Here is a 144179-nt window from a genome sequence, read left to right as displayed (position 1 = left end):
CTTGCAAGAACGGTTCTAATTTTTCATGCATGATTTTGGTTTTATAGAGCTGAAATGAACTGACCAAAAAAAAATACATTGTTGTATTAACACCTACCGGTAGTCATAATGGGCCGAAATAGTAAAATACAGAGAAATGGGACTAATAGAGTTACCTTGTAACAGCAGTGTTCTTTATAACAATTATCATATCCATCAATAAGATTTATGCTATTTAATAAAATTCCTTTTGCTATTATCTCAATATATACAATTGATTATTTTTATTGCTTTGTAAATCATTTTAATTCCATTCATGTTCTGTATCTCTTTTTCAGATGGAGGAGGAGCACCAACCCACACCCATGGCAGAACATCAAACCAGACCAAAACATAAAGGTAACAGAATCATACAATCTTCTCTTTTCTACTTTCAGACATAGCAAATAAGTCATAGAAAATCTTGAAAGTCTTCTTTTTTTTAAGACGAATTGAAGATTTTTTAAGTTAGAGGTAAAGTTCATTTAAGGTTTAAAGGGCTGAATCAAATATTAACACAGACCACTGCTGAGGTAACTTGGCACGGATTTAAAACTAGGCCTGAGTCCATTACAGGTTTTGCTAAACTTGGGTTCAAGTTGAAAATTTGGTGGGGACTGGGTCTTCAAACCAGGAATTCCCCCACACCAATAATTTATTGTAAATTGTTGAAATAGATACAATCGAAGCTTAAAAGCACCCAGGCTTGTATCTCACTATTGTGCAATTTTGTACATCTGACATGACAACAAAGATGTAGCCACATGTCATTTATTATCTTTAATTAGTCATCATTAACATTTCTGTACAGAAAATTCCAAGTGCTTGATATTGTGTTTTTATTCATCATCAAATGGTTTGTAAAGAATCTCTGAGTATACAAAATGTAATTAATGTACTTAGCATGTTGCAGAAATACATTTATGGATAAATGTGACCTTTTTAATTACCTTCTTTCTTTTCTTCTTTTTTTCTTTCTCTTTTTCTTTCCAGTTCTATTCAGCAGGCAAGATTGACTTCAAGAACCTAAAAAAGAATAGCCCTGACTTATAAGTACCCTGAACTGCTCTCTTCTTTATGTCATTATTTGACACAGAAATTTCTATACATATGAGATACCTAAAATTGTGAATGTACAGTGTGAATTTATTTGTAATGATTACGTAAGACCTCACCTGTTTATATTGAAATAGGACAATGCAGATATGGTCATGTTATATTCTTTGAGTTGCAACAGATTTAAAGTCCTGCCTTTTTGTAGCAGTTACATCAAGCTGTACATTCAGTTTTGGGATGTTTAAGAATAGAACACATTTGTTCAGTAATCTGTTGTTTTTTGGGCTATTTTACAGGATATATTTCTTCTACCAGACTATATTTCATTGTATGAATCATCAGTTGCATATGAAATGAAGTCCCCAAGTTATCACCCTACTGTAATAAGCACTGACATATGCTTTGATAATCAGACATTGTATTCTAAAATCTAAATTGGATACTTTGCATTGATCACTTTGAGTCATCCAATCTCAGAAACCAGAATTAGAAACTACTGCTGATAAATGATTTCACATGTCCTAGAATCAAATTTGGTCAAACAGTCTATCCAGGGAAACTACAGTGTATACCATATAAGTATTGACCCTTGAGCACAAACGTCTGAAAGAGTGGGTACATTACGCACAAAATGTCTGAGCTGAACTTTACAGAGCACAAAATGTTATCCTACTCTCCATGGTAAAAGTATTATCTTTTTCTCAATTTCTTGACGAGGTTTTGAAACATTACAGAGCACAAACCGAAAACCTATGATCTACCTGTACTGTGTATACGTAGAAATTGTTCATCCATTTACTAAACAAGTTGCTCGAACTATAGGGAAAGTCTCATATGGACATATCTTGCATATTAAACTTTGTCCAGAAAGCAATATGCCTTATGTTTGTAAAGCGATGGACAAATTGTTTCAATAAACATTTGTTGTAAACAAGAAGAAAACAGGATTGTCTATTATTATTGGTTGTCAATAACAAAGACCGGACCCTGTTTTGATCCAGGGGGGTGTTTCACAAAGATTCTAAGTTGAACTTATCTCTAAGTTGGACTTAAAAATTATGGAAAGCCGTTAGCATCTTTGAAAATATTTTGTAAAAGTTATTTTAAAAAGGCATGAAATGTTGATTCAAATCATTCATATTTTCTATCATCAAGGAGATTTCCTGTTCTTGATGTGGAATTATAAAAAAGTCTAAAATACTTGAATTTCTGCTTTTGAATATATTTCATTTTAAGGCTCCAATGGCTGTCCATAATTTTTAAGTCCAACTTAGTGTTAAGTTCTACTTAGGATCTTTGTGAAACACCCCCCAGGTCTTCAATTGTTAGATATTTTTCCACGAGACAGGAAATTGTATAAATTATAGGCAACAGAACCTGTGATCGATCATGAGATAACATGTATATATGAATGTGTATGTTGAGAGACTTGCCTGCTACCTGTATATGGAATGAGAGGTCTATTAAGTACAGTTAACTCTGCATAAGTTGAATCTGTTGCTACTTCAAAAAATGAAATAGTTTTAAAAATGTGAATTTCAACTTGGGATGTGTAAATGACATTGCATTATTTGCATAGCTTGGTAAAAAGAGTGAGAAAAAAAGATTTATATACTTGGGTGAAATTCGATGTATGCAGAGTTAACTGTTCTGTTAAGTATGTGTTAGTTCTAGTATAGTTCACATATCAAATTTTCATCTTTTCTTATATTTGCTTACCCTCATTAATGAATTCTGTCATTTCATATTTATTCCAAGAAAGTGCAAGCATACAGTACTTGAACAGTGTCATGTCTCCCAGTCATATATAACTCAACAAAAGAGGGCGCACTGTGAAAACGCGGTAGAGATCCTAGTCAAATATATAGGATCTCTAAAAAACACCATACAAATAATTATGTACTCGTATTCTAATACAGGATCTCTTAAAACACACGGGCATGAGAGAGAGAGAGAGAGAGAGAGAGAGAGAGAGGGGGGGGGGGGGCATGGATAGCTTGTCTTTTTCTCTCTGGTCATTTTTTTCTTCCTTCCTTTCCTCATCCCTTTCTTTCGTATTGCATGTACTTATTTTAAGACGGTCACAATGTAACAAAAGAGTACTACACAAGTTTGATGTTCATTAATTCTCCACACAATGTACAAAATTATAGACAGACCATCAACATTCTCTAGTCAGCTCAATGATAGTGTGACTAAACAACAGACTTCTTAAAATTGTGTTGAAACTTGTGAAGAGGAACTAGGGAGGACAAGAAAATGGGCTAGAGACTGGAGGACATAATTAATGTTTCTTGGTTGAGAGAGACTTTTGAAAGAGGGAGAGAGAGGGGGGGGGGCGGATGTTGGAGGAATGGAGAGAGAGCCTGGAAAGAAGGAGGGACGTAGAGGAGATTTAATGTACATGGATATGCTTTATAAATATTGAGGGAGGGCATAAGAATTATAAGCTATATTATCGAGGTTCTAGTGGGGGGGGGGGGCAAAACGCCCCCCCCTCCAAAAAAAGAAGAAAGAAAAGCAGTAAAGGAGTAAAGATGGTTTGTATATTGAAAAAAGCAAAAGCACATAACAATAATAAAAACCTGAATTAAATCACATATAAAAGTCCATTCAAAGAAAAGGAAATTTAACAGGAATTAAATTTCCTATACATTTCGCCTGCCACCTATATTTATCAATGGAGGTTTTTATAATAGCGATAAGCGCATATCGTGGAAATATTGTGAGAGGATGGAAAAGCGTGTGTGTTTTTTGTTAAAGGGGTGAGAGGACATGAGCCCCTGAACGCTGGCGTTCTGTAGGGGAGGGGGGGGGGCAGGGGCGGATCCAGCCGGCGGCAGGGGAGGGGGCGCAATTCGTGAGAAAATATTTAGCGGCGAAATAGCCGGCCGATAATTCGCATAGTGGGGGTGGGAGGGGGTGGGGGGTAGTGAGCACTAATTTATTTATTTTTTGCTCCCGAAAATTTGAAAATCGTGCCGGCCGAAAATTTGCTCAGGCCCCCCCCCCCCCCCCCCCCCCCTGGATCCACCACTGGTGTCCAACAATTTTTGACAAAATAACTAAAACTTCTATTGTGCAAAATGGATGACTCCGGAGAGTCTTTGCATTTTAGAGTACCTAGATAATATGCTTTCCATAATACTCTCATTACCTTAGCCTGCCTATACACTCTTTCAATTCAATGGACTTGAATTTCTCTGTACATTAACCTGTACAACTATAATTACTTTTACCTCATTTATCTTTTATCTTTTTTTTTTGAAGAGCACCTAAATAGATTGTAAAACAAAGGTGTTTTAAGTATTATTATAATCATGAAGTTGTTATCGTTATGCACATAATCAAGAAACTAAGGTTACCTGTTTACGATTCAATTCCATATGGTGTTTAATTATTATGATAATCACAAAGGTATGATTGTCATGCACAATGTTATAATCAAGAACCTAATTAGGTTACCTGTTTACGATTCATTTCCATATGGTGTTTTAATTATTATGATAATCAGAAAGGTTTGATTATTTGTGACACTGGTAGGACACTGATTAGCATGAGGTCCAGCGGGCGGAGCCCCCAGAAGCTCAAGGGTTTTAGGCACTAAATTACGGTCAGATGAGTATCAGGGGGCCCGCCTTAGGGCTGTTGGGGGCAGAGCCCCCAGAAGCTCAGGGGTTTTAGGCGTTTATTTACGGTCAGATGAGCATTTTTTGATACCTTATTTTGTTGTGACACTGGCAGTTAACCATTTTTTCTTTCTTGCTCTTTTTCTTTCCATTTCTCTTTAATATACTTTGTCAAAAAGTGAGTGGGGGGGGGGGGAGGGAGCTGGAAGCTCCCGATCCCCGCCGTTCCGCGGATCCAGGATGCAGGCGCGGATCCAGGGTTTCTTAGGGAGGGGGCCTAACTTTTTTTTTTTTGCTCCCGAAAATGTGAAAATCGTGCCGGCCGAAAAGTTGCTCAGTGTGTGTGTGTGTGTGTGTGTGTGTGTGTGTGTGTGTGTGGGGGGGGGTAGTGAGCACTATTTTTATTTGGTCCTCGAAAATTTGCCCCCCCCCCCCCCCCCCCCCCCCCCCCCCCCCCACTGGATCCGCCACTGCATGTAGGCACCTCAAGAAGCATATTTCTTGCCTGGCTGTAAATTTAGGAATTTGTCATTTTACAACAAACGCATACAAAATATGTATAGTTTACTAAAAAATGAGGAAAAATCTCGGAAAATTATGTCATTTCAGCATTATGTGTAACCACCGTGACGGTTATGGAATCAGAAATAAACCCCCTCTCCGATCAAGACGCCAGTGCCCCGCCCCTCCCCCCCTGATTTACACTTTGTTGGCGGAAAAAAAAATCGCAACTGATCTCCCTTACCTTTCTTCTTTTTCTTTTTTTTTCTTTCCCTTTCTCTCCGCATTTTTTTTTTTTTTGCCCCGGAAATTGGAAAAATTACGCCGTCAGATATTTTGTTCAGTGGCTTGGGGGGGGGGGGGGGGGGAAGGAACACTTTTTTTTCCTTCTTTTTTTTCCCCAAGGGGGGGGGGGGTATTTCCTTTTCGATACCAGTAATTTACAAATGTTGCTGAAATGAAAATGATTTTCCGGTATTTTTTCTCAATTTAGTAAGTCATATACCTTTTTATGCGTTTGTTGGAAAATTAGAAATTCCCAAATTTACAGTCGGGCGAAAAATATGCTTTTTTAGAAGCCTTCATGTTAGGGCCTGCAGAACGGCTAGGTTCGGGGCTCGAGCCCCCTCACTTTTCGAAAAAAGTATGTTACAGAGAAAAAGAAAGAAAGAGAGAGAAAAAATAAGTGACCTGCCAATATCACAAATGAGGTATCAAAATATGCTCATCTGACCGTAATTAAATGCCTAAAACCCCAGAACTTACGGGGCTCCGCCCCGGACCCCACCAAGGGCCCTAAGGCGGTCCCTTGGATGCTCATCTGACCGTAATTAAATACCTTAACAAAAACGAGCTTCCGGGGGCTCTGCCCCCTTGACCCCACCAAGGGCCCTGAGGCGGGCCTCTGCATGGATGCTCATCTGACCGTAATACCTAAAGCCCTTGAGCTTCCGGGGGCTCTGCCCCCTGGATGCTCATCTGACCAAAGTTACATATCTTAAACCTCTGAGATTCAGGGGGCTCTGCCCCCTGGACCACATGCCTTAAAGAGGGCCCCTGGATGCTCATCTAACCTTAATTAAATACCTAAAACCCCTGAGCTTCCGGGGGCTCTGCCCCCTGGACTCCCCGCCAATTAGTGGCCTGCCAGTGTCACAAATAAGGTATCTAAATATGCTTATCTGACCTTAATTTAATGCCTAAACACCCTGATCTTCCGGGGGGGGGGGGCTCAGCCCCGTGACCCACTGCCGGGGCTCAGGCCTGGACCCCACGCCAATTTACGCTTTACCTGATCGTTAATACTCCATTTTTAAAAACGTTCCGCGGGGCCTGTATGTAACGTGTAAGAGAGGTGGTGATGCTGATTTTTCTTCTGCCCCCCCCCCCTTTTGCTCATAACGCCACTGCCCCTGGAAGGTGAGTTCCCTGGAATGTTTGCCCCCCCCCCCACCCCCCATCCCGAACTGCTGCCGGCGCGCCAGTAAAAGGGTATATGCCTTTTGTGTGTACAAAGAGGGAGACGAAGTGGGGGACGGCTAAATAAATAACCAAATCCTTCCAATGGCGCACTTTTCACTAAAATTTGCCAAATTCAAACTGTTATCAAAACTGCTCCTACATTAAAACTAAAAACTAAATGCATTAACAAAATGTAGGCCTAAAGAAAAAATGAGTGACGATTTTCTTTAACAATGTTTATTATCAAAATGATTTTACATCATGATTGCAAGATCGAATAAAGACAATTTTTTTTTAATTTTTAACGTTTTCCTCCCAGCCAAAAAATAGGTTCTCTAGCAACACCTCTGATAGGGCGATACGGGTCTGCTCCTCCCTTTTCAGCCTTTTTTGGGGGCCGGGGTAGAAAAAAATCCGCATCATAAAGTAAAATTTACACAAAAAGTGAGGAAAAAACCGGAAAATCATGCTTTTTCAGCACCAATTGTAATTCAATGGTATCGAATTAGAATTAAACCACGTTTGAATTTTATGTAGGGGGGGGGGGGAGGCAACTGCCCCTCGTTCCCGCCCATACCCTATCAATACGCCAATGCCCTTTCTTTCATAGAACTGTTCATAGCTCAGGCTGCATGCTAGCAGCTGGTATACAACATGACTTGTCTGGAAAGTGGTCAACGCGCTTAGGCCCTGGCTATCACAACAAGCCTGAAAACAAAATGGAGAGAGGGCAAGATATTATGAGAAGGGAAAGCTAAGGGGCGGGGTGGATCATGAATCTCTGACTTTGGGAGGAAAAAAGGAAGAGGATATCCGGGGAGAAGTCTCCCCTAATTAAGCATTGAAGGGAATGTTGAAATAAAGAAGCCCGGAGACGGTGGACTCGGGAAGTGATAGAGTGGGTGGGGAGGTGATAGATGGATGCATGGGGGAGAGATGGATTGAATTTTGCTCTCTTCAAGTAATGCATGCATGCGTAGACGGCGAAAAAGTCTGTTTATTTCGTTCGGGAATATTTGTTCTTTTTGTCCTCTTACCGAGGTGTTTTATTTCACATATTTCACATTTCATATACATCAATTTACATTTTAACATAATAAAAAAAGACAAAAGTAATTAAATAAATAGTTTAATAACCTTAACATATCAATAAAAAACGTTGTTTATTTGCTATGTAATATCGTAGTTTTAATTTGAAATTAATGAACAGACTTTCGCTCGGGAATATGTTCCACTGAGACTGCGTCTGGCTGCACCGAAGGAAATAAATTGTCAAAAGATTGACCAAAAGATTGTCAAAAGGTGTTTTTTTAAACTCATCCAATCATGATAGATTTTATCTGGCTGTTGACACTTGTAAGTCGTACATGTAGGAGTATAGGGACGCCAAAACAAAAACAAAACAAAAAACCTCATTTCTGCATCCTCCTGGTAGAGCAACATCATCGCTGGGGGAAGATGGGGGCGGGTATACACTGTTATAAAATGGCTCTAGTATTTTAAGCATCGTGATTGGTCAATACGCGTCACATGACATTGAAAAAATTTTGATGCAAGCACGATTTTGCAGAAATGAGTGCAGAAAAAGCGCAGTAAAAAGTTATATTGCACGGTGCGTACGCGTGACCATGGAGATCCAGTGCGCGCGCGTACGTGTAGTACGCGCTCCCTCGAGTTGCATTGCAATTATTGTAGGCTACGCGTAGCTAATATTGTACGCTCCACCATGATCCCCAGCGCAACGTACGCGTAGCTAGCTAGAGCGGCCAGCGGGGTATTATTAAAAAGCAAATTTTTATTTTACTTTTGCCTTGGATTTAGGCCTGTTTTGACTTTTGGATTTTATAATGAAGCCAGGAATTTCAGCTGTCTGATGTAGACTCGTCTCTAGACCCACTGTATGGATTTTATTTTTAATCAAGGCAATGAATCCCATTGACTTTTTGGTAAGCCTGCAAGGTCTTAGTCTAATTAGAAGTAGAACCAACATAACTCTAGATCTAGATCGAACTCTCGTAGACTCTAACTTATTAGATCTAAAGTTTCGTTTTTGCTATTTGTGTCGCTATTTTATAAAACAAATAACGCACTTGACCCTGTTGTGCAAAACGTAAATGCAGTAAACGCTCGGTTTCTTCAGATGGTTCGCACTGTCAACTCGCCGCAAGCGGCTCGTTGCACAGAGCGGCACCAATCTAAAGAAACCTCGCGCGTACTGCATTCACCGCTATTGCACTCTGGGACGTGCGTTATTTGTATAATATAGAGGTAAAATCCAACGTGCTGTCACATGTACAAAGTATCGTAAACAAACCGCCCCATTATCTTTACTGCGATAAGCGAGGTGGTACATGTTCGCACGGTACGTACGGTACGCCGGTGAAATATTATTCTGACCGTGCGCAAAAACCTAGGTCTAAACATATGTTCTTATTGAGTCAGATCCAGAATATGCTCCATTTCTGCAGAGACGATTGTGATAAGATGAGTAAGATAAATTGAAACAATTTTTCTACCATCACGAGCAATAAAACCAATTCAAATTGAAACCTTAAAAAATGGAAGGATCTACGCCTGTGGCACTCGTTGACTTTGCAGCCGACGATCAGATGCCGCAACTTCTACAGGATTACTATGCACACGACACGAAAAACGATTCTTTCTCTAATTCTCGCCTAGTATTGCAAGACGAAGAAAATATGCAATTTGACGGCCAAAAGCGACGTGTTGCAAGATTATCAGCAGGCACTGATAATCAACATTATGATCCGATTGATGTAGCAACAGTTATTACGGTTGTTGGACCGGGTAGCATTCAGAATGGAGTCGAAAGAGTTGCGGAAAGCAGTGATGACGACCCGATCGAAATTGGTACGGGAAATGGTTCTGGTGTCCCCACTGGTCTGGGCAGAGATGAGGACAGCTATCTGTACGAACACTGCCACGCACCTATGCCTGACACATCTAACAAAAGGGCACAAAGGCAGTTGATGATTGCTTGTTTTGTCAGTGTCCTGTTCATGATAGCAGAAGTGGTTGGTAAGGATTTTGGATATATGAAACGGTTTAATAATCTAACTGTTACTTCTTCCTTTCTTTTTTCTTGTATAAGGATGTCCCTGCGGGTGAGGTTTCTTTTGCTTCTGCGCTGCTTAAGGCGGCTGCGTCTGTCTCTTCGGAACATGCCTCCCTTGGTTCAGTCTGTGCTGGTCTAGCATAAATAGGTAGGTACATTGATTTATTGTTATAAATTAGTAAAATCAGTATTGATTTTCTTATTTGTTAAATAAATCTATGTACCTACCTATTGCCCTCCCTCCATCCCCTCTCCTTGCAACATGTTCCGTATTTCTTTCGGGGTTGCTCGGTTTTCAGAGGAAGTATTCTATAGAGTTGGGCAGGACAATGGGAAGACGGGGGGTTACACACCTAGTGACTTTTGGGGTTTAAAATTCTCGTGATGGCTGGTTGCTTCACAAAAGTACAGCTGCCACCACAGCTCTATTTTTGTTACCGATAGGCGTTTTGTTTTAAACAGAAACTTATGCATCAAATTCGTCATTTATAATTATAGTAATTTTTTTTTTTTCAAAAAGTGATTGATTTTTTATTTTTCATTTTTCAAAAAAGGAGGCAAGGGCATTACTATTGACTGTTTTTCAAATTTTTGCTATTTTTTCCAAGATGGGCACCATGCTAAAAATCTGTATATCTGTAAAGCGCTAAGAGACATCATAGATGTATTAAGCGCTATATAAAAGCAGAATTATTATTATTATTAAAAAACATACATAGCTGGTCAAGGTATATTTATTCACAGATATTGTGCTATTTGATAATTTGAGTATACTGATGCAATGTATGACAAAACAAAGGATTTGTTCCATTTTGGCCCACTCGCAAAGCAAGTTTCAGAACTCAGAAACAGTGAAAAATGTGCATGTTCTATGATGTACAGTGTGTATGTGTTCAGCTTGAATTAGCTATACCGGTAGATGCTATTTATACAAACTGTACAACAGCCTTTGGGGGGGGGGTGCTTTTTTCTGAATGGTAAATAGTATAGTATTAATGACTGCTACGCCGAGGGCAATAGCCCCATTGTAACCTTCCCGAGAGCGTATAAAAACAACTATTTCTTGAATATTAAAGCAGTCATTAATACTTTTATATACCAAGAAAAAAGAGTCAACTTATGACACCACCTTGGCCTTTCTCTAGTTTATCTGCACGGTTGTTTTTTATGAGTGTATCTTTGAGAGTAGACTAGATCTAGATTCTAGTCTAACTCTAAGCAAGATATTTTTACAATTTTGGCCGGCCCTGTGGGGAATATGGAGAAAAACCTGCGCTTTTATATGACACCTCACTTATTGAGTATCACCTTAAGGATCACGAGCAATATTAGTTTGGCAATTAAAACATCGACCAATTTTAGCATGAGTGCGATGCACAATGGCCTTTGCATAGGGATGTGTGCAATCTCTACGGGAAGGATTTTAGCACTACTAGAGTCTAGACTCCTGATCTACTTACTAGAATCTAGGCCTACTAGATCTATTTTGAAAAAAAATTATGGAGAATTTAACGTACCCTTTTTGGTGCTCTTACTGTTGGCAAGTCTTGCATTTGATCATCATCAAGAAGTTGAAATCTTGGGAGAGTTTCTTCAGCCATTTTTGCCTTCGGTTTGGATATTGAAATTACTGACCAATGCTTCGCACACGTACATGTATGGTATCCTCGATCGCTCAAACCAGTTTTTAACATGTGAACCTATGGGTATTTCACCAAGACTGAACTATTTTCCCGGTAACCATGGTAACTGGAATTTTGCCGGGATTTTAGAACTATTATTTTAGAACTATTACATGGGTTTGGAATTTTACCGGGAATTTTACAGGAATAGTTAAAGTTTATGAATGCAATTTCGACCAATCCGATGACTGGATTTCTTAAGTGAGGTATAATACAAAATAAAGGAGGCAGATGGGGACGAAAAACTCATTATTATTGTTATTTGGCTTTACATGAAGACCGGCTAGAAATTTAGTTACAAAGGGTTCAAAAAGTGTCCAAACCTGTAGCAATGACCTTCCATATTACAGTGTACATGTAAGTCTGTGGAAATGTTATCTTTAAGGACTTTCTTTTTAATTCTACCAAATTGACCATTTACATGTTCAGTGTATCAAACTTTAAATGATATAAAAGAAGCTACATGTACTGTTACTTGTATGGAGGTGAAGGATATAGTGTAATGAATGAAATATACATATAGATATTTGCTAACTACAGGGTAGTACATCGACTTAAGAAAGTTTGTGATTTGGAGTTTTAAAGAAAATGTAAGCCAATAAAATGTACAGACTGTACACATGAATTAATTTCACAAATACTACTGTCATACAGAAATAGTGACATACATTGTACATGTACATGAAGTTACATGTGTACAAATTGCAACAAATGCGACAAGCATATTTAACATGAATTGTATTGTAGTCTAAAGTGTATTCTGTACAGCTGTATACATTGTACACTGTACATGTACTGTAGTGCACATGTCATGTGAATTGTACTACCGGTAATCAAACATGTAGATTAGTTATCTGACTTCCTACTGTACATACCGGTACTACATGTAGTTAAGTGTGTACTTCAATGCTGATCCACTTATCAGTGGTATGAATGAAAACACAAAAAACTCTGTAAAATTAATTCATGTGTACAGTCCGTACATTTTATTGAAATACCTACATTTCATGTCATATGTTGTGTCTCTACCCCCAGTACAATTATGTGCTTGTGTAGCTCCTATCATCTACATGTACAGGGTACATGTTTATTAAAAACTTTTCGTTCAATAATCAGACATTTCCGCTTTCCCCTTGGTGCAAATGCTGTTCTGGTCTTGGTTTTGGTTCTGAACTGATCATAAATCTATGCAGAGATGAAATGCTAATAAAATGAAAGAATTGAAAAGAATACAGGATATGAAAGACCAATTGCTCACTAATTCATGGTGATTTATCCAAGTCATCTTGGATAATGAAAGAATGAAATACTGAAGGAAAACTAATTTACCCCTTGTATCATTACGCTCAGATCTCATATTAAAAAAGTCATTTACACATTACAGATCATTAACAGTGTGTATTGATTTATTTTATTATTGTATTGACTTTATAAAGGGGAAGTCCATCCTGATATTAAGTTGGTTTTGATAAAAGCAGAAAAATAAGAGATACAAATTTAGTGAAAGTTTGAGCAATATCCGATTAAAAGTAGGACATAAATATGAACTTTTAAAGTTCTCATTGATCAGTGGACCAAAAAGTAGCAACATTGACGTATCTTGCGAGCTCCTCTCCAACTTCCTCTGTATAGAAAATTTCATAAACTTTCATTTTCTTTGCTATTGGTGAAGGAATAGATTTATGTCATAACGGCATTGTATAAAAACATAGTTTGCAGTAATTATATTTAGGGTAAATATTTGATTTTAAATTTTTTTAATGAAAAAATACATTTTTAGTACAGGATAAATGCAAGGGGACCTTGCAAGATACACTAAGTCAATTCTTGTCAATTTGTGTTTGATCGATTGCACAGTTACAAAAATTCATAACTTTCTCATTTTTATTCCGTTTTTGCTCAAATTTTCACTGATCTTTTTCTTTTCTTTTACTGGCCCTATTAAAACCACCTCAATATCAGGGTTAACTTCCCCTTTAAGGTCATCCATTGTAGGGCTATGATATGACAATCAAAACGTCCACTTCTAATATTTGCATACAAAGGCAGTTTCACAACCAAGAAAGTCCAAGATCATGGTAATACTGTACATGTAATTTAGAAACTGTAGTCCTCCAGAATTTGTATGGATTCCTGTTGAAAGTAGGGCTCCCTATTATAATGGAGTGGCAGCCTTTATTCAGGTACCTTGAGTGAAGTTGAGTCAGATCAATGCATGAAACCATGGAGCTCCAAATGTGGTGAAAATGTGCTTTCAATTCTAAATCAAGTCTGGTTACCCTAGAAACTGCATTTAATAACAAATCCATCCTTAGTGCTGTTTAGGGTATTTCATTTCATTTCGTTTATTTCCATTTCCAACAAAATAAATAAAGTACATGGGATTGCATTGTACAGTAAAACAATGAAAATTAACAATATATTTGTAATTGGTCCACAGTGTACAACAGGCATATAAAACAGGTTGGTCATGGAGGGGACTGCTAAAAAGCTGGGCTTGTAGATTGCAGCCCCCTATAACTTATAGTTGCAAGGGGGCTGCAATCTACAAGCCCAGCTTTTCAGCAGTCCCCTCCATGACCAAGTTGTATAAGTGGGGACCCCTCCCCGCTCTATCTCGGCCAGAGAATCTTGCACTATTGATTTGGTCAGTTTTCATTCAAATGTATAGGTCTCTTATTCATTGTATCTTAAATCAGCGGAACTATATTTAGCATTGTTTTTTAAACAAAGGTTGACCTTTGTATTGGCGAATATCCTTTAAGGACAATGACAGAGGATCATTGAATAGACAGGATTAGAGATACCAATCAGTATTGTTGATTTCTTTATAATGAAATCATTTATCTTTGAACCAAAACACTGTACAGTGTTTGTCTCCGACTGTATGACAGTGTTGTTAATACATTCAAACAATTTTCATTTGGGTACTTTGTAACAATTCTAGTAATTCTAAAGTATCATTATGGGCAGCAACTTGAGCAAGATAAAGAGTTATGAAAATCATAGAAGTAATAATGTCTTTCCATTGACACCTACAATCAAAAGGATTTTCTCAAAAAATCATGTACATGTAAATAATGCATGTCAAAAATACTAAAAATGAATTCACTCTTTCAAATAATTTTCAGAGTGCTTAAGATATCACAGGTATACTGTATCAGTGTACGTTTTCATGCATATTTTGACAAATTCATAATACATGCAGTTTCCTGGAAATGCTAGAGCGCCGTATGGCAGCCGTGCTAAAGCCACGTAATAATCGGGGGTGCCAGGAGGGTCAAACCTGACTGATAAGAGCGCTATACAAGAACCCACTATTATTATTATTATTATTATCAAGTTGAGAACAACAAAATATTGTCCATACAAATGTGGAGCTCTGTTGTACATGTACATGTATGTATATATCTGCACATTTTGCAGTGTACATACATACTGTGGGTGTTTTACATGTATATCCAGGCACGCAGATGGGGGGGGGGGGCATATGCAATGTCATGCAAAGTAAACCCAATAAACTTTTAATCATCTGTACCCGCCTACCCGGTAATGTCTTCCTTTGACGTGTACTAAAATTTTATACACTGTATATTTTGTACTTTTGCATATATTTTGTACAAGTGTAGCTACTATAGCCTGCTGTTTCTAGGCTTTTGCAAGTTTCATGCATTAGGTTTGATACATGTAATTTTTTGTTTTGTTTAATATGTAAGTGTTTATCAGTCTACTTTGTTTGTTTATCGCTTAGAGACTTCTATTAACTTGCTGTGGAAGGGTAATTTTGTTACTTTTTTTAAAACTCTTGAAATATTGATATACATGATAATTCTTCCAGTATGATTTTCAAGCTTTTTCAGATTTAATGCATCAGATGCAACCATTTTTTATTTCCTTTTGACATTTTAGTGAGTAGTGAGTACCATGAATTTCTTAATGCTCCTTCACTGTTCATGTAAGGTATTTAAATGTACACAAATCTAAATCATCTAATATCAAAACAATTGCTCATATGGGCCCAGTCTTATAAAGAGTTGAAATTAATCACAAAATGTACAAATGAATGTACTGCTCCTCAGCACATAATTATTCAAAGTTCAGGTTTTGTCCCTCACTCTTTATTTGTGAATAAATAGTCTTCACTTATTACATTTTTTAACTGTACACACGCCTCAGTTTCGTCCGCAAAAAGGGGAGGTGGCCTTCGTACAAACAAATACCTTATCCAAATAGAAATCTTTTTCCATAAATTTACCACTATTCCTCACTTTGTGTACAAAAATAACATTTTTAGTGTATTGCCCCAATTCTATAACCCTAAGGGGAGGGGGGGGGGGGAAGGATTTCATTTGCACATTGCATGAAAGCAGGTGACTGCTGGAAATGTGCGAGGGTCTAATCTTTTGCACCCTCGCAATCTTTTGCACCCCTGCTTGCTCGATTCTCAAAGTCATAAAATCACGATCAAGTCAATTTGAGTCAAGTTGAGTGCCTATTTACGCCATAAATTATTTAATCAATCAAAATGGCATGAATAGATCGCTCCTTCAGACCGATTATGTACCCTATGATCAATATGCGAAAGAGATTATCTACTTCTTACTTGTCAAACATAAACACCAATATCTATGACTGAGTAGATAAGTCATTGCGTAAACTTATTGCTCAATACCCTTGGTCATAGTCCATTGGTTTTGCACACAGTCTGCCAAATTTTGTGTTCAATTTAGGCATGATGAAGTCGCCAGTGCAAACCGCGCGAGAAACCCTGAGTGCAGTATGAATAGAGGGCCTCTGCTATAACGGCTGAATGTAAAGTTACTGTAACATGAACATGTAGTTAGGGGATAAAATTTAAAACTGGATGTACATTTACAGTTCAGTTTTCCATTGGCCTGCTGTCTATATTAGTATTGTTCCGTTTTAATGTACAAAGTACAAGTACATGTATGTAAATGGGGGAACAACAGTTGCCCTTGGCTAATATCTATGTACTGAAGACATGGTACACATACATATGTGTGCCCCCTCCCCCTTCCCCCCCCCCCCCCCCCATCCCCCAACCCCCCATCCCCCAACCCCCCATCCCCCAACCCCCCATCCCCCCAACCCACACCTCACCCACACACATTACATTACTGAGATAGGCCCATGCACCGTACATTGTGTTGTTTATCAGGACTTGTTGGTTATCTGTACAGTTGATATCAAACAATATTTTATCAATGTTTTAATAATTATATTGGACAGTTTTTATAAATAACAAATATTTATGATGATTAGTGTCATTTGATGAATAGTTTTGGTAAATCAAAATCCAAATGCAAATGAGACGTATTGTATTTTAGATGAGCACCTGGATTACACAAGCCCCATCCACTGCTCGCTATTCTTAATAATCATAATAAAGTATAAAGACACTTTATGGTCGCCGGTGATTGACAGTATCTTCTTGCAGGAAGCATGGGCAGTACATGAACTCGTATAGGAAGGAGGCTCTCTCAGACAGGAAGCCTATTGTTTTGTGATCTCCAATAGTCCAGACCTCTAGATATTGTCCAAAAGGAGTCAGAAAAACATTGGTCTTTACAACAGCTTAATTGTTCTCGTTCTTAATTCTCCTTAAATGATGATATTATATCCTATCGCTGTAATTATAACCTGCGTATGTACTTGAAAATACAGACAACAATTAATCCATTATTAGGTATAAAAACAGGACCAATCTAAATATCTATTGTCTATCTGTCAGAAAGTTTCACTGACCCTTTTTCTGAACTTTCACAAGGCGATGATCCTTTGTTTTGACAAGTGCAGTATGTGCAAGATGACTTTGGGATATTTTGAGAGTACAGTGTATATACATCCAGAATGAACGTGACAGATGTCAGAAGTATGGAACATGTACATGTGCAATGTTTGGGACATTGGACCCTGTACATGAAGGGATGTCAGAACAAAGTTATTATATACATGTACATGTACATCATACATCATGTAGTGCTCCAAGAGAGAAGACATTTAGGAGAAAAACAAAATTCAATGATATTTATGTACACAACAAACGGAAGAGTTATCCACCACTGCACTATGTCACAATCCACTGACCAAATTGCAATTTTGAGATTCGCATAGAATTAGTGATTTCATATTCAGACATTCATAACCATCTTATGATTGGTCTGATTTAGTGCTGTAGTCAAACGTTTAACCGTCCGGTATCCGACCGCCCATGGCGGATTCCGTTTTCAATTGGACGGTTTCGTTTTCCTGTTTTTTTTTTTTAAAGTTTCGATTTATGCCCCTCCACCTGGCACTATGCCTGGCAATGTCTCCCCGCTTAGTAATCGGTGTGATGACAGGGAATAATTTTCCTGGTATCGCATCGCAATTTGCTATGCATTTTTGCATGACTGCTATACAAAATATCTTTTGTGTAGCAGTTTTCTTCCATAGAAATGTACAGAATTTCATTTGAAATATTTATCCATCGGCTGAAATTGCTAATCAAAAAATTTGAGGAAAATTATTCCCTGGATGACTTACCACTTGGAAACTAGAACGACACTCCAATTTGTCTGTCATCTTGGATTGAAAGTAATCTTTGTAATAGATCTCAATATATATTCATCCAAGTTTAACACATGGTGTACCACAAGGTTCTATCCTAGGTCCTCTACTGTTTTTAATTTACATTAATGATCTTACACATTATTCTAAAAACGACATTGTTACTATTATTTGTGAAGCACAAATCGGCGCCTTCAATTAAATCACCTCGCAGTCCTTCCCGCTTTTTCACACGGCCAAAAAAAAAAAAAAAAAAAGATTTTTTTTTTCCTTTTTTTTTTCAATATTTTTTTTTATAAATCGTTTAACCGAAAACCGTCCGGTTTTGACTGGCGGTTAAACGGAATTGAAGATATCCGTGATGTTACAGCACTAGTCTGATTTTTTTTCAAACTTTCGCCATTCTATACAGTACATGTATATCTTTTTTTCTGCTTTCATGTACAGTGTACATGTACAATAAATTTATTCCAAGGTTTGGAGTGCCCTTAAAAGACAGTCCTAGTTTGCATGTGTGAGTGGACCTCCCCCCCCCCACCACCCCTGTTCCAGTGCCCCAATGGCTAGACCCCTTGTTTGCCTGTGCGTCAGTACAGTACATGTATATAATGTGCACCCTCTTTATCTATCTCTCTACACAAAGGGGGTTCTCTTGCCAACAGTTTGGCTATCATGACTGATGCCGCCCATCTTCTAAGTGACTTTGCAAGTTTCCTAATTAGCATCTTTGCTCTTTGGGTTTCTAGGAGGCCAGCTACAACCAGGATGTCATTTGGCTACCACAGAGCAGGTATGTTTGCTTTAAAGCCCCACTGCACTACTTTTTGCAGGGAGATTAAACCTCCCTGCATGGTCACTGACAGGTGGTTATCTCATCAAATCAGCTCTCAATAACATAAGAAAAAGTGGACCATGGGGGACCAATGGTCACTGATTAGGCATATTGTTTGCTATATAGAGGGCGCAAGTAGCTATAAGAAGTGCAGTGGGGCTTTAATTGCAATTTCAGTTTTAAATACACTGATCATTTGCAAATTCTCTCATCCCCATAGGGCTTAAAGGGAGTGGGTAGTCAGTTTCCATGTGCAGAAGGTCGTAATTTGCTGACACCAGACTTGGTGGATATACCATTAATGGGAGTACAAATCTGCACACAGCAAACCCGGTGGCCAGTCAAGAATTACCCCCTAGTCTCTCGGAGCATGCTCGAGATTTCTCGGGCGAAGGAAAAGCAAAGCATTACATAAGGTATAATGGTCATAAAACTCAAGGCTAACCCTGATGATTGACAACACCTGTTATTGGGTAAACACCCGAACAGGTGTCGCATTCCCCATGAGAGCTGACTTCTATGTGACTTTAAGGGGTCTCTCTGTTCCTGCAGGCTATTGGTTTAAATGATAAAGGAAATTGTAATTTATAGACACTTACAGCGTGTCCACACACAAAACAATTTATCGCGAAACTCTATAACGAAACGTCGTATAAAGAATCATAGTCTAAATTTCAAAGTGTCCACACACAAGAAACGTCATATAAATAATCATCGTATAAATTCAAGGATGTCCATAAACAGAAGAAAGTAATCCTGAAACTCTACAGTCTGGTCTCTTTTCGCTCGAGGTCACGTTAAGCCCCGCCCAGTTAGTTACACTAGTTACACTCCCCCAGGGGGTCCCCCTGTCCACACACAACATTTCCGTGATTAGGCGTGATTCTTTATTGAGTTTCAGTTCGAAACGATGCCCAAACCTGCGTTTCGTTAGACTAGTTTCGTTATACGACGTATAGTTATAGTGAGCGTGCACACCTACAATTTTCATCGTAAAACTATCGCGAAACGGTATCACTATCGCGAAACGGTATAGCTAATCATGACTAGTCATGGAAAATGTTGTGTGTGGACAGGGGGTTACTGTTCTTTTACATTGTAGGGAATATCTTAGATCTCTAGATTATTTTGATAAAATTTAGTAATTCAAAATACACTTGATAATTACATCTTCACTTTATTTTCATTCAAATTTAGATATGTTCGGGCATTAAAGCACCTACAATATGTAATTAAACATAAAATGATCCAAAATGAATTTAATGACAGTTCTTGAGAAAATTTTGAAACTGCTATCACACTTCATCTATTAAGTAACCTTTAGGTGGCCGAAGTGTACATGTATAGAAAAGCAAACCATGTATTATATATTCTCCTCTTAATTTTCCTTGTTCTGTCTGTATCACTCTAGAGGTCCTTGGAGCTGTCATAAGTGTGCTAATCATCTGGATTGTGACTGCTATTCTGTGTTATCTGGCTGTCATGAGGATCATCAATGATGATTATACAATAGAACCTAATATAATGCTTATTACCGCTGGAGTAGGAGTGGGCATCAATATTATGTGAGTGCAGTAGAGGAATAATGATATTGATAATAATATTGATGAATAATATTGATTAATAATAATAAAGATAATGATACCTTGGGATGCTCAAAGTACCTACATGTACAAACACTGAACTTTGAACCTTGATAACATAGTCCCTTTAGGAAGCAGCTTTTTCAAGTGAAACTGGGATGGGATGTCATGTGTTGTGACAGCAGGTCATAGTGCAGACAACAACAAAACTGTGTAATATTTATAGTTATAATGAAAACAGTGATAGTTTACAGCATTCTGGAACCTACAGGAAGTTCCAAACCTGTATATAATGACTGATCAATGGAGACTTACAATGCGGTCTTCATGGGCAGGTGGTCTTTCTATACAGTTGATTGCGAAAGCATATACACCTGCATCATTGTGCTAATAGTAGCTGGATTTGCTTTAGTCACAGTAATGCTAAAATGCTATCAGCATTATGGTATTAGACATATGATATATTGTATCTTTAGTGGGACTTGATTTACCCCAAAATCTTGAAAGGATATTGTAAATCTCATGATTATTGTTGATTTATCAATGTATGAGAAGGAGACATAAAGTTAGTTGAAATGGATTTACATGTCTCGAATGTACCCATACTGTTCAGAAAGACAAATCATCTAAACTAAAAATACTTCCAAAAATATTAGACTTTGTGAGAAAATGATCATAAGAACCAATCGCATAACAGGGGAAATAGCAAGATAGCAAGTGGTACTTGTAGAAATATGCATATGTTGTAAAAAAAAAGAGAGCAAAGTTAAGACTTCATATCCACATGTGCCAGCATATTTTCATTTGTTCTACAGAATGATTGATTGGTTTGGGTAATACATAAAATTTAAGTAGATGTGTGGAAGACTATTTTTGTGGGTAGACCAGGGAGGTGAAAGAAAGGAGGTGAAACTCTTGTAATTTATTCTAACGCATTCGTGAGTTCTAAAGCGTAACAATGGGATGTGTAACATTCAACTTGGCTTTGAAGTTCCATGCTCCGAACCGTACTTCCACTGCGGGGACTTTCGGTTCCAGGTACCAGTTTTTACATTTATTACAAAATATTAAATTACTGGCAAAATTTCAGTGTAAATCAAAAACTTTATACGGGGATAGTATTGGGAATAGTGCATCAAACAAATTTCCAAATTTAGAACTCCGTCCTTCCTATAATTTGTGTGCCAGAGTTGGTAAAAGAAAAATTACATCCTGACAAAAACTCAATAGTTTAGGATAATGCGCTAATTTGTGCATGTTTTAATGTCCCGTTATTTGATCCATGATTTACAATCTTCAATAACATTAAGTTTGCTAATGCGTGTTTTGTGTGTTTTTTGTATTTTTGAAGTTAAAAAAGGGATGCAATGACATAAGTTTGTGTTCGCTTGTTCTACTCTTTACACATTCAACAACGGATGAGAAATCATTGAAAAGGACAGCGAACAGTTGCTGTGATACCATTTTCTGATGTAGGAATTCTAAGTCCTGAAATTCATGCGCTCTTTTATCTCACCACCTGGTCAACGGTTGCAAATTAGCGCATAACTTTTCGGCGGCTTGGAGCAGGGGTAAAGGTGAGCGGCTTGATTCCAGTCCTTCTCTATCACGTCCCTGGGTAGATGATACAATTGTATCAAGTCTAGCCATAAAGTGGTTGTTTGTTGTTTTCAACACCATGTAACTTATGCAGTCTACAAGGAATTGACATGACACAAAGTTTCTAGATGATAAATTATAGTCATTCTAACTGATATGGACATGTATTGTTTTGGGTTGTAAATGATATTTGATTTTCATGGAATGGTTGTGAGAGAAAAACAAGAGGACAACAAATATGAACTAAACATTCACTTGAATTCTTGAAACATAGAGGTGCTTCAACCCTTTCATTTACACGTCACTTGTATGAAGAGCTTGTAAATACAGTTATCAAACAAAGCATAGCCTGCTCCCTTTGGCCGAGCTTTATTACTTTGAACTGCATAATACCTGTTTGTTTAAAAGAATGGATGTGTGATGTATAAGTCTTGTAGATTGCTTGGCTATTCCAAAGTTCATTGGTTTGAGTCTTTCATACTTAGACATGATTGAATATAAGTAGTCAATTAGTCATGATACGATCGCTAAATAAATAATGCACATGTGTCAGACTCAAGGGTAGTCCACTGCCTGAACTATTTGTGTGTCGCGGGCCCAATCAGCAGAGAAAATAACACACCCATGCTAAAATGGAGACAGCTCTTCCGTTTCATTCTTCCCTCGCAAATAGTCTAGTAGTCCGCTGCGCTGCCTAAACAGTTTCTGTGTCACGCCCCCAATCAGCTGAGAAAATAACACACCCTCAATGCTAAAACTGAGACAGTCTTTGCCATTCATTCTCACCCTCGACGGGTCTATTTTGGGGGGTTTGCGATCTGTTTCAGATGCATGTAAGAGAGGAGGACATAGATGATTGAAGAATAACAAATTTATGCTTGAGGTGCATTCAACTTGCTACTATAACATGTACCATAGCATTAGCTAAGTTTCTCTAAGGTGCTGAAAAGCATTCAAGAAATTTATTCCTACCCTGTCCTCAATCACTTCTATTCAATCAGAGAGGTAAATTAGAGTCTTGCCAAAGGGCAGTAGTGCTTTGTCCCTTTGTTCCGACTTCTTTGAAGACTTCCCCTAGATCATGACAATTCCGTTCTTGATTGATACATGTCTGAAATACCTAGCTGACTATCTAATGACAGAAATGTTGCATTTCTCCTGCAGGTCATTGAAAGCCAACTTCAATTATTTTTCTTTTTTCCCACCCTTCTTTCGCTTTAGATTAATCATCATTCTACAGGCAGGAGGTGGCCATCTACACAGCCATGGGGGAGGAGGAGGCCATCAGCACCTCGTGGAAGACGAAGAAGAAGGAGAAGAGGGGAAAGATAAAAAACATCCGAAAAAGAATATTAATGTCAGAGCAGCGTTTATCCATGTTATCGGTGACCTCATTCAAAGTATTGGTGTCTTAATAGCAGCTGGTGTCATCAAAGCCAATGTAAGTGATATCCACATATCAGAGCCAGAAGGGTGTTAATTCTATGTTCATGAATACAAGTACAAACTCCCTTCTGGCATCAAACAGACCATATTTCCGTTTTGTGGGGAGGTACGATCGTAAGGAGACACTGTCACATTGAAATGTCTGACTCAGTGATATATCAAATATGTGACGAAATTACCAAGTAACCAAATGCAAAGTCTGTTATTGTTTATAGGGGGCCATATATTAATAAAAGTTAAACCTGATGCTGGGCTTAAGCTCTTGTTCAAAATCAGGTTTAACCAAGGAAGTTTAGTCTGAGGTCCAAATTTTTCTTTGTGAAACGTGCTCTTAGGCCCAGGGTTTAATTGAATTAGTAGAATACGGACCATGGACTTTAATTTGACTCGTTGACAAAAAAACTATTGAGCTTGCTTTCCATTTCCTTATTTGTTAATTTTTTTGCTCATATAATCCCCCCCCCCTTTTTTTTTGTATTTAGCTCATGTTATTTTATTTGAAGTCTTGAACATTCAGTGTAAAGTGTCATGTGATTCACGAGAATTTATTTTACATAGAGAATACCAGAACTGAAGAATACCTTTAAAGGGGAAGTCCACCCTGAAATTAAGTTAGTTTTAATAGGAGTAGAAAAATGAGAGAAACAAGTCAGTGAAAGTTTGAGCAAATTCCGATTAAAAATAATGAAGTTAGGATTTTTTAAGTTGTGATCAATCAAACACAAATTGGCAACTCTATGACGTATCATGCGAGCTCAACTTCCATTTGCTCAGTACTAAAAAAATCTAATATTTTCATTTTCCCTCAAGAAAAATTTCAACCATACATGCACCCTAAATATAATAATTGCAAATATGTTTCTATACTCCCCCTGCAAGGAACAAATATATATTCCGTCATCAATAACGAAGAAAATATTATTTTATGGAATATTATGCACAAAGCAAATGAAGGAGAGCTTGTATAATAAGTCACAGAGTTGCCAATTTGTATTTGATTGATCACAACTTCAATAATTCATAACTTTCTTATTTTCATTCAGAATTTGCACAAACATTCACTCACCTGATTTTCTTATTATTCTGCCTCTATCGAAACAAACTTATTTTGGGGGTGGACTTTCCCTTTAAGATTTTTTTGATGTGGTTATGGGTGTGTAATGAATAAGTGTAACAAGATAGTGGCTTTAATAGTAAACTAACATCTGTGCCAATGTGTATTGAAATGAAAGCCTTTATATAAATATGTGATTAGATGGTGGTTTGATAAACAGTCTATTAATGTATAGCTTGGTTTGCGAAGTTCATTGTTCTCCTTTGAAGTTACCAGTGCTTGATGTTATGCTTGGCTGCCCCTTATAGCTTCATGTGTTTGGTACTTTGGTTATATACCCTTGTGGAAATATCCAAACATGATTTGAGAAGAGTATAGTTACATAATTTACATTTCATTTATATCTCCCATTCATTATGAGTGTTTTATTTGAAGCTTTAAAAGAAAATTTAAATCACAGCATCGCGTGAAGGGACTAAAATGGACTGTAAAACTTTATATTTTATCTAATCATCCAATTCATATATGCGTCATAGAGTGATCAATTTCTCTGTTGAATTTCTTGGCTCATTCTACTTATAAATATCTCTAGGCTGGGGCTTCTCTAGGATTTATTTTTAGAGGGGGGGGGGGGGGGGGGGGCTGACCACCCCCATCCTGGCTAGATAACAAAATTATATGTTTCTGCATGTGCATAAAACAGTGAGTAACAAATTTCTATAATTTTCCACATTTTAGTGATTTTATTACTTTCTTTTTCTCATCTACAGAGCGATTGGAAGATTGCTGATCCTATCTGTACATTCTTGTTTTCTGTGTTAGTCCTCATCACAACTATAACTGTCTTAAGAGATGCTCTCAATGTCTTAATGGAAGGTAAGTCCAATGATGGCTTATAAGTCTTCTTACTTTGGGATACACCATGCTATCTTAGCTAGTATTTCCCTCTATCCTCGCCATAGAAATACTGTCCCATGGCCATCATTCCTTTCCTAGCATCAATGGAAACAAAATAGGAAATTGTTGGCTTTTTTTTCAGACAATTGTTAATCAGAAGAAAGATTAAATCAATGTCTATAGTTGGAACATAGGATATGTATACATTAATGAAAGTTCATTGAACTTAATTCTCTGACTTTGTTCTAGTGCAATCCATTGACATTGCTGTTTACCATTAAAACCACAACTTCAAGTACATACTGTATACCTACATGTACTTGAAGTTAAGTATGATATCAAGTCATGCCTCAAGTGGGTAACCGATTACATGTATATAAATCTGTCATCCCATATATGTATCGGTAAACTTTAGCTTCCTTGAATAGTAAACTGAAGTTTGCATCAAAAGCGGTCTTTAACTCAATATTAAGGTGTGTCAGCACTACAAATACAGTGTGAGTCCAAAAAAAAATTTATACCTAGAAAATTGCTATTGATTGAAAGTCAATTTTTGCACTCTCGCAAACAATGCCTCCTGTTCACCCAAGCGTGAACACATACCACACAAAAATGATACCAAATGATTTGGGATAAAATGCTCTTTCATATTTTGTATATTAATTTACTGTTCATAGATGATTTTTTTAATAATTAGCAATTTTCTAGGTGTAAACTTTTTTTTGACTCACATGGTAGTGTACATGTAAGTCTCTACTATTCTGGAAAACTCTTCTACGTACATGTACATGTATGTATTATGTATCTTGAACAAGCCCAAGCATTAAATACTAAAGGTCCCTTACTACACCCTGAAGGAATTAGATCTGCAGCCATAAGATTGATCTTTCTGTTTTTTATGTTGCAGGTGTACCAAGACATATCAACTATCCATCACTTAAAAGTGATCTACATGCCTTACCGGGAGTCAAACTGGCGCATAGTCTTCATGTATGGAGTTTAACAACATCTACAGTAGCCATGGGAGTACACTTAGCAATAGGTAAAGTATAGTCATTGCCGAGTGCATGTGTAGAAAAGAGTTGCCAGCTATGCTGGAATTAGGGAAAAAACTCGAAAATGAGTTCACTTTTTTTCCAGTTGGGGAAAAAAGTCAGGGAATGTGAGGAAAAAAATTCAAATCGGGGAAAATTCAGAGAATTTCATCGGTCCAAAATGAGAGCGGTCAATCTCATATATTTTGTATCTGATATATTTTGTGTCCAAATCCAATGAGCATATCCACTGGATGATTGACAAGGGTGGCCTTTTTTAGTGTGTGAAAGGCCTTCTTTAATGATCCTGGAATTTTGAAACGTTATCGGGGGAAAAATCAGGAAATTTTGTTTTCATGAAACGCTGGAAACTGGTAGAATTCAACATCCATTCCCTGCCACCAGACTTTGAAGAGTCACACTTCAATTTCTGATTCTTTGTTTCTTTGTTATTACTGGCCTTGAATATCTGCATTTGGAACAAGCTTGATGACATGAGACATACATAACTTTTCCTGTTACAGGAAGCATGTAATAGCTAGTTTTCATCCACAAATATATAAGAACATTGGGCATGATTTGCCACCCACGACACAGAAGGGGTTAACAGCTGGTTTTCACACCGAGACATGACGCACCCTCTTCTGATTCGGTCAGGTGATTTCAAATTGCCATTACCGTCTTTCATATCGCCCAAAACCAAAGTGGCCTTCTTCTTAGTCTATTTTGTCTGTGTGCTTCAAAATCATTTATAGACACTCGTCTCATTAGTCGTCATTCATATAAATACTGTATAGTCACAGCTGTGAACTAGAGTTTGCCTGCCGTTCTGTTTATTTGTTGATATTAGGTAACTTTGTTCAAGATATTGAATAAGGTTTGCTTGATAGTGAGCAGCAGTCTAAAGTATATCTCATAAAATTAAGGCAAAACAATACACCAGTGTGGATGATGTCAACATTGGTACAGTCACAAAAAACTTCAAATTGTATGCGGATGCAATTAATGTTGCATAATGATTCTTATTAGAAATGACCAAATCTTTCTTGTATATTGTCAAAATCAAATGTTTATATAGTACATACAATTTATAAATACAGTCAAACCTGCTTTCTTGACTGCCTGTCTACAAAGGCCACATGTTTTTTTTTTCTCTTGTAATTGGTTTCTCATATGTACTAAAGGAACCTGTACTTAAAGACCACCTGCCTGTAAAGACCGCTTTTATTGTCTCCCTTGGGTGGTCTTTATTATAGACAGGTTACACGTTACATTAAAAGAGGTCCTCCCTGCAGGCTCAACCTCATGATTTTCTTTCAGTTTTATTATATTGAAATTGCACACAAATCCAAAACAAGCATTCAAATGTGTATCACACCTTACGAATGCAGGGTTCGTACGGGTCATGGAAAACCTGGAAAGTCATGGAATTTTACTTTATTGCTTTTAAGGCCTTGAAAGTCATGGAAAATTATTTTTTCCATCGGAAAGTCATGGAAAGTCATGGAATATCAAAATTATGGACAACTATAGTATTTTCTCACTATACAAGTGAATAAATGGAGATATTTCAACCATTTTCTTCTCGTATTTTCTTTCATTCGTAACATACCGACTGATTGTACTTGTGAATGTGTTCACTATGATCGATGGATAAGCGCTGTGTACGTGGGTGTGTACGTGTACGATACGAACTACGTGTGTATGGTCAGTGTATGGCGGTACGGTCCACATCGTGCGCACATGGCTAGCTTGCGAGCGAGCTCGCTAGCGCTAGCTCAGTTCAGCAAGCTAGCGCACGTGTACGTGTGCAGTGTGTGTGTGCATATGATGATGGTGCCAACGCGACATGTGACACTCCAAGAACGAATGTAATGCCTCGATTGCACTTTGGCTTTGCATTAAATTGCGACCACTTAGACTACTACAATTTTTACACTTCTCCAATAAATGAGGAAAAAGTAAATTAGTAATATTTGTTTTTTAATTTTCATTATTTAAATAAAAAAGGAACAATACTGACGTGTCAACAAGGCAAATTGGCAGCGCTAGCTCGTTGACGATCTATATATCGACGCGACGGCATGTGTTTTGAAACTTTTGTGCATGTGTTGATTCTTCATGAAACGGAGTTGTTTATTTTCACAGACCTTGGAACTCGTCACGTGGATATTTTCACCATTACAAATTTTGTGGAAGTGATATTCAAAATGCCTGGAAATTGTCATTTTAAGGATGCTTGGTTAGAACACCCGGATTACCGTGGCTGGATTTTGAAAGAAAGTTCCGATCTGGGGACTGCTAGATGTGCTGTTTGTATGTGTAAATTCAGTGTCCGTAATATGGGCGAAGCAGCCGTCAAGAGCCACAAGAAGAGTGAAAAACACACAGCAAACCTCCAACAGCAACAACGTCGTAAGTGAGCATTTTTAATGTGAATTTTACCGATCCTTTATTGAGCATGAATCCAAATAATGACTGATAATAATTATATAAAAATGAAAGATTTGAGATTATTTAGCGATGCGATGTCACCTCGCAGGCATTGGTTACTGCTTACTGCGACCAGCCCGTTCGGGAGCGTCCCCGGCCCCGGGCCGGGCCGGCTAGGTTACTGCATGCAACAGCCCGAACGCTAACCCAGGGGGCTCCGCACTCACACGCCAGTGTTGTACCGGGCACTGTATGTGGACTGCAGAAAAAAAAAATAATAATAATTTACCTTAAAATTGACCCCAAAAATCATAAAACTAAATTTTGTACTTACAATTGGGTCCAACAGTTTGCTTGCCTTGAGAAGTATTTCCTCCTTTCTATTTCTTTAAAATATGTTTTTAAGGAATGAGTCAAAAATTAGTCCACTTGTCTTAGTGACTTACATCAATTGGCCAAAAGTTGCCGTGAATTTTTTTTTTTTTTCCTTCCCCATACTGTCAAACGGTTGTCAAAATAGGAAAACGTTTATGCTTTTAATGGTCGTTTGAACGGCAGTTAAACGTTTTGACTCGGCCCTAAATCTTACCAAATGATGATATTTATATTTTATTTATTTTAATAGACATTTTTTTCTTTTCTCCTAGATTCTACTCTCTCACTCAAGAGCTTCTTCAAGGCAAAAGGTGCAGAAAGTTCATCAGTATCTATCACGTCTACAGATGCAACAACCAGTACTTGTGCGCCATCAACCTCTAAAGTGACAACTCCCATTCCTGTTGCTGCAAGAGAGGAAACTTTAAAAGCTGAAATACTCTGGTGTCTGAAAGTGGTGGAGGATCATTTATCATTTCATTCTTGCCAGCACAACAGTGAGCTCTTTCAAAGAATGTTTCCGGACTCAGCTATTGCTAAGGGTTTCACGTTGTCAGAAACAAAATGTCGGTATATGACGGTGTTTGGTTTGGGCCCATATGTGCAAGACCTCCTTTATGACAACATAAAACAATCAAACCACTATGTGATACTGTTTGATGAAAGCCTCAACAAGAAGCTCCAGAAAAAGCAGATGGACTTCCTCATAAGAACATGGCAACACAATGAAGTTTGCACTCGCTACTTGACGTCTGTGTTCATCGGACATGGTTCAGCTGTTCACCTCAAGGAAGAACTGAATAAAGTTCTGCACACAGTTGGCTTGGAAAAATTACTGCAAATATCAATGGATGGTCCCAACGTTAATTGGAAGATGTATGATGACTTTACGCGAGAGTACACTGCTGACCTGACCAAATCCATACTGAATATAGGCTCATGCGGGCTCCATATAGTTAATGGTGCTTTTCTGACAGGTGCCAAGGCTGCTGACTGGGAGGTGGAAAGCTTTCTATCATCCTTGTATTACCTGTTTTCTGATTCCCCTGCCAGAAGAGAGGATTATCAGAAGATAACTGGAGATCATACCATGCCACTTAAGTTTTGCAAGACCCGATGGCTGGAAAACCTTCCTGTTGCAGAGAGAGCAATCAGCATCTGGGAGAGTGTATGTGCGTATGTTAAAGCAGTAGAAGAGAAGAAAATCCCTCACCCAAAGAACAAGTCCTTTGAAACTGTTTCAAAATGTACTCATATAACTGATTTCTTAGCAAGACTGTACTTCTTCATATCTGTTGCAAAGCTGGTCAATCCTTTCCTAACAGACTATCAGACTGATGCACCAATGCTGCCCTTTTTAGCTGAAGACCTTACTAGAATGCTTGCATCCCTTATGCAGCGATTTTTAAAGCTGGACAGGAGTACCATTACTTCTCCTTACAAGATAATGCAGGTAGATGTTAGCAGTGAGGCCATTCAGCTGCCCTTGGCCAAGTTGGACATTGGATTCTACACTGAGAAGAAGCTGAAAGATCTGAAGGCGAAAAATATCATCAGTGAGCTGAAAGTTCTGGAATTTCGCACTCAAGCAAAGAAGTTTCTTGCTGCAATGACCCGGAAGCTCATTGAGCGATGTCCGCTTAAGTATGCACTTGTGAGAAATATAGGATGCTTGAGTCCAAAGAACATGGCAAAAGACAAAGAAAACTCCACTGCAAAGCTGAAGAGGGTGCTTAACACCCTTAGTGATGCCCACAGACTTAAGGATTCATGTGACGATATCCTAAGAGAATACTCAGAAGCATGTGATGAGGCATCAAGAAGTGCAGAGATGAGAGACTTTGATCCAAAGAAAGAGAGATTGGACTCTGTAATGTGCAAATTTCTGTCCGAGTCTCGCTATTCGACCCTCTTAAAGTTGGTCCGCATGTTGCTTGTCTTGTCCCATGGACAAGCCTCCATTGAGAGAGGTTTCTCAATCAACAACGAAGTTGAAGAGGACAATCTCCTGGGACACTCACTGATATCATTGAGGGCCATTTATGACCATATCAAGTATGTTGGAGGAATCAAGAATGTGACTATTGACAAATCAATCATGTTGGCTGCGTCTGCAGGCAGGCAGAAATACCACATCTATCTCGATGAACAGAGGCGTAAAAAGGAAAAGGAAAAGAAAGAAGGAAAGAGAAAAGGACTGATGGATGGTTTGGAAGAACTAAAGGCCAAACAAATGAGACTGCAAGCAGATGTGAAAAGTCTTCACACCTCAGCAGACAAGTATGCTGAGGAAGCAGAGTCACAAGGAAGATTGACTTGTATTTCCAAATCAAACAGCCTCCGACGTACAGCAAAGGAGAAGGCATCCCAGTTACAAGTAATTCAGAAACAGATTGATGAACAGCTGAATGCCATTAAGAATTATTAAAGAACTTGGACAGTTTGTTACCAATGCCACCAAATATTCAGACAGGTGCAATGTGTAGAGGGATTTCTTTCAAACAGCTACATGAAGATGTCTCAAGAAAAAACTCATTCAGAAATTATTGACCAGCTTAATGCTAGCGAAACAAGAATTCATCAGCTGATGTGAGTAGGCCTACTGTGTTTTGTTGGTGAAATCAAAATTGGTGATGGTATGTGTGTGAGTTTGTGTGTTGGTGTTGTTTTGTTTTCTTTTTTTTGGGGGGGGGGGGGGGGTAGTTACCTTGTACATGCAAAGGAGAGCTATTGAAGGAATCATGGTGGTCCATGAAACCAGGAACAGGCAATTTGTATTCTTTAGAAGTGAAAATTGCCATTAAAAAATGGACAATTGTTGATATGAATACATGTATGTGTAATTGTAAGAATATTATATAGCAGTGCATATCGAATATGATGAAAAAATAACATGTAATTGTAACAGATGAAATAACTAGATAACAAAAGCTGCCTTTCTATTAGTAGACTTGAAACATGCACTTTGCTTCGCTTTGATTTGAGATCAAATTTTCAGTCTACCGTGTAAAAAAAATGTGTAAAAGTCATGGAAAGGTCATGGAATTCTGGCTAGAAAAGTCATGGAAAGTCATGGAATTAAATTTATGAGAAAGAGTATGAACCCTGGAATGATGACTCATCGTGCTGTTCTTGATGGGCTTTAGGTCAGACTGGATTAATATATGCAGACAAGGGATTAAGATGGATATTTTAAGCTCGTACATTGACGTGCTTGTATCCCCCCAGGTTTCATGGCAGGCTTTAATCCAGTCACTACTTACTAGGCCTGTTTTCATCATCTCAAGATTGACAAATAGCCCGCTATTTCTGATTTGGGAAATAATCCTGAAGTTACAAATCACGTCTTAAGCAGCTCGAGATTTGACCTTGAAACTTGAAACTCGAGCTCGAGAAATTAGCTCGAGATATTTTGCTCAGCGTTTGTGCATAGTGCAAGTCTTCGGGCTGGTGAAGATGCACCGGACAAATAGCAGGATATTTTGCAAACTAGCCTAAGATATCTTGGGATGATATTTTATCTCGACCAAATATCCCGCTAATTGCCACTTTGGGTTGTTGAAGAGGCAAACTAATTGGATAATTTGTGAACGGGATAGTTAAAATAGCAATATTTGGCAATCTTGAGCTGATGAAGACAGGCCTAATGATGTTGCATGGTATTTTTGTAGTGGAAGTTGTTCATTTACCTAATGCAGGGCTTCCTGTTTTATCCTAACCTACTGCTCTGTGTACACATGGCCTAACCAGCCTAGCTCATTAACGTTTATGGGAACCATAGTGATTGATGTTAAGGGGTTTGAGGATATTTATAACATTTTGGGGTGTTTTTTTTCCATGATGATTCTTAATCATAATTATTTTTTAAATTTCAAACATACCAATATTTATGTTTAAAAAGGGCATCCATACTAATTGATCTAGTTCTTTAATAGGTGAGGTAACTTTTAGGTTGTACAGCAGTTTGAGAAGGAATAGGAATCTACTTCATTCTATGTGTGTGGAAAGACAAAGGGAAGAAACATCAGTTAGTAATATTGCATTACCCTGTTTAATTCACAGTATGACCAAAATGAAATGTATCAACTTTCTACAGGTACTGAATTATTTTCATAAAATATCCAAGTTATCTATTATAAACTGAGGCTATTGTCTAGCTATGTAGTTACAACATGTATTTATGAGAGAAACGATGTAAACTATAAATTCTTTTTCTTTTTCTTCACTCTTTCTCGATCTGGCTGTTTCTTCTTCTCAAAGTTTCATACACCCACCTCTCCTTTTCCCCCATGACTTATGTTATTATTATTAATACTAATATTGATGCTGTTGTTATAGTTGTAATTGTTATTGATGTTGTTGTTGTTGTTATTATTAGTAGTAGAAGTAATATTACTATCATTCTCTCTCTTGTATATTCTCCTGCAGCTGAAGAAGCAGACAGTGAAGCAGTGTTGCAGCAAGCATCCAAAATGGTACAGAAGAAATACGGGATCCATTTCTGCACCATCCAGGTAGAAAAGTACCAGCATGATGCCATGACCAACTGCACAAGATGCTCTCAATTATGCTAGCGCCCTCTCTGACATTCCATCTCGAAGTCAATAGGAATCAATCTGGAAAGGCTAATCATTCCCCAAGCTTCGTAATGAAAAAGAAATGACGCCTTCCACATGGGCATTAAAACAGGAATTGATTGACGGGTATGAAATATTCACGTTGGCCGATATTCTTGAAGGCGTACCCAGTTAAAGCTGGCTTAACTTTAATATTCTACTGATTTATGGAAGGCTAGGTGTCATGCTCTATATTTCTTGTAAATTACTATGAATAAGCAAACAGAATCCGGTTGTGAAATGAAAATGAGAAGTGGCATGACATTTAGGTTTCATTTCCTAGTAGTTTTACCGCAGAATTGTAGTCATTATAACAGGTTGGAGAGGTTGACACATGGTGCTCCAAAAATCAGTAGACTAACTCTGCCCACCTACATGAAGTCAGGGTTTGAACTTGGACTCAAGTTACAACATGTATGTGTGTAAAAAAAGTTTGTTTAAAAATATTAACGAAAAGCTGCCCATCATAAACCATCAGAATGCTCTGTTCAGACATGAGGCTGTAAGCCACTAAAATTAGTAAATAAATAGATGAAATAAAAAGAACGCTGTGACAAGATCAATATTAGAAGAGTGTAGTTAACATCATTTATCATTGCTACCACACTGCCTTACCGATTCTTCCTGTGCCTCTTACACTTAACAAAGTCTGAACATGTGCAAGTCATGTTTACACTGTAATTTCGTTTTGTGAATGGTGTACATTTTTACATTAGATGAGACATGAAATCATGCTCCATTCATACTTTCTACTTGAATAGATTAGTCAGGAAGTCAATACTTTGTCCGTTCGTAGCCGAAGGGCCATTAATTCTGTCATGTGACTCTGAGGTAATACCTGTATGGCTTCAAACAGGCAATATTACGTAACATCTGTGATGTCATTAGTTGTTTGCCACCGTTCTCTTCTGAGTGGGTGTATTTTGCCTTCCATAAACACTCTTAGAATTTCCTAGGCAAAGTACATGTATACAGTCATATGATAATACTGCTGGTGGAGGCACCATTTCATTCAGACTTGACTTATGAAGAATGGATCACTCCAACCTTATGGATGTAGCTGGTCAATATTCTTTTTGTGGGGCTACCCCCATCAGCAGTATAGCCCAGCTCATCATCAAGGATGGGGTACTGTTTGCCCCCCCCCCCCCCCCAGGTGACACAATGGACTGTTGGTGAGCAAATTAGAACTTGACCCAGACAATTTGTTGGTATGTTCTGATTGGTGTAGGTGCAAATAAAAGAAAAAGAGTCCTGTATTACGTCACAGGCATTTAAAACAACTATACTAGAGAATAAAATGATAGATGCAGGTCATTGAATGATATCAGTTGATTTCAATCGCAACTATGTAGATAAGAGATAGGAGACCGCAAACTTGTGATTGATTTGGATCAATCAAACTCCTTTAAGACGCGGCCCAGATATCAACTATTTAGTCATAAAAATCATGTCTTTAATCATTGCACTTGGTAATAAAATCTTAAGAAGCATTACCTTGAAATCTAGAATTACTATTAGATTTGAGTGATGACTATCCAGATATACATCTTGGATATATAGGAAATTCCTGTATAAAATAGAAAATACTGCAGCTGCATATAATCCTCAGTTTGTTTTGTTTTATGGTTTATCAAATATTTTACTACTTTATATTCTTCTTTTCATTTTGTTTCTCTTCATAAATATTATGTTGACTAATTTCAATTCCTTGTTTATATTGTAGTGGTTTGGGAAACAACCTTGACCTTCAATATGTTTTATGTAGGTGCATACTGCATATGGCTTGAAAACCCAGAATGCTTTATAATAGAGATAAATTCTGCTGTTCTTAGGATGAGTGAGAATATGGTATTTTGTCCTAAAGGAAAAACATTGAAGGATGAAAGGTGTAAAATTTGAACATTTTAAAGAGACTGATTCTGTTCTGTTCCTGTAGGAAAACATTTTGTCCCTCCAATAGGTTGTACACTGGAATAAAAGTGAAGGGTTCCCAAGTCACAACACTCCAGTGGTGCACATGCTGAATTCATGTTGTTGATACTTAGACACCTGTTTTGCTGATATGCTGCAATGTGACTAAATCTCACCGAAATCTATCTGCAAATTAATTAATTTGATCAAATGTTTAACTTACTTTTATTATTGTTTCAGAATAGGGTGTGACAGAAATTTTATTTGATAGAATTTTATCTTTTTCACAATGGGACCTAGTTATCTTGTATTGTATTGTCATATTTTATGTAATCATGATTGATACATTATGTTTTACTTGTTCTTATTGTTGTTGTTAATACACTCAAACTAAAACTGAAACTTATAGATAAAAGCTCAAGGTTAGAGAATTACAAAGAAAAGAAAGAAGTCTTCCCAACTGTCTTCTCAGTAATGAAATATCCACCTTTTTTGTAAAAATAAATTCCAAAGTAATCTTCCACACAAGATTTATTGTTATGCATCCAACTAATGAATGAATCTTCCTTAGGTATCCAACATGTATGCTCCAACAGCAATTGACCTGGGCTTTATTTCACCAAAGATGTAGGATGAGAGTTAGGGTTGCATTTCGTTTTTATATTAGGTTTTTTTTTGTTGTTAGTGTTTGGTCCGGAGTTGAAGTTCAGAATGTGGTTAGTATAGGGTATTGACCATGGAGCAATTGTTTCTGATAATAAGATGTCAAGTGAAAAGCTGCTCTACCATGAGAGGACCCAGAAGTAATCAAGTAAATTGTGGTAATGGAAAGTAATTATTTCAATGCAAGCAAGCAGGTGCTAGCAGGCGCGTACGCAGGGGGGGTGTTTGGGGGGTTAAACCCCCCCCCCCCTTTGGTATTTTTTTGTGTATAAACCCCCCTAAAAAAAACCTAAAACCCCCCCCTTTGGGATTTTTTTAAATTTTTTTTTTTTTAATAATAATAAAAAATAAAAAAAATAAAAATAAAAATTATTCCCATGCCTGACCTAAAAAAGGCGACCTTACCCCCCCCCCCCCCCAACGGAGCAAAATGTCAAATTTTCAAATTTCGAGACCAAAAAAAAAAAAAAAGTGTCCTCTTACCCCCCCCCCCTCCCCGCTTATTCAGCGGCTGGCTGAGTCGATGCGAAATTTTCGGCCCGATTTAAAAATGTTAAAACCCCCCCTTGAAAAAATCCTGCGTACGCGCCTGGGTGCTAGTCATGAGGGAGCATCTGCTTTCGGAAGGCATGTTGTTACCTTTGTTTACCAGCAATTGCTTGACTTTTGCTAGTTTCATGTACGTGTATATGGTCAATATATTGTGGAATTGGTGTTGTTTGTTGGGAATGAAAACAACATTCACTGAAACATGAAGCTTTAGATTAGATACATGTATGTTTGTGTTTGTCATGTAATCATACATGGAATGCAGTTGAACATTTAAGATACCGTACTGCTGTTTTACTACTGTATAAAACATGAGGATAGTATAAGCAACAAAACCTGCTTAATCGATCACCTGTATAAAAAAAAAAAAATCTCTATATTGACCACAGTATTTATTTCCCTTGAAATTGTTTCTCATTGAAACCTATACTAAAGAAACCTGTTCATAAGGACATTCTGTCTATATACACCACTTTTCTTACCTCCCTTGAGCAGTTTGTATTTATAGGTATCACTGTATTTATATAAAAATTAATCATGCATGATAGAAAGTAATCATATGTAAATTTGCAAGTTATATTTTGACAGAATAGTCAACTTTTTCCATTCTTACAACATATATGAATTATAAATCGCTCTCTACCTCAAATTTGACACTAATTTTCCATTCCCATTTTATACAAAGTTGATGGAGAGATCTTTGGTGGACTTGTGTTTACAACGAGTCCTCAGATATGCATAAGTAGATGGGAAAAGGCTAATTTATGTTTTGACTCGTAAAAGTGAATTTATGGACATGTCTTCCAATTATATAAGAGGTAATATTGCACAGTGTTGGTCAAGGCCATGTAGTAGCTGAATAGTCCTGTTTATAATAATCAACTCATTGTAATCTGGTTTCTTGGTAGATCAATATTAGCTTTCTACTCTCAAATAGGCATGCTATAATTGCCCAGATTGGACAGAATAGTCAGGCATCTATTCGTTATATCTCAATATATGGTATTTTATAATTTAGAAACTCCTCATTTAAAATATTTAGTGAACTGGAAGTTCAGATATTTCATCTGTGATTTATCAGACTTCCCAACTATACAGAATATTTGTTAGTGTTAGATAAATCCTTGTTCATCAGCATTGAACAAATGATTGTGTTTCTTGAACATGCAGGCATGTAGATAGTTCTGAGGAATTTGTCTTTTAAATAACTTTACACCAACACAGTGCATTGTCTTTCCTACATGAAATGTCGAGGTATTGAATTTGAGATGAATTTAATCGTATTAATGATTGAAAAGACTGATAGAATACTGCACAAACTAAGGCAAATTTGAAGACTTTTAAATGTAGTACTATGATGTCTGTCCCTTTAGTATTGTATCAGTCAAAAGTGAAAAGCTGAAATATCCATGTAAGCAGAGGCTTGTATTGGTGTGCAAATAATGTCTGGTATTTTGGTAGCACACATTCAAGAGATTACTATATCTGGATCGGAATTGTATGTATCTACATTAATTAAAGGTCAAATAACATCATTTTCTTCTTCCTCTGCTTTTCATTTAGCGAATTCAGATAGAGTCTTTGTGGCTTCTTTTGCTCAGAGTAGGGTTTATGAAAATAATTATGATGAATTGGCAATAAATACTCTACACAGGTCTCAAGCATACAATGTATTAAAATTACAATTAAAAATGATTTGACAGGTTATATATAGTAATTAGAGATTATCACTGGTTTTGATTTCATCTATATTTGGTTCTATTACTAATCTTGGGTCATGATTATGTTCATAAATTATTCAATATCCACTCTTACAAATAATCATGTTGATACAATAAGGACTATGCAGATTTTGCCTTCTACGTTAGACAACGAATTCCCGCTCTGTAATTTGGTGATATTGTTTTAAAATAGTAGCAGGAGCCATTATAGTCTGTAAAATTAGTTATGAAGTTTATTTGCTTAAAGGGAGTGAGTAAGCGGAGAACTAAATATAATTATATCACATTCATGGGTTATGATTTGAAAAACTAGAAATTCTTATTCAAGAATTTATTATGTATGTGCGTGAAGTAAACGAAAAAAACTCAAGCTTTCATTTATTTTGAGAATATACAATCATTTGTACATAGTAAGTGCAAACGAATGTTGTATATACAGCTTCTTGCATTAGCCTTCTTTGTGTATTTATGTATCAGACAACGTTTAACAAAATACTCTCACATGTAATGATTCTAACAGTGGCCTGTTGTAAAGCCTAATGGTTTGTCATACAGAGGTACTGTAATCACCTGTATCTGTAATTCTATTTAAAAACAGAGTATAGACATATAATTTTCATTTATTATTCAGCTATTATCTCCAACTCTCTTTAGTTCATCGATGCAGATTCATTGAAACCTATTTTGAGTATATATTAAGGTATAGTTTTAGAATCGTTTTTAGTTTTAGGTTAGTTTTTGGTAATAGTTTTAGTTCACTTTAGAATCTTACTTTTCTTGAATAATGTTATCTCTCAATTGAAGTATGTCGTTGTTAGAAAGCTACTGCAATCATTACTTATCATTACCGGAGTGTTGGCTCAGTCAGTAGAGCGTCCGCCTCACAACCGGAAGGTCGTGGGTTCGAACCCCGGCCGCGTCATACCAAAAGACGTTAAAAGATGAGAGTTGTTGCTACCTTGTTTGGCGTTCAACAATAAGGGTTAGAGCAACGTCGATCTGGCGCTGCTCAGTGGCTGCCGGGCTCACGATCAATTGGGCAAAAAGAATTTCCGTTTCGGTTTAATAAAATTTGGAGTGGACTATTAGGCTATTATTATTATTATTATTATTATTATTATTATACGTAACATGTTTTTTTTTTGACATACAATTACATGTATTACTGTCTCAAATGAACTTTTAGTCTACCTTTTCTCCTTATATTGCTTTATATTTCACGTCTTTTAGGAATTGAATTTTGTCAAGATGTTGACAGCTTATAATACTTTTTGCTGTAAACGTAAAATCTGGAGGCATATCAAAATATTTGAAAATCATTGATAACTTAGATGTAATGACAGGTGGAAGTGATATATTTACTTTTACTGGGAATATTTATCATAGGCAAATTTATGTCAATTTTGTGCAACGCATTAAATTTTCTATTAAATTAAATAAATTTAATATTTATAGATTTATATTATCTCTTTATGTAATAATTCTTCATAACTATGTCTGTAAACAGTGGCGGATCCAGGTGGGGTCTGAATCAGACGCCCCTCCCCCCTTGGCGGCCTTCAAAGAGAAAGTGAAAGAGAGCGGAAGCAGAAAATAAGGAAAAAAAAGCAAAAAGAGGCTGAAAAAGAAGAGGGAACAAGACGAGAGAGAGAGAGAGAGAGAGAGAGAGAGAGAGAGGGAGAGAGAGTAACGGGTCGGCGACGTATTTTTTCTTTCTTTTTATCCCTTTCAGGGACCTTTATTTCACATATCTACAACGTTCACAATAACATAAATACATATCAAATTAAAACATTATCTTAGTATATCAGTCAACGCTTTTAACTGTTTTTCATTAACCTTTGCTTTTGTTTTAAATTTAAATGTGACTTCAATTCATATTTCAAATCGGTTAAAAGAGTTCTACCAATTATTATGCGTCCGCCACCGAAGGTGGTGCCGGAGGCATCATGTTTTCGGGTTGTCCGTCCGTACGTCCGTCCGTCCGTACGTCCGTCCCGTTTGACCGTTATCACAATATCTCAAGAACCATTTAAGATTTAAACTTAAGACTCGGGAATAGTATTTATCACCATAGGAAGACGATCTGATTAGATTTTGGAGTACGTAGGTCAAAGGTCACAGGTCACAGAGGTCAACTTATGAAATTCCTTGTATTGAGTTTGTTAGCGCGATATCTCAAGAACCATTTGAGATTTAAACTTCAAACTTAAGGATAGTATGTATCGCCATAGGAAGACGATCTGATTAGATATTGGAGCACGTATGTCAAAGGTCAAGGGTCACAGAGGTCAACTTATGAAATTCCATACATTGAGATTGTTATCATGATATCTCAAGAACCACTGGAGATTTAAACTTCAAACTTAGTGATAGTGTGTATCACTATAGGAAAACAATCTGATTACATTTTGGAGCACGTAGGTCAAAGGTCAAGGGTCATAGAGGTCAACTTATGAAATTCCATACATTGAGATTGTTATCATGATATCTCAAGAACCACTGGAGATGTAAAAACTTCAAACTTAAGGATAGTATGTATCACCATAGGAAGACGATCTGATTAGATTTTGGAGCACGTAGGTCAAAGGTCAAGGGTCACAGAGGTCAACTTATGAAATTCCATACATTGAGATTGTTATCATAATATCTCAAGAACCACTGGAGATTTAAACTTCAAACTTAATGATAGTGTGTATCACCATAGGAAGACAATCTGATTAGATTTTGGAGCACGTAGGTCAAAGGTCAAGGGTCACAGAGGTCAACTTATGAAATTCCATACATTGAGATCGTTATCGCGATATCTCAAGAACCACTGGAGAATTTTCACTTCAAACTTAATGATAGTATGTATCACCATATCATAATATCTCAAGAACCACTGGAGATTTAAACTTCAAACTTAATGATAGTGTGTATCACCATAGGAAGACAATCTGATTAGATTTTGGAGCACGTAGGTCAAAGGTCAAGGGTCACAGAGGTCAACTTATGAAATTCCATACATTGAGATTGTTATCATGATATCTCAAGAACCACTGGAGATTTAAACTCCAAACTTGTTTAATTTTGCTGTTTGTTTTTTAAATGTTTAACGTAGTTCTTATAGATAACATATATAGCAAAATTAATCAAAATATTTACCAAGTAATTTTCTAACTTGCCTATACAATATCCAGTTACTAAAGTCTTTTCATTTATGTTGATATCTGATCCAAACAAATGATATGTCAAACGTGTAACAATGTTCCTGAACACAATTATCTTTTTACACTCTAGGATCATATGCCGTGATGTTTCAATGGTATTACAATCTTCAAATACATAATCATTTTTATTTTTCCATTTGTAAAGGTTATATTTTGACGGTAAAAACATTTGCAAAAGTTTAAAATTAAATTGTTTGATTCTGTTATCTCGTATAGCATTGAACTTAAACATTAATACCAGATTCCAATTAACATCGGAGGGTATAACTAATCGTTGCTGCCAAGCATTGTATACAAAAGACTCTTCTTGTTTTTTCTGCACAAGGAATAAGTAGAACTGTTTAGCCTTCATATTTAAAATGTCAATATCATCACTAGTTGATATTTGTATAAAATTAGTCGCAAAGAACCGAATTTTGCCTTAAAATCAGCCATACCTAAACTCCCTTCAGTAATTTTATTAAACATTCCCTTCTTTTTATTTTCTCTTTCTTAGACCCCAATATAAATGAAAACATCATCTTATTTATTTTTGGAAAAGCAGTCTCCCCTTCTTTTCACCCTTTTCTTTTCTTCTTCCTCTTTTTGTTCATTTTTAGCTCTCCTCGTTCCCTTTCCCTTCCCTCTCTCTTTTTTTGGCGGGGTCGGGAGAGGCAAGGGCCTCCCCACCCCCCCCCCCCGATCCACAACTTGTTGGCGAGAAAATTGCAACTGATATCCCCCCTCTTTTCTTTTCTTCTTCCTTTTTTTCCCCATTTTTTCTTTCCCTAACCTTCCTTCTCTCTTATTTTTTTTATGGGGGGGGGGGGGGAGAGGGGGGAGGCAACAGCCTGGGAGGCAAGGCCCTTTCGTTCCCCCGATTTCCTTCTTTTCCCCAATTTTATTTTCTTCTTCCTCTTCTTTGTTTCCCTTTCTCTCCTCTTTCCCTTTCCCTTCTTTTCCTTTTCTCTCTCGCTCTTTTTTTTTTGCCAGGGGGGGGGGGGGGGAGGGGGCAAGGCCTGCTCGGCCCCCTGGATCCGCGCCTGCATAAATACACATGTATAACATCGGGGGAGGGGTGGTGAATCGGCCACGGCCCTCAACCTTATTTGTAGTTGGCCTAAAAAGGGAAAAGGGTAAAAGAGAGAGCGACGAAAGAGAAGAAGATAAAGGGAGAGAGGAAAAGGAGAGAGAGATAGAAAAGAAGAAAAAAAGAACATAACATATTGCCGATGAGTGTACGATTTGTGATCACTAAGACTTCGGACGAAAGTAAAACATAACTAAAAAAAGAACCCACAGTTCTACGAAGTTGTCTTTAGAGAAAAAGAGAGATGATTTCCAACGAAATAACATAATAGGGGATGTATGAATTACAGTTCATATTACTTGTGACGGCCATCTTGAAGGTTCTAAATTGGTAAACATTCAAGAGCGTTCGAAGGCTCTGGACTCCGGACAGGAGCCCTGGACCACATCCGTAATGATAAATGTGGTTCCCAAAACAACCGTTTGTGTTATAACAAATTGCTTTGGAGAGAGAGAGAGAAAAAAAATTGATTCCAAACGAAATAAACCAATAGGCGCAGTACTTAATTAGAGTTTCTATCGCTCAAGACGGCTATATTGAAGGTTCTGAATTGCTAAAACTCAAGAGCGTCCGGGGTTCCAAACGGTGGACTCCCGGAAGGGTTCTGCCCTTGCAACCGACGGAGGCGGGCGCCTAGTCCTTATACAGATAAAAGTGGTTCCCAAGACAATCCTTTGTTTTATAAAATTGTCCTTAGCATAGGGAGAGTATTGATTGCCAGATTGATTGCCAACGAAATAAACCACTCATGGCAGTACACATTTTAAGGCATATATTACAATTTCTATCGCTCTATAATAATAATAATAATAATAATAATAATAATAGATTTTTGTATAGCGCTCATGTCTGTCAAACTTCACACTCCTGGCGTTCCCGATTATTACCCTGGCTTTATCACGGCTGCCATTACGGCGCTCTAGCATTTCAAGGAATTGATTCATGCCAGGTACCCGTTTACATCACCTGGGTTGAGTGTGGCAAATGTATCATACATGGCTATGTTGAAGGTTCTGAATTGCTAAAACTCGAGAGCTTCCGGGGTCCACCCCCGGCACACCCCGCAGGGGCTCTAAGTCGGGTCCCTGTACACTATCAAAGCCAACCTTTTATTCTGTAATTTTTTTTGTGTGTATGACAGAGTGGGAATTGATTTCCAACGAAATAACACAATGGGGGCGGTAGTGCAAATTTCAAGGGTTAGATTATATGATAATTAATCAAGACGGCTATGTTCTGATTTGCTTAACCTCGCGTCCGCCCCTGCAACCCGACAGGGGCCGAGGCCCCCTGGACCTTAAAGGTAAAGATAGAAGTGGTTCCCAAGAAAACCCTCTTTTTAATGAAATTGTCCTTAGAAAACGCGTGTATATGTGAGAGAGAATTGATTATCAACGAAATAAACCATAAGAGGCAGTGCAAAATTTCAACGGATGGATTATAATTTCCATCGCTCAATACAGCTATCTTATAAGGTTCTGAATTTTTAAACTTTGAGAGCATCTAGCCCCCCCCCCCTGTACTCCTGACAAGGGCTCTGCACCTGCAACACAAAAGGGGCTGATCCTGAGGCATTGAGCACGTAAGTACCCCCCCCCCCCCCCCCCCCCCCCCCCTCCTCGAAAAAACCGCTTTTGGATATCCTATAAGGACAAATCATGAACAAAAGGAAATGATTGTGCCACTCGGCAGAATCAGTCACCAATTCAACCTTCTTAGTTCTTTCCTTTTTGCTTGTCAGAGATTTTTGTATGAAAAGACATCCCAAATCTGATGACCTTTCATTTTATTTTGCCTGCCCCTGGCCGGCGAATCCTGGATCCACCCCGATAAGTACAGTGTACATTGTGAAGCTCGTTTCACACAACGCCTCGCCTTAAAAACATGTCACCTTCACTATCCTTCGCCATCACGTTTTATACTATAATTAGCGTAGCTGATTATATTATCCTTTTGCTCACGGTAACTAATGCAAGGGATGAAGAACGAGGAGTAATATATTAGATTAGTGGTATTAATGGACAAATATATTAGAGTCCGAATTACACTCCTATTCAAGAAGAAGGTGTGTAAAGTGTTTTTTTCGGGGTCATGTTATATATATAATTTATATACATACAGTTAACAGCTAAAATATGAATACGGCGCCATATCAATGCCCTTGTAAATGTCATCTTTTTGTGTTTTTTGTAACTCAAGAATGAAAGATGAACTGGTTGAATAAGGGCCTTTTTTAAGACGTTGAGGTGTGAGCTTTGATATGTCACATTATCAAGAAACGTAACTTGGGACAAATCAATTTTTCACATAATAAAAAACATTAACAAAGTTTGTTTGGGTATGAATAGTTTAGTTGTTAACTGTATATATATATATATATATATAAATATATACGTACCTGTATAATTATATTGAGATGTAATGATGTATTAGAATTTTGAAGCAGTTTGCAACATAGGAACAAGAGCAACTTTTATTTAATGTGGTTTGGACTATACTTCAGAGTTAAAAAAATAGAGTGATATTACATTGGGTTACCAATAACTGAAATATCAAATTTATATACTAGCATTTATATTTTATACTTGCCACACAGAGTATTTTTCCAAGCACCGTCGAAATTTGTATCGCGTGTAAGCCTAATACGCTCTCAAGAAACTTAATTTTGACTCTTTTTTTATATCTTAATTCTTTATTTCGTGTAAAGAATATTGTCACATACTAAGAATCTTGCTCTACGATTGGTCAAAAGTAAATCACGTGATGAAAGATAGTTCGCCCATCATTGATGGGAGAAGAAAGGTTCGTTGCAGTGTGTAGATAGTAGTACTATCTACACAGTGCAACGCACTTTCACTGAAGATAGAAGTACTATCTACACAGCGCTTTTAGTGTTAGTACGCGAACTTTGGTCACGCGCGAAATATATGGTCACACCACCATACTGCATGCACTGTACGTATCGTACACCGTTTGCTAGCTGTTAATTGATGACTTGTTGCTCTAAAATGACGGAAGAAGTGAGATGTTTCCGATGTGGAATATAAAGCAAATAATCACCTTTTGGTTTCAGGCGATGGCAAACTATCATTTCCTCGGCGATCTGAATGTATACGCTATCTTTTCTCAGCTTCGCTTCGGAAAGATTGCTACATCCAGATCGCCTAGGAAGCGATAGTTTGTCCCATCACCTTCACCAACGGTAGTTATTTGATTAATAAATCCATTTAAATTATTGCATGTAGTATGAAAACGATACCTCGCAATCTCGCAACACATGAATAGTTCCTCAGTGTGTAATGTGAGACTAAGTTTAACCATTTGGCGCAGAACGTAATTAATTGTCCTTGATGTGATTCAGAAATTTCAATTCTCTATGCCTCATATCTTTCACTTAATTTTTTGTTTAAACTATTGATGTACATTTAATCTAATACAAAAATACATCCTGAGAAAGTGGAGACCAAGCATGTGGTTGCTAGGTACCTAAGAAGGTGACGAAGAAGAAGAAGGAGTAGGAGGGTATAAGACGAAGAATAGAAGAAGGGGAAGGAGAAAAATATGAAGAAGAGGAAAAAGAAGAAGAAGAAGAAGAAGAGGAGAAGACCCACTCCCTGACTAAAACCAGGTCTCATTTTGTGTATCATTGACCCGATAGGGTGAAATTATTTCTGGTAAGCACTGTTATACTGTTATAGCATAGAAATTGGAACAGATGACTATACGTTTAATATCATAATTAAACTGCATCATCTAACATCTTCCTATCACAATATTCATCCCCACAACCATAGTTTTCACTACCGAAATCTTCTATTTTAGATCTTCCAATGTCAAAGTTGATAAGAAGAATGTAGCTCCTATAGCATCTAATTTATTTTTACATTTCTTTATTTTAGCTAATTTTAAAGTGCCGACTTCAGAGCGCTATCAATTTGTTGTTAGATAAGTAATGAACATGTAATATTATCATAATATTTTACATACTTTTGGTCAGGAATTTTGTCTAAATCTAGAGATAGAATTACGAATACATTGAAATAGTCAACTATGTTTTTTCAAGCATTTTAACTTATAATATTTTTTAATCTAATTGTTTGCCTCAAAATTAAGCTCACCAAGTGAGGTATCATTTTGCAGAGGATTCATGATACCGCGTCCACGTTCATAATGTTGTTCTTTTATACAAATAATATTCATACTTTGTCACTACAAATAGCGACATATTAAAGACACGAAATGGCCGCCTTGTTGTCACGATTAGAAATAGGAAACATTTGGTATTGGTAATCTTCCAACAAATTTTGAAAGAAATAATATATTTTCCAACATAGTGATAATGAACTATTGATAAGAACCCGGCGAAATGGTCACATCATTAAATAAATAGAAGAAATAAGATTTTATTTGAGAAAAAGATGGGGGAAGTAGTACTACCGCCGTACATATTGATTGTATCGAGTTAGTGCTGACCATACGGCAAACAAGAAAAATACAATACATTGATGCGTATCCAAGAAAAATCTTTAAAGAGAAGGTTCAATGATTTAAAAAAAAAACTAGCTTTATTGTCATTATTGCAAAGCGAAACTTTTATTGGACAAGTGTATACAAATTGGTTCATATTGTGACGGCAATAACATCGCTATTTTTCTGGCGAATCAGTCGCATATCCCATATGATATGGAGGTGGTTTTATTTGTATTTTTATAAATCACCCGATATGTAGTTGACATAAAACTTGTTCGATAGCCATCTGTTAGCTTACCTGTTTCTAGTGATACGTTATTTGCCATGTTTGTGATTTTCTGTGAACCGGCACTTTACAGGAAAATATTTTTTCTCTACTGAATGCTGGATTATTAATAAATGATTCTAGCTTGTAACCAACGTCGCTTGGAGCTGGCATACACACAAAACAATAATGAATCAATATCAAACCAATGCGAATCATTAATTCATTGAGGGCCATATGACGTAGGTGCTCTGATGAAAACGACTTCAGCCCGGAATGCCGTCATGCATCTACAGGTAGGAATTGCAATAGTTCTTGTATAATAATAATAATTATATTAAGGTGAAGCTACAAGCCGAACATAGGGGGAAATCTATTTCCACTGAGAGGGCATAATTCCACTTCAACTTTAGTTGACCGGAAATGGCCGCCTTGATCAACAGCTCTTGTAAAAGAATCACCCGATTTGTATAGTGATACTGTTTGAGGCTGACGGCTTTAACGCACGACAAGCTGCAATGATGACAATGAAAAAAAGAACTCCAGAATTTTTTTTAAATCCAAGAGCTGTTATTGTGTTAGGAGAACACTTCGAATCTAAACAGAGAATTATTCGATAACAAATTATGAATAGGCCTTTGGAGAGGCCTTTATTTATATGTGGTAGCATAATGATCGAAGGAATTGTAAAGGAGACAAGCACCCTCCTCCCTCACCCCCTTTAAAGGTAAAGACCAGTATTGGAAACGCCCCAATTTCAAAAAATGAAATGGAAGCTCTCATTACCAATCATGTGAAAGAATATGTTTTGACTAATACATGATGATACAAAATTTGCCGGGAAACCGCCTACTAATTCATATATTTGGTAAATTTGTTTCTCTCATGGTCTGTGAGAGATATAGGGTAGTCCCATATACATCTTTCTGTGTATAGTGCTTGTAACTTTACGAAAAATGGGCCAAATTTCTTATCATTTTGATGATTCCAGAACTTTGCAGATGCTAGATGCTAGATGATCAACCTTTTCTGAGCAATTCCACAACGTTTCTTTCACAATGCAATCGCATGACCATAACTGGTCTTTACCTTTAATTGAAGTAACTCTATCGTCCATGCCTCTTGGGCCTCCTTCCTCACAGAAATGGCAAGCAATGCCACCGTCCTGTATATCACTCCAAGAAAACAATAAATTATTTGTTATAATGTTAGCCCGCACTTGTAAAGCTTGTACGCGTATTGTGTTAATGAGTCGACTGATATAAAGAAGGCAATTCCTTTCGAAAAGGTTTTTTTCAAATATCATAACATTTTTGAATTAATCAGCTTTGTACAAAAGAAGAAACCCTATGAAATTTAAGTTGAATATTTAAATATTTGGTAGTATATTTATGGATAATTGAAAACATTGCTGGCGATGCCAATTCATGAGGCGCCATGGGGTAACATTATGGTTCAATTTCAAACAAACTCGATGTTTTCGATCAATTCAGAGACCGATTTACAATAAAATAAAAAGAAATAATTGGATATTATCGAATTCGTAACAGAATCATTGAATTTAATTACTCCAAATCAGAAGTGTTTTATTTGGCACCAAATAGACTAATGAGACATTTAATATTTTGGAACCTGCCTCAAATGCAGTTTGATATGTAATTGTCGATTATTCCACAAAAAGTCAATTTCCAGTTCTTTTAAAAATATTTTTAGTTGGTTCTTATATATTGTGTGTGTCAATATTGACCTACCATTACGATACTTAAAGATTGTGTCAAGACCAGTGGTTTGCATTACGGTGATAGCCACGGCTGCAGCGATGGTCATGATGAGGATCCACAACACTTGTATGGCGCCATTTACATACTGAGAAGAAAAAACTTCTATTTCAATCGACAACAAGGAGGATATAAATTCAAGGCTGTGGTCCTACATTATAATATCGATTTTATGGAGTAACGCGCAAATAACTGTATTGTTGGATTAACAGCAATAATATTTCATCGTTCTGGTAGTGTATTCCTTTCGAGAAAACAATTCTTCAAAAATGATAATTTTTTTGAATAAATCAGCATTGTACAATAAAATTTAACGGTCAAATATTTGGTAGTATATTTATGGATAATTGAAAACATTGCTGACGATGTCAATTCATGAGGCGCCATGGTGTAACATTATGATCCTATTTCAAACAAACTCGATGTTTTCGATCATTTCGATCAGAGACCGATTTACAATCAACTAAAAAGAAATAATTGAATATTATCAAATTCGCTACAGAATCATTGAGTTTGCTCCAAATAAGAAATGTTTTATTTGGCACCAAATAGACTAATGAGACATTTAATATTTTGGAACCCGCCTCAAAATGCAGTATGATATGTAATTGTCGATTATTCAGCCGTAGACGAAAGACTTCATGCTACGGCAGGGAGCCAGTGAAAACGAATTCGTTTGATAAAATTATGGGAATGCAAGCACTACTTTAAACAAACAGAACTTTGTCACACCATGCTCATTTTTTCTGACTGAGGCGTCATATGAAAGGGCAGAAACTCAACTTTCTAGAAATGTGATTTTCTCTTTGAAATTCAGATACCACCCGCCAAATGACTTTGTTTTATCCTCTCTTCAAATTCATTTTAATCACTCATGCGTGAAATATGCATCATATGAGTTGCATCATATGAAAGAGGAGGATCTAAGCTTTCCAAAGTTATGATAAAACATCGATAATTCTCGGTTTCGTCTTTTTCTGGGACGCACTGTATACATATTATTTGTGTTTATATAGACATACTATTACGATAGAATTCATACAATTCTGTATTTCTGGCCTAGAAAAGAGATCATTACTTAAGATTGTGTCAAGACCAGTGGTTTGCATTACGGTGGTAGCCACGGCTGCAGTGACCTATGATCATGATGATGATCCAAAGCACTTGTATGGCGCCTTTTACATACTGACAAGAAAATAACAACTTCTATTTCAATCGACAAGAAAGAGGATCTAATATCAAGGCTGTGGTCCTACGTTATAATATCGATTTTATAAAGTAACCGCGCAAATGAATGTATTGTTGGATTAACAGCAATAAATATTTCATCGTTCTGTATTCCAGTGACACATTAAGATTCGATATAGGTATGTTATTGTCAAAAAGTATGACGATCTTTCATGAATGTCAGAAATGATTTGAATGTAATGGAAGTAGACACTATGTATTCAAACGCTGTCCAAAACATTTCTTTCCGTCTCTCTCTCTCTCTCTCTCTCTCTCTCTCTTTCTCTCTCTCTCTCTCTCTCTCTCTTCTCTCTCTCTCTCTCTCTCTCTCTCTATCTCTTCCTCTCTCTATCTCTGTCTGTCTTTTACCCACACGCACACGAACATGCCCTACGCGTGTGCACACACACACACACCCACACACGCACGCACACGCACACTTACGCTCGAACAACTAAATCTGGTGTGAGAACGAATTGCCTTCTATCGATGCGAATCGAAAAGCGCCACGAACACAGATTTAAACTAACGACTCCCTGCTCAGATGATCTACTGAAGAGATGCTCCTTTGCTTAAAAAAAGCAAATAGTTTCTTTCACAACCGAAATTCCAGATCTCGATGAAACTTTTAATTCCGTCTAATCTTTTACAACGATTAATAATGATGCTTGTGACGATGATGGCTTTTATGAATGCATGTTTATTCCTTTTTCTCATGCCATGCTCGGCACAACAATCCTATCCAAAGTTGCAGTTACTTGCGATGTACGGCCACTTTCGTCATTTTCTTGAGTCCAGTCTTGCCCCTGCGGTGGATCTGGCTGTCACTCACATCCATGAGAAGGTCAGCCAGGGCGTGTACCTCAACTTCTCCATCGCAGTGGATCATCGAAGTATTGTCTGTAGGCCTTATCCACAGACCACCCCTGCCTTGGGCGCCGAGGTGTACTGGAATCCTGACATAGAAGTGGCTGGGTTTATTGGTCCTCCTTGCAGCGATCAGGTATTGGGCCTGGCAGATTTAGCCGCCGTCTGGAACCTACCAGTGATCTCAGGTCTCTCATCATCATCCTTACTCAATGACAAGTCTAGGTACAGCACTGTGACCCGGACGGGGTTTTTATCCGGGGATTCTGCCAAGGCGACGACCAGGTTGATGATGGCTTTCGGTTGGACACATTGTTCAATTCTAGCCATGAATCATCCACGATGGACGGTCTTCTCCGACGCCATAGCAAGCAGCTTTCGGGAGCTGAACTACACATTTGAAAGTGGATTGATCAATCCTTTAAATATACGCAAAGATGTTGAGGACATGGCAACCATCAGTCGAAGTAAGTAGCTTATAAGCCGATGCTTTACATTAATTCGTGTTTAATACTATCCCATATCTGATGAGATATGATGAGAATCGTTTCACATTAAACTTCGTCTCTGAATTCGAATATTTTCCCAATTTATTCATTCTTAAAATACATTATTATTGGATTATAAAAATTACGTACCAGAACCCCAGACGCACTTGCACATACACTTTCACTGCACCCATTTGATCAAATTCGCGTGTACAATTATTTAATTTAAGAGTTATGCCGCCAATTATTCCGAGGCCGCCATCGATTTCAAGCTTACCACTCATGACGACGGTCTCCTGCGTTTTTTGTAATTTATCTTTTTCATTGAAAAATATTTGTGTTTTTATGCATCTTTTTTAATGTACTTAAGCGCTATTATTGTGTATAATGAGGAAATATGAATATGAATATGTACTATCAGTTTGAGAACGCAGAAATAAAAACAAAAACGAAAAATATCTCAAGTGGCATATCGTTTAACAAGCAGTTTCCAATTATAACGATGATAATGATGACGAAAACAATAATGATAATTACGATGTTCAGAATCAAGCTTGCCCGCACACGATGTATGAAATATTGGACGTTCTCCACTTCCTGGAGAGCTTTCCATCCAGGCGCCATTCTACAGACACTCACAATACTAAGCAAACTACAATTAATTTCGCATCCTACCGGGTTACCCTTTTAACGCCTGGGTGGTAGGGGGGGGGGGGGGAGATAAATGTATGTAAGCCTCCGAAATATGCATCTCCTTTCAATTGTTTAAGCCACCTGACTACGACATCTCTTACGATGAATGACATATTATTGACATAAAAATAACTACAGATTTAGAGTAAAATCACACATCATCGCTTTTTCTTCCTTAAGAACATTCCACCGGGAAGCCGGTAATGCATCTTCTTCACTTTAAGTAATGATGTGCACCTTTCATTAACCTTTTAAAAATTCCCTGAATGTTGTAAAAATGTAAGCTTCTTTATCCATCGTACTTTTTTATTAGATTTTTTGGTTTGATTCAGTGCAACTTGATGACAAGAAATGGGTGTAAGGGCATTCTGCTTGTGTTAGAAAGTTTAGAAGCATACAACTAAATCCCCTGCTCTGGTTTCAAAGCCCTTGTTGAAGATGATTTCTATTAATCGATTTGTTATCACATTATGTTATATAACAAATATGACACAAACATAATCTTCTCTCAATACTTGAAATGACTGTGAATTGTTATGTCAGGGTGCGAAAGTGCTCCCCATGTCTTCAAATCGTGTAGGAATGTATAATGCTGATGATGTGAAAGCGACTGTAAGCCTGATAGACAAATCGATTCGGCTTTTCCGTTCCAGTTCGAAACCAACATGAGCAAGAGCCTAATTGATGAGTATAGCACACGCCTACGCTCCAAATCCACGTGTTTACAATGTGATGAACGTTTTAATGTGTGTGGGTGACATTGGTAAAGCAGTCACAAATACATTATCAAATAATAAATAGAACTTCAGAACAAATTATCTTGCTGAAAGGCATGATGATAATGTTTGAAGAACTGTACACAAGGCGAAATGTCTCGAAGAGGTAGAAAGACGACGACATGATATAGGGTTTTCAATTGTTGTCCAAAGGCCACGTTTCTTGTTTTGTCACTCAAAGATCTATAGGTCACGTAAACGGAAAAGTATGGTTTGATAATATAGGATTTTCCGGCCAAATTCACGAGTTTGTCATTTAAATGAATTTGCCTTGCTTTCAAATGCGACGGTTTTATTGCTGTCAGATATATCTAGGGTTTATATTCCTTTTTTCTAGTTTTAAAATCTATGAAGTTTTCGTTAGAATGTATGTTTATTTCATTCAAATTAATGAATAATGTGCTTCTTTCGCTATTTAGTCATTCGATTTGGCGCAACACGATTTCTGACATCGCGAAGGTGTACTTTTAGCATTCGAATTCATTTGTAGCATACAAATTAGCATTGTGTGCACTTAAATTGATGGTCAATATACATTTCTCGTTTATTACACACTTTTTATAGCTCATTCTTTTTCTTTCAAGATTGTTTTTTTTCCATGTGTATTTCATCATATTTTATTTTCTTGCATTTATACACTTTATATACTTTTAGCTATATCTGATATTCATCATCCTTTAAGTTTGATCATTAAAAAAAAAAGACTTACATCTATGGACTTGATGGTCTCAATATTTTTGTAAATTTTCATGTAAGGACGTTGTTTGTCTTGTGTTTCATCATAAATTTATCCCAATTTCATTAGGAAGGGTACAATATTGTGACTGGGGTAGGTATTTTTGTATCCCCACTTTTCCGGGGTATATGAACGTGTCCGTGCAGAAATGCCATATCCTCTGATGTCGCCTCTTCTTTATACCTAATGTCTTACTACACCCATATACATTGTCCTCAAAATTATTTAATGGAATAACAGAAGAGACCCTAGCCTATCCAAAAGGCATCGGACTAAATGGCAAGTGTACTAATCGCGTTTGGGAGACTGACATCGGCGCGGGCGTTACCGTGCCGATGTTACTCTCCATAATTATAAACTCGATTGGAATACTTGTAAAGCCCGACGCATATCGGATAGGCTAAAGAGACCCTAATGGCAAATCATGCATTTAATTACATTTTTTAAACTGTAAACCTGTGTTGGATTTCTTCCCCCTAACATTCCTAACTTGAATAAACATAATTCGATTACGAATGACAGGTGTTAATTTGAATGATAAAAATGACTCCTCGACAAGTTACGATTAATTTGAATGCTAGTTAAGCAGTTTCTAAATTAAATGACAGATTTATGGAACCCTTCGACCAAAATCTTAGATTAAATACCAAAACGGGACAATTGAATGATAATTGGCATGGCAAAGCCGATCTGCGCTAACTTAAATGCAAAGTAAATGAAATCGAATGGCAAACACGCGAATTTGGCCGGGAAATTCTATATTACATTACGTTTGCATACCGCAGCATTGTATTCCAGGCTTTGAAGCTGACAACAAAATGGAAAATAACAATGAGTTAATACACAAAAGTACATCAGGTGTGAGAAATGACTAGAAAGTTAGACTAAACAATGTTAAAGGTGTCTTCAATTGCTCTTCTAAAAACATTTTCTTCTTGTTTTCATTAGTATCACCGATATTAAAACGTGAAGTTGATTTTGTATCTCATTACTAAAAAAATATACAACGGTATATGACATGTACTCATATCATTCGTGTCTCGCTCACAGTGAGCCGGCGAACAGTATCGACAAATACAAGGACGGTCTCTTGACCTTCTCTTCGTAAATAGTGGATCAATCAAAAATGAAATAAAGAATACAAAAAAAGATAATAAAGTTTTCAAAAAAATGTCGGTAGACGGTGTTTGCTTTTGAGAAGAAATGTATTCAGCTCGGGAGTGAATTAGAAAGTAAATTTATGTAATCAAAATTCTCAACGTGCTTTGCATACACATAGGGTAGGCGCAGAGAATTGGAGACCGCAGGGAATTGGAGACCACCAAGCTTGAACCCATCACTGTTTGTCCGTGTTGGCACCAATATTGCTATAGCGCCATTTGTGGCCTTTAACAACACTACTGCATATATTCAATTCATTTCGAAGACTACAATGTGCTCTTTCTCCGAGAAAATTGGCAAAATTGACCAAGTTAACCACTTTTTGTCATTCAATTTTGCTCTGATATAAAAACACAATTTTCACTAAATGTTGTGGTGTATGCAGATATTTAGGGGTGGCTCTTAAAAAGTAGTGAAGTGTGCCAACCATCACAGAAAATTTATGGCCATTGTATGTTGTGAATGGGTGTTGCACAGCACATTATGAATGGTGTTTGATCAGAAATGTGTGCAGGCAATGGGGGACACCAGGTCCAAGATTTATTATTATTCATTTATTGGTATATAATGATCGACCAGCAGCAAAAGGCTGGAAGGGTTAATTTACAAAGGTACAGTGATTTAAATATATACATGTACAGTAGTATTGTCGGCGAGACAACAATAATCACCATACAAGTACATGCTAGAAGAGAGAAAAGGGAAGGTTAAAAAAAAAGAAGGAGAGAAGTTTGAAGAGAGAGAAAGAGGGAGAGAGATAGATGGGGGACGTTTGTTGTGAATGTCGAGTTTGCCGAGGACAGCCAATGACCCTATGCTGGTTGGTTAATATTATTGTCCATGTACAGAAATATTTTGTGCCACATTGTTTTAAAATCTTTCAAAATTACAGTAAGTTCATTGGCTGCATGTATCTCTTACAAAAAGTGTTTGAACTAACTATAACAATCCCATTTTCATGTAAGTTTAATTTAAAATGTCTTGATTTGTAACTGTCCCTTATTACCTGCACATGACATTAGAGACCTTTGGTGCTGACGTCATTAATCATTGTTATCTTATTAATCAGTTACATCATGCCCACAATTTTGTTACCAAATAAAGAGAAGAAGTTACTGAATAGAATTCAAAACTTTCTGTATGTGTAACATTTTCCATGTATATGTAAATTATGTAAATGTGCTTAAGGGTCTCCAATTCCCTGCACCTACCCTTCGTTGCCAGGACAACTTTGTTATACACATTTTTTAAAATACAACGTTCAGGTGTTGAATAAAATGATAGTTCAAGAATGAGAGAGACGAGAGAAACCTATATTCTAATTAAGGATGAAGACGAATTGAAATAACGAGAGAACAGAGAATACAATTTCTTCGAAAATGTGATATAAATGCATGGCCAATCTTACCGAAATATAATCCAAACTTGCAATAAGAAAATCTCTCTCTCTCTCTTAAACACATATACGCACACACACCCTCAGTCCCTCACACACACACGAACACGCATATCACATACACACACACACACACACGCACACACACACACACACACACACACACCCACCACCCCCTCTCTCTCTCTCTCTATCTCACACACTCTTTCTTTCGGCATTACGCCAGCCGACTTCATAACCGCAAATGCCCATTGTCAGAATTGTCATTCGCATTATACGTACCATGCTAATAATCTAAGCCAATTCACACTCCACCTGATCCTTAGAAGGATCTGTGTTTGTTCAGATTACATCATAATTGATTAACGGTTGCTCATACCTCTGTTCCCTTCTTTATTCAATAAAAGTCAATAATCTTTAAAGATATTAAATCGTATAATACATTCCAATTGTCAAATAGTGGTTTACTTTATATCAACGACGGTTTCCAATATTATTGTAAAAGACACAGTTGAAAAATTAATTCAAATTAAGGTATTCAATTCAAGGCTTTAACACATAACAATATGAATATTGATTACATAAAATGATTTTATGCTAATTCTGGTTAATTCAAATAATTTAATCCATGACATATATCATAAGTCGTCAAACTAGATATCCATTGATTGTCCAATGAATCTATTTATGTAAAATGAGGAAGATGTGATTAATGTGAACTGCTTCTTTGAAAATGGACTCTATTTTATCTTCCTCTCCCTTTCACCCCTCTCTCTCTCTCTCTCTCTCTCTCTTTCTCCCTCCCTCCATCTTCCCCCGATTTTTGTTCCTTTACTTTTCTCGAGTCAGTAGTGATCTCCTCGAAGCGTAAAGCTTCATAAGGAAATAGTGAAAGAGTTCTACACAAAAGGGTGGTACACTGCAGTATAAGAATATCAATTGGTGGCGTAACAAGAAACATAAGAAAAGGACGGATAAGTCAAAAGGCATTTGCTCTATGACTATGTGTTGAACGAAGGGTTTGCAAACAAACAGATAATGTCGAGCAGTGAAGGCTCTTTTAAAATATTTAAAATTATGTATACTTGTTTTAAAGGGATAGTTGAATTTTGTTGCAGAGGGCGCTACACAAAATATTTGTTGTGAGATTATGAAAAACTGATTGTCAAATTTGAAGAAAAAAACAAACAATTTAAATGACGACAAAATCTTCTTTGTTTGATCAAAATCGGTTCAGAGACGACTGCCATATCCATAAATATAACCATTTCTATAATACTTGTGGGGCACCACAAATATTCGATAATTTTGAGCCTGCCGTTGACAAAACAAGATGGCGCCTTACACGTTTTATTCCAGCTAATGCTAATGTTGGCTTTTTGTTGGCTTTTTCGTGTTGGTTATAATACGCACAACCAGCCGGCCCGTGTATTGTAATCATAAGAATAAGAGGAATATCCATGCACTTTGAAAGCCTTTGTAGTCTTGAACAAGAACTCAACTATCCCTTTAAATGATATTTGAGTTATTTCTTGATTACTAAAATTATATAAGTGAGGAATTTATTCCAAGTATGGTAATTATGACGACCACGACAAATGCGGGGTCACTATTTTAATCATCAGGTGATAATATTATGATAATCTCAGAAAGGGAGAGATAGAAATAGAGAGTAAAAGAGACTCGTAGTCAAGTATGCGGATTTGAGAATGGCGCCATCTAGAGGCCGAGCTGAACTCCTTGAACTATCCCCATTCCTTTACCCCCCGTTTCTCTATAGTTCTTGGATGTCCGCCTCTATTCCCCCTCTCTCCTTCTTCCACCCCACCTCTCCCCTCTACTCTCCACGCCCATATTTCCTTCTCAGTAATTCCTTCAATGTTCTGCTTCGGTGTCTTCACTTTTCTCTTCCAATTATTATCTCTCAGCTATGATAATTCCCACACCCTGATTTTCCTCTACTTCTTCGTTGTTTCATCCCATCATTATGCTTACTCTGTTATTCATTCTCAATAATAATAATATTTAGCTTTTATATAGCGCTTAATACAGTGTCTCTAAGCGCTTTACTAATACACTTTTACCCCGTTCTCATCGTTCTTCGTCCCAATTCTCTGTTTTTCCTCTACTCCTCTGCTCTTTCGCTCCTTTCCTTCTTTCCTCCCTTTCCCTTTTACATCTCCCTCTCCGCCTTTCTTGTTATCCTTCTACAATTTTCTATTTTTCTCTTATGTCCTTTGTTTGATTTTGTCTATCTTCCTCTCCTATGGCACCTTACTCCATTTTCATGATCCCCTGTTATCCCCATTTCAGTCTTCATTTTACCTCAGCCTACCTGTCGTTCCTTCTCCTCTGTTTATCTCTCTCAATCTCCAGCCCGAACTCTCCCTTAATTTGTTTATACATCTATTTATCAAGTTATATTATCTAGCATTTACCTATCTTTCTATATACCCATATGTCTAAAGGCGAAACTTGTTATGTTCAATAACCTTATAAGAATAATAATGCATCTTCAAAGATTAGGTGTCAAAATGTGCTAGGCGTTATGATGTTAACATGTTATCTCTCTATTCATTCATTCGAAAAATTTGAAAAATTTAAGGGAAAAAAAAGTCATAACATTTAAAATATCTTTATAGCCACTGCAATTTTAAAGGATTGTTCTTCATTTAATGATTACAATAGTTGATACTCATGGACCTTCGAACAGATTCACATACTTTTGTTATCATCAAAGTGCCTACTTATATCAGTCATTTCGATTGACGATACTGTTCTATAAACGGAAACTGTTTGTCAATCGTTCTCTTAAATTTGTATTTGATTTTGTGCCAACTGTGTAGTCATCAGCATATTACTCCACGTGGGATGACCATGAACTTACGTGTCTCGTGAGTGCAGTGGATGACAGATATTGGAGACCCAGGGAATTGGAATAACATGACGCTGTGACGTATTTATTTTCATTTATTGCACTTTGCATTTGTTGATTTGGTGAAAATACCTGTGCTCAGAGGAATTCGCTGTCTCTTTATAAATTAATAGAGAATTTACAACATGGTTCAAATTTCGTGATTTTACTATATCGCGATTGCAAGTTACCCGGGAACTGACGCTATGACTTTTGTTAGTAGGCCTACTACCATAACATTGGGATGTAAGTAAAATAAAGACATTTGAGCCAAAGCGTGAATGTGCATGATGATCAAGAGATATATATATATATATATGTATACATATGTAGTAGGTGCCCACGAATCCCCGTGTTACCTGGATACTAACGCCATTTAGTTTGTCAAGTTCCGCCTTAACATGACGATGCTGGTAAAATTCTGGATGTTTGGACCGTGTTGTGAGAAAAGTCCTATAAAGAGGAAAAAACGCGAAATCTGTTTCAAATATCAGTGTAATTGAGGCGCGTTTATAAACATTTTCATTTTCTTTTCTTTTTTACATGATTTATAACATAGTGTGATACAGAAAACTTTCATCGGTTGGGGATAATCATGTAATGTATTGTTTAAAGGGATAGTTGAGTTCTTGTTTCAGACTGCAAATGCCTTCAAAGTCCCATTGCTCTTATTCTTATTTATGACATTTCTAGTGCCCTATTTGAACCTAAAATTTCTATGAAGGTAATTTTAGACCCCAAAATGTGTGAAATTTAGCTGATACGATCATACCAATTCAGCTCTACTTAAAAAAAAATACGGTGACCGTTAATGAATGAATGAATTAATAATAACAATACATGGGCCGGCTGGTTGTGCGTATTATGACCAACATGAAAAAGCCAACATCGGCATTGGCTGGAATAAAACGTATAATGCGCTATTTCGTTTTTTCAACGTCTGGTTCAAATTATCTAATACTTGTGGTGGTAAAGAAATATTAGAAATGGTTATATTCATGGATATTTCAGCCGCCTCTGATCCGATTTTGTCATCTAAATTGTATTTTCTTTCAAATTTGACACTCAGTTTTTCATTATCTCACACAAAAAATATTTTGTGAAGGGCCCTCTGCATCAGAACTCAACTATCCTTTTAAAACTTCTTCCAACCTTACATTATTTTGAGAGCAAGCTTTCGTCCACTCCAGTGGACTGCTTCAACCCAAGACATAGTGATCAGTCACACGTTTTATTAGTGCTGCCTGTTGTCTTTCGATCACTGGACCAAAGATATATAGGTGACAATAGTCAATAGGTATCCAGAGTCCCTGTTTAGTGTAGGATTAATCCTCTTAAACCATATTGACTCTTTCACCTTTCTTGACCAGAAGTTGCTTTCAAAGTCAATAATTAGAGCATCATCCCATCTATCTTTTGTGTTCTTTTAATCGCTCATTAAGAGTTCTGCCAGTTCCTCAACATAAGAATTGTTACAATCTATGCAGGTAATCTTGTACACAATGCCTGTCTTTTCATCTCTTGGAATTTGGTCTTTTGGATGGACCAACCTACTTCTTACTTTCTTAGTGTGTTTAAGGGCTTCTAAAGGCAACACGAATATCCTTGTCTTGGAATGCTCGTTACACGAGAGAGGATATGTTTTAACAAAAGGAAGGACTACATCTGTTAAGAGCTCAAAGTAATACCTCGGACAATGATGCACTACAGAGTAAATTCCAACATAATTTATTGACAAGGCGCTAATGCCATGTGGATACCCAGCATGGATGAGACAAACAACAAAGGACAGAATAAGATCTAAGACCCCCCCCCTCCCCCAAGGAAAAGAAAGAAGTTAATAACAGTAGTCCTTCCTTCTGTTAACACTATATCCTCTCCCTTGAAACGAGCATTCTAAGACTAGTGTTGCCTTCAGAAGCCCTAACACACTATAGAGGTATGTTGGTCCACCCAAAAGACCACAATTAAGAGAAGAAAAGACAGGCATTATGTACAATATTACTTGCACAGATTGTAACAATTCTTATGTTGGGGAACTGGCAGAACTCTTAATGAGCGATTACAAGAACACAAAAGATGGATGGGATGATGCCCTAATTAGTGACTTTGAAAGCAACTTCTGGTAAAGAAAGGTGAAAGTGTCAGGGTTAAGAGGATTAATCCTACACTAAAAAGGGACTCTGGACACCTATTGTCACTGATCACTTGGCCTGACAAAGTCCTCAGGAGTGGACGAAAGCCTGCCTACAACATTCAAGGTTGGTAGAAGATTAAAACATTACATGATATAACATATGTATTTTTATTTTTTCTTCTTCATATTGGTGCAAATTACATTAAGACCTTGAACTAATGTTTGCTCAAGATTTTGTCAGATTAGTTTAACACTTGTTAACTGAGGGTGGAAAAAATCGAAAAGGAATGAATTATAATAGTTCAAGAAGGTTAGAAAATAAAATAACTGACTCCTCTCCTGAATCGGCATGTACCCTATAGAATAACTGCATTCGAAGTAATAGTATGAAGTCACGATTACGCATGCAAGAAACCATGTGCGATGACAGTTTACATTTTGCACATGATCAAGTAAATTGAGAGAGAGAGAGAGAGAGAGAGAGAGAGAGAGAGAGAGAGAGAGGGAGAATGGGAAGAAGGAAGAGAGTGGGGGAGACTCACATCTTCCTTAAATGCTAACTTCATTGGAGGAGCTTGCGCCTTTGAATGTTTTTTTAAACAGATATATGGCGCCATAGAAATGCTGTGAATCATCATCATGATCAGTCTGTATGTGCGCGCGTGTGCTTGTGTGTGTGCGTGTGTGTGTGTGTGTGTGAGGGGGGTGTGTGTGCGTGAGAGAGAGAGAGAGAGGGAGAAAGAGAGAGAGAGAGAGAGAGAGAGAGAGAGAGAAGGGAGAGAGGGGGAGGGGTGATGGGAGAAGAAAGAGAAAGGGATATAGCGAGGTGACGGTTGAAATTGTGTTTGGATGGGTATATAATAGCTAAATATCATAATTAATATCATTATACATAAACATCACGATTAGGTAATGATTGTAATTTCACAATAGTTTGAGCAATCGGCAAGGAACTTCGTGTCACGAGTGGCATTCAATAAATCTGTCGAAACACTTAATCCAATATTAAATTGACCTGTACGCTTTATTTGATTTGAATTACCACCGTCTCTTTCACCTTTTGTTGATCATCCGACCGCGCAGCATCCATGCCTGCAGCTAAGCGCGCGCACTCTCCTCAAATATACCACGTTCAAGATGTAAAGAAGATTGATTGCAGAAGAAGTTGAGATATACCGTAGTACTAATTTAGCTCAACCCATAGGCCGGCGGTATAATAAGTACGCATTTTGGGACGCATATCATCATTTCTCATTGGTCGCATGAAGTCTTTCATCGAGCCATATGTGTTACAACTCTCCAATCAAGGGACTAGCGAACGACTATTTCCGAAATCCTGAATACCTCGATATTTCGTTCAGAATACAGATTCAGCGGTTTTCATGTGGCTTCGAATGGAAATACTACAACTTGAGTCTTTAATGATATCTGAATAAATCTTCTTTGGACTTGACGTTTGGAGGCATGACGAGTGGTTGACATTTGATAACGGATATCTTCATCAAAGTCGTAATTCACTCAAATCATTGCAACACTTCAACTCATCTACTCGTGTCGAAACAAATTAACTTTTGGGACATTTTACGTCAAAATTGAGACAAAGTCAGCGGAAAATGCATTGCGAAATGACATTTGAAGCTGTATCGTCACTTCTTTCGCATTAATTTTATAGTTACTCCCAGGAATTACATATTTGATTTCGTACAATTTGTGCTTTCATTGTTAGCAGTCTAATCCTATTTGGAATTGATCAGTGGTTTCTTCTGCAGAATTAAAAGCGTATAACCCATTACCTCACGCGGATTTGCTCTGGCTAGCAATTAATTTCACGATTTCGTACCTCAATGCTGGAACTAGTCAACTCAACACGTTATGATTATTTGTGGACAATCTGATATCATTTCCCAAGTCTGAATGAACAAAGGGATAATTTCACTTCAAGCCCATTCTTTAGCCAATTTCATTGAATTATATTAGTTGGAGGAACATGAGTCAATATAACCTTTCACGCTTTGATGAATACTTTACATGTTATATTGATTTGTGAGTGATCAAAGACCAAAAAAGTTTAGTTACATAATAAATAAAAAAAACTAAAAGTGCATAACATCCTTACAAAATTGATTTAAACAAGTCTCCTCAATAATATATCAGCTTATGTTTCAAGATGGTTTGATTTTTGCGGTTCGTATTGACCTACTGTACTGTCTGGTTAACGTTGTGTTGCAGCCTGGTACATGTTTATACCGAACGAACAAGGAAGTAGAAAGGCGAATGATGATAATCTAAACTACAACATGAAATAATTATTGAAAACCTTCTCGACGTGGCCTTGATTTCGAAAAGACACCCAAAACAATTGTTTTAACGAGCACGAAAAATATGAGCAATACGATTGTTACAATTCACTGTGGATAACCCCACATGCAATTTAATACGAATGGATCGTTTTGAAGTGATATTTGTAATTAATAGCGGTTTTCAGCCCTTTAAAAGCTAGAGAAACAAGCGAAGACAGGGCATCCTATAGTTGTGTCTTATAAGGACAATCGTTCCATGATTTTGTCGTCATGCATCTGCGTGGAACCCATAGCGATCGCTTGACTTTACTCAGAGTACTTTGTCTTGTTCCCAAGGTGACTGAACGAAAAAAAGATTCCATCTTTTTCCATTTCGCAGAGGGGTAGAAATCACAAGTCATGAACTATCAACCTGTACGGGTCTTTTCTTTCCAGAGAGTTGTCATGAGTCATGGCTAGAATAAGAGAATGGTTTGATGTCAATATTGGGTGGGTATAAATACCTGGCATTGAGTGATTATTGAACACTAAGGGACTGGACGTGTCATACATGCTGGCCATGTATTTGACACCATGCTGATCTCTATCGTCAGACAGGTGTAACCATAGTCTCCAATGTGCATGAACATGAGACCAGAGATGGAGCTAGTTTCTCCTATTTTGAGAACTGTTTTACTACTTTACGCTTTTAACACGATTGATAATAGTTTAGGGATTGAGATCATCGTGAAGGGTTTGAGCAGCAATTATTTTGAAACCACCATCGTGCCTGTGATCGACATCGCCGTCGAGCGTATACATACCATGGTCGAGCAGGGAAAGTACATGAACTTTTCCATCGTGTTTCATCATTACAGTTATACATGTGAGCATGTGTACCCGTCGCTGGGGGCATCCCTCGCAGCCAAGTATTACCACACCAAAAAAGTGGCCGCCTTCATGGGGCCAACTTGCAACTCTGCCATGGAAAACGTGGCCATTTTGTGTGCCGCATGGAACTTACCGGTCCTCTCGGGCATGTCGCCTGGTTTCATGCTTGGGGATAAGGACAAATTTCACACTCTGACGCGTACATCCTCGCTGGCCGAACACTTCGCGAGAGCTGTGGAAGCCGCCATGCACTACTTCAACTGGCACATGATCATCTGGATCAACCAATCAGAAGAAGGCTACTTCGGAGCTATTACAGAAGGGCTCAGGGATCATCATGCCGAGCTGTTCAAGGAAGGTTTTGATTTTGTGGAAATTAAAAGTTGGGAGTTTGATGACACAAAAGACATTCTAGTACATGCTATGACCAAGGGAAGGGGTAAGTAATGTAGTCAACATTACAATAATGTGCAAAACATGAATGATTTGAACAAAGTTAATATTATTATGGTTTCTAGACATTATAACAAGTTTGGGAATCTTCTGCATAATAATACACTGCACATTCAGAATCACTTTCCTTTAGATCATTCATCCCCCAACCCTCCTTCAAATTAGGTTTCATGCATAGTATGGTATACGTCATGCCTCACAGTAAGACAAACATGAATGGTCGTTAAATCATGGTGCCTAAAATAGTTGATTATCACATTAGGAAACAAATCATTGCTTCTTCCTCCGTAGAAATGGTAATATATATATTACACTGTATCAGTTCCTCCCCACTTATTCGGTGTTTTTTTTAGATCTTGTATAGTAATGGTTATGACAAGACATAGTTTCAAAGAAATTCTCCTCTGTCGTCGGTTAGAAGATAACAGAGAAATCCGGAAAATCTGAAAACACATTCGGAAAAAATAGTCGTACCACTTTCATCACTTGAGAGGAATATTGCACTCTTTGTTTTCCTAGATTAAATCTAGGTGCGGACTGATTTTCCTTCCGAGGCCCCAGTAATGTAATACTTGAAGAAATTCTACTGCCGCATCTCTCCTCTCCTATCATCTTAGCCCAACTAAAAAACGCACTTTCTTCAATTCCATATTGAATCCCACTTCTCCATTTACTTCTGTTTCAATCGACCGCGCTAATTCACAGTCCCTAGCTTCTATTCCTCTAATTCAACCATTGTACTGTAACTTGTCCTTCTTTGCATTTCATTGTCACTTAGTTGGTCTGACATTTTAGCGTTGTAATATGATGATTGGAAAGGCATGAGAGTCTATAGCACATCGTATAAAGACGCACGAACTTGAAAATGAATCGACTATTATATGTTGCAATGTTTATCGAGAATTTTTGTATCTCTATTCGTACCTCTATTCTTAGTTTGCTCCGTAGGAAATATTTTATTGCTAGTAGATATTCGTAGCTAATGCATAATTGCCATTAGTGATCGTGTTAGTTGAGCAAACCCTCCCTCGTACTAATCGATGGACATTGAAATAATTGTATTAACCATTGTGAAACATTTTATCAAGGATATATGCTTATCCAGTCACATCAAAGACTTAATGCCATGCTGACTGATTGAGAATTACATTTTCCTAAAAATCAAATATGATTATGAAAATTTGTGTTCTCTCTCTCTCTCTATCTCTCTCCTTCAGGTATATTCTTTTTATAATATTGTATGTTGGGAAGGCGATGTATGAAGAACGGCATCACTTAAAGCTTTGCTGTTACCATGAAAACGATCCGTTTATGATGTTTCCGTTGCAATTGCATAAAGGCAGTTTTCCCTTGCTTGTCATTAGTTTGTATGCCGGGAAGAGGGGGCGGGGGGGATTGAGATTGTATTCTTTGCCTAAAAAACAGCTTATATCCTTGAATATTAATTATGTTATTGTTCGGAACTTTTGGAACAAACATCTAAACATGCACACCGCTGTTATTTGAACATTTCGCCCGATTTTGATTTCAAGAAATACTCGCTGAACAAAAAAATGCCACACTCACCATCAAAACATCATCGAATATTTAACCTTAATTAAACCAAAACATTACTTATCAAAGTAATATACCCGAGGCCAGACTGTTGTAATTCCAACTTTCATCACAACCATGGTGTTGTAATGAATCCACTGGTATGTTGCTTGGGACGAGAGGTAAAAATAGAGAGATTCCTGTCCATCTACAGCGACTACTCAACTAAATTCTCACTTTTGGGATGAGGGTACCTTTAGAATTCTGTTCCTTGCCCTCTGCTGAAAACATAATAAACACAATTCAGCTGATCTGCTTTTTTCACCAATAGCGTGATCTTATAGTAAATTATGGGTTCATGACATTTTAGAAAGATTTTTGAAAATAACTCGATAAATTATATTCAATATTCGCCTCTCTCTTGATTTCGAGATCGGGCCAATTGTCTCATTCCAAAATGTAATGATAGGTCTTCCCCCCCCCTCTCTCTCTCTCTCTCTCTCTCTCTCTTTCTCTCTCTCTCTGAGGTTCACGCACAAGAGTCATCTTTAGTTCTTTCTTTATTTATCTCTATATCTTGTCATATAATCTGTCACTATTAAGTCTGACACCATTCCGATTATTATACCTCTTCCACGTTTACAATCCATCTTCCCTTCCAAGGTGTACCTGGCAGGATTATTGTTGATAATTACACAACATCATTAAAAGGATCATTATAATTTTATGAATACATATCAAAGTATAGTGATCATGGTCGAGCACTTAGCTTGATTATGTTTACAAGCGCGTTTGGTATGAAATGAATTTTACCCCAATAATTTGATTGTGCTTGATTGAACTCGTGCAAGCACAATCAAATATGTAAACATTTCATTCAGTCTCTCATTCAATTAGCTAATTCGGGTATTTCATCGATATTTAAAAACGTGTTTTACCTCCGCCTCCACTCAGGTGTTATAGGAGGGGTGAGGGGTGTTACATGCCCTCCTATATTTGTTAATAATTTTTCTTGCTATTATCTTTTTTTCATTGAGTGAATAACGTTAAATGTTTCCCTTCAACAGCCTTATTTCTTGTCAGTTTGATGATGAAACTATAAATGACAATATTAACAACTACTTCAATATCAAAATATAGTGACGATGGTTGAGCAATTATCTTAATTATGTTAACGAGCTCGCTGGAAATGAGATGTTGTTGACCTCAACTTGAACTTAAGCAAAAATTGGAAATATTGATATTTTAACGAGTCATTTAAATACTCATTCAGAAATTTGTATGTGTAGTAAAACAAAATAATACAAAATTCAGAAAAAAACTTAGCTGTTTTAATGGAACCTTTTTTCCTTAACGCTTGTCGGCAAGATTATTGAAATCTGGACAGTTCTGTTAAATTTTAGCAAACGTAGCTACAAATTTGGTTTGATTACCCCCTCTCTCATGAAAAGTTCCAGAGACGTCCCTCCCTTTATTAATGAAAGGCATTGTTCAACTAGGCATTGCTTCAACGAAAGTTATCAACATATGTGTAGATAACAATATCGCGTCTACCCTTTTAGTATGGTTGAAACCGGGCCAGCCCCCCCCCCCCCCCCCACTCCGGGGTCGGAATGATCGCATGCGTGTTACCAAAATGTCCGGTAAAGGGGTACTTTTCACGCACCAAAGTCCGGCTCGTACATACACAAGATTGACTTTACACACCGGACTTAGGGGGTGTTTTCAAAAGGAGGGAACACGCATATGCGTACCCTAAATAACACTGAGTGGGGGGGGGGGGGGGGGGTTGAAACGATAAAGCCATCATAATGTCGACGGACCATTATGTTTTCGTTTGAGGGGAGGGTAATATGTTACTGCTGCTTATATGAGTATCACCGAGCCATAAACATTCACTCTCAATAAATTATGAAGACACTGTGCAGCCATGCATCTGCCATTGGAATAAAACTAATCGGAAAATGCATGCAACACTTACAGGCTGAATTTCATGCATTTATTCGTTTTAAATCTCCCTTTAACGTCTGATATAATGTATACAGGCCCTCCCATCTCCCTGATGTATATGCAATATGGATATTTTTTGAAAAAATGGGACTCATAATTGCAATTCAATGGCATTTAAATTCATCTTTAATTGTTAAAGAAATATGATAGTGAATATATTCCTGCTTTTCAATATTTTTAGCACCCTGATACCATTTGATAAGGTACCTTACTCGGGTATACATATTTATATCATTCTTTCCTATAACACCATTTTACTGTGCAAGATTATACAGATTCCATTGAGCCATAGATCCAATGAATAAGTGTAATTTTGATGACACCGCAAATAACTGCCACTATACTGTCTGCACACACCGTTACTATCGTGTTAAATGCTACTTGGATATTGAGCGTGGATAAGGTCGATATATTCATGTATGGTCCTTAAGGAGAAAACTGAGATGTAAGTTCAGGTGAAGAAAAATTTGTGAGCTTTCACATGCGTTTGTATTCCCCATGTGGGAGATTATAGCATTGAACGAAAAAGGTTTGCTTTCGAAATGTCCTCATAATAAATCCATAGCTTTGGAGCACGTTTTCATATAATGCGTGTGACCGGGTGTGTTGTGTTACATGTATGTACCCATACATATTTGTAGAACCTTTCATTTTATGTGATTTTCAGCAAGGTTAAAAAAGGCACTTTCTTATTTCGACCAGGGAGGTCACACCTCCCTGTTTCGACTATTATAAAACCTTACAATACACAACTATCTTTAAATACTATATAATGAACTTTTTCCAACAATTCGCGGAGACATGTGTTTTTTTGCCACAATGCAATTGATCAAATAGATCTACATTGTACATGTAGTAATTAATCTACCGATAATTAAGAAATACAACATTCCAGTACCTTTTGTTTATACTAGTAAACATGTGGCTTGAAAGTAGATAGAATAGCAGATCAGGAAGAATACACTTTTATGGTTATGAAAGGGGCAAGTACAAATTGATTACATTTTCCTCTTAACAGATTTCAGAAGTAAATATTAACGAATGAAATAAGATTTAAAGCAAATATGAATATATTCTTTTCCGTTTGTGTTTTCCAGCAATGTAATCAAGGTGAAAACAGATGAAAAGATGCTGATATTGTGATGAATGAGAACTTGACTTGACTTATGCCGTCCACGCAGGCCAGGGGCCTCGTGATGGCTTCTGTATGGTGATGGTATGCCAAGTATATCTGTCTGCTGCCAGTCTTGATGCATGCATCTATCAGTAATTGCTTTGCAGTCCTCTGAGATGCAGTCAAGCCATCTTTTGGGTGGACGGCCTCTGGGTCGATTTCCTGTGACATTTCCTTCAACGGCAATTCTGGGGTATCTTGTGGGTTTCATTCTTAGGACGTGGCCAAAATATTTGAGTCTTTTAGTGGATACTTTGTCTATTACATCTTGATCGAAGTTGAGGGATTCTTTGATGTGTGTGTTACAGATCTTATCTAGTCTTGTCACCCCCATTATGCGACGAAGGCATGCCATTACAAACACTAAAGCCTGCTGCTATCTTATTTTTAACGGTCCAGGGGGTGTTTCATAAAGAGTTCATAAAGTTACGCATGATTTTACGAACGACTTGTATATGAAGTGCCAGATAGGATGCCCAACGTTTTTTCTGATATTTCCAATAACCTCAATCAAATAATGGCAAAAAATATACTTTGCATTAATAATGGTTGTTATAATAAGAATGTTAATCTACATCTGCACAGTTCAACTTAATAAATAATAATCAATAATGATTGAGCATCCCATTTGGCTTTTCATATACAAGTCGTTCGTAAAGTCATGCGTAACTTTACGAACAGCTTCATGAAACACCCCCAGGATTCTGCCCCATAAAGCAGTATAGAGAGGATGAATGAGAACACAGAAGAAAAATTAACAATATTTAAACATATTTAACCACTCAAAAGATATTATCAAACAAAATCATGAAATCTTGTATAAGACTTAACTGAAGTACATATGCACTGAAAATGATTACTTTATATTTCTCTCCCAAAAAGATGGGTTTTATGTAAACTAATATTTGTGCAGGTCAGGTCATGAGCTATGAAATCACCTCAAAGTATAGAAAATAATAATTTGAGCAATTTACCCCCCCCCCCCCCCCCCTCTAAGACACATATTCCCTTCTTCACTTAGATGATGTGTTTATTTTGTACATGGAGTATCATTTCTTGTTCTTAAAGCCTCTGTAAAGTGTTGGGAGCCCCAAATTCGCCAGAAATTTGATGGCAAAATTTCATTTAAATCGTATCATAATGTGAAAGAGGATGTAATTTAAGACACACTTCTGCAAATATTTATCCCCCCCCCCCAAAAAAAAAAAATGAGTTTGAAGACAAATATTGATTAAAGAATACATAGTTTGGGTTTTCGGTTGTACGCAGAACCTAAATTTGGTATTCTTTCATCAATATTCGACTTCAAACACATGTTTTGGAAAGCCTTGCAAGAAATGTGTCTTAAATGACATCCTCTTTCACATTATGGTACAATTTAAAGACCATATCCGAACTGACAAATGAAATGGATGAATTAAATATCAATGGAAACTTATAAGCCATATATTACAATGATATCAATTATATGCCATTTAGTGTCTGTCAGAGGAGTATCAGCTCTCTGAAAACTCAAAATCTAAAGCTTTGAAAATCGGAAGTTGTCTACCTAAAAACTTGCTATTGACTTGATGACATCAGTGGAGTATGCATATTCACAATGACTTTGCCTTAATTAAGCACGGCTCATCGCCTCAGCTATATAAGTGAACCGGTCGGGTCAACATGTTATGTCGTCACTGTAATTTCGGCAAATTTGACCCCTGTTGACCCGTAATTTGGAGGGAGTGCGGAAAATGAGGTTTTAACTTACTTTTGTGCAATATTAAAAGGGTACATACTTGTTATTCCTTTATATTTTTTTCTACATTCATTCAGTCTTCCATTGATATCAAGTTGTATTTTTACCGGATAGGGTCTTTGAATTACTGTTTTTATCTCAGCATTACAAATAGCAGATTTCGTAGAAGAGTTACGGAAAAAGAAATGTCTGTGTTCATTTCCACCTGTGGGATAAAACATCCTGGCTAGCCAGGGACACATGATGAAAGTAATCCGCTTTATAATTCATGAGGAAGTTCAAATCCTTTTCAGGAACCTCATCCAGGGCTGAAAACACGATCATAAAATTTGGATTTGAACCGTCTTTGAACGGTACATTAAGTGAAATCATCAATAATTCACAAGCATCAGGAAGTTTGTTCTACTCTGATCCTCTTCCGGGGGTTCTAGTTTGGGTGTATCGATGGACAGATCTCGATCAGACAGGCTATGAAGTCCTCTTTCCTGTGTTACCATTGTGTGTATTGACTCATCATGGCTCTCAGCAAGACAGTCCTCATGGGGGTGGGGTGGGAGAGGGGGCTAGGTTGAGACAGGAAAAAGATTTACTTTACTTCCAGGGTATACTCTTACACAATTGCGGGCTCAGAAATACAATTCAATATTTGAAAAATATTTATTATGGTGCACGTGACGTGGTTGTGTAACCTTGGCATTTCCTTTTACTTTAAAAAACAACAACATTATCTTTACTGCGGAATAGAAATAAGATTTACACATGTTTTTAACAGCATTGCAAATTTCCAATACTGCAACACAATATGGGCAAGTTTTGAAATAAATTGATGTTATCAATAAAATTAGAGTTCCGCCGAACTGGCTTAGATTATTATAGTTCTTATTGCGAAATGAGAAGAGCTTTGGAAAACGATACATAAAAGTGAGACAACATTCAGGGCATTTCACACTGATGTAATGATACTGGTGTTCCAACCATTATATTAAATGATGGATGATGGATTCAAGGGGTATAATGAGCAGGAGCACCCCTCCCCCTCGGCAAATGTGATATATTAACAACAATTAATTTGTTCGTTTACCAATCTTCCAACAATAATTGTTGTTTTCACTGTATGAGTATGAACGAAAATTAGTGGAAATGTGCTGCACATCAGTTTATCTATATTTTTTTAAGATGGGGGGGGGGGGGGGGGGGGAATTGGGCACCGATTGTCACAGTATATATTTATACCCACGCCGGATATAATTTGACCTAATCTCTTCTTTTTTACGAATTCCCCACATTATTTTCATGTCGGAACAAACGATCCAAACTCTTGCAATTTGTAATCAGATTATACTTTTGTATACACTAAAGAGTTAATACTGCAGGTATCGTTTCGACACCACCAAAACGTCAAGACCTATATAGAATAAACCTTGTGCAGACATTTACACTTTCTTCTGTAACGATTCATTTCACTTTCCAGATTTGATGTACCCGTTCATCTCGGAAGTAATAAATCCCTGGTTAATCATAAATCGGAAAGGTTGCACGACTTTGTATCGGCCTAAGCAGCAGTAAAGCGTGATTGTCGAAATCGTTTTATGATGGTTTACTATGATAGAGTAAGCGAGAGGGGGTAATGAATGTAGCTTATTTTGGAATCAATCTCAATATTCGACGTCATAAACGATAACAAAATATGCTATGATGATTTGATCACCTTTTTCATGTTTAATCCTTTCTCAATTGCATGGATTTTATGCCATTTGATATCTGATATTGTTTTTCTTCTCGTCCTCACATAAGTCATAACTCTCTTCCCCCGTAATACTAATTTAGAATCACCAAAACAAGTAAACATTTAAAATTACCATAAAAACTATATTTATATACATGTGTTGCTTTCCATTTCACTACCGCTAACATCCTTGACTAGATAATAAATGAATCGCTTCCAATTTAATTCAACTTTATGGCACTAGAAACGCTTATTGATGAATGTGCTTATTGATATCCATATTCATGTTAATTTGATCAAGATTTTTTACATCACCTTTTATTACTAACATGACAAGGTTCTTTTGTCATTATTATTCTTCCTAAATAATTACGACGCTGAATTGAATAAGGCAACCTCCTTTGAAGGTTGTTCTATATGCTCAGTTGCTCACATAAAAATGAACACGATCGATACTCGACGAAAATGGCAAATATAAACTTTTCCCAAACTGGATGACATTATAAAGTGTGCGTGACTCTTGCATGGAGGAACATTATCAAACCGTGGTAGATGTCCACATGTATATGAAGAAAAAAGCTAAACACATCGGTCCGCTTCTGTTCTCTTGTTCAAAGATCTCGAGAAAAAAATGTGAGATTGAAACCAATTCTTCAACCGTCACGTGAGAGTCACGTGACCAGGTGAAGAGAGATAAATATCGCGGTCTCCGATGATAACGAGGCAAATAAACGAAGTACATGTACGATGAAAATGGTGCAATTGGGAGATTTTAGAAGGAAAGTGGTGGTGAATTAAAGAGGAAAGCAGGAACGTTAGATGAGAGGGGAACATGGCATAGATCCGGTTGTTTAGAACAAAGTTCACGATGATGTGGGCATTAATCAAATTAATGATACGGCCGATTTTAAATGAGACGTCTTTATGGTATGAGTATATGCCGCATAGGAAATAGCGGTCGAGATAATGAAAACAGAGTAATAAACTAGATGTAAAACGAAATGGCAAATTGAGATACTGAATATATATATTTTTTTAATTCTCCTTTGTTCTCTTTCTTTCTCGCTCGTGCCTCCCCCGTCCCCCTCCTCTCTCTCTCTCTCTCTCTCTCTCTCTTTCTCTCTCTTTCTCTCTCTGTGTCTCTGTGTCTCTGTGTCTCTCTCTCCCCCTCTCACTTTCTCATCTTCTTCCTATCTCTTTCCATTTCTCTCCTGTCCCCTTCTTTCTTTATACGTATCCATCTCCCCCTTAATTGCTCCCTCTCTTTTTTCTAGTATTTCCTTGTCCTCCACCTCGTAGTTTCTTTTTTTTTCCCAATTTTTTTAAATCTGGAAATCAAGTTACACGGTTAACACAAGTTACATCATATAACATTATAAGATGGGTAGAAGAATCCCTGGAATCTGATTGGTCAATTACCATGTAATTATTTTTACTGGATGCACGCGATATCGGCGATCGATACCACCGATACCTTTTTTGAAAAATAAATCTTTTTTTTTCTTCTTTTTTTTTTTTAATGATTTTTTGGATAACTTTTTTTTGTGATAATTATTTGTTTTTTGTGTTTTTTGATAATTATAATCTGTTAAAAAAAATAATATATTCCATTATTTTTTTTTATTTTTTTAATATTTTTAAAAAAAGTTTACAGTTTAATGTGCACTGACATTTTTTTTTTTTAATTTCATGATAAGTTAAAAATCATGCGTCCGGTAAAAAAATCATGCCTCCGGTAAAAAAAAATCATGCGTCCGGTAAAAAAAAATTGACCGGACGCATGATTTTGCCATGCATCCGGTAAATCTGTAAAATAACAACATTTTGTATTTTTGACAATTTTTGGGGCCCCATCTTATAAAACAGATGATACACAGGTTTAATTCGTGGGTCGGTGGGATTGTGTGCACGCGGTACCTTTGAATTTGGTCTAGAACCATTCAAAGGTACCTTGTGCACACAATCCCTACCGACGCACTCAAACCTGTGCATCATTTGTATACAGTGAAACAGTTTTAAATTGAAAGTATATAAGAGGAAGATTCCGAATTACCTTTGAAATGCCATGAGATGAAAATTGAAATCATTCATTGCTAATGCTTACGGTCACAAAGGTTCGTACGAACGATGCGTTCGTACGAATCTCCCTGTTATCCATTGTCTTTCCGAATTTCCATTGTCTGAAAATCGTTCGTACGGCGTTCGTAGCAGTTCGTAATGGTATTTGTGACCGCGATTAAAGGCTTATAATTATCATAGTTTAAAAAGCAAATTTCTTCTTATTATTATTATGATTATTATCATTCTTCCTCATATTTTTGTAGTTCTCTTCTTGGCAGTCGACGGAGACACGTTACGTTCTATCATGCTGAATGCCTATGACCTAGACCTCCTCAACGGAGACTACGCCTTCATCAACATCATCCCATTCCGTGACATCGACATCTTCGGTAATGATTCCTGGGAAAGGGTAAGTTTATCAGGGGTGTATCCATGCAGAATTTTCGTACCGGGGGGGGGGGGGGTTAAACAACAAAATCACCGACAAGCAAGTTTTTAAAAACGCGATCACATCTTTCGGGTCGAACTTTAGGGTCTCAAATTGAGAGGGCCATAAAGCATGATAACATGAAAGCACAGTTTGTTGCTGATGGTGGTGATTGCTGTTGATGTTGTTGTTGCTGTTGCTATTGTTTTGTATTTAAGGTATGCACTTCGGGTCGAGAGGGCACGGGTTGGTTGTGCTCCCCTCCATCCGACACTGAGTCTATAATGGCCCGAATTCACAAAGGAGGTTTGTCGACAAACCTTGGTTTTCGTACGTCATATGACGCGTTTTACGCGTTTTTTACAAACCTGGTTTGTGAAGAACAAAAGGAGGTTTGGCAAAACAAAAGGAGGTTTGAGCTCAAACCTTGCTTTGTGAATTCGGGCCAATATATGCCAAGATGATACCTTCTCAAAGCATGATAGGGCCTCCTTAGAACTTAGAACCCATGGGTGGTGGAGCATGTGAAAAAAAGGTGTCGGGGTGCCGAATTCATACTCATAAAATTGAGAGAAAATGGGAAGAGGGAGAGAGAGATATAAATATATATATATATATATATGGGAGAGAGGGATGAGAGAGAGAGAGAGAGAGAGAGAGAGAGCGCGCGCTGTATAGTTGCAGAGAAAGACAGAGAGAGAGGGTCGGAGAGAGAGCACCAGGGAGAGAGAAGAGAGAAAGAAGAGTTAGAGAGAGAGAGAGAGAGAGAGAGAGAGAGAGAAAGAGAAAGACAGTGAGATATTTTGAAGATTATGAGATCAGACCATAGACCTCTATGATCAGACCAAGAAGTTACCAGCAACATGACACGTTTTCACCTTTGAACCGGCACATTTTTTTCAATACTGGCGGAGCAGTTTCGTTGAGCTGTGAAAATATGAAGGAGGCGATTTTTTTTTCTCCATTTCCATTACCAGGGTTACGATTTTTTGCTGGTTAAAAATGTTCGAAACCGACCTCAAGACCAATCCCTATAATGTCTTAGAGTTCACTGAGAGTATTAATCTGAAGACACCTTGTTTTTTGTTTTGCAATAAAAAAATTATGTTTAAAATGGTAAAATGCCTGAATTTACACGATTTTGTGAAAAGAAATCATTCTTTTCAAAGCTCCAATTATTACATTTTGCAAAACAAATTTGTAAAAGTAAAGTTACATAAAATAGTTACACTTGTATGTCTCCGGGAGTATTCCTACCATAATGGACACCGTAAGGACATAGGCAAGTACTAAAACAAATGCTTTCGTCATCCTACCGCGTCCCCATTTATCTCCTGAGTATTCAGTGGCAAATGTAGATTAATGCATTGCCAAAGGACATTAGTGCCGTGTCAGAGATCGAACCACGACCTTTGAATTTCAAGTCAAATGCTTAAACCACTCGACTATGACACTGTCTTCCACAATTTGTTCATTGAGGTCAGCTTCTGAAATTACAGGTTTTAGCCTTGCGATTGTGCTTTTTCTTTTCATTGTGATATGTCACAAATATTTTCATCCATTTCCTATACTAAATTCAGGGCGCAAGCATAATAGGAAAGCAGCCGCATTTGTCTTGTTGAGTAATAATATGACTCGTATTTTGACTTTCACGTCATTGTAAGTTATAATGATCCATTTCATTTCATTGATTGCAAAACCTCTTCCAAACAGGGAGACGGCCGCGACGATCAGGCGAAGAAAGCATACGAAGCTTTGATGACGATCAGGGTATTTGAACCAACCTCGTCTGTTTACAAGGATTTTGAGAACGAGGTTATTTTGAGAAGAGAGATGAACTATAATATCACGATGGATCATGACAGAAGCTCGGTAAGACATTGTTTGCACGGATTCTACCCATCAATTCATGTTTGTCACTTTCCATTACGCTCTCATACTTCCCAACTGCAAGACCCTGTTGTATTTTGTCATTACAGAAATATATTTCTTAAATATATTCAGTCGATGGCGTATTTTCTCCTTGTTTAACGAAATAGCGCAAATGTATTCGAATTTTAAGATTGATTTCTTCTTATATGCACGCGATACAATTAGAGTAAGATCAAGGATATCAATTTCTTTCAAAAATCCACAAAGTGTGGTTAAAGAAATTATAAGATATATTTGTCTTTATCTAAGGCTTTATTTTTTACATGGCAAGCCTGTTGACATCATGCATGCTTTTTCCTTTTATTTCATTTTGTCATTCTTTTCCCCTCTCTACCTTTCTCTCTGTCTATTGATGTCTCTTGCTCTCTCCCTCCATTATCTATTAGTATCTTCCTTCACTCTGTTTTATTTTTCTTTCCTTCCTTGCCTTAATCTATTATATTGCTCTCTTTCTCTCTATATATTTCTCTCTCTCCCTCTCTATGTCTCCCTCTTTCTCTCCCTCTGACTCTGCCTTCCTGTTTCCCTCCTTTGCTCTCTGCCCTTGCTTATTTTCTCTTCTTATTTATTTATTACTTTCTGCTCTGACTGTTAAAAAGATGACTGTCAAAAATTGTCATAATTGCATTGGATCAAGATATTGCCGTAACAGATTTATTGAATTTCGCAAATACAGTATGTACACATCATTTATGGAATAAATCAAATACAGTGCTCTGAATATGTTCAACATTATGTTCGACATTTCAGACATAATCGCATCAGTCTTAATTAGATCCTATTTCATCCTATATGATTCTAGTAGTGTATCCTGAACTTTCACCTGACTTAATTTTGTAGTGATGTCTACCTTATAATAAGAACAGGCCTTTATTGAGTCAGTAATGCTTACATATAAATGAGGTCCAGATATATCTTGACCTGATTACATTAAATACAAAAGCTCGTATTATAGGTTGTGGATCCGTAAGTGCATTGGTATAGATAATTGAGTTTAATTCGCAACTCTTGCGAGCTGGGCTTTTAATATTGGCTACCTGTTTTGTGCAGTAATGTCTAGAATTAAACACTTGTGCATATAACGAGGGGGTACTGCGGCACATTTTGTTGGCGTTTGATATTGGTCGGCTATTGTATTTTTATAGGCATTGAAGATAGAATTACTCGAGGAAGAAATATGACACTCTCAAAAATCAGTTCATATTTAAACTGCAGTATGGACAGTTGTCGATAGCACTAATAGACAATGCTGCTATCTATCACGATCAATCGAAAATCTGATAAAAAGTGGTCACAACCTTTTGAAAAACAAGACTACCGAAAGGTACACTTTTGATCCGGTTATTTAAATTAAAGACATGAGCCTGCTATACTGAAGGGAGGGGGTGGCACTCGTTTTGCAGATGGTTCGTTAATCCGGAAACGAAATAGAGCACTGTTTCATTCGAAGGATCACAAACCCTGTTACATTATCATAATTGTGAATGCTATTTTGTTTTCGGAAATAATTATGAACCTTCGGAGAGGAAAAGCCCACATGGAGCCGAAATATTTAAGATATTTAAGATTAAATTGACGAAGGGAGAGAATTATTTTAATCATACAATCTATATGGTAATAAGAATGTGACAAAAATTTCACGAATGAATAATGATATTTAAAAAAAAAAATTCTTGGCAGATAACCTGAAGCTTTCTATGAGTATACAATTCATCTTTTATTCTGACTCTAATCTCACATTAAAAATGATTTTTGAACTTTTCTTTATTTTACACTGCAGCATATTTTTCTAGCTTCAGCTTTCTACGATATTATGATCCTGTACTCATTAGCTATCAATGAAACATTAGCGGAAGGAGGTGATGTCTACGATGGACATGCTGTGACAAATAGGATGTGGAATAGAACATTCGAAGGTAACAATTGAAGATGATGGGTGGAAAAAGAGAAAGAGAAAATGAGAGAAAGACAGATCAGAGAAATCGAGACTTTGTTTATGCGGGAGGGGAGAGGGGGTTTGAGTCCCAAACCTCCTCTAGAACCGTTACTGGTGGAAGGGCCCGACAGATTATTAAAGTCACGATATTAGAGCAACGTTGTTCCCATATTCGGACAATAAAGTGCCTGAATATCCTTACATTCGGGATGCGAGTTGGTAGAATATAGGTGGAGGTGTCGTGGTTTATTCACTTCGCTCTCACTCCAAGGGTTGAGGGTTCGAATCTCAGCCCAGTAATAACGTCATTTGGCATTCATTTTCTATATTTTGTCACTCTCCACCCAGGAGTGAATGGATAACTGGCAATAGTTGACAGGGAGATAATAGGGGCTTTTAGATTTGCGTGGACTGGTACGTGTGACGTCCATTCAAGGCAGTGCATTAAAGGACGTCGATCGTAGCGATTCACGTTGTCGTTGTGCAAATCTAAAAGTCCCTAATATCACAAGAACAGCAATGATGCTGGGGAGGCTTGCATGGGTAAACAAAATTATAACCAATAACATTATGAATAATATTATCAAAGAACATCCTCATAATTTATTCATAATCGATGTACCCAAATGTGTAATTTGTATACCTTATCTGATATTCTGATGACAAAAGCTCATATATTTTGTCACCATAACGGCATAAGATTTTTTTGTTTGTCTAGCTGACTTAACTATCTGCAAAATTTAGAACGAGAAAGTTGAAATTCGTGCAAGAAGCGTCAGCCCCCACCATTTTGCGAAATATGCTCCTACCCCTAGGTCCACATCTTTAAACAACCTGAACTTAAAAAGGTGCAAGACAACGATATACCGTAGGCATGACTATATTTCTCCGTCAATTTGCACAGGTCAGGAATCGATATTAGAACTAATGTTGATTGAGGTACCTCAGTCTCATGATATCTTGTGGCCGGGGAAAAATTATGAAACGTGCCATATTAAGCTTACTTTCTACGTTAAAATTGATGAATGATAAATTCATGATAGGTCGTACGTGTACATCGTGATATTCACTTTTCTTTGTATATTTTCAAACTATATTTATATAAATTTGGATGGCCTTGAGTGGTCAGCTGAATAGCGAAGGCATCGCGTGTTTGGAAGACCAGTGCGATGATATTTATAAAGAGTGTGTGATAGATCGCTACTTCAAACGAAACGGAGGTATTCATTATTGTACGTCATTTTTAATCAAAGATTTTGAGCGGACCAGAAGCAATCGGTATTCTTGTCGTTCCACTTAAATGTATTGGAAATATTGACTGGTCAGTAATGTAAACTGTGGACAGTAATAGGGCCCTATCGATCACATGAGAGAGAGAGAGAGAGAGAGAGAGAGAGAGAGAGAGAGAGAGAGGGTGGAACCACGTGTCGTAGACCTAGCATTTTTCAGTTGTATTTTGTCTGGGCCTTTAAACGGCAGGGGTGTACACCGCCCCACCCCTCCCCTTACACTGGATATGCCACAGTTTTAACAATTCATCGTAATTAATATTATTTTTTAATCCAAAAAACAATGCATCTTAACATTCGGGAAGGCCAATATTTTTGCTCAATAATTGTTCAAATTTTAAAAATCTCAAATCAAGTGCATACGATATTTCATTAGCAGCTCAAATCTCTTCCTCAGTAATGACATTGTTACTTTTGATTGACACAACGAGAGTTCGCACTCACTTGGTAAATATCACACTTGTCTTCAGCTTTTGCGATCCTTCTAATTGCTGTCAGGCCATTTAGTAAAAGGTAAATACATCTTGATATAATGTAAACTCGAAGTGATTGACATACTATACCTAGAAAAGGTCAACAAATTATCGCAAACGTATCCTAATAAGTTAGCTCCGCTTTTACATTTCGTTCAGCATCAGCATTTTTACATCAAAATGAGCAAAACGTTTCCTTGCATATTCCGAAATTAGCTGTTTATATTAATGCTTATACAGATTAGTCAAAAGATCATTTTCTTTTGTAAGCTCCTTCCAAATATCATTAGCCAAACATCAGCTTTCATTAATTTTAAAAGGCGTATTCAGTAGACCAGTAGACCGATATAAAAAAAAAGGGCAAAAGTTATCCAGGCAATCCCGGGGGCCGTAGACCAACTCTACATGTTGTGGATTTAGATAATTGCTACTTAGGAGAATATTTATTTGTTTGTATTTTTCTCTTTATATAACTGTATTTCAGGACTGTATGGACAGGTAGTGATCAATGAGAATGGTGATCGTGATTCTGAATACACTCTATGGGACATGACTGATACAGAAAACGGTACATTTGAGGTAAGGAATAACACATTGTTTTCTTTTATTGTCGCGATAGTCCTGATTATACATTGTAAATACTAATCTACTAATGAGTTACTATCACTTTTATTGTTAGTAGTATTTGACTTTACTAGAAAACGTGATTAGCACGAATGTAATCTGCTACGAAGTCCATATTACTATCATGATCACTATTAATATTACTATTAATATAAATATTGCGATTTATATTACTATTATTATTACTATTGATAATACTATACTATTATGGTTTTTTACCGTTGCTATTATTATTATCAATATAGTATTACTATTCTTACATTACTATCGCTATTATTATTTATATTTCTAGTATACTTCTACGGCTATTACTACTCATTCTACTACTACTACTACTACTACTACTACTACTACTACTACTACTACTACTACTACTACTATTACTTCTACTACTACTACTACTCATCTCTACTACTACTACTACTACTACTACTACTACTACTACTACTACTACTACTTCTACTCCTACTATAACTGCTGCTACGGCCACTAATAATATTACTTGTATACTACTACACTTACCATTAATACTTTGTCACTACTCCTTCTTATAACAACATACCTAGAGTTGCTATTGCTACTACTATTCTACCTTTACTAACGAAATTAAATTATTGGACTGATCTATTTTTATTTCGTATACACCTCCGCACATAGAACCCCCCCTCCCTCCTGCATCTTTCAATTGAAGACATCTACATCTAAGCGTGCCTTCCAGCTAGCTCCATCTCCCCGTTCGCTCTTCTAATTGTCGTATTCAAATTGTACTGACTTTCAGTATAAGGATGATCAGAATCCATCAATCACTACTGTTCTTCTTTGACAAGGGCAACAACCTCTGTTTCATCTCTTGTAGAATAACTAGACTTGATTGGATGTATAGCATATGATAAAAAAAGACAGAGAGAGAAAGAGTATTAAAAATACAGAAAGAAAGAAGAAATAATAAAGAAGAAGAGGAAGAGAAAGAAGAAAAAATAAAGAAGAAGAGGAAGAGGAAGAAGAGGGAGGAGGAGGAGGAGAAGAAGAAGAAGAAGAAGAAGATGAAGAAGGAGAGGAAAATAAGAATAAATAAATAACTATATAACAAGAATAAGAAAAATCGTTTTGTGCAGTTTCATAAGTCAATGTTACCTACCCATATGCAATTTCTTCTTCTTTATTTTGTTTTTCTTGCCAATATAGAAATCAGAGGATGATGTGCATGGACTTTTTGGAATGAAATAAATGAGAAACGTTTTTTTTTTTCCCTTAGGCGAGCAGCGATATAGCATTTAACTAATGCCTGAAAACGATTTTTGTCAACAAAATTGACCACTCGAGAAAGATATTACGTCAGAGTGTCAGGTCAAGTCTAATGGGATGACGTTCAGTGCTAAAGGTGTACATAATTATACGGAAACTTTTTATAAGTCGTCGTACAATATACACGATATAATTCATTTATAGGTTTACGAACCTTTTTTCATATTATGGGGATGATTTATACAGTCGGTTTTATTCCAGTGAGTGTTTCGGTGTAAAAGGCCAAAGGTAAAAGTGTCAGAGTTAAAAAATGTCAGAGATATTCTTCCCTCTTACATGTTTAACTATAACATTACTACTTCTGACATTTTTACCTCTGATATTTGTAAGGCACCTGACATTTCGACCTCTGATGTTTTTACCTGGCACAATTCAAATAGCCTGACGGCCTGCGAGATTAACAAAACAAAAAATATAAGAACATTTTCTCTTGAAGTTCTCTTGAGTTGTATCCTATACATATTCATAGAGTCAGTTTCAGTTTGATAAAGGTATAGTGTTCTGACACAAAACACACCACAGAGATATCTGTATAATTACAAATCACGTTTTATAATCTCTTACACACACATGTATTTTAATGGTACGTTTTTATCCTTTTTCATTAATTCGCCTAAGATTGTTGGGAACTTTTACGTGGCCGCTAGTGGGCTCCGCTACACCCCTACTAAAAACAGATCGATTGTATGGCCTGGTGAAGCTACGTCGCCACCATTGGACAGTCCTTTATGTGGATTCTTCAATGAAAATCCCGATTGTGACGAGAAAGGTATGCTGACAAAACAGTTAATGGTGCCATTTCATGATGATTAAAGTATCTCGTTGATATTACGTATATCATTGTTTTTTCCATCGTAGAATTAGAAAATTCTTATAGTACTTCATTGAATTAATTGATAAATGGCTGTATGCCCCAGTGACTATATCTTACATTAGTGTCTTGATATATGTAATAGTATGAGAAGATATACTCTAACTTCATTATATCTTATTCGTCTTACTAAGTATCTACGTATGATATCATGAGTTAATTTCAATGTTCTTCTTATTTATCCGTTTAAAGATATTTGGTAGCTCTTTAGAAATGTCTAAACATGTACAAATTTAGATTTCAGTCGTTGAGTGAAAAGTATGCCATATACGCCATTAATCGTTAATCGCATTAAACAAGGGAGAAAATATTTATTTCCTCATCGGTACTTACCATCAAGAGCCCATAACCAATTACGTTAAAGAAATTTGAGAAGAATTTTTTTTAATAACAGTGCTCTAGTCTTGGACTTTGTTAAAAGTGAGTTTCATCTCAAACTACATGCATGCGTTTTTCGTCATGATTAGTTTCTAAATGGTGTCATATTTCACATTGACATGTAACGTATAGGATCTACTTCTTCTTGTTGAAGATAATTATGTTCATCGTATTCATATAGCTTTTTCCCACTCCTTGGTATAACTGACCCTGTAGTACTCGTATAAGTTAGCCATTGTATGTCCATAACCAATTACGTGAAGAAAATTGAGCAAAATATAAAATAAAGTGTTTGGAAATAACCTTCCTTATCGACCTTTCTGAGACAAAGATCACAGTAGCGTTTTAGATATTGTGAATAGAGCAACTAATGCACTAGCTTCAACAATGCAATTCCTCGCTGTCTTCAAGGTTAAGTTAATATATAGTGCGTACTTTGCTACGCCTAATTCTTTAATTGAAAGAGCAGAAACCATTTCTTTAAAATATAAATTGAATCTGAGATGGAAAACTGAATCAATATACCCGTATAGGTCGTAGTGATATTTTATACGCAACCTTTTTTTTTCTTCAGACAAACGAAATCTTAATTTTCAGTCGTTTTCCAGAAAAGTTCGTCGTGACTGTTAACAATATCTAATTTTCTACTGTACAGGTGCAAATTGGTAATGGGCAACGAATGGACGACCTCTTTTTTCATTTTCCCCAATTAGATTTAGAGTTGCCTCATCGCTCCCACCCTTAAGCCCATTTTTTGAATGACCAGAATTCAAACCATTCAGTGTTTTTCAGTGTAACATGACTCGTTCAAATTTGCCCTGGATATGCTTTCAGGCTCAGAGGTTGGACATGTAGGCCTAAAGTTCAATATAACGCCTAAGGTGGGAATGGCCAGTCGGTGGGTATCAAGAATTAAATTTATGCGGTAATAATGTGTGATACGCAGAAATGTGATATGGGAGGCATGGGAGCATGTGCCCCCAATCGAATGGTGGGGGGAAAGGAGAAAGAATATCCCGTGCCCCCCTTCTCGCCTCCCCCCCCCCCCCCCGAAGACGTAGACTGTGATCTCGAGATACGTCACGGAAGCACAAAATTAACCCATTTCTCGCAATATCGGTGTAGTAGAATTAAGTGTCATCTGTAGTTCTGTTCCGCTACGTCCATCCACATGCAGAGCTCATAAAGACATCTTCATGACTTCTGTGCGTCTATCCTTCCAACTTCATTATTTCAACGTCTATACTAATCAAATTATACTCTGGTAATATAACTGTGGAGAATCTCTTCGCTTTCTCCTCGGTGACTCAATTATTCAAACAAATCTGTAGTATACTAAGGGTCATTTGTCCGGTAAAGTATGCTGTATTGTTGACGAGCCTTTTAGCCTATATCGTCCTTGACAATAACCATGAGTTTGTTGTTGAGGGATATTTTGATCGTTATAATAAAATCAAAATACATAAATAGTCTATGTTCGCATTGTCATTTTCTTCAACAAAATTAGGCGAACCTGCACTAATTTACTGACCTCGACATTAAGTTACTTTGATCAAGTTGATCAGGGTTGAAGTTCTATTCAGATATAAAGTTAACAGTATTGATTATACTATTCAAACTTTATTCTTTCACTACACGTTCCTATATTCGCTGCGTAGTAGTGCGTAGTAACCGTCATTTAGTAATTTAGTAACGTTACTAAATTACTAAATGACGGTTTCCCCACTTGATTCTTCAGATACAAATTATTCAACATCATGGTCGAGGCTATTATTGAATTACGAACAATATTGTCGTTACTTTAAGTATTAATTATTAACTTTATTGAACAAAATAATTTAACTATTTTATATGGCAAAGTGGTGATAACCTTGCATTGTTTTTTTAATTAATCAATTAATTTTTGTATTTATTCAATGTAAGTCAATTTAATCTAATTTTTTCGGTGATCGCATCTCGAGTAATTGTGGTCATTAAAAGCATTCACTATTGTTATTGCCTTTTTGAAACGTGCTTTGACGTGACTTTACTTGTTTTGGACCGGTTATAATGTTATAATAATAATAGATTTATATAGCGCAGCTTTTATACAAAATATATTCAGCTGCGCTGGTTAAGAGCTCCTTTTTACTAAATTCTACAAAATAAGATCACTCAGTTGAACAAATAAGTTTTTAAATTGGATTTAAAAAAATTGAGAGATGGAGTGCTTCTTATTTCTATTGGCAAGCTATTCCATAATTTGGGGGCGGCAATAGCAAAAGCACGGTCCCCAAGAGTTACTTTAGTTTTGCCATGGGGAATCTGAAGCAGTAATTTATCTGTGGAACTGCGCAGGCTACGACTGTGTGATTGGACTTTGAGTTGAAGTAATTCTTTGATGTAATTAGGGGCTTGACCGCTCAATGATTTATAGACGATTAACAATATTTTGAATGAGATTCTTTGACGGACTGGCAACCAGTGGAGTTCTCTCAGAAGAGGTGCGGTTGAAGTGAATTTCGACCGACGATAGACAAGTCTTGCACATGCATTTATCGAGATTCAACTATATTATTTCCTTACCCAAGCACATGACGTTGGCGAAATGATCTTCGATTGTGTTCAGTTTGCATTTACAATCAATTAGTCACGCACGTTTAATTTGTGCTCAATGTCAGGCCAGATAAGCAAACTTTCTAAAGAAAAATTGGTAAAAGAGGTAATTTCCCTTACCCCCAGTTTACTAACCTTGAACGTATATTATGGTCAACAAAAGCTTGAAAATTTGCTATGTGCAAGAAAATTACACTAAGTCTACTTTTGAAAATTAATTGCTCGTGCAGAACTACATGTACCTCAAATTCAATGCACTTGTTTCATATCAAGGAAAGATATCGAATTAAACACTACAATTAAATATTACACTTAATTACCAAATTACTGATCCAACGTTATGATTTTGCTATCAAGATCAATAATGTGGATATCGTCTGTTGAGTGTCATACAGCCTTTCCACACATTGGTAAAATTCATCGTATCTTAAGGACGTTAACACTATAGAAAATCTGAGTTTATGCTTTTTGGGCTCTCAACATACTCTCTCTCTCTCTTTTTCTCTCTCTCTCTCTCTCTCTCTCTCTCTCTCTCTCTCTCTCTCTCTTTCTCTCTTAATAATTTTTTTTGTTCATTATCCATTTCAACAGGTATCTCGTCATTAGTGATAGCTGGATTCACAGGCCTGTCTATTGTTCTGATCGGGACTCTTATAATCTTCCTCGTGTACAGGTGAATAGCAAGTAATTTTCGTATATGGTTTAGGCTGTCATGTTTGCACCAAATCTTGATGACGTTGTATTATTTTTTAATTAATATTAATTAATGTTTATAGGCGTACGGGTTCAATATATTTGTAAGGCTGCCGTCTCTTTCATGTTTCTAAATTTTGTGAGAAAGCAAATCATTACGAGCAATTTTGACAATTTTATTGCAATGGCAATATTATCCTTTCATCTTAATCATGATAAATAGTAAGATATCAAAAATACAAATAGACTGCCTCGCTGTCCGAATATATATATAAGTGGCAGCTGCTCGAATGTGAGAGTACTAATCATATTCGAGGAGATATGTATTATATAAATGCCTGGGAATTAAAAGAAAATTAAGAATGGGTGGGGTGAGCTGCAGCCTCCGCATCCTTGTACCCTTGTGCTTTTTATATCATTATCCATCATAAATATATCACGCAGAGTAAGCTTTCTTTCACATGTTGTATTCCTCTTGGAAATAAACCTCACGATGTGAAAATTTTCCACTCAATATTTTTCTGACCGAGCCTACTTATATTTTTGAATGTATTACAATTCGATGCATCATTTCATCAGTAATCGCTTATTCATTGAACCGTGCCTGTGTATCAAAATGAGAATCATGAATTTTTAATGCATTTGATCACTAATCACCATCAGCTGACTATTATGCTAATGACTAAAATGTTTGACCTAAATGTAGACTCCATGCATATATCTCTGTCACACACTGCCAATCACTTCCACCCAACAATCAAATCGACTTTAGATTTTTACTTTTGTGCTGCTTTACACACACAGTCATAATCCATATTTTAATTTATTTGGAAAAAAGGGGAACAAATTAATGAAAGCTGTAGAATCTCTCAATTATTCAGTGTCTGTCGCGATTTTTACGCGGCCTTCCTTTAAACCAGCCACTGACGTAAGCTCCCTGAATGAATATAATTGCCTGAATTGAATTGGATTCTTTATTTTCCCACTAGGTTTCTAGAATGAAAAATGATTGATGTGATAATGTGAACTGCAGTAATAATAATGATAATAATAATAGTTCAGTTCTTGTATAGAGATTAATACGTTATGAAATAACATCTCTATGCGCTTCCAAAGAGCTTTGGAAATTATTACCCTAGCTCCGGCAGCCTTAACTATCGGAATTATTTCCTATTTTCTTTTAACAGGAAGATCAAGAAGGACACTGAAATTCTTCGCATGTCGTGGAAGATCTCTTGGCTTGACCTAATCTTTCCAGAACAAACCAAGTCGGGAAATTCACGATTTTCAGGCTCATTTGTAAGAGTACTTTTCATTATCTTACCCTTTTTTTCTTCAACTGTTTACTCGTATTTTAATACACATCTATAAGCACGTGTATAAGGATCATAATTTTATAGGACGGTCGACTTAAAAAAGATTATGAATCACAAGGTACTGAGTTCGATTTTTTTTGCCACAGTCCTAACGTCCTTTGGCAAGACATTAATCTACATTTGCCACTCTCCACCCATGTGAAGTAAATGGGACTCACGCGTTAGCGCCTTTTCATGGCGGCATAGCTACAGGCGTCGTGATAACATTGCCTTGTATTAAGCGTCGTCGAGTATATTTATTTTGTGCCTGCGCTTCACTAAATGGCACCTATTGTTATTAATTTCATAAAAAAGGGGGTAATGCGTATCTAATATGCCACGTCAAGCGGACATATATATCCGTGAAATGGCCCTACGAGATGTGAATATTTATGTGGTCGCATCTGCTCTACAAAGGGAAGTACATACAATAGCATGAATAAATTAAATATCAGCGATGCCAAATTTCATCAAATCTCCATTCATTTACGAGCTCATGGCACTTTCATTAATTCGAACTAGAGTAAAGCTTTGTCGAATAGTCACACCAATTGACATATATTACATTTTAAATTCTGCATTTTCCCTAACTTGAGAGAAATGTAAAATGAAAATACAAGATAGGAGTTTGGTTGTTCATTTTATGCCCAATTTTAATGACCATGAATTTTCAAAATGAATGCTTTCACCCCTAAAGTTTATTGTCTCTCTTTATTATACATGTAGTAATGTAGTGCTATGGTGTTGGCAAAGGGTTTCTCTGACTTGTTAATGATATCGCAATGTAGCCATGCTTGATTCTTTCGAACTACTTGTTTAAAGCAGTAATCTTTCGGGAAACATTTCCCGTGTGTACCATTTAACAGGCATCATTATGCTTGGGTAAAACTCAGCAGTAATCAGCGTCAATTACGCCACCTTGCTTTAGCCGTCATTAGGAGAGTGCCCGTAAGCCCTGTATGTACTTGATTGATGCTGGCTCTTTCAAAGCATATTACTCAGAAGAGTTTCGATTGTTGCATTATGCGGCTCTTTAAATCGGAAACACGGCGCGGCGTCCACCGTCTCTCACCATCACTTAATACCAATGGCGGCACCAGAGTGTTTTATTACAAGGTGGGAGGGGTTGGGGAGGGGTGCTCAGTTCTCAAATTAAAATAAGGCGAAACGTTGGTCGATCTCGAATTTAGCGATAGCTAATATTATTTACAATATAAAGATCTTCAATGCTGCCTAACTAGGAAGAATGCAGGTTGATTGTGCAGACTGACATGACTGTTTGAGCGTATGACATGGGGCACCCCTACACACATGCACAAAATAATCTTTTTAATCCACTCTTATAAAATTATCAACGGTACAAAATAAGAGTTGCATACAATGTCAACGATAATATATATGTATATATATATATATATATATATATATATATATATATATATATATATATATATATATATATTATCGTTGGTATAATAATAATAATATAATGGTATTGGTTTAACTGTTTTTCATTCTTGATCTCTTTCATTTATACATCAACTTTAGATGCTAACCAATTTTATTATCACTAGTAATGCTTTTTTATTATCTTTTGTCGATGTTTAAGGTAAGCTGTCTTAGCGAGAGAGGTGGCGTTGTGAATAATCCCAAGTCTCAGGTCTTCGCTACCATTGCACATTACAAGGTAATTATGTATCACACTATCATTTCATTTTCATAATGATAATAATAATAAAAATTATGAAAAATGTATATAGCGCTTGTGACAAAAGTTTCAAAGCGCTGTACATGTACACCAATCAAAATTACTTCAAACAAAAATCAATATTACTAATGAAATAAACATTACTCAAATTACCAAGAAAACAAAATATTACTAACAAAACTTAACAAATTATCATTACTTAAATTAACAAGAAGAAAAAACACTCAATGTCCTCCATATTCTACCCGCTGTGCAAAAATATTATTTGAACTATTGCAAAAGGTTGGTCAAACCTGATAAAATGTATCAATAACATTTTACCTATTGAAAGACCTATGAACGTTCAATGAAAATTCTATTATATAAAGACTATAAACATACCATTTTTTTCAAATCATGGATCACATCATGAGCAAAAAGCTGCTTTGGAAAATGTAGCATGGTTTGGACTGTTAGAGTGTTATCATGTTATCCAGGATCTGCAACACAATAAAGTAATTTCACGAACGGATGCCTGCTATGGAGTGGAAAATAGTCTCCACGTATAACTTCAATATCTAATTTCAGCGCCTATACAATAATTGATACGATATTGTGATTTATTGTAAAGGATTAAAATGGGTCAATCTCAAAACGGTGCTTCTAAATATGGCGTCTTACCGGACTAACTAGAAGCCGTAATTGTAACGAAATTAAAATGGGTTAGTGTCATAGCGGGTTTCCACAGTATTTTAGATTCGATTCGATTGCCAATTACGAGTTGCTCTCGTTTTGCTAAGATGTATAAAGGAATACCTGGAATTAGGATGTGATCAAAACTTGTTCAAAAGTTTTTAATTGAAAGCTATGCACCATTTCTACCAAGCATGACAATTCAAAGAAATGATGTTATGAGGTCGAATCAGTCAAATGAATAAGTTGAACATAATTATATAACTTTCGTTCCATAACATTTAAGTACTGTGAAGAAATTACATAATAAGCTATTTTCAAAATGTGTTCAAATTTGTAGAAGTTTACCTATACCAAGGAGCTTTTATATTCACCTGTTATTGTTCACATGTTATTGTACTTCAATATATTCAGAATCCAAATTACATATTAATTGTCGCTAGGTACATGAGGTAGGACAAACATTATTATGGCTTTTAATGATTAAAATTCAATTATTCTTAACAGGTAAACGAAATAATACGTAGCTAGGCACGCACTTAACAAATACGCATGCAGTAAATTTGATTACATTACGAAAATGGCCTATTATGCACCACTTTTATCACTTCCTGACAACTAAAAGTCGGAAAATTGCTTAATGGTGTTCTGTTGTTATTTCCAGGGTCGATTGGTGATGGTTAAACGAATAGAGAAGACGAAGGTTGATCTAACCCGTGCAGAATTGAAGGACTTCAATAACGTGAGTTTGGAGAATACAGGCACGCGGGTTTTTTGTTTTAAAGCACCACTTAAAACATGCAACCATAATACCCCAGTCACACCGACACAAGACCGCCCACAGACAGAAAAAATTACAATTCATTCGATGGCTAAACATTGTGTCGGTTTGGAGTCGATTTGGTGTTGGTTTGTCGGTGTGACTGAGGTATACCGTATATATCACGGTTTAATACAGACGTTTCCTGCTCTCGCGCTGTTCATATCTCATTTACTTTCGCGTTGTATTTATTTTCACAGGCGTTGCCAAAGCTGTTGTATAAGTTATTTCCTTATACATGTATATAAATATATATGTATACAGTTAATAACTAAATTATTCATACCCTTACCTAGTTTTGTAATTTTTTGAAGTATGTGAAATAAACTGTTTGTCCCAATTCATGTGTCTCGAGAATGTGACATATTAAAGCTTACATTTAAATGCAGGAGCGTCACAACGTGACGGAAATGTGCGCTATATAAGAAGCCACCATTATTATTATTATTATTAACCAGTCCACCTTTTCATTCTTGAGTTCTGACAAACATAAAATACATAAAATTTACAAGGGTTTATGAATAATTTAGTTACTAACTGTGTATACAAACCTACATATAATATTCAGATGAGCTCAGGCGCGAATCCACGGGGGGGGGGGGGGGGGGATCCCCTTGCAAAAAAAAAATAGGTGTAAACAAAGATGGTAACGTTAATTTTACCTTTCTTGAACAAAAATGAAAATGACCCCCCATTTTTTTTTTGCTCAAGGGGGGTGGGTGGATGTTGAGGGGGGAAAAATTACTGCTTACCCCCCCCCCCCTCCCCCTGCTTATCGCCGCTACATATTTTCTCAAGATTTGCCCCCCCCCCCTCCCCTCCCCCTTTTGCCGCCGGCTGGATCCGCCCCTGAAATAGATCAAAGATAAGTCTTAGAATAACGTCGGAATCGAATGATGTTGTTTCTTTCCCATTCTTGGTGTTATCTCAACACTTATTTTGACGTAGTACTGTATAAATATGGAATTTTCACCATCTTCGTTCGATATTAAATAGGGGTTCTTTCAACCTGACACGAACGCAAAGACCTTCATGAAATCGACCAAAGGAAATTCCCTTGTCCCAGTTCCGCTAATGAAATTGTGGAACATTATGAAGACATAATATCACGAACACGATAGGAACACTTTCGAACAAAACACAACCTAAGGCAATTTTAGCAGCTTTGTACGTCACATATTGAAGTGTGCGAACATTATAGAAGGACTGAATATTATTATTATTATTTTATTTTTTACAAAGACGTATTACGTAATACGAAAATGATTTCTATAGGGCATGTCATAGGGTATTAATGGAATTGCCCTTGAGTTGATATTTAAACAATTTATTGTTGCGTTCGTGTTCTGAAGTAATCCGGACATAAAATCTGAGTTGTATACAGTAGGGTATTGAAATTACACTTAAGTTGATTTTTCTCGAAAGTCTTTGCGAGCATGTTACACTTACCTGACGTCATAGAGATATGAAGATGGCGTTGGATCGACGGTTTTGTTTTGCAGTGTTTGCCGTTGTTTATTCAGATAATACTGTTTATTGTGTTATTAGTTGGTCTCTGACAAACAACTAAACTAAGATTGATATAATATATTTCTTTTTAATCATTTGTTTTCCTTTAGAAATAACAGGTGTTTATTTTTTCATTACAAACAAAACAGCTGCCTATTCACTCTGGTCATCACTAACAGATCAACTTAGCAAGTATTTTATATATAGTATGAGAACAGAGAAGAAGGATTGCACATTACTTTAACATTCATTAATGACATGTCTGATGTTTATCTCCCGACGTTTCAATCGAACTCAATTTTTCATCAGCTTATGTGAAGTCTATTTTTGCCAGAAATAGCTGTATATCTCACTTTGTATGGAAACTCTTTAATAATTCAAAATCTGCAGATGCGGCAGGTCGAACACAACAATCTAGCCCGATTTGTGGGAGCCTGCCTGGATATCCCCAACGTTTGTGTCGTCATAGAGTACTGTCCTAAGGGGAGCTTGCAGGTAATCTATAAACAATGACGTAGCTACAGTGGAGGGCATGGGAGGGATATGTGCCCCCCCCCCTTTATCGAGTGGCTGAGAGTAGAAAGAAAGAAAAAGCGAGAAAGGAGAAAAAAAGGGGGGGGGAGATTCCGAAGAAGACGTAGTGACCACCTTCAACACCTCCTAATCAGTAGCCCTATAAATCCTTTTTTTAATAATTAATAAGACCGATGCCCCCCTCTCCCCATCGTTCCGTTGCCCCCTTAATGGTTGGTATAACGCTATGCCACTGTAAATAAAGATTATTATCAAAAGAACGGCGCGGATTTTGACCAAGCCAACAGGAATAATTTTCGAATTAAAATTCAAATGAAATCTCCCAAGGTGGGAAAACGAAACGCCGCAATGTTACTGACTTTTCAGTTTGGCTATTTTTAGTTTCGTATAATCATTTTTCTTTGCAACGTTGTATATCATCAGCAGTACCAATCTTTAAATAATTGTCAGAATGAGACAAGGCCTACTTTATGTCTTTTTTTTAGCATACGAGAAGTTATTCACTCTCTTTCTCTAATTTTTATTTCAGTTTTTTCATCATTATAAGCTAAATAGTGAAAGTAAAAGTAATGTTTATGATCATATACAAATAATATTCAGCAGGTTCTTTTCACCATCTTTCTTAATTCAGGCGACATGGTAATTCAACATATTTTAATTGTGAACATAATAAAGCAAATACTACAACAGCGGTTTTGTTTTAATACTCTCAATAATGTCAAGACTATTTTCTTTACTTTCAAACTGCGGTTCTAAAGGACATTTTGGGAAACGATAGTTTGAAGTTGGATGCCATGTTCAAGGACTCACTCATCATAGACATCATTCGGGTAAGTGAATATAAAATGTTGCGATAAACAAACCAACACGTCAGTCATGCTGTATTTAAAGGCACATTGTCCTACTTGTAGCTACTTGCTCCCTCTATACAGAAAAATTCCCCAATCGGTGCCTGTTGGTCCCCCATGATCCTCTTTTTCTTATGTTAAATGAGCCGAGCTGAGTTAATGAGATAGCCACCTGTCACAGTGACCTCGCTGGCTCGCTGGGTAGTCTAATCCCTTCTAGCTGAAGTAGTAAAGCCTGCCTTTAAAGTAGCAGTTGCTACAATTATTGTTTGTATAGAAAGATTATTTTGAATGTGTTTAAACATGCACATATATTTGATTTGTTTATTTCTGTGAAGATTATTAATAAATAGCCTGTGGAAGGCTCAAAAATTGAAGAAAAGAAAATGCTGCATGTTTAATCCGAGGTTTTTTTAATCACATTTCATATCATGTTTTAACTGTACTGCTAAATCTACCAACTTTGCATAGTCAGTTAAAGAATTGGGAATGCATTAACATCTTCAAATCAAATCGGATTAACAGAACCTAAATGAGTGTCAAAGTTGTCCGTGTGGATGTATCGTGGTAGAGTGGTTCATTCACTTGGCTCTCAATGTAAAGGTTGAGGGTTTGAACCCTAGCGCTGCAATAATGTCCTTTGGCGAAACACGAAATTTACCCCCTCCAACCAGGTGTAAATGATACCTTTTCCGCAGGGAAAGTAGTATTTATACCGATGTGGTTTCCATTGATAAATAGGACCTAGGCCTAATTATTATTAATATTATTATTGTTATTATTATTATTATTACTATTATTACCATTATTATTATTTTCATTATTATCATTATTATCATTTTTATCATTATTATCATTATTATTATCAATAACTACATTGATAATAATAATGATAATAATGATATAATTATCATTATTATTATTATTATTATTATTATCATTTTTATTATTATTAGTGAAAGCTAAGAAATGAATTTCTTCATCGACCAACATGTTTCCACAGGGTCTTCATTACCTACACAACAGTGTGATAGGAGTCCACGGACGGCTTACATCATCCAACTGCGTGGTGGACAGTCGTTTTGTTCTCAAGCTTACAGACTTTGGGCTTCGAAGGTTTCAAAAATCGGATTGCATTACGCATGATGATGATGCTATGATAGAGAGACAAAGTGAGTAAATATCCCGTTCTTCCATTTTCTGGGTTCTCTGGGTACTCATCATATTCCCTAGTCACATCCAGAGGCAGTGCTACAGGGAGGCATAGTGCCTCTACTTTATCAGGTACCTGAAAACTTCCCCTTTTTCTTTTAAGAAGTTCCCCTTTTCATATCTGATTAGTGCCCCATTGTACTTCTAATGTGCCCCTTTTTACTTTTGTAAGAGGCGCTCTTCCCCTTCTAATAAGTGCATGCCTCATTGCTTCGCTCGATCCAAAACGAATCATCTACACGTAACTGGAAATTATGATGTGGGTACAGCATCTACAACGATGCAATGATAGGGTTCATAAATTTTCGACATCTTTTGGTAGCTAAGGACATGAATAAGAACGAAGGGCATTTCAGTGTCTCAATTAGTATTATTCACCTTCTGTTAATTCTTTTAAGGTTTCCCTGTTCTTCCTATGTGATATTTTTTGTTGTTGCCTCTTTCCCTTTCTCGTGAAAGACACTTCACCGCCCCTGGTCACACCAGCGAGATCGATTGACTGAATAGCCAATATTTTAACGATTACCGGTTAGTTCAGCGGTGTGACTATATAAAGTAATTCATGAGAATATTGACATCCCTGCCTAATGGCTCAGTAGGTCTTTACTAAATTGGCAGTTCTTGTTGTCTCTAACAGAACTGTTATGGAAGGCACCTGAGGGGGTAAATGATCCTGCTGCTGAACCAACACAAGAGGGCGATATTTACAGCGTTGGCATCATTTTGCAGGAGATAGTGACACGGAACCCGCCGTACGAAGAAGTTCGGCAGATTATGGACATCGAAGGTAAGTGCCTTGCTTGCGATGCGAACCAAACGGTAGGGCAGTGTAAAAACACGTTAATTTTACTAACCCCTTGGACAATTAACCATCTCCCCGGGAAATAACTCCTTGAAAAACTACCCCCGAGGAAAGAACATCCCGGGAATTACCCATTGGACATTTGCCCCTGTGGAAATTTACCCCCCAGTGCACCCCTAAAAGTTAACCGCTAAAACAATAACCCCCCTTTCATGAAGGGGAAGTCTGACCTGATTTTGATAAAAGCAGCATTTTTTTCGGGGGGAGGGGGATGATTGTCCAAGGAGTAGTTTTCAGGGAGGCTAATTGTCCTCGGGGGGGGGGGGGGGGGGGGGGGGGGGGGGGGGGGGTTGTTGTTGACCTTGGGCGTAATTTTCCGGGGGGTAATTTTCCGAGGGTTAATTGTCCTAGGGGATTGTCCCGCTGGTGATTTTGAAGAAAGAAAGAAAAAATCCTATCAATGGTTTATGTCATATAATACAGCGAGGTAGTCTTTTTTTAGTTTATAATTAGTAAAAAGTAACTTTGTCACCAAAATACAATTTCATATATTTTTCTCACTCGCAACATAGGTCTTAGGGAAAAGATTAGCCATCTACTAGATATTGTATGTCGAATTGAAATGCAAATCAAATGATTCTGGACAGGCAAGACAGACGTCCATCACTTATTCACAATTGGTCTCGATATATTTCCTTAAAAAAATTCATTGGCAGACATCCTGATGAAGATCAAGGAGAAAAGAGATCCTCCTTTCAGACCAAAGGTGGCGCCAAACTCATGCCGTCCAGAGATCCATGCCGTGATGACGTCATGCTGGGAGCAGCAACCAGAGCTGAGGCCATCCACCGCTTCGCTTCTACATAGCATGAAGAAACTCAACAAGTAAATGATTCAATAAGAGGGCGAATCCGAGCTAGTTTGTTTCATATATATGAGCAGGGGCGTATACAGGATTTTATAAAAGAAGGGGCGCAATTAAATTTCTGACATTTCTGACAAGAAAGAAAAAGGTCATCACCTAAAAATTGTGTGTGAGGGGGGGGGGGCACAATATTTTTAGTTGTGTACTTAAGGTATGTCACTTGGATTTTAAAAGGGGACGGTGCACATGCCGAATCCCCACCCCCCCCCCCCCAAATCCGCCTATGAATAATCGCTTTAAGTTAATTGATTTATTTGATTGATTTATTTCTTCATGTTGTTTTTCTCCAAAATTACAAAACTCATCACAACATAAATCATGTGACAGCAGTAAATAGAATGATTATAAATAGGTTGTACGACACATTATCCGGCTACAATAAATCTACGCGTCAGTTTGACTAACCGAATTCTTAACTTCAATGCTTGAACCTACCCTAAACATAACCCTAACCATAACCCTAAGCCTAACCTAAAACCCCGTTACAACCCTAACACCAACCCTATACCTTCAACGAAATAAACCCCAGACCAAAAGTCGTCGAAAATCATGTCGGAGTACTCATCAGACTACCGTTCTTTCTGCTCAGGAACGTTTCTGGAGGCAGCATCTTGGACAATCTCTTGAGTCGGATGGAACAGTATGCAACGAACCTTGAGGCTTTGGTGGAGGAAAGGACAGCGGCGTTCCTGGAGGAAAAGAAGAGATCTGAAACTCTGCTCTATGAGGTTCTTCCTAGGTAAATTTCTTGGGATTCTTGTCGTAAAGCCTCGTTGAGATTTGACGCGGCAAACCGAGACGATCTTATGACTAAAGTCTTATATTCTTTACTTTTTCTGTATGCATCTTATAACACAGTGATAAGTGAATACACGTATAGGACTTAATTGTTTCGCGCAATTGCCATTCATTAACGATATAAAATTAAAAAAACACCGCGGCGGGTTTTCAATTATATTGTTATCGAAGATAAATTATCTTGGGCATCGAGACATTTATACATGTATTCTTAATGGCGATGTACGCATTGCTAGTATATCTAGAAAAAGGTATTCCCAAAACGTTTATTTTTCTGATTATAATCAAAACAATGGCGTAGTTAATACATGGACATGCCCATCAAATGGCAAAAAAAAAAAAGACAGAGAGAAAGAAAGGGAAAGGGATACATGAAACGAAGATGTTAGTACATGTTCGCTCAGCCTACCACTATTGCATTGTTGATTCTCATTTCATCAATTCATCCATTAAAGATGCTGAGATACAACTAGTTAAATTAATGCCCCCTCCCCCCGCCCGAGGCTTTACCGGCGCACTTTGTCCTTTTATAAAAAATCGTTAATGAAGAATGAAAAAAAAAGCATATTACTGATCTTTTAATTATTTTGGCCTGTTTTTGTCTATTTCAATAATGACCGATGAGGACTATCATTCACAGACAATAATATTGATACCCGAATACAACTGAATCATATACATAATGAATTAACTAACGTTATCGGATTAACGTAAGATATTTTGTGAAGGTTAAAGGAAGTGTTCCTAAGTATGTTTCACAATAATGTACATAGGCGCCGGAAGTGGGGGGGGGGGGCAGGGGGGCAGTTGCCCCCCAAAACAAAAAAGTGGGGGGCAAAACGCATTTTTGCCCCCCAAATAGGCCCCCCACCCCTCCACAAAAACAAAAAAAGCAGTAAAGGAGTAAACATAATAATAAAAACCTGAATTAAATCACATATACAATTCCATTCAAAGAAAAGGAAAGTTCACAGGAATTAAATTTCATAAACATTGCGCATGCCACCTATACGGTATCAATGGAGGTCTTTATAATAGCGATACGCGCATATCGTGGACATATTCTGCGAGAATGGATAAGCGTGTCTGTTTTTTTTTTTTATAGGGGTGAGAAGACATGAGCCCCTGAACGCTGGCGTACTGATGGGGGGGGGGTGTATTTCTTATTCGATACCAGTGATTTACAAATGTTGCTGTTATGACATGATTTTCCGGTATTTTTTCTCCATTTTTGTGTAAGTCATACCTTTTCATGCGTTTGTTGGAAAATAAGAAATCTCCAAATTTCAGTCGGGCGAAAAATACGCTTATTTAGAAGCCTTTATGTCATGGTCTGCAAAGTGGATGGGCTCGAGCCCTCCCCCCTTACTTTTTGAAAAAGTATGTTAAAGATAAAAAGAAAGAAAGACGGAGAGAAAAAATAAGTGACCTGCCAATGTCACAAATAAGGTATAAAAAATGCTCATCTGACCGTAATTAAATGCCTAAAACCACAGAGCTTACGGGGGCTCCGCCCCCGAGCCCAACCAAGGGCCCTAAGGCGGTCCCCTGGATGCTCATCTGACCGTAATTAAATACCTAAAACCCCTGAGTTTCCGGGGGCTCTGCCCCCTGGATGCTCATCTGACCGTAATTAAATACCTAAAAAACCCGAGCTTCAGGGGGTTATGCCCCCTGGAACCCCACCAAGGGCCCTAAGGCGGCCCCTGGATGCTCATCTGACCGTAATTAAATACCCAAAACCCCTGAGCTTCCGGGGGCTCTGCCCCCTGGACCCCACCAAGTGCCCCAAGGTGGGCCCCTGGATGCTCATCTGACCGTAATTAAATAACCAAAACCCCTGAGCTTCCGGGGGCTCTGCCCCCTGGACCCCACCAGGGGCCCTAAGGCGGCCCCTGGATTCTCATCTGACCGCAGTTAGATATTAAAACCTCTGAGCTTCTGGGGGCTCCCCCCCCCCCGGAACACGTCAATGGCCTTAAAGAGGGCCCCTGGATGCTCATCTAACCGTTAATAAATACTTAAACCCCAGAGCTTCCGGGGCTTATGCCCTGGACCCCACGCCAATTTACGTTCTACCTGATTGTTAATACGTTCCTCGGGACCTGCATGTAATGTGTAAGACTGGTGGTGATGCAGATTTTTCGTCTGCTGCCCCCCCCCCCCTTTCTGAACGTTTTTTCTCATTGCGTCACTGCCCCTGGAAGGTGAGCCTCCTGGAATGTTTGCCCCCCCCCCCATCCTAAACTGCTTCCGGCGCGCCTGATAATGTACCTTTGATTTACTGACAAGAACAAAAACAAAATATAGTAGCAAGCGTGTAGCTAGAATTTTATTTTAGGGAGAGGTAGTGAGCACGTGAAGCGTGTGAAGCGCACTCCCTAAGGGTTGGGTGCAGGAAGGGGGACAATTCTAGCCAGGGGGGCGACTGCCCCCACCCCCAACCTCCCCCCTCCCCCTCCCCCGTGGCTACGCGCCTGTATAGTAGTAGCTTAAAGGTTTGTTATTGAATAGTAGTAATGGAGGATAGAATAGAAATTGTTGATAATCAATCATCAGTATCTATTAACTATTATCTGCGAAATAGATCTGTAGCAGAACAGCTGAAACGAGGAGAAGCAGTCAACCCCACATCTTATGACAGTACGACTATCTACTTCAGTGATATAGTAGGATTTACTACACTCTCAGCAGATAGCACGCCCATGCAGGTATGTTCATCGAAATCTATTTTTTCCGGCACGAATCACAGAAGGAGAAAAACTGGCGAGAGAGAGAGGGAGAGAAAGAGAGAGATAGAGAATGGGGGGAGAGAGAGAGAGAGAAAACACATGGAAAAGAGAGAATGTTAGCCCTTCATGTAGATTAAATTTTTTTTTTTTTTAAATTGCTCGAGACAACTTCAAATCTTTCAGAAATTAGCAAGTGGCGTATCCACGACTGGGACGTGATCACTCTCTAGACGAGTGTGAGGGCGTCATGTTTTGGGCAGTTGTCTTGTCTGCGATAGACGCTGCAGTATGTATTGTTTAGTACTTCCATTTGACCAGTACGGTTCTTGACCCTCCTCTAAAATTCTCTTCTTTATTGTTTCTTTATTCACAGGTGGTAACCCTTCTCAACGATTTGTATACATGCTTTGATGAGATCATTGGCAATTATGATGTTTATAAGGTAAGACAATCCAAAGAATAAAATACATTATCAAAGAGAGCCCCATAATTAAGTTGTTTTATCTTCTTGTTATAATTATTATGATTATCATCATTAGTGGTAATATTGTTATTATCATCATCATCATCGTCGACTGCATCATCATTAATATCATTAAAATCATTCAAATCGTTAATGGTAGCAGTAACATAGGAGTGTCAGTATAAAAAGTAGTAATTGTGGTAGTAGTAGTAGTAGTAGTAGTAGTAGTAGTAGTAGTAGTAGTAGTAGTAGTAGTAGTCGTAGTAGTAGTAGTAGTAGTAGTAGTAGTAGTAGTAGTAGTAGTAGTAGTAGTAGTTATTGTTAACTTGACGCGTACATGTAAACAGTCAAATAGGCCTATATCAGATATTAAGAACATTGGAAAGGATAGATAAAATGACTGCGACCTACAGCCTCCTGTCTAAGCTCGAATAGCAATAAATGTAAATAGTAGTTAAAGGAACACCTTTAATAACGGCAAGGCATTAGCTAGGGGCCAAAGGGGCATTTTGTAGCACCAAAGAGGCATTTTGAGTGATGAATAGGTGCAGGGCACGATGCCCCTCCCCACGAAACGAACTGTCAACGGTAGTGAACACGAGCTTTTTCAATTCTAACACTAACAGACCGTTGACCAAAACATGAATAATAACAATTGTTAACAATTGTTGATAGATTAGTAATTTTTAGTCAGGGAACGGGAAAGAGCCTCCTGTACAATGACGACTTCAAAATTAAAGGTGTAGACTAATGTCGGATCCTATCGATGGAGATACTAACACGCACGACCTTAACACACACCTCACAAAAAATAGTAGAATATATACCTTTAATAATTGAAACTCTCGCTATCGCTGTCATTATTATTCACGTATTATCAACTCTTAAGTGGATCTTTCAAAAACTTAATACAATGTTTCTGCTTTTAATTATAGGTGGAGACTATAGGTGATGCATACATGGTGGTCTCGGGTCTACCTATTGGTAACGGTAATCTACATGCCAGAGAGATTTCTGCCATGTCCTTAGCTCTCATAAAAGAGGTTTCCACCTTCAGGATCAGTCATAGACCAGAAGAAAAACTCAAGCTTAGAGTAGGCATTCACTCAGGTAGGCATATATATTTGTTAGCCAATTTAGTTTTTGTTCTACCCACAGGGATGGCCCCATGGTTTTGTAAAAAGGGGGTTCCATCCGCACCCCCTTCCCCCGACCCCCCCCCCCCCCGAATATCAGCCTAAATAGGAGAGCCCCAACAAAACTAAATCAGGCTTACGGTTTCTAATATTGCAGATCATAGTTTGTACTGTTTTGGGTCAGGTTTGCGCATAAATAGATCATACGAAAAATGTATGACATAGCTATAAGACTTGATGTGTTCTTATAGATTTTAGTATTTGAATTAACGACCTATTGATTATCAATTATTAGTTATATAGTCTTTTGTTAAAATTATAAAATTCTTATTTTTTTCCCAAAAATTTGCAGGGCCTTGCGTTGCTGGTGTTGTTGGATTGAAGATGCCTCGCTATTGTCTGTTTGGAGACACCGTCAACACCGCCTCGAGAATGGAATCTACCGGTGAAGGTAAGTGAGACAATAAAACAACTGGTAACTAATAATCTATACTAACGATATACTTATGAAAAGGACACTGCTTTGTTAGTTTGGAGTGTGAAAAGACAGATTTGCTCTTTTAATTCCTACTCTATATAGATACAATTAATTTGAAATGGATGTACTTTCTTATAGGTGCCGTGGTATAGTGGTTTATTCGCTTCACTCATAATCTAAGGGTTGAGGGTTCGAACCCCAGCCCGGCACTCGCGTTCTTTGGCAAGACATTAATTGATATATGCCACTCTCCACCCAGGTGTAAATGGGTATTTGGCAATGCAGGGCCCACAGGAAGTGAATATATTACTAATGTGGCTACCCTGGGTAACTAAGACCCAATTTCACCTTCACAAAATGTTGATTCATTTTCGCTACTGTTTTGTTTTGGGAGGAGGGGGTGCACATTTTGCTCCTTCCTCGTCAAATCATACATTCTTACGCCAATTAATTTTACCAGACATGATGTTTCAAATTATACATTTTGTCCATGTGTTTCGAGAAAAAAAACCTGATCAGCCAATGTAGATTTCTCGAAAGTATTAACGATCGGTTTTGCACGGAAAAAATGACAAAGTTACAACAAAACGACATTGCAACTTGACACAATTGCGTTTTTATTTAACAGCTGTGTTTCTTTTCCTCTCTTCTTCGTTTCTTTTCTTAAGTTTTATGTATGGATAGTGCAAAAAGATTGGTTGAACAGTACACGATATAATTAACATTTTTGAAGAAACTTTCTGCGTTCAAATTCAGATACTTCAAGTGCACATACTGATATTGGGCAAGTGAGACCATTACATTCATTAATCTCTTTATCCCAATATATTCCGATTTTTAATACCGTCAAAATTTCCCTCCCATTCTACTAAAATTGCAGTTATTGTTCTCCAAATAGGATGTCCAATGGGTTGTAGCAGTCATGTAGACATTTTGCTTTGTTTGTTTGTCTTCATTTGTTTGTCTTCATTTGTTTATTCATTTGTTTATTCATTTGTTTGTTTGTTTATCTTTATTGGTACAGCAATGAAGATTCACCTAAGCGAAAAAACCAAACTTATCCTCGAAGAGTTCCAGTGTTTTCAGACTATACTCAGGGGCAGAGTCGAGCTCAAGGTAAATCTCATCTATTTACTACGTTTCATTTTCTATATCGCGCATGATACCCCGATATACCGACGAGACCGACATAAGACTGACAACAGAATTATCAAACAATTACCCCTAATGATCAAGTTATTCCTTACTTTTGTTACTCTTGCAATGTTATTATTTGTATATGTGACAAAGGAACCGCGAGATAAAATATTAACATAAACCTAGATATTATTTTAGGTAGCTATGGTAAAATTATGAATGGAACAAATAAGTAAACAAGCAATGAAATAAATCAAATAAATTACGTACTTAGTACAACATCTGTCTAAAAAATATATATTTGTAAGACATTATATGCTTTCATTTTTTTGTTTAGGGTAAAGGATCTTATCTCACCTACTGGCTTCTCTCTATGGATGTATAACATTGACTACTCACATAGCCTACGACCACATGGCCTTTCATAAACTTATTGGAGCACGTTTAATTTTTTTCACAAATGGCGTTCCCACCGCCATACGGACAACGCATTGGAGGATATTTTGCTGTCCATACTGTATCAGTGCTCATGCAGTGTTCACACCGCCGCGCCCAAGCAGCATTCACACCGCCGCGCCGGACAGATAGCGAGTTTGGAAGATATACTGCAGTCCATGTCATGTCTAACTTTAGACATACGAACTGTGCACTTAAGATGTTGTTGCTGTCCATACGATATGAGAGCACACACAGCGTTCACATCGCCGTATGAACATCGCATTGAGAGGATATTTCGATGTTTGTACGATGTTAACCTAGTAACGCCTTATTGCTACCCATTCAATACCAACGTTTACATCGTACAGACTTCTAAACGCTATCAATGAAGCCTATTTTGAAAACACGACACAGCCTTAAATTCGCAAAATTATTGTTTGTTTATAAGGAAAGTGTGAATATTCCTATTACATTTTCTATCAGAGCAACGCGTCTCTAATATTTTCAAACTTTTCAGGTTAGTCTCTATTTAAAATTGTTGCAAAAAATAAGTACGAATGGTGTGTACAGGGAAATGGAAATAATGTGCAAAATTTCGCTAACATTCATTGAGTATTCAGGCAACGAAGTTCGAGGCAGTATTCATGTACATTTACGTGCCATCACAATAAAAGTATAATAGTGGTCAAGTCACAGGCTTCTGTTTAACTCTTTGTCCAATACGTTACCACATTATGATGGATGGTGAACGGAAAGCCTAATGTCGAAATTATTACTTTGTTTCGTCTTATCCAAGCTCTAACAAGGCTGTCAACTTCAAATTATCGTCAGATGTACTCAAATATTTCAAATGATCGGTGATGAATAAGACCCCCCCCCCCCCCAAAAAAAAAAAAAAAAAAAAAAATCCCATTTAAAAGACATCAATAGCTTTCTTGACTGCCTCAGTAAAAATCACGTTCATTATTTAACATTACATGTAGATTGTAATGTTTACATAATTATTTCACAAGGCTACTGAAATTTCTACAGGTTTCGTTCTTATTTTTGTATTCATCCGATGATATACGAGGGTAAACATGTTTATTTCGACTGGGTGAATATTAGTTGGATTGGAAAACAAAAATAAATGAAAAATGAATTTATTTCACCACGTTAATTAAAACACACATACTTAAAGTGCGAAGATTATCAAATCAATAATTGATTGTCTTGGAAAGGGAAGTCTAGACATAAGAGTCCAAGCACTGAAATTATAGCACTGCCGCAAAATCTCTTTGGGATGCCTGGTGACCCCCAACTTTTTTTTAATATCTCGTGTCAGCTGTAGCAATATGGTCCCGTATCTCACTGCGTTGTTGGTAGCTGTTGGTTATCGCATCGAGTCCTCTAGTCCTCTGTTTGCGAAGCGGAGTTTAGGTATTGGGTGATGTACCGTTAGCAAGTTGACCATGAGATGGAGCTTTTCAAACAGTTTTTTAAACATTACGTTAGGGCAGAAAGTTTTTCTGTTCAGTATCGCTTTAAATATTGGCTACAACTTTAAGAATATTAAACATTACAATTTGAGATTTGTTAATGATGTCGTTACAATAAAAAATGATAGACGTATAGATCATCAAACAATTAATTTTTTTCCTAAGACAATCCTTACAATAATGGTAAGAATCATTTAAGAATTCTTCACTTTATTTAAACGACTTTGATAAAGTTAAACGGTTTCTTCGAATCTTTTTTGTTCATAGTGCGATCATAATAAAATTATATCAACATTACTGTTCAATGAATGTGAGTTTTTTAAGAGGCCTATCCGATATTTTTATTTTCAAGTGAAAACAAATACTTAATTATTCTTATTAGCAGTACTGTCAACAGTTTGTATGGCTGTATGATGTCAACTGGAAGCCCATTATCATAAGGTTTAGAAGGGGAAAATGTCTTCTCCTTTCTAAGGGCCCGTTACTCATACCACGGCAATTATTCTTTTCTTTCTCTGCCCACGACACTGTAAAGCAGCCCGCGGAAGGAAGACCGGTATTTAAAATAATTAAGAGACGTAGTTTAAACTTTTAAATTAAATGGCAAGCTATTAATTGTTCGATTCTATTTTTTGTATTGCTTTAAAGTGTCTCTATCTCCGTACCCCCCTCTCTCTCTCTCTCTCTCTCTCTCTGTGTCTCTTGCATCACTTTTTAATAGTGTTTTTCTCTCTTATTCCATTCTATTCAAATGTTCATATCTATATAAATTATCATCATTTCGGGCGATCTCACTACTATTTCCCACGTGTCTAGCAAATGTACATTATATTTGACACCATAAATTACTGATGTTTTAATGGACTATACACGTAGACTAAATCGTGTTGCAAGAATTAACTTTGCAATATAAGTGTCGTATCCGTGCAATACTATTCTATAACTGCCAACATAATACTGTGCAGGGGTTATTTTTAATTTGATTGAATATATCTATATACTGTTATATAATAGCTTAAATTTTTATGAGGTATACCTGGTTGTCTATTATTTTATATTTGTGTAATATTTTTAAACTTTCTAGATTGTTGCCTTGATGGAAACAAATGGTGCCATGCCCTAGTTGTAAACTTTTTTATACAAAATTGATATGGAATATTTAAACATGTTTTATAAATTCATGACTAGAAATCTTGGATGTGAAACTTTTTTACATTGTGGAACCTTGTCGATTTCAGTTCTTCATTTTAGAAAGCAAATTCTGTTTAATTTGTTAACAACTTTACACACATATTTTTTTTCTTTTTCAGAATGACTGTCCCACCCTGTGTTTGTATAAAGCAGTGTGAGGTTATTTGTGAAGTATTTCAAACTTTTATTTGAACAAATTAGCACCCGCCTCAGTGCTGTCTCGCAGCTAACATTGCACTGTGTTGTCATCCATAGCAATTTTTGTGTAGTTATATGTGCAATGTATACCAATAGTAACTATATAAGCATTTTAAATATAAACTGTGAATCAACAAACAGAATCGAGCAAAAGCAGTACAACTTCATGAAAGTATATAATGTTAGTCCCTTAACTTGATAAAACAATTGTTTATTTTGTATCTTTTACATTTGTGTTCAATTGACTGTCTTATATTGTTACCTGCCTTTGAATGTAATAAATCAGACGTGAAAAAGGGTGCACCAAATCAAATATGTCTTTAACGTGTTTTATCATTTTATCAACGTTGTACAATCCATTGATGAATGCATTGACAAATCGAAGATAATTCATGGACGTGAACATTTGAATAGTCAAAGATAGTTTCAGTTAAATAATAAAATGAAGTGAAACTAAATTGAGAGAGAGTGAGAGGGGGAGGGGTACGGTAGAGAAATTTGTTTAAGGAGAAGAAGAGAAATGCATTATTCTTTTAAAAAAACCAGGATGAACATAGGACTAAACGAAACATTTTTCGGATATAAATAGAAAATATAGTATTTTAAGGGGAAAAGAAATTAAAGAGATAGGAAATATATCAGGGTACGATTGTTCATAATATATAGTTTCCTTTTTGTAAAATTCGATTGATGAATTACCGTAACAAATTAAAAAACACCTGAATGATTTATTAATTTTTTATTTATTGTATTGTATTGTATTGTATTTATTCAGACAAGCATGTCTAGGGATGCAGAAAAGGGTTTGAAAAACCCGTACAAGTCTGCATCCCTGATAAAAAGCAAAGTTCACAAATATTATTATTGCATAACATAGTTACAACAAAAAAATGATATCAAACACGATAATACATCAAATAATTATATACACAATGTAGTTTAGAGCGAAAATAAATACATAAAATATTATTGATTGCAAAACAGCATTATTGAATATACAAATGATTGGGTATTTCAGGGATCAAAATGCTATATAAAAAAAATTTGCAGCATGATCTAAGGTAAAAATTAAAATATAGTTGATATTGCGCGAATTTGGATGTAATTGTATAAAAATGTAAAAACAAATTGTTATTGCGGAGTTTAAAAAGTTAAATATGTAAGCAACTTTTTAATGATATTTTGAAAGTTGAAAGAGATGGACTATTAATAACATTACTTGGGAGCATGTTCCACTCATTGGCAGTTCTTATATAAAAAGAGTTTTTGAAATAATCTGTTTTTGCAAATGGTACGTACATTTTCATATTATGATCATTACGCCCAATTCTGTGAGCACGTATAATTTTTTCAATCGGACCAACATTTACCATATTATTTATTATTTTATAAAACATGACTAATCTGTGGTACTTGCGTCTTTCTTCTAATTTTGCAAAACTTGATTTTTCTAATAGTTCATGGTAACTTGTTTCCCAGTCTCTAAACATCATTCTTAAATATCGTTTTTGGACACGTTCAATAATATTTATATGTGAAACTCTATAGGGGTCCCATGCAATACAACAATATTCTAGACATGGACGTATAAGAGAGTCATATAAGGTTTTAAACACAGAACGTGGGCAATTAAGAAAATTTCTTTTGATTATAGCTACAATCTTACTACACTTTGCGTATGTTTCGTTACAATGAGAATTAAAATTAAGGGTATCATTTATAGTAATGCCCAAATACTTTTCTGACTTAGTGTTAATTAATTTATGTCCACCCAATTTATATTCATACTGTGGTTTAGAGGACTTTCTTGACATTTGCATTATCTTACATTTGTTTACATTGAAATCAAGTAGCCATGAATTTGCCCACTTATCTAAATTTTCTAAATCCTTTTGTAAAAGTTTGCAATCTTCAATAGAGTGAATAGGCCTATATAAAATACAATCATCTGCGTAAAGTCTTATAGTTGAATCAATATTATAGGAAATGTCGTTTATGAAACATAAAAATATGATTGGACCTAAAATTGTCCCTTGTGGTACACCTGATTTTACGTCTACCCAATTAGAGTATTCACCATTGAGGACGACTCGTTGTGAACGATTTTTCAAAAAATTCATGATCTTTTCATCAAAAAATTTATGAAAACATTTATTCAGGATGAAATTGTGATCAGCAAAACTGTTTTCCATCATGATCTTGATAAACGACATACAACATCAAAATCTTTATAAATACAACCAAAAATACAACACAATATAGTTACACATATAACAATGCATAAACACTGAAATATCATACTGACATCAGGTTTAAACTGTATTATAATACAGAAAAAAGAGAGGGTTAGAATGTGAGAAAGCCCTGAACAATCACCAAACGAAAACGAGTGCACGCATTTCTCATTTTCATATCTTCAAGGTTTCTGAGGGCACAAATTGCACAGTTCAACTTAAAAAGTTCAATCAACTTAAAATATAGTAGGTTTCGATGTTCCAAATAATATGAAACCGTCAAATAAAAAAATCCGAAGAGAAGTGGATTTCTGAGATAAGTTAGATATTGCAACAACGATAGAGTCTTCTTTTCGAAGTACCTTAGCTTTACATCAAATAAGAGTGCCTTTACTTGTTTATGATCGTGCTAAATTCTACCACATACCCTGCTTGCCCCAAAGTTGTTAATTAAAAAGAAAATATTTGATTATTAAAGGGTTAAAAATGATTATGTTTACAATTATCAACAGCTTTCAACGTTTCACAATTGCAGCCTTCCAACAGGAAAAGGAGAAGTAACAAAACGTTAGACGTTACGATATTTTGTTTTCTACGAAGTTTTGAAAGGCTGTATGTCTTTCCCACTAATGTTGCCTTGCCTCCGAGTTCTTTAAAAGGCCTTAGATGCTTAGAATATTCGGAAGGTAAATTTATCTTGGTTCTTGCTCTGTCTTTAATGAAGAAAGTGTGTATGACAAAGCATCCATGGTTTTCCAACACGATGATTCGATTCTTTTAATCTTTCTTGAATCAAGTTTACTCCTCCAAGAATCAACGACCTTTTTAGTATCACGCGTCCTAGAAAAAGGATCTTTATTACCCTGAATATTGTTTACGCCTTGAGTATTTTTTTTAATCCAAGATATTACATTGTCGTGTAACTGCATGCCAAGCTTGCCATATATTCGCTTCGTTTCGCCGATGGGATCTTGAGCTAAATCTTCAAATCGAACTCTTATGTACCTATCTTTCAGCCATTCAGGAGTACTGGAATCGAAAGCTATATTCCGCTGCATGTGATCACACAGGTCCAAGACCTCGTCTGCTCTGGGACCCTTCCGTCGGAGAAGATCTTTATTTGGTTGTTTTAGACTCCATCTTGAGTTCATGACAGCCCTTGGATCCCTTACGAGGTGAAGAATCTTGACATTCAAGCCAGGATCCTCAATAAATGTCTTCAATTCAGAGATATTCTGGACCCGGATTGTCTTAAGAACAGTGTAAGGACGATCATTGCATAAGTCATTCAAGACAGATCCTATCTTAGGCTCAGGTATAAGTAGCACTGGACAAAGCACAGAAGATCCCTTGATCGCTGCATTGGACTTACATGAATCAAATGATTTTTCTCCGCGGTTCAACCAAGAACGACTGGATGGATACTCGTCTGAAAAGTTACATCTCAATGTGTGATTCCAAACATCTTTGGCAATCCTGGTGAACTGATCATTTTTTAATGTATGATCTAATACAGATTTCATGGGAATATAGAGAGGTTCGTATAAATAAAAAACATGTGGGTTGGCGTTAAACAACTCTCCAACGAATGATGAACCAGATCGTTTGGCGGTAACGATTACTACTTGGACACTTGGATTTGTCGTCAGAGTTTTGCCAGTCAACTCATCATGCGATTCTTCTTTTCTGCGTGGTGGGGCCAATATCTCATACTGGTCTAGACGCAGATCTTTGTGCTTAGACTTAGACGTAGATGGGGTTGGTGATTCTGTTGTTTTCAGCCGGGATCCTTCAGAAGAATCATCCTCATTCTCAGACAGCATTTGTAGTATGTCATCGATCCCATCCTTTCCTGTGGAATTAGACTCGTAGACCAGTCGTGTCTGGTTTGTTGTGTAGATGCCGAGGTCTGTACCGGACTCGCTTTCTCTGTGTCTTGGGATTAAGGCATATTTACCTATAGATGATAAAATGAAGAAAAAAAAACTTGCTCTTAAATTCTTGAAGCGAAGTATTGTTAAGAGATACAGATTCAAAAATTGAAACAAGACTATCAAAATGCTCCTCAAGTGCTAGCGACTTTGTAACAATTTTCGTCTATTATATTTGGAAAGAATAGGAGCAAAATATTGGTCTAACCTCACAATCTTTACTGATTTTCAGATTTTTCGACATGATTAAAGCCTCATCTCTCATTTGAAAGGATTAATCGGTAAAGACTAAGACTAAAATTGAAGGATGCAACAATACACCCTATTTAAGGGGTGATGTCATGTAATGTCATTGAAAACATACAAATGTTAAATTTCGCTTTTCGAGTATAATATTTAATCAAATGTGACATTATGAGCGGATCAAGTTATAACCCCATACTGTACTATTCCCTATCTAATTGTTGCTAGAATTGCGTTCATTCTTTATTAGAACAATAATCCACTTTGTCGCAGATCATATTTGAATCTTCTATACTTCATCAGGAATCTGAAATACGTGAATTGAAATTTGTTAACACTTTTAAACGTAAATACAACAAATATTTGATGGACTTATATTACTGCTAGCTAAAGATTTCAATGGAATGTGTTTTGAGTTCCTTTGCTAACTATGCAATATCATTTCAATTTCAATGGTTGTTAAGTTCATTATATTTTACATGTAATTGTGATTTGTTTTACTTGTTATTATAGCTTGAATTAAATCATAAGACTTTTTTTTTTTACCCTGTATGTTTTATTATTGCTTGGCAAAATAAATTGAATTGAAGAATATGACCGCGAGTTAAGCTACCTTACCATGTTTTGTAGCTCTTAGCAAATATACATGAATGGTTTCTCTACTTTTTAAAAAGTACAAGTATGATATTTAAAGCTCAACTGCCGTAGTTTACAGGAGGGATTAGACTGCCCTGCAAGGTCACTGGACAGGTGGTTATCTCATCAACTCAGCTCTCAGTTAACATAAGAAAAAGAGGATCATGGGGGACCAATGGTCACCGATTAGGCATTGTTTGTTATATAGAGGGCGCAAGTAGCTACAAGTAGTGCAGTGGGCCTTTAAAGAGAAAATTTAGTACTGGTAAAGATTATTAAAAAATATTACAAAATTATAGGTGAGATTTTGTATCTTTTTTTTGTCTGTCAGTTCTTTGGGAAAATATCCAAATAGAAATGTCTCCTGCAAAGTATATTGCTCTTAAATTGCCGTTGTTTTCCAAATAAGAAGAGCTAAAAAGTTTGGTCCATTTGTGCACAGCCCCACAATACAACGCTACGTCCTACGTGCAGTATGTGATCAGCAGCAAGGACGGGTATCTTAATTTCGATTATTTGACAATTTCAAAGTATACATTAACTCTTAGTTCATTCTTTAATGAATTGATTTATTAATTAAAAACGCGAAAAGGGAACTAAGTGCTATTTTCCATTCGTTTCCAGTGTGTTCACAATGCATTCGCATTTACCTTGAACTGTATATAAAAAGGAAAAATTACCGCTTTAAAATGATAGGTCTTGTTGTACATAAACGATTTACCAAACTCAACAAATTATTTTAATTTTAGACTTTTTGCCGATGATTCTAACTTGTTTCATACGTTTCCACCGAGACAGAATTTAATTGATATGGATAATATAGTTAATATGCATCTTGACAAGGTGACCAAATGGTGTAAGGTGAATAAACTTACAGTCAATCTATTAAAGACTAATTATTTGTTAATAAGAGGGAGTAGGCAATCAGTAGTGACTCAAGGGGTGCTAAAAATAGCAGAGACTGAAATAGCCCAGGTTGATGTTGCATCATTTGTAGGAATTTATATAGATCAACACTTGACGTGGAAACCTCATATCCAAAGGGTTAATAAGTTTATTAGGAAAAGAGTTGGTGTTTTATATAGATTAAGACAGTTTGTGCCAAGGCGTGTTTTATTGTTACTGTATAAGACGTTAATCCAACCGCATATGACCTACGGAATTGAGGTTTGGGGAAGTAATTATGAAATGAACATGAAGTGTTTATTATTAAGCCAAAAGATGGCACTAAGAGTTATAACGTTTAGTCCAATTAGGACTCATTCACAACCGATATTCCAGGAGCTAAAATTATTGAATGTGTATCAACTCCATAAATTATCTGTTTGTGTTTTTATGTATCAATTATTGAATGATAAATTGCCACAGTCTCTAATTCAGTATTGCTGTTTCATAGAGCACAACTATGAAACTAGACAAAGAGAATGTAAGAAGTTAAGTGTGCCTAAAGTAAGGACAACGCAAGGTAAATTTTCAATGTCATTCAGAGGCACACGCTTTTGGAATGATCTACCCCTTTCTGTAAGGGAGAAAGCATCAGTGTCTTGCTTTCGTAGAACTCTTATATCACAAATGTTAATAGAATAGTTGTTTATAACTTAGAACCAAGGCTCTTGCCTTTTTGTAAATATTTTGTTATATAATTCTTCATCTTTTATTTAGTGTAAAATACCAAAGCTTTGTATATAAGCACAGAACACATTTACCCTAGATGTAGAATAGTTTGTAGCTTAGGTATGAATTCAATAGTTATTCATATTTATTCATTACATTCTCATTTATTGCTGTGATATTTTTTGTGTGTTAGTAGTACTAGACACGATTAGCATTAAATGCTATTTTCTGGTCCCATTTATCCTTTCAATGTTAATTAATCATTCACATTTGATTGTTATATTGATGTACTTTTTGTTTTGGATAATAAACTTCAAACACAAACTCAAACTCAATTATCAATGTGTGCATAATATTTCGTTATTCAGTAATTCAGTGTTTTGCATTTACCTTGTTCAAAAAGCAAACCATACGCAATGATGAGTAGACATACTGCGAAGACTAGCGACGCCCATGCTCTGAACGTGAAAGACTTCAAGAACATCTTTGCTTGACAGACGGTTGTTGCAGAAGGACGGGGGAGGGCGCTGGTCAGTAGATTCCTCCTTGAGCAAATGGTATTAAAAAAAAACTTTATGAAATATAATCTTGAACGGATAACATTGTGAAAAGGAAATTGGAAATTAACTGAAATATTTTTAACACACAAGGTTTTCAAGTTCATTTGTGAAGAATGTTTGCATTTAGAAAAGACGGATTGAGTGGGGTAGTTCCAGAGCTGAGATGCAGAAAGCCTGAAACAATCAATGATCTGACTTCCCCTACTCCTCTTTGCTCTTCATTCTTTACTCTTCATTCTTTGATCTTCATTCTTAGCTCTTCATTCTTGGATCTTCATTCTTTGCTCTTCATTCTTTGCTTTTCATTCTTTGCTCTTCATTCTTTGCTTTTCATTCTTTGCTCCTCATTCTTTGCTCTTCATTCTTTGATCTTAATTCTTTGCTCTTCATTCTTTGCTTTTCATTCTTTGATCTTCATTCTTTGCTTCTCATTCTTAGCTCTTCATTCTTTGCTTTTCATTCTTTGCTTTTCATTCTTTGCTTTTCATTCTTAGCTCTTCATTCTTTGATCTTCATTCTTAGCTCCTCATTCTTTGCTTTTCATTCTTTGCTTTTCATTCTTTGCTTTTCATTCTTAGCTCTTCATTCTTTGATCTTCATTCTTAGCTCCTCATTCTTTGCTTGTCATTCTTTGCTTTTCATTCTTTGGTTTTTATTTTTTGATCTTCATTCTTTGCTCTTCATTCTTTGATCTTCATTTTTTGCTTTTCATTCTTAGCTCTTCATTCTTTGCTTTTCATTCTTAGCTCTTCATTCTTTGATCTTCATTCTTAGCTCTTCATTCTTTGCTTTTCATTCTTTGCTTTTCATTCTTTGCTTTTCATTCTTTGCTTTTTATTTTTTGCTCTTCATTCTTTGATCTTCATTCTTTACTTTTCATTCTTTGGTCTTCATTCTTTGCTCTTCATTCTTTGCTCTTCATTCTTTGCTCTTCATTCTTTGCTTTTCATTCTTTGCTCTTCATTCTTTGCTTTTCATTCTTTGATCTTTATGGAAAAAATTATTTTATTAGATTAATTTTATCCTACAGGGTTGCATAATGTTAATCCTAGTCAAATATTCTGTGTGAACTAAAAGGAAGTCCGAGCATTACTCAATGACTGTTTTAATCACAGTATGGGCATATGGGAATACATACAGTGTACTCTTGATTTGCTTTATGATTATTGTAAATCTATATTTGGTCGGATTGATATTAAACTTCTCTTTCCCGGAATTTGAAAAACACTTTTCTGGCTTCATATTGCAATCATGGTGTACGAGATGGTATATATACATACACTGTCACTCATATAGTTGGAATATTTGTTTTTACCCCGCTTTATGGAATTATTTAAAAAATGATTTATTCCTAATAAATCTAGATAATAGTATACATTTCTCTGTGTGCCATGCCTTGAGCCATAATGCATGGCCGTACAGAGGATTTTTTATGTTGGAAACCGACGGGAAATTTAATAAATTATTGAAAATTTATTGCATTTTCTTTTTTTCTTTTTATTTGTGGGAACTGCCCCCTACACTAGCCCCCCACTGCGTACAGTCATGGTTCAGTGACAAAGCAATGGCCTCGTAAGGTAACCCGAAACATGCTCCGCCGACGATTGCTCCGCCGACATTTACTCCGCAAAACGCGACAATTGCTCCGCGACATTTTCTCCGCGACATTTGCTCCGCCGACAATTGCTCCGCCAACATTTGCTCCGCCGACATATGCTCCGCCGACATTTGCTCCGCCGAAAATTGCTCCGCCGACAATTGCTCCGCCGACATTTGCTCTGCCGACATTTGCTCCGCCGACAATTGCTCCGCAAAACGCGACAATTGCTCCGGTGACAAATGCTCCTCGAACGACAGTTGCTCCGCCGACATTTGCTCCGCCGACAATTGCTCCGCCGACAATTGCTCCGCAAAACGCGACAATTGCTCCGGTGACATTTGCTCCGCCGACAATTGCTCCGCCAACAGTTGCTCCGCCGACATTTGCTCCGCCTGAAGCGACACTTGCTCCGGTGACATTTGCTCCGCCGACAATTGTTCCGCCCAAAAAGTGTCCCATAAAATACAAATGCTACTAGTACTACGACAAATGCTTCGCCGACAATATTTTTATTTTCACGGGTTATTTTCTTTCTTTTTTTTTCTTCATTTTCTGAATGCATTTCATGAAATAATGTAGATGAAATGAAATGAATGCATGTTGATGACAATAATAATAACTAGATTTGTAATACTTGTTTTGAATAAGTATAGGTGCTCTGGTCTAACTAAAATTTGAGACAAAATAAAGGGCAAATTTAAGATAGTTTATTGTCTCAGCTACAACATACTCGAATTTCAGCGTAAACGAAGCTAAAACGACGGAGATATTGCTCGCGAAAGACGGAAATGTAGAACCCAGTTTTGAGAAAAAGTAATGTCCCTTAGAGAATACACGCAAAATGTGAGAAATTGACATGCCTCCTTTAGTCGCGAAAATACGACATGATGATTTATCAAAATGAAAAATCGTAACAACATTTGTAGAAAATTGTCTCAGCTAAAACATATCAAAATTTGGAACAAAATTGATCAATATTTACAAAGATACAATCAATTTTCCAAAAATATGCTGACGTCATAATATGCAAATTGAAATTTTGAGTTCGGAGGCCATTATGATGGCGTCATGAGTTAATTTAAGGTCAAATGAGACATGAAATCATATCTCCGATTCATACTCCATCAAAATATGAAAAAAAATTGGGGTCACCTTGCATCCTAAAGAGCTACAATGGATTTTGCATAGGCATGTTTTTGCCCATATATGCTTTGTATTACAAGAGCTCGCGCGCACGGAAATTTATCTTTAACGGTCGATCATTCCGTCATTAATAGTCATAAAGAGATAAACATGGTATCAATTTTTTTGTAAAAATATGTGGAATATTATGAAAGAAAAAAAATGGCGATTCTATGTTGTGCAATAGTTTTACGCGCGATAACGTGCGCGCATTCGCATGTGCGCGATTTTTTATAAAATGCTTAGAATGGCCTAAAACGTATGCAAAATGATTTTGAGACGATTTTGAGGATTTCAAAATTTTGCGCGCGCATTGACGCACGGAGGTACGCGCACGCTCGCGTTCTTTGACCTGAAATTGACCGGACGCATATTGTCCTTGATCATGATAAATATGAATGAGAAATAACCTTTGGTTATGAAGATATGATCATGTGTTGATTTTCATCAAATTTTACAAAATGGCGCCTAGATGACGTCATCAGTGAAGGTCAATGTTGAAAACGTTATTGTGCTTTGTACATATGCATATAAGGGGGGGGGGGGCAAATTTGAAGGTATTTGATTGAGCCATTTTCAAGTAATCGTGCTTACAAAAAAAGTGGTTCGAAATAGGAAAAATAAACTAGATTTGTAATACTTGTTTGGAACAAGTATAGGTGGGCTGGTCCAACTAAAATTTGAGACAAAATGAAGGGCACATTTGAGATAGCTAATTGTCTCAGCTACATCATACTCAAAGTTCAGCGTAAACGAAGCTAAAATGACGGAGATATTGCTCGCGAAAGACGGGAATGTAGAATCCAGTTTTGAGAAAAAGTCATGTCCCATAGGGTTTACACGCAAAATGTAAAAAATTGACATGCCTCCTTTAATCGCAAAAATACGCCATGATGCCTTTGTCAAAATGAAGAATTGTGTATACTGCATTTGTAATGAATCGTCTCAGCTAGAACATATCGAAATTTGGAAGAAAATCGATCGATATTTACAGAGATATAATCAATTTTTTTAAAATATGCTGATGTCATAATATGCAAATTAAAATTTTGAGTTCGGAGGCCATTATGATGACGTCATGAGTTAACTGAGGGTCAAATGAGACATGAAATCATATTTCCGATTCATACTCTATCAAAATATGGAGAAAAAAATTGGTCTGTATTAGATACAGCCCACCTAATAAATAAATAAAGGCAATTCTAACGAAATTATAAGGTGGTCTGTACGATATACAGCCCACCTGATAAATAAATAAAGGTAATTCTAACGAAATTATAAGGTTGTCTGTACGATATACAGCCCACCTGATGAATAAATAAATAATAAAGGCAAATCTAACGAAATTATAAGGTGGTCTGTACGATATACAGCCCACCTGATAATAAATAAATAAATAAACGAAGGCAATTCTAACGAAATTATAAGGCGGTCTGTACGATATACAGCCCACCTGATAATTACAAAAATAACATTAGTAACACCACCAACCATAATAATCATTGTTGTCATTGTTATTGTGATACTGCTTCTAGTACTACTCCTATTACATGTACTAGGGTTTGTTTGTTTGTTGTGTTTGATTGATTTTATTTCTGCGTTCAAAAATATACAAATTCAAAGTCAAAGTACAAAATTTCGAACAATAACAAATACAATGAATACAATGTTTACAAAAGTAATTAAATGAAAAATCATGTTCAATTATATCATTCGATAAACATGTACGAAGCATACAATAACATAAGAAATATGAAATATTTTCAATAAATTAGAGAGGTAATTTGGAACGCAGGAGACCACCATCGTGAGCGGTTAGGCTGGAGATGGATGGCGGCCTCGTAAAAAGAATTGGCGACATAACTCTCTTCGAAAAACTGAGTGACCAAGAGGGTGCGGTGCAAGTGCAGGTGCAGTGAGCAGTTGCATGATAAAGAATAAATAAGTCACGGTTTTGTTATACTAATTTAGAGAGGGGGAGCATATGATTGTATTATTTGTCGTTTAAGTGTAGCTTTTAAGGAGTAGATGGTTGAACAAGACTTTATGTTGTCGGGTAAATCATTCCAAATGTCCGGGCCAGAATGTCTAACATATTTGTGTGTTATTGATAATTTGGGGTTTGTAAGATGGAAGTTTCCAGATATGCGAGTAGAGTATGAATGAACGGAATTATTAAACCTAAACATGTTATCAAAGGATGGTGGAAGCAGATTATTAATGTACTTAAACATAATAACTGCTACTTGAGTAGTGTCAGATCGAAATTTTTTAGTGTTTTAAGTTTATAGAATAAAGGATCAGTGTGAGCTAAGAAATGCGAACCTGTACAAATACGTATGGCTTTCTTTTGCAGTTTGAAAATAGAATTGATTTTTGTCGAACCACAATTTGCCCATACACTATTACAATATGTTATATACGGGAGAACTAGCGAATTATATAGTAGGAATAAGGTTGCATGGGGTAGAAGAAACTTTAACTTGGAGATTATTCCAATACTTTTGGAAATGCACAATGTACTAGGGTTCAAATTCAGTTCTCTTTAATTTATTTGACCCAGTACTGATGATCATAATTTTATCTACCATGTGATTGTCATGTGTACGCCACACCGAATAGCACTAGCTCACATTTTGTTATTGTTGTCAAGAACTTATTGGCATGCAGCCAGTAGATTTTCATCATGACTTGTGTTTGATCTTGTATTGAAAAAAGATCAAACACATCATCATAATCTACAGAGTGCAACCAAAAATTTCTTAACAACAATTGAAATTTCTTTCAGGAAGCCTAACACTAAAAGTTGTTTTTGATTCAAAGAGCATCGTAGAGACGATGAACAAATAAGAATAATAATACATTCACTTCTATTTTCCCCGCCAAATAATCCGAACAAAAGAATCAACCAAGGGTAATCAACTGTTAAACGAATTTATCATGAGTGCTTGAAAAATTAATTAATACTGCTTGTCAAATATTATTGAAGAACAGCAAAGGCGAACGCGATAAACGCTACAATTCATTGCTTGCATTGCTTTTCTCTCAAAATTACCGTGAGATATCAAGCTACATAGAACTATGATCGACACAAAAGATATTGTCTTGAAAACAGTCAGAAACATTAGAACTTGAATGAATAAAACATAATGCAAATGAATAAGACTAGAATGAATAGGACACAAGTTAATTTTTACCATTTAAATCATCCAGTACCAAATACCTGAGCAAAATTTGAACCAGATGCATTTAATGGTAAACTTAAAGACAATGATTCATGACAATTGTCAATTGTCATGAGTTTATCGTCTAGACGTATTGCAAAAGATAATCAGAATAATAATGATCAGAATGATACCTCTACTATAAGGCCTAATTCTACATGTACTAAACTACACTACTGCCATTGTAGATTATGCTGATAATACAGATGATAATAATGATATGATAACAATTATAATAATACTATATACTTATACTAATCGTCATCAAAATCATCATGTTCATCTTCATCATAATGATAACAATAATAGTGATTATAATAATTACAATAATAACTTATCTTAACGATAATAATCATGATAAGGATAATAATCACAATAACAAACATAATAATTACAAAATAACATTAGTAACACCACCAACCATAATAATCATTGTTGTCATTATTATTGTGATACTGCTTCTAGTACTACTCCTACTACATGTACTAGGAAGAAGGAGGGGAAGAGGAAGAATCTTATTGTTTATTTTTTGTATTATCGAGGCATACAAATGCACAGGGAGGTAAGAGAGGGAAAAGTAAGGCGACGAAGAGGGAGAGAGAGGGAGAGAGAACGAGAGGGGGTAGCCTATGGCCCGGGTTCAAATTCAGTTCTCTTTAATTTATTTGACCCAGTACTGATGATCATAATTTTATCTACCATGTGATTGCCATGTGTACGCCACACCGAATAGCACTAGCTCAAAAGATTTTACACACTATATAGTAAAGCTACATACACTTAACTGAAGGAAAGAAACCCAAAGAAAACGGACTGGATATTATTGAAAATACTATTCTAAACAAGAATGTACTACATGTACTACATTACGTTACAATTTCACGAGAGAAGTAGAACTCGAGAGGGGAAGAAAAGAAGAAGTGATGAAAATGAAAGAAGACTAATAGCATGAGAGGAAAGAAAAGAGCTAAGAAGACAAGAAAAGGGTGTAAAAAGGAAAAGGAAGAGCACGAGAGAGAGAGAGAGAGAGAGAGAGAGATAGCCTTGAGCTTTTGATCGGCTAATGAGTAATAAATGAAACAGATTTTGAGCGGAGTAATTATCTTTCGCCGGAGAACTTGCATAAGGAGCTAAAACTTGATGTTTTTTAAATCAAACATTATGGGGAATAGCAAAAAACGGCTGAGCATTTATTGCACTAATTGCCAGAGGAGCATTCATGTCTTCCATGAGGCCGCACTTTTGGATCAGAGAGCAATTTAATTGTCGGTTGAGCAATGTCTTTTGCGGGGTACTTTTGGGGAGGAGCAACAATTATTGCCGTAGTAGCCTTTGTATTTTACGGGGCGGTTTTTTAGCGGAGCAAATGTCGGCGGAGCAATTGTCGGTGTCACCGGAGCAAGTGTCGCTTCAGGCGGAACAAATGTCGGCGGAGCAATTGTCGGCAGAGCAAATGTCACCGGAGCAATTGTCGTGTTTTGCGGAGCAATTGTCGGCGGAGCAACTGTCGGCGGAGCAACTGTCGTTCGAGGAGCATTTGTCACCGGAGCAATTGTCGCGTTTTGCGGAGCAATTGTCGGCGGAGCAAATGTCGGCAGAGCAAATGTCGGCGGAGCAACTGTCGGCGGAGCAATCGTCGGCAGAGCATGTGTCATGGAACCCCTCGTAACTGTGAGGCCCCAGGATCAAAACCGTGTTGATGTGCTATATTAGTGCCCTTTTGTGGGGGCATTAATCCTCATTACTGTCATTTATGACTTAAGGACGTAGGTCCCCTAGTTGATAAGCATAGTAGCATACACATGCTTTAGCAGTCACGCAAAACAAACACTGGCAAATTATTATTCAATAAATTCTGAGAATGTATACTATTATCTAGATCTATTAGGAATAAATCATTTTTAAAATAATACCATAAATTGGGGTAAAACAAAAATATGCCAACTATATGAGCGACAGTGTATATATAATGTGAAAATTCAACAAAAGATGACGCAAGATATCTCTATTCACATAAGCTTTCGTCCTTCATCAGAGAAGATTTTACTCTAAAACAGGTGCGGGCGCCGCGCCGCGCGCCGGTCGATCCGTCCCAGCCACTGACCTCTACCTCCGACCTCTACCACCGACCTCTACCACCAGCCCGAAAGTCGGTTCGTCCTTTCGAAACACCCTTTCCACCAACCTTTCTATCTCGTGATCAACTGATCGAATGGTGGCTGCATTTGCCAGCGTGTGGACACGAGATATATGAACTTACCATGTTGTATAACACATGTACATCATCTTTGTGTATTACAATCTTCCGATACATTTAGAAATAGTAAATTGTATTAAAATTATGTTATATAATGTTATGTAATAACTGAAAAGATGATTGGTACTACAATACTATTGTTCGATTTCGACTGTCTATTCATTCTTGCGTTTTACTCTGATGAGTGCATGAGGAAAGGCTTAAGTATGGCTCTTTTCAACACGATTCTCCGATTATATAATAACGTTATATATTCCCGTTGACTTGTTTATTTATTTTTTCCATTCATTTCGGTTTATTGTGTCAAAATTCCATGTTAAAACAGTCGGGAGGCTGATACAAACAAAGATTACAAAGTTCAAAGAAATAAAGAGAAATTAAAAATACTTGTACATCAATATGGAAACGATCACAAATATTAGTTCAAGGAATAAATTAACAATAAAAATAATGGAAATTTCAATATATTGCACATCATAATAAAATAAATTGAATTTACATACATGGATGAGTGGGGAAAAAAGAAGATAAAAAAAAGAGAGAGTGGACAAAGCATTTCATTTCCTTTACCCGTAACATTTATATTTTGAGCATTTATATTTTAAACACAATCAACATAAATTGACAGATAAAACGTGATGGTGATGATACCGGATTTATATGTTTTAAAAATAAACAACTCTACTAGCAAATATGAAGAAAGTTGGAAATTAAGAAATGAAATGGGCACCTGCAGAAGATCTAAAGAAGCAAGCGTGTGTAAATAATGTGTAAAAAAAAAAAGTCTAAAAAATAACGAAATTAAACGCAGTGTCTCATTCTGGCATTATTGTACTATATATATATATATATATATATATATACATATATATATATATATATATATATATATATATATATATATATATGCTATGAATTAAAAAGTTGAAATGGGTGCATAAACCAATTCTTAATGTAATGCATTCAACCAATACTTCCTCTCGTAGTTACTTTACCAGATATCAGTCAAATTATATAATGTTAATTCATGTTACTTACTCTTAGCAATACATGCGCTAATTAATTAATTAATTAAAGAACGTCATAACTGAAAATTAATGAAATTTTGTATAAATAGGTTTATGCCTACTATTATGATCTCTGGTTTTTATTTTCCAGTATCTCTACATATTTATAATAAGTGCATCAGTAATACTTCTTCGTCTACTCCAATGTCTTTGTTGATGATTGCTTTCTTCTTTCTGGATATATTTTTGTGAATAATTATTGTTCTCACCCATTTTTACTTTTTGTACCAGTCGGCAGTGTCAGATTTTATCATACCTTTTTAAATGATTTTATCTTCCGTGTAGAAATCTAATCTGATGAAAGACGAAAGCCTATCTAAATAGTATGCGTCGTCTTTGGTTGAACGTTCACATTATATTCTTCACATAAAAGATCTTCATTACATTTGTTGTGATTGTTCAGGTCTGACAAGACGACTTCAAATGTAACATATCATTAGGATAATGGCGGTTATGTAACTTGGTCTATAGGCTAAATAATCGATTTCACGCGTACATGCATGCATAAGTGTCCTTCTCGTACTTACTGTATAATAAGATAACCTAATTTAAAAGCAGTCTGTCGTGGATAAATGAGAGCTTTAGCATATTATGTAGATGAATAATACACTGTTTATCTGGTTGATTTTATATCGTAGCATACAATATGGTTGTATGTATATTAGATATACTCTCATGGCTTATTGCTGGTAGTTCATATACGCAAGTATTAAAAATAAAATAAAAAGACGAGATAGGTTACTACTTCCTAATAGTCAATTAACTTCCAAGTGCTTGTTGGAAAATGGCTATATAATATGATAAACCATGCCTCAACTGAAATGATAACGATGGTATCTTACCTTGATCACTTGCGACGGTGTTGATAACAATATTGATCGTCATGTTCCACTCGGTTTCTTCAGTCTGTTATGTGTGAGTATCTAGCTGTTGACGAACAGAAATAATACGACGTTTGCCGATTTAAGCTTATTCTTGCCAAGTCCTCCTGAAGAGCAAAATACAATGGATATGCAATCAACCATGTGAAGACACAGTATACTCGTATAGGTCCAAAACATGTGTGCTTACTTCGTCCTAATACTTTGCACACATACTATACCGTTTTCGGACTACAGTAGTACTAGTAGTTGTTGACAGTGGCGTATATCGGGATGATAGCGTTAGCGGCAAACTGATGCTCCTTACTGTCCAAACTCATCACCTCAAAGACAAAAACCAGTTTGATACAAGCGTTTGATTCAGATGGCATTGCATGAAATCGATTTGATGCACCTAATTAAAGCGGGATTGGTACCCAAACTATACGAGAGAGCAAATTATTTATTGGTACATTTTGTTTAAAATATGGAAATGTTCAAGGCACCACGATAACCAGGGGCGGCCGAGCGACTTCCAAAGTAAAAGGGGGGCACCCTACAAAGGGAAGTCTCAAAGCAAAAATGTACAAGTTTTAGACATTGATATATACCCTTACATTGTGATTACATTAGGCTATTTTAAAAAAATACACATGTTTAGCGTTCCCGCCCGCTTCCTTTTTTGGGGCCGCCTCCTATTTTTAACATGAAAAACACTGCTAAAATGGATCTATTTCTGATTTAAAATAAAAAAATAAAAAATATCGGCGGCCATCTTGAAAAATAGCCCGACTGTCAGGGAAAATGTACCGAGCGGCCATTTTGAAGAAAAAAAAAGGGCCTCCTCCTTCCTATTTTCCCCCAAAACAGGACGCTAAACATGTTTTTTATTTTATTTGGCTATCAGGGATGATTTCAATTTTTGTTTCACTTTATACACCATAGACATTGCTTAAAGGGAATACAAAGTTTTGGTATGGGGTCATGAACTATGAACATATTGGAAGCATATGCAATCCTATATTCAGTGATCGTTGTCGCGGTTGAAATCGAGTCTAAAGTTATGAAACTGTAAATAATAAACTCTTTATGTTGTATATCTCCCTCTCAAGGTCAAGATATTATTTAAGCTATAAAACAATGTTTCTCAACTGAAATCTACGGATTAGCTATTCCCGTTGGGAAATTATATATCACAACTACATATTCTGAGAATTTCATGGTCGCAGCAACCATTGCCCGGCCGTAGGCGCAATTTGAAATGTATCACAATTTACCGGGAGCACCGGTAAATTTTTATATTCAGTTTTTCTCGAAAGCAGAAGTGTTTTAGGAGCTAAATTTTCTAGTGCTTATAATACATCCCAGGGGCATCCAAATATATCAAAATGGGAAAGAATCACTATCCACCCGATTTTCAAAATTTCCCCAAACTTTGTATTACCTTTAAGCATCATGCTTTTCAGATGGGTGTGATGGCCTGAACATTTGTAAGATTTGTGAGGTCGCAGTGCGAAAAATTACATCTTATAAAGAAGAAAAACCCAATCCTGATAGGATTATAAGCACATGCGCATAACGGAAGACTGAAAAGACCTTTGATAATAGCAACATAAGTATATCATCTACAGATGCGTGCGAGCTTTGGGGAAATTGCTCTTAGTCGCTTGAAATTAGGGGCGCGTTTAATGATGAGAGGAGAAGGGGATACTTATCAGAAAAGAAAAGGAGAATGTGTCAAAGTACGAAGAGTAATTATCAAAGGTGAAAATGGGGCACTTCTTACTCCCTCAAAAAGGGGCAGTCGCCAGGGATGAATAAAGTCAGGCATGAGAATAGGAAATTGGCATTTATCTACGGAAAAGGGGCCACATCAGATTTTGATAGGGGCATTTATGAAAAGGGGATAGGTCTCTTATTAGAAAGGAAAAGGGGCACGTATCGTTGTTAGAGATGAAAAGAGGCATCTGAAAAGGGGCAGTCATGTAAATGAAAAAGAGGCACTTATATTAAAGGAAAAGGTGCCTTAGTTGAAAAACAATGGGCAGCGCTCAGCATTTAAAGGGGCATTTATCGGAAGTGAAGGGGCACTTGTCTGAAGTAAAAGAGAGTAACTTTGCGTACCTGAAAAGGGTTGTTTACCAGAGAAGGGGGTACTTATGAGAAGGGGAAGGGGTTCTCTTTTTAATGGGGCACTTATCATTAGTAAAAGGGGCACTTATTAGATAGAAAAAGGGGCACATGTGATATTATATAAGGTGTGCTTATCCGAGTTCAAAAGGGGGTAGTTAGGGGAAGGGGCAATTGTCAAAGAGAAAAGAGGCCCTTCTCGTACTTAAAAAGGGGCACTTACTAGAGATTAAAAAAGGCACTTATGAGAATGGAAAGTGGACACTTATTGCAAAGGAAAATTGGAACTTTCGAAGGAAAAGGGGCACTATTCCTATGTAAAAAGGGGGACTTCTTACAAAGTTAAAGGCGCAGTTTTTCCTAAGTAAAAAGGGGCACTTTTCTGCTTAAAAAGAGTGGGGGCACTGTGTCCCCTGCCCCCTGGGAGGGCAGCTCTGACGATAACCCAGTATGAGCATCATTAATGAGAGTTTCTTCAACGTTTGAAGAGTGATAATAGTTATTCTATTTACTTCGAAAATGGCAAGGGAGCAAGCTTCGTGAGTGTAGATCTTTCTCTCTTGTTTACGGGGATGACGAGGGTGCATACATTGCTTTCCGATAATTTCACAACAGAAAGATTTGAGATGACAAATCAATAATCAATGTAAGGTGAAATTATTTGCATTTAATTTTACCTATACTCGCTTAAACTTTAGTCAACTCAAGATAATCACTGATTAGCTCAAATTGAAAAGCAGTTTTCAGGTTTTAGATTCCAGTTGAATTTTCGTTAACATTCAAATTCATATATATATATATATATATATATATATATATATTTAAAACAAGTTTGAGCAGAGGAGGATATTTTGAATGTATGTGTGTATGTATATGTGTGAGCGTGCTTGTGTGTTTGTATCATGTTATTTTAAAGTTTTTAAACTGTATAATTTATGTGTAGTTTGTTTTTTCTTTTTAAGGCCCCACCACGAGCAATTTGCTTCTAAGGGTGTCCTTTACCGTATTATGTTTACTATGTTACTCATTTGTATGTGCATGTTTCATTTTATGGTTAAATAAACTTTACTTACTTAATATATATATATATATATATATATATATATATATATATATATATATATATTCATGTTAACTTTATTAATACAGTCATCACAATTTAGCTCGATCACTCGCCATAATTTCAATATATCGGATTTTTGTTAGTTAGAGGGTTACAACTTAATCGGTTTATTCGTGAAACCCAACGCATCCAGAGTCCCTGACGATTTAATTAAACAGTACCACAACCTTATCCCTGCATTATATAGCTCTGTGTGTAAAGTGTTTCGAGTCTTCCTTTCATCAAAAGGTGTGACGTAACAACCGACCTCTTGAAAGAAGGTTTTTTCTTTTGTCCTCATCCTTCTTTCTCTCGGCTATCTTTACACGTTCATTCAACTGCAGCTAACCAACACCTTTGGGCTAATAATTAAACTTTGAGAATATAATGCGAGGATCAAGTTGAGGTGTTCCATCCTACGCTGCAGACACCATTATGCAACACGAAAATTAGAAAAAAGAAGAAAAATTGACTCATATGAATAGAATCCTGACGATTTCTTTCGTTTCATCGTATAATCTAACGATACATGTATGTATATTGATGGGTCTACTAGCGTTTTATATTGCGAGAGAACATGGCTCATACCAATGCAGGCGCACCGATGAGACCGTCAATAGACCGATCAAAACTCTTAGCGTCGTGGAATTATGAGAACAAAGGAAGAAGAGTAGACAGTAAGGATTAAGAGAGGGGAGAGAGAGAGAGAAGGGAAGGAAGACTGTTGTAGAAGATAAGGAGAGAGAGAGAGAGAGCGAGAGGGAGAGAGAGAGGAGAGATAGAGGAGAGAGGGAGGAGAGAGAGGAGAGAGAGAGAGAGGAGAGAGAGAGAGAGAGGTGAGAGAGAGAGGAGAGAGAGAGAGAGAGGAGAGAGAGAGAGAGAGGGGAGAGAGAGAGAGAGAGAGAGAGAGGGAGAGAGAGAGAGAGAGAGAGAGAGGGGGTTATTTTGCTCCGGTTCATAACATTACGAACTAGAGCTAATTACACTGAGTTCGAATTAGAAATCTTTTATTCAGATGGTCATATATCTCGGCCAATACTTAACATATTAAATTTTTCATGCTCTTTCGGAAAATGAAGTAAACATTGAGAAATTCTAAAAACAGATGTTTATGATGTCACAGCTTCGGTACTCTATAGGGAATCCTATTATACATTATTGAATCACTCACAACACAGGTTGTACTTGTCTAAAAACCAATGAGAAAGATCACACCTGTCACGCTATTAAGCTGTAGACAAACACGCTCTTAATTTCAGACATGGGTATGTTCTACATTTAGAGTGAATGTATTACAGTTTGATTAAATATTCTTATCTTGATAATTATTAAATTATCAAGATAAGAATATTAAATCAAACTGTAATACCCTCTCTCTCTCTCTCTATCTCTCTCTCTATTAAAGTGCCATATCGTTTCACTTTGGCGATCATGCTGTTCCACAACCCTCGGCTCCTAGCCTTCTGTGTTAGTACCACTCCCAACTCTTTCACTACACTGTACATCCAGTCTAAATGTAGAAAATATCCCATATCTGAAATTAAGAGCGAGTTTGTCTACAGCTTTAAAAGAAGAAATTTATGTATAGCTCCTGGACCATCCCCCCATTCCTCCAACGGCCACTTCAAACTCTTTTAAATTAAAAATATTTATTATATGGTATGAAAAACTAGGTCAAATTTGTTCACATATCAAATGTTCTTTATTTTTAACAGAGTTAAGACGTCAAGTATAAATATGTATATACCGGTTTATAAATATGGGGGAAATCATTCAATGAACATTGTGATGAGAGGGACTCCTGGTGCCAAGTATAATATATAATCTCGTCATGCAGTTTCGTAAAATCGTCTGAATCTCATTAAATCTTTATCATGATTACAAGTACTGGTAGCTCTACACATCGTGAATTTATTGTGGTGAGAGGTGGACTCTATTATTTTATAGAACGAAGCAGTAAACGAAAGACATGAAAAGAATAGAAATGTTTGCACACAGGTCGAAATGACTCTTAACCTATTGGCTAGTCCAGAATCTGCACGGTCCTTTATAATTTCCCTACACTTAATTCAAGCCGTCGAAGATGGCGTTATCAACAAACTCATAATTATGCTCACCAGCCCAGCCTGGCGTCCTTATTTAATGATCACGCCATCATCGGCTAGGAGCAAGTAAGTAGAGAGAGGTTAGCGTTGGTGGTGGAGATCAAAATTAAATAGGCCAGATTCTGGACTACCTATTGGCCCGATCGGAATAGGTACTGAGAGTCTGAGAAGGTATCTGAAGTAAAAATATAATTTTCTCAGACATATCTTATTTATATGCATCAATAATACGAATATACAATTTTAAGTCCAATCTCATTCGATATATGTATTGGCAAAAGGTTTACAAAAGATGTAAAATGGGCGCACTATATGCCCCTTGATGCAGTTGTTTAGATATTCAGTTTTCTGTAATGTAAGCTTACTTGAGCTGAAAATAATTTGTTAAAGAATATTGCAAAACAATTCTTTGGGAAAGGGTAACAAGTTTATTATTCTGAATTTTTGGCAATAAAACATGAAAAATTGTCTCTGATCATTTCTAATAAAATTTAAAGCATCCAAATGGAAACATAATTATGAGGAGTGGCTACCAGGCCTAAACAGGAAGAGGTATTCTAGCTAAGTATAGTAATGTATGGAAGCCGGATAGGCCACGCATACGACCTACAAGGCAGGAGCGACGGTTTGGTTTGTTAGACTAAATATAATTTTCGTACCATAATGAAGTTTTTGGTGAACCGCACATCATGGAATCTTCATGTGGGGGATTTTTGTTTCAATATGAATTCCTCTTTCTCGTCTTTTAAAAGCCTGGACGTGACATGGGCGGCGGATCTTGGGAGGGGGAGGCTGCAGTCCCTCACTTTTTCAGTGTTTAACATATAAACCATCATTTCTATCTACTATAAGCTTCATAATAATTAATATTGTGTCAATCGTATTGTTCGATTACAACTTGGAACAAGAATTTTCTATGATTAAGGGGTCGTGTCCATCCTCTAAACGAAATTTAGAATTGCCCCAAAGTAGTTATATTAACGATTTAAAGCTGTTTAACCCTGTGAGAGAACGGAGAATAGAATTTAAATTTGTCTGTTGATCAAAGTGCTCAAAATACATTTATCCTGCTCGGTCACTGTGCTCTCTCCCAAAAATAATTAATCTTTTCCGTTCAGTCGAATGTTGTGCTCCCAGGGTCTTGACGCGTCCTCCCCCCCCCCCCCCAAAAAAAGATGAAAATTGTTGGTCTTGCTTACAACAAGCTAATTGGAGCACACTTGGAGCCCCCTCCACAACACTCCTTCAAAATATATAAATATATATATATACACATGTATTATGTTTTATAACTGGTCCTCCTCACCCCCGCAACTTTAAAAACACTCCACAGTCCAAGCATGACACTGGGATTAAAATTAAGATTACGTAGGTTGGCATCGAACAAATATTAATTTTAAAAGAGGGAATGTTCAGGCCCATAGCTAAAAAATTGGGATAGAGATTAGGCCAAATAAAAATAAAAAAACATGTTTAGCGTCCTGTCTTTTCGAAAAATAGGAAGGAGGAGGCCCTTTTTTTCCTTTTCTTTCAAAATGGCCGCTCAAAATGGCCGCTTGGTACATTTTCCCTGACAGTCGGGCTATTTTTCAAAATGGCCGCCAACATTTTTTTTTAAAAATCAGAAATAGATCCATTTTAGCAGTGTTTTTCATGTTTTTTATCTTTAAAGGTAAAGACCAGTTATGGTCATGCGATTGCATTGTGAAAGAAACGTTGTGGAATCGATCAGAAAAGGTTGATCATCTAGCATCTAGCATCTGCAAGGTTCTGGAATCATCAAAATGATAATAAATTTGGCCCATTCTTCGTAAAGTTTCAAGCACTATACACAGAAAGATGTATATGGGACTACCCTATATCTCTCACAGACCATGAGAGAAACAAATTTACCAAATATATGAATTAGTAGGCGGTTTCCAGGCAAATTTTTTATCATCATGTATTAGTCAAAACATATTCTTTCACATGATTGGTAATGAGAGCTTCCATTTCATTTTTTGAAATTGGGGCGTTTCCAATACTGGTCTTTACCTTTAAAAAAAAAAAAAAAAAAAAAAAATTATAAAAATTATTTTAAAAAAAATAGGAAACGGCCCAAAAAAGGAAGCGGGCGGGGACGCTAAACATGTATATATTTTGTAATAGCCTTAACACTTCCCAGCAATATATGCAAATTGCTGTTAGTTGAGCTCGATAAATGAGTGATGACTTTATCCACTTAACATTTTCATTCCCTCTCAAATTGAAAATTTGTTTGGTTTCATCGGTTTTTCCTTATTTATAGAGCTAAATACATTCTATTAACGTCTGTGATACCAATATAGTTAAGGAGATTTCAGTGGCATTAATGGAGAAGTGAGCTGGTTCCTTTGATGCTCCATCATTATTTGAACGCATTTGGTTCTATCTGCAACAAGTCTTTGGCAAAGAGCTGATGAGTTTGTAGTCACAGGTACCTTCCTAACTTTATCCGCTTTCATTGTAATATTGCACCATCGGCCATAGCTGTCCAACATCTCCCGGAATGCGTCCAAGTCCTTGTAGAAGTTTGGCCCAATATCAGCTATCTTTCTCAAGAGAGTTCGATTGTAATGATCATACAATATCATATCTGCTTTATTCCACTCTCTAATCTTCTCTCGCTGGTCCTCGCTCATCACTGCGCTCAAATCCGATGGACGTTGGTTCATTTTAACGTACAGTAAATCTTCGAACTCCCAACACAGGAGACGTTTAAGCAGTACCAACGATTCATCAATATAGTCGGTGAGTAGAACCAGTTGTAACTTTTTCTCAAGTTCTTTGATTAATTCTTCTACGTGAGTCATATTGTTATTTATGGAACGTGAACTCCCAAGAATGTCAACCCACTGTCCGTTTCTATATTGGCTTTTAAAAAAACCTTTCCCCCTTTTTCCCCAATAGGTGAGTGGCCGTTTAAAAAAGTTATTGAGTTTTTCAATAGGTTTTACTCCTGGCACTCTCATTGTATTGTAGCCTTCAAAGAAAAAGAATGCCGATTCCCATTGCTTGGTAGGGTCCCGTAAAATGGTAATGAATCTCGGTTCTGGACTCATAAACTGCTTCAATCTCTCCTCATTCTTTAGGAAAATGATATGAAATGTCATCAAGTTGTAGTTCTGGTAGTTTGTGTAATCATGCTCGAGAACTCCTAATGGTGGCAGGATGGTCTTGTTCTCTACCAGGACAGTGCGGAAATGTCCCGTGGTAGGATCATGTCTGTTGGCGAGAAAGGAAAAGTTGTGCCGCTCACCGTATCTATTCAAAATAGAACTGATGGTGGTGCCCCCAGTTTTGTGAGTCTTGATGGAAACCACACTGCTCACTGGTACGCACTTCCTTTGAAGCATGGGTTGCAGGGAGGTTCTGGTCTTGCTTGGGGTCATTACTTGTCTCTTAAATATGGTAGGCCCATCTTTTCCCACCATGAAGGAAACGTAAACCAGGAGGGTAAGGCATGGAATGGAAAGTACCAGGTAATGCTGCGTTTGTTGAGGAAGAGAAACAAAAATTAAACACATTGGGAGGTATACAAATAATAAACTGGGCCGGGACGTGAACTTTCGTATAAAACTCCATTTTTAAAAAAAAGTGAAAGTCTGGTCTTGCCTGGAAACATTTTATAAAAGTTATTTTGTATCTTGATACTTTGAAGTTTTCATAATCATCAAAGTTACACAAATTTAGTCAATCCTGTTTAAATCACATACACTCCACACAGTACTGTACATTATGTCGAAGTATATATTTTTCTCTTCATAGTAGAAATTGGATCTCTTCCCTTTCATATTGACTGTTAGTTCGAGATAAAGAAAACCGCAAGTAACCCCCCCCCCCTCGTGGTAAGTGAGACAAGATGTACTGTCTGTGTAAGGGGAAGGTTGACAAATATGTCCGTTTTATTAAATTATTTATGTCTATTCTAAAGTATTCTCTCAGCTACAACATTTTTTTAATAATAATGATGTTAAAAGACTCATGACCTAAAGTCTATGTGTACCACATTTGATAAATTGTTGATGGCTGTTTAGGAAGATATCTTCGATAATGTGATTTCACAAAATGTCGCCTAGCTTGCGTCATGGTCCATAGGTGAACGATCACACTGACGAGAGGAGATGTTCTATTCATGACCAAAAGGAATAAGCCATTTTTCGTAATGTAATCTTATAAGGGAGTTTACAGATACAATCTGCGCATGGGCAGATAAAGGTCAATTGTACCAAAATGGTAAAACCCACAGAGATGAATACTGGATATGCGCTCACGAAAGTTATGTAACATTATTCATTTATGCACTAACGGTACATTCTATGATACGCAGGTGGAAATATTCTTTTTAAGAGGTCAAACAAAAGTTATTTATAAAGCACATCTAGAACTTTGGCAGTTATTAGTTTAAGATGCTCAAAGTGGAACTTCTCCATGTAATAATAATAATAATAATAAAAACGTTACTTATAAAGCGCTTACCACCGAAGTCTCTAAGCGCTATACACACAAAATAGACTGATATACAATTACATCTTATACAAAACTAAAAATGCAAATAGACATACAAATTACAATACATATGGAATACACGTCAAAGTGAACAGAGTGATTAACAGAGTAATTAATCATCAAACGCAATTTTGAATAAATGTGTCTTGAGACTAGTTTTGAATAGGTTAACATTTTGACAGTTTTTTACATTTAAAGGTAATCTGTTCCAAAGTTCAGCAGAAGCTTTGCGAAAGGAGCGATTACCATAAGAAAGAGTTGACACAGAAGTAGATACGAGGTTTAATTGTGAAGATGACCGTAAACTGCGGGAGGGTTTGTATTCCTCGATTAATTCTTGCAGATAAATTGGTGCCGTTTCATGAATGCATTTATAAGTTAAAACTAAAATTTTGTACATAATGCGGTACCTCACTGGCAACCAATGCAATTCGCGAAGTACTGGGGTGATGTGTTCACAAGAACGCATGCGTGTTACAAGCCTGGCAGCAGAGTTTTGGATTCTCTGGAGTCTTGCAATGTGCGAGTCCGGAAGGCCATAAAGAAGGCCATGAAGGCCAGAAGGCCAGAAGGCCATGTGTAAAAGATCTGTGGATATTTGGGGTCATTTGTACCATGTGCTATCTGTAAACTCCCTTATTCATGCATTTGCCTTTATGAAGCTCCTCGGTACGATCTATTTCATTCATCTGTAATGAGTCAATATATCTCAATAGTCAGAATTAAAATCGCTTACATTAGTTGCTGCTAGGTAGGACAAACATTATGGCTTTCCCTACCTCACAACATGTAATAAATGCAATTTGCATTCTTCTGACTATTGAAATACAATTATTAGTAACGGGTGAATGAATTAATACCTATTAAGGCCCGATCGAGGTACTTAAGTATGTATATGTTGAAATTACGAAGATGGCCTATTAGTGGTTAAGGATTGACAGTTATTGGATTGTGCATTTTTGAGAAAACCTGAGCACGAAACGTACAGAAAGATAAAGATTCTGACGAAATTAAGAGGTTATCTGCAAATGCTGCATCGCATCTATGTTTTTTTTTAAATCCTTAGGGTTTAGTGCAATTTCGAAAGCCTATTGTTTGTATCATAGATATCAAAATCGAATTGAGTGATATGCCATTGTCATGTTCGCACATTTAAATACGTGACATGTTCCTAATATTGTGTTATACCAATTAGTATGTTAATATCTAATCCTGTAAATACCTTTTGCTTCATTGTAAAAGTCCAATCGATGCTGCAGTCTTGGAGATTATGAGTAGAAGTTATTCGATGATTCTCACAAATGTACCGTGAGGTTTAAATAAGGAGATGGTGCGTGAATATACAAATAACGCACGTCCCAGAGTGCAATAGCGGTGAATGCAGTACGCGCGAGGTTTCTTTAGATTGGTGCCGCTCTGTGCAACGAGCCGCTTGCGGCGAGTTGACAGTGCGAACCATCTGAAGAAACCGAGCGTTTACTGCATTTACGTTTTGCACAACAGGGTCAAGTGCGTTATTTGTTTTATAAAATAGCGACACAAATAGCAAAAACGAAACTTTAGATCTAATAAGTTAGAGTCTACGAGAGTTCGATCTAGATCTAGATCTAGAGTTATGTTGGTTCTACTTCTAATTAGACTAAGACCTTGCAGTTGCAGGCTTACCAAAAAGTCAATGGGATTCATTGCCTTGATTAAAAATAAAATCCATACAGTGGGTCTAGAGACGAGTCTACATCAGACAGCTGAAATTCCTGGCTTCATTATAAAATCCAAAAGTCAAAACAGGCCTAAATCCAAGGCAAAAGTAAAATAAAAATTTGCTTTTTAATAATACCCCGCTGGCCGCTCTAGCTAGCTAGCTAGAGCTAGCTACGCGTACGTTGCGCTGGGGATCATGGTGGAGCGTACAATATTAGCTACGCGTAGCCTATAATAATTGCAATGCAACTCGAGGGAGCGCGTACTACACGTACGCGCGCGCACTGGATCTCCATGGTCACGCGTACGCACCGTGCAATATAACTTTTTACTGCGCTTTTTCTGCACTCATTTCTGCAAAATCGTGCTTGCATCAAATTTTTTTCAATGTCATGTGACGCGTATTGACCAATCACGATGCTTAAAATACTAGAGCCATTTTATAATCTCTGCTAACGCGAATCTTGAATGAAACGGCCCTACAAATTGCACACGGTTGATGTTCAGGAAAGAAAGACAGAAAGGCAGAACAAAAGGGCAAAGAAAAGTATTCGTGTCGTCACCAGGGGCATTGGTTGGTGCTGGCATCATAGTACAGTCGGTTCGTTATGTTTCCCCCATTTCAAGGTTTAAAGAACGGGACAGACACTATAATTTGCAAACACATCATAATAGTTTATTATTCAAACTGAAACCAAAAGATCACAGGTTACAGTAATCCATAGTCATATCAGTCCATCCGAAATCCGTTAATACAGTTCATAGCATAACTGTCAAATTACTTAACAATCCACTGAACAGTAGTTCAACCGTATTTACAAACCTACACACTGGCGCATCATCCACTATAAGATTTCAACATAATAACATTAGGAAATTTTGAATTCCTACTATACCTTCTCAGACTCAGCTAGATACCAAGATTAAGAGAACCACTGAGCTGGTTCTTAAGCGATTCTTCTACATAACCATCCTTAGCAGAATCAGATTTCCACCTTCCATGTTTCTTGAAAAGACGATCAGATATGCCTATGGCAGCTGCCGCAGAGGCACCACCTGCCCTAAGGCTATGCAAGCCAAAGTATGACGAATCTAACCCTATTGACGATAAGGCAGCCTTAAAAAGATCGCGGCATTGATCATGTCGTGTGTAATTGTACTATATTCATGTTCGTGTGTACATTGACTGTATATTTAACAATGATGTGTAATCATCCATGACCTAGCATCGTTAAGCCATTCATGAATGAACCTGCATTCAATCAGCAGATGTACGAGATTTATTGTATTATTACCAACGCTCCTTCTCTCCCCTTTCCTTTTCTTCTCTGCAAGTCAGTCTTTTCTATTTGTATTTGTTATTGTTGTTGTATCTAAGTTGAAGGCTGCATGCACGTCAAGCTATTTTGCTTATTTCTGTAGCCCTCCTGCATCTAATGTATGTTAATTATGCCTTCAATATATTTGCTTAAATTCGTTTATTATCTGTATAAAATTATATTGTATCAAACCATATTATGTTCATGAAAATGTATGATGAAAAAAGAAAAAAGATGCAGAAACCAATAAATCAAATCAAATCAAATCAATGTTGTATACGACAACTTGCCCCCTCTCGAAACATATTTCTTCAAGGATTTCTTGAGCGTCAATGGGCGAAAAAGGTATTCCTCTTAAGAACCTGGAATAATGTCACCTAATAGCATATATTTATTCAACATGGCAACTGGACAGGTAGGTTTGCCTGTTGCAGCAATAATGACCCAGGCACCTTCTCTATATTGGTCAGTTTTACTATGCTGAATGAAACACTTGACATCATGTGAAGTATGTACAGAAATATCACACTCTCTGAGCTCCACTAGCTCAGCGTGCCTAAAAAGGCCTGCATAAGCTAACAGTGTCATAGAACACAATCTGGTTTCCTTTAAACAATTAGAACAACCATACTTACAAGTTTGTTCAGAATATCTGGAGTTATAGGTTCCTTCTTGCATTTTGGATGAGCTAGAATTCTTTTCAAGCCTGCAAGAAGTAGATGCGAAAATCTTGAATTACAGGGATTCACCTCGGTTACTGGCGAGCAGTCAAGAAACCATTTAATACCAAAATGTGCTCCTTCAATCCTTGAATAGGGTGCATCATTATTATACATGCTCATATAGTACCTTGCGATATCCGCCTTTTGTGCCGGTAACTCACACACACAGTTTGTAGCACACCATGACTTCCAATCTTCAAACGCTTTCCTGTATTTCGCAACAGTGCTAGTAGCTCTAAATGCCATCAACACTTCCTGCAATGATTTATGATCACTTGTTATCCTGCAATTCAATATACAGAGAAGAATTGAAAATGTTGTTCTCATACGAGAAATTGTGTTCATCAAACCAAACGGTTAAATATATTTGAAAACACTCAAAATTAGCAATCCACATGACCAACCTACTATACAAACGTATAACTGGAGAGAATACCATGCGGGTTTATAACTCTCTTAAATGCAATGCTGCACAATCAATCCTCATAACAATATCACATTCATGTATATACTATTGTCTCTGTTTCCAATCTCAAATCACTTTTACCTCCTGAGATTCTACTTAGAACTTATGGAACCCTAGTATTTCTTCCATCTAACCTCAGGCATAAGACCTCACTTGTCATCTTGGAAGTCCCAAAAATAGAATTAGGGTTACGACCTTGAACAAAGATATGCTTTGGATCAGAAAATCTCATGACCTCAACCACCAGGTTACTGAAACTACTGTTTGATGAAAACAAAAGAGGCCAAAATGGGGCAGACGGCCATGAAGGCACAATCAATGTCGCTAAAGCCCGGCAAACTTTAACATGTTTGATCCCCGGGTTTGATCGCCCTTCCCACTAGGGAGATAGGGGGGATCAACCAATTCCTCTCCTTACTCCAATCACCAGAAAACTCATCTACTTGACTAGTAGAAGGACACCAGAATTTAGAATTAAACACCGGTAATTTATGATTGAACTCATCAGCAAATCTATCTACTGTGTGCGGGCCCCATTTAGTATCAATGAACTTAAAAAACTCTACAGTAACACCCCAGTCATCGAAGTCTTCTTGTCTACTCAGGACATCTGCCTCTACATTCTCATCTCTCGGGACCCATTGCACAGAAACTTCTAAGGGTAGACTGTTACAAAAATCAGCAATACGCAATGCTAAATTATGCAAATCGACCTTCATACTGCCTTTTCTCATAATGACCTCTACACCAGTGTTGTCAGTTAACACCTTGACCTTCTTTCCTTTTAAACTTGGCGAGAATGCTTCCATTGCCAATGAAACTCCTTTGAGTTCTCTCCACGTAGAACTTTTACCAATTTCATTACACTTCCAATTCTGGAAAAATTTCAGTTCTCCACACTGAGCCATCCAGGCGCCACATCCAATGTTGCTAGCATCTGAAAATAGTAACACTTGAGGTACGTGTCGAATACTCAAACAAAAGTCTGTTATTCAATCTATTTAGATTTTCTTCCCAAAAGAAAACTTCTTTGAATACAGGGCTGTCAACGGCTAACTTATAAACCTTGTCCCAATGTAGGCGTTTTGTCACCTCCATGTACATAAATCTAGTTCTCAGTTGCGAAACGTTCCCTACAACTGGATACAAGGACAAAACTTTACCTGCAAGAGAGGCTAATTCTCTGGCTGAAACCAATGGAAATTTCAAAGACAGCCTATCAAAACATTAAAAAATATCAGAGATTCGGCGTTCAATCACTCTAATAGCTCCTGGCTCTGAATCCCAAATCATACCCAACCAATTCAACTTGGTTGTGGGGGTCCAAACAGACTTCTCAATACTAGGCACAAATCCTGCGGCTAACAAATCATCTTTGACACTACTTGATACTAACTTGCATGAACGCAAAGAATCACATCTACACCAACCGTCATCAAGGAAAACAATAATAAAATACCCTTTCTTCCTCCAATGTCTGACAAGAGGTCGGATACATTTAGTGAATATATACGGAGCTGTCGATAAACCAAACGGCAAAACCTGGAAAGAAAAGTATTTAACTACCTTTCTGATCTCCCAACTAAAGCTTAGATATTTGCAATGTTCCTTAAAAATATCAAAATGATGGTATCCAGACTTAAGGTCAAAACTGAACATAAAGTCACCTTGTTGGAAAAATTCAAGAGCAATATTCCAATCCTCAAACTTGACCTTCTGTTTCCACAAGAATTGGTTTACATACCTAAGATCCAAAATAAGTCTTAGCTTACCAGAGCTCTGAACTGAAACTGATAAGGGATTCACTACGCAAGGTTTAGTTGTACATTCTACAATAAGGTTCTTAGACAAAAGTTCATTCACAGCTTCCAAAACAAAATCTTTATATTTAATTGCAGATTTATTGTTCTTAAAACAAGCTAAAGGTGGTGTATTCACAAAAGGTAATTTGTACCCTTCACAAACAATACTAACAATCTCCGGTTCCGCACCAATAGCACACCAAAATTCAACAGATGCTTTGAGCCTTCCTTTACTAATGGCTCTGAAATTCCTTGTTCATATTCATGAAAATTGTTAATAAAAAACTCAGGATCGTACCTATCTGGTTGGTTTGTGTCCAGTTTTTTAGGCAACACATCCACTTTGCTTAAATCCGGGGCTACTACTGGTTCCACCATCATCGCGTCTGCATCCGTACTAATTAGAATTGTGGTAGGAAAATTGGGAATATCCGAGGCTGATGCACTAGGGCCAGCGTGTCTCATCTTACGAAAATCTCGGGGTTCTGTGCATAAAATTAGTGAAACCACAAATTTAAATCACCACAATATCTAAATCTCTTTATTATGTAGGCAACAATGGAATCTCAGTATAGTCAGTCACCATTTCCATTCGAGAACGTGAAATTTGCAAAATTCACAAATCTATCTTTCCTCTCATGCCTCACTCTTTCATAGACTGCCTACCGATATCGTGATATTACATTATATCATCCCTTTACCCATTTACCAAACATATGCAAATTGATACAATTTTAACCAATTCATATATCAAGTAAACGTTATACAACATATCACTTCATTCTGTTCCAAATTTGTGAAACTGATAACAATTCTGTAAACCTTTTATTTTTATAAAAGAGGTATCATAATACTGCAAATATAGCCAACACTCGAAACCGATAATATTTACCTTTATTCTGCTCTCCAACGTTAATTCTGTTACTGGCCATCTTTCGACAATTCTTTCGACAATTTGGGGCTAAAGCCAGGGCAATTCCGTCTCCAATGTCCCGTCTTCCCACAGGAGAAGCAGAAATCAGTTGACTTGGGGCCTGACTGATAGGTAGGATTGTATGGTCTCGTGTAAGGGGTATTATGGCGGATTGGGCCACGAAAATTATTAGCATAACTGGGCATATAAGCCGGATTGGCGGGAGAAGCCATCGATCTCCTCGCCTGATATGGCTTGGATTTAGGAACAGATTTCATACTGGACTTTTTCTTCCTAGCTGCTGCCCTGGCTTGGGCAGAACGGATCTTCTTATCATCTTCACTATCCTCTGCTAAATCATCCGCCATATACTCATCAACAGCCAACCACCCCGCTTCAGACTTATCTGCAAGCTTAACCAGCTTGTTCCTTTGCCTTAAATCTTCTTCGGCTTTCTGAAGGATTGTAGCAGCACTATTGCCCAAAGGAAGTGATTTCGTGGCTTCCTGTAATTGATCTAATATGGAGCAATTAAAGTTTACTTGTTCCTCGTTCCCTTTGAACCTAAACTGTACCTTCTTTGCTTTGAGCTTTTGTATGTCAAAAGAAGCCTTTTCGTTTGCTTTCTTTTGCGATTCAAGTTGATTGTCAACATAACTATGGATTCCCCCAATCGCTTGCGTTAAAGCCCCTGCTACGGCCTCATTTATTGCATTAGTCAGAGCATCTAATGATACAGGCTCACCTTCTTGTCCTCTGATTACTGGCTGCTCAATATTGCCTGAAGCACCTTCCATTACAATCCGACTCTAACACCACACAAGGAAGCACTATCTATCACAAATCCTTGCTGGAGCAAAATCGGGTGGTCGTTAGATAGCAACGCCCTACTCTTATTCAACCTTCGCGCCACGCGACTCTTGCATACATTATGCAAAGTGGGGTCAAAGCTCCGATGGAAAATGTCAACCTTAAAAGTGAACTGTACTTTGTACCAGCCCAACAAACGTGTCGATTACTAACATTTCATAATGTTGACATGGATGAATTACAAAGAGGCCTTAAGTTAAAAGTGTCCATGCTTGAGGCTTTCTTAAAAATATTAGGGTGAATTTCAATGGGTGACAGTAGAAAATCACTGGACCTATCATTTTTTTTTCCCTCCAAATTGTAAAGGATTACCCACGCTATAGTTACTGACATTACATTTGTCCATGAGACAGCAGAAGGTTTAGTTTCATTCTTACTAACAGCATTTAAA

At 36.9% G+C, this 144179-nt stretch overlaps 5 protein-coding genes and 1 non-coding gene across 7 annotated transcripts in view; 4 read left to right on the top strand and 2 right to left on the bottom strand.

The window, feature by feature from the left end:
* LOC581594 overlaps positions 1-2011 on the top strand; it is a 3244-nt gene extending 1233 nt beyond the window's left edge. Inside the window, exons 3-4 of the transcript XR_004061779.1 lie at positions 318-378; positions 1012-2011. This is a non-coding gene — a transcript (uncharacterized LOC581594). The remainder of the gene's footprint in view (positions 1-317; positions 379-1011) is intronic.
* A 7194-nt stretch (positions 2012-9205) lies between these two features.
* On the top strand, positions 9206-36316 carry LOC100891808 (zinc transporter 2). Its single transcript, XM_003724129.3, has 7 exons — positions 9206-9704; positions 18637-18783; positions 20237-20390; positions 23229-23448; positions 25278-25383; positions 26312-26446; positions 33675-36316. Exons 1-7 carry the CDS (start codon positions 9224-9226, stop codon positions 33818-33820), a joined length of 1389 nt encoding a protein of 462 aa, XP_003724177.2. The 5' UTR covers positions 9206-9223; the 3' UTR covers positions 33821-36316.
* Positions 27822-32345, top strand: LOC115919353. The gene is made up of 2 exons (XM_030972895.1): positions 27822-28853; positions 29519-32345. Exons 1-2 carry the CDS (start codon positions 28523-28525, stop codon positions 31672-31674), a joined length of 2487 nt encoding a protein of 828 aa, XP_030828755.1. The 5' UTR covers positions 27822-28522; the 3' UTR covers positions 31675-32345.
* A 26594-nt stretch (positions 36317-62910) lies between the features above and the next one.
* On the top strand, positions 62911-109036 carry LOC105446336 (atrial natriuretic peptide receptor 1). Its single transcript, XM_031000353.1, has 22 exons — positions 62911-65507; positions 76030-76175; positions 77907-78065; positions 79906-80041; positions 82308-82402; positions 84371-84521; positions 88188-88269; positions 89477-89588; positions 91254-91331; positions 92689-92766; positions 94744-94848; positions 95646-95717; positions 96739-96907; positions 97585-97734; positions 98466-98634; positions 99264-99413; positions 102060-102183; positions 102578-102646; positions 103603-103777; positions 104156-104254; positions 105306-105397; positions 105756-109036. Exons 1-22 carry the CDS (start codon positions 64814-64816, stop codon positions 105801-105803), a joined length of 3153 nt encoding a protein of 1050 aa, XP_030856213.1. The 5' UTR covers positions 62911-64813; the 3' UTR covers positions 105804-109036.
* Positions 109037-110860: 1824 nt separating this feature from the next.
* On the bottom strand, positions 110861-126378 carry LOC100891876 (carbohydrate sulfotransferase 1). Of its 2 annotated transcripts, none has more exons than XM_011682976.2 (3): positions 126114-126378; positions 115772-115923; positions 110861-112914 (listed from the first exon to the last, which is right to left on the bottom strand). In XM_011682976.2, exons 2-3 carry the CDS (start codon positions 115863-115865, stop codon positions 111650-111652), a joined length of 1359 nt encoding a protein of 452 aa, XP_011681278.2. In that variant the 5' UTR covers positions 115866-115923; positions 126114-126378; the 3' UTR covers positions 110861-111649. The 2 variants fall into 2 exon arrangements, with proteins under 2 accessions (XP_011681278.2, XP_003724178.2); XM_003724130.3 differs by having other exon boundaries at positions 115772-115926; positions 126114-126375.
* Positions 126379-133567: 7189 nt separating this feature from the next.
* LOC115930024 (galactosylceramide sulfotransferase-like) lies at positions 133568-137329 on the bottom strand. The gene is made up of 2 exons (XM_031000354.1): positions 137218-137329; positions 133568-134974 (listed from the first exon to the last, which is right to left on the bottom strand). Exons 1-2 carry the CDS (start codon positions 137227-137229, stop codon positions 133796-133798), a joined length of 1191 nt encoding a protein of 396 aa, XP_030856214.1. The 5' UTR covers positions 137230-137329; the 3' UTR covers positions 133568-133795.
* Positions 137330-144179: the final 6850 nt, after the last annotated feature.

This window comes from Strongylocentrotus purpuratus, unplaced genomic scaffold (genome assembly GCF_000002235.5).
Source record: "Strongylocentrotus purpuratus isolate Spur 01 unplaced genomic scaffold, Spur_5.0 spur5_scaffold_6, whole genome shotgun sequence".
In the NCBI taxonomy this organism is placed as follows: domain Eukaryota; kingdom Metazoa; phylum Echinodermata; class Echinoidea; order Camarodonta; family Strongylocentrotidae; genus Strongylocentrotus; species Strongylocentrotus purpuratus.
This window is presented reverse-complemented; position numbering and strand designations above follow the sequence as displayed.

What these genes read in the sequence shown, in the direction of transcription:
- LOC100891876 (XM_011682976.2), bottom strand. Translation starts at nt 115,865, where the DNA reads ATGTTCTTGAAGTCTTTCACGTTCAGAGCATGGGCGTCGCTAGTCTTC. An exon ending in TGGTTTGCTTTTTGAACAAG is followed by an intron (nt 112,915 to 115,771) that starts GTAAATGCAAAA and finishes TATCATCTATAG; the next exon opens with GTAAATATGCCTTAATCCCA.
- LOC115919353 (XM_030972895.1), top strand. Translation starts at nt 28,523, where the DNA reads ATGTGTTTTGAAACTTTTGTGCATGTGTTGATTCTTCATGAAACGGAG. An exon ending in CCTCCAACAGCAACAACGTC is followed by an intron (nt 28,854 to 29,518) that starts GTAAGTGAGCAT and finishes CTTTTCTCCTAG; the next exon opens with ATTCTACTCTCTCACTCAAG.
- LOC105446336 (XM_031000353.1), top strand. Translation starts at nt 64,814, where the DNA reads ATGTGCATGAACATGAGACCAGAGATGGAGCTAGTTTCTCCTATTTTG. An exon ending in CTACCATTGCACATTACAAG is followed by an intron (nt 91,332 to 92,688) that starts GTAATTATGTAT and finishes TGTTATTTCCAG; the next exon opens with GGTCGATTGGTGATGGTTAA. An exon ending in TAGAGTAGGCATTCACTCAG is followed by an intron (nt 103,778 to 104,155) that starts GTAGGCATATAT and finishes AAAAATTTGCAG; the next exon opens with GGCCTTGCGTTGCTGGTGTT.
- LOC100891808 (XM_003724129.3), top strand. Translation starts at nt 9,224, where the DNA reads ATGGAAGGATCTACGCCTGTGGCACTCGTTGACTTTGCAGCCGACGAT. An exon ending in CATGATAGCAGAAGTGGTTG is followed by an intron (nt 9,705 to 18,636) that starts GTAAGGATTTTG and finishes CTCTACACAAAG; the next exon opens with GGGGTTCTCTTGCCAACAGT. An exon ending in CTGGTGTCATCAAAGCCAAT is followed by an intron (nt 23,449 to 25,277) that starts GTAAGTGATATC and finishes TCTCATCTACAG; the next exon opens with AGCGATTGGAAGATTGCTGA.